General features: G+C 32.6%; 11 protein-coding genes and 2 long non-coding RNA genes across 32 annotated transcripts in view; 7 read left to right on the top strand and 6 right to left on the bottom strand.

Moving 5' to 3' along the window:
• LOC18107276 (uncharacterized) overlaps nucleotides 1-12 on the top strand; it is a 1,443-nt gene extending 1,431 nt beyond the window's left edge. The window contains exon 2 of the mRNA XM_052448715.1: nucleotides 1-12. This exon is cut by the window's left edge and continues 929 nt beyond it. Within this exon, the coding sequence (XP_052304675.1) occupies nucleotides 1-12 (12 nt within the window).
• A 7,450-nt stretch (nucleotides 13-7,462) lies between these two features.
• Nucleotides 7,463-30,849, top strand: LOC7487837 (zinc finger CCCH domain-containing protein 41). 4 transcript variants are annotated; one of them, XM_024588787.2, is made up of 6 exons: nucleotides 7,516-7,788; nucleotides 10,612-11,472; nucleotides 12,478-13,722; nucleotides 14,130-14,474; nucleotides 14,588-15,171; nucleotides 30,272-30,849. In XM_024588787.2, the coding sequence occupies exons 2-5, from the start codon at nucleotides 10,723-10,725 to the stop codon at nucleotides 15,140-15,142; spliced, it is 2,895 nt and encodes a 964-aa protein (XP_024444555.1). In that variant the 5' UTR covers nucleotides 7,516-7,788; nucleotides 10,612-10,722; the 3' UTR covers nucleotides 15,143-15,171; nucleotides 30,272-30,849. The 4 variants fall into 4 exon arrangements, with proteins under 4 accessions (XP_052304417.1, XP_024444555.1, XP_024444556.1 ...); XM_024588788.2 differs by lacking the exon at nucleotides 30,272-30,849 and adding an exon at nucleotides 20,719-22,400; XM_024588786.2 differs by lacking the exon at nucleotides 30,272-30,849 and adding an exon at nucleotides 18,256-18,859.
• Nucleotides 30,850-33,432: 2,583 nt separating this feature from the next.
• Nucleotides 33,433-39,213, top strand: LOC7461320 (protein ANTHESIS POMOTING FACTOR 1). 7 transcript variants are annotated; one of them, XM_024588513.2, is made up of 11 exons: nucleotides 33,433-33,664; nucleotides 33,790-33,890; nucleotides 33,997-34,106; nucleotides 34,248-34,314; nucleotides 34,755-34,854; nucleotides 34,982-35,098; nucleotides 35,173-35,310; nucleotides 35,484-35,565; nucleotides 35,922-35,971; nucleotides 36,699-36,890; nucleotides 38,904-39,213. In XM_024588513.2, the coding sequence occupies exons 1-10, from the start codon at nucleotides 33,593-33,595 to the stop codon at nucleotides 36,882-36,884; spliced, it is 1,023 nt and encodes a 340-aa protein (XP_024444281.1). In that variant the 5' UTR covers nucleotides 33,433-33,592; the 3' UTR covers nucleotides 36,885-36,890; nucleotides 38,904-39,213. The 7 variants fall into 7 exon arrangements, with proteins under 7 accessions (XP_024444281.1, XP_052304189.1, XP_024444280.1 ...); XM_052448229.1 differs by having other exon boundaries at nucleotides 38,901-39,213; XM_024588512.2 differs by having other exon boundaries at nucleotides 38,897-39,213.
• A 317-nt stretch (nucleotides 39,214-39,530) lies between these two features.
• LOC7496652 (oleosin 18.2 kDa) lies at nucleotides 39,531-40,601 on the bottom strand. Its single transcript, XM_024588518.2, has one exon. The coding sequence runs from the start codon at nucleotides 40,142-40,144 to the stop codon at nucleotides 39,695-39,697; it is 450 nt and encodes a 149-aa protein (XP_024444286.1). The 5' UTR covers nucleotides 40,145-40,601; the 3' UTR covers nucleotides 39,531-39,694.
• Nucleotides 40,602-49,955: 9,354 nt separating this feature from the next.
• Nucleotides 49,956-51,417, top strand: LOC7496651 (universal stress protein A-like protein). Its single transcript, XM_002323968.4, has 4 exons — nucleotides 49,956-50,242; nucleotides 50,597-50,718; nucleotides 50,847-50,965; nucleotides 51,137-51,417. Exons 1-4 carry the CDS (start codon nucleotides 50,062-50,064, stop codon nucleotides 51,243-51,245), a joined length of 531 nt encoding a protein of 176 aa, XP_002324004.1. The 5' UTR covers nucleotides 49,956-50,061; the 3' UTR covers nucleotides 51,246-51,417.
• A 4,708-nt stretch (nucleotides 51,418-56,125) lies between these two features.
• On the top strand, nucleotides 56,126-58,458 carry LOC7461319 (pentatricopeptide repeat-containing protein At5g40400). The gene has a single exon (XM_002323967.4). It carries the CDS (start codon nucleotides 56,358-56,360, stop codon nucleotides 58,236-58,238), a length of 1,881 nt encoding a protein of 626 aa, XP_002324003.1. The 5' UTR covers nucleotides 56,126-56,357; the 3' UTR covers nucleotides 58,239-58,458.
• Nucleotides 58,459-78,706: 20,248 nt separating this feature from the next.
• Nucleotides 78,707-82,332, bottom strand: LOC7496650 (MYB-like transcription factor EOBII). Of its 2 annotated transcripts, none has more exons than XM_002323767.3 (3): nucleotides 82,110-82,313; nucleotides 81,586-81,715; nucleotides 78,707-79,262 (listed from the first exon to the last, which is right to left on the bottom strand). In XM_002323767.3, the coding sequence occupies exons 1-3, from the start codon at nucleotides 82,243-82,245 to the stop codon at nucleotides 78,956-78,958; spliced, it is 573 nt and encodes a 190-aa protein (XP_002323803.1). In that variant the 5' UTR covers nucleotides 82,246-82,313; the 3' UTR covers nucleotides 78,707-78,955. The 2 variants fall into 2 exon arrangements, with proteins under 2 accessions (XP_002323803.1, XP_024444695.1); XM_024588927.2 differs by lacking the exon at nucleotides 78,707-79,262 and adding an exon at nucleotides 81,153-81,461 and having other exon boundaries at nucleotides 82,110-82,332.
• A 10,636-nt stretch (nucleotides 82,333-92,968) lies between these two features.
• Nucleotides 92,969-99,497, top strand: LOC7461318 (DEAD-box ATP-dependent RNA helicase 14-like). The gene is given in 10 exon segments (XM_024589059.2): nucleotides 92,969-93,128; nucleotides 93,377-93,716; nucleotides 94,093-94,236; nucleotides 94,805-94,873; nucleotides 95,407-95,676; nucleotides 95,843-96,193; nucleotides 96,370-96,647; nucleotides 97,810-98,202; nucleotides 98,632-99,138; nucleotides 99,140-99,497. Coding segments are annotated over 9 exon segments (2,382 nt in total). The 5' UTR covers nucleotides 92,969-93,128; nucleotides 93,377-93,401; the 3' UTR covers nucleotides 99,195-99,497.
• A 3,348-nt stretch (nucleotides 99,498-102,845) lies between these two features.
• On the top strand, nucleotides 102,846-118,782 carry LOC112324652 (uncharacterized). 3 transcript variants are annotated; one of them, XR_008057674.1, is made up of 4 exons: nucleotides 102,846-103,471; nucleotides 116,171-116,629; nucleotides 116,714-116,827; nucleotides 117,496-118,782. It is a non-coding gene; the product is annotated as an uncharacterized LOC112324652 (long non-coding RNA). The 3 variants fall into 3 exon arrangements; XR_008057673.1 differs by lacking the exon at nucleotides 102,846-103,471 and adding an exon at nucleotides 115,504-115,977; XR_008057672.1 differs by lacking the exon at nucleotides 102,846-103,471 and having other exon boundaries at nucleotides 116,001-116,629.
• LOC18107275 (uncharacterized) lies at nucleotides 117,231-119,311 on the bottom strand. Of its 8 annotated transcripts, none has more exons than XR_002978633.2 (3): nucleotides 119,150-119,311; nucleotides 118,891-119,010; nucleotides 117,231-117,498 (listed from the first exon to the last, which is right to left on the bottom strand). XR_002978633.2 is itself a non-coding variant. In XM_024588534.2 (3 exons), the coding sequence occupies exons 1-3, from the start codon at nucleotides 119,172-119,174 to the stop codon at nucleotides 117,319-117,321; spliced, it is 342 nt and encodes a 113-aa protein (XP_024444302.1). In that variant the 5' UTR covers nucleotides 119,175-119,283; the 3' UTR covers nucleotides 117,231-117,318. The 8 variants fall into 8 exon arrangements, 4 of the variants coding, with proteins under 4 accessions (XP_024444302.1, XP_024444303.1, XP_024444299.1 ...); XR_002978632.2 differs by having other exon boundaries at nucleotides 119,107-119,273; XR_002978634.2 differs by having other exon boundaries at nucleotides 118,891-119,013; nucleotides 119,107-119,262.
• An 8,334-nt stretch (nucleotides 119,312-127,645) lies between these two features.
• LOC7461316 (uridine kinase-like protein 5) lies at nucleotides 127,646-131,815 on the bottom strand. Its single transcript, XM_002323765.4, has 14 exons — nucleotides 131,579-131,815; nucleotides 131,367-131,458; nucleotides 131,190-131,259; nucleotides 130,977-131,092; nucleotides 130,740-130,836; nucleotides 129,879-129,958; nucleotides 129,445-129,639; nucleotides 129,195-129,278; nucleotides 129,038-129,098; nucleotides 128,763-128,823; nucleotides 128,529-128,622; nucleotides 128,367-128,439; nucleotides 128,215-128,297; nucleotides 127,646-128,131 (listed from the first exon to the last, which is right to left on the bottom strand). Exons 1-14 carry the CDS (start codon nucleotides 131,688-131,690, stop codon nucleotides 127,985-127,987), a joined length of 1,365 nt encoding a protein of 454 aa, XP_002323801.3. The 5' UTR covers nucleotides 131,691-131,815; the 3' UTR covers nucleotides 127,646-127,984.
• Nucleotides 131,816-138,962: 7,147 nt separating this feature from the next.
• LOC112324650 (uncharacterized) lies at nucleotides 138,963-139,640 on the bottom strand. The gene is made up of 2 exons (XR_002978630.2): nucleotides 139,511-139,640; nucleotides 138,963-139,426 (listed from the first exon to the last, which is right to left on the bottom strand). It is a non-coding gene; the product is annotated as an uncharacterized LOC112324650 (long non-coding RNA).
• A 762-nt stretch (nucleotides 139,641-140,402) lies between these two features.
• Nucleotides 140,403-143,802, bottom strand: LOC7496649 (proteasome subunit beta type-7-B). Its single transcript, XM_002323764.4, has 8 exons — nucleotides 143,493-143,802; nucleotides 142,698-142,839; nucleotides 142,456-142,552; nucleotides 142,297-142,366; nucleotides 142,096-142,200; nucleotides 141,731-141,829; nucleotides 141,548-141,635; nucleotides 140,403-140,736 (listed from the first exon to the last, which is right to left on the bottom strand). Exons 1-8 carry the CDS (start codon nucleotides 143,634-143,636, stop codon nucleotides 140,657-140,659), a joined length of 825 nt encoding a protein of 274 aa, XP_002323800.1. The 5' UTR covers nucleotides 143,637-143,802; the 3' UTR covers nucleotides 140,403-140,656.
• Nucleotides 143,803-144,179: the final 377 nt, after the last annotated feature.

Raw genomic sequence — 144,179 nt, 5'->3', positions numbered from 1 at the left:
ACAGAAAAATGAACAATTTATCCACTTGTTGACAGGTTGATTCGGCTTATTTTGACTCTTCCTGTTTTGACAGCAACTACTGAACGAGCTTTTTCAGCGATGAAGATTGTTAAAACAAGACTTCGCAATCGGATGGAGGATGATTTTCTTGCAAATTATTTGATTGTCTATATAGAAAAAGAAATTGCTGAAAGATTCACAAGTGATATGATAATCAATGATTTCTACTCTATGAAAGAACGACGAGCACAATTAAAATAAATATGTAAGAATCATTCTTTATTATTTTTTACTTTATTTCAAAGTTTTATCAAACATAAATAATGCATCGCTTTAGCTAATGTTTCTTATATATTTTGTATGTTTATATTTGATAGGTACAAAGACCAACAAAATTAAAGTGATGAATATATTATGAAGATGAAATTAACTTTATAGCTTTGACTCAATTTGGTATTGTTTTAAACCTCTTATCTTATACAAAGATTGTCATATGTTTATAGTTACTTCTTTGAATAAAACTAAATCATGCAATTTTTTTTTACAATTCATATACAATAAATTAAAAAAATTATATATTTTTATATTATTTTGGCCCCCTATCAAATAATCCTAGCTCCGCCCCTGATTGTTTTAATGGTGTTAGTAAAAAAGATTGGTTTGGGTTGAGGAGTTATAAAAATTATAAAGAATGTTTTTATTGGGGATAAATTAGAATGATGGAAACTTACTACATTAAGTTAAATTAATGTTGATGTTTTGGTTGTTTGAACATAATAATGGTGTGGACATATGCTTATAGGTAAATGAAACATGAAAAGGAAATGGTAATGACAAATGTTAAGAAATGTTTAAATGGCTGCTTAATATATGAAAAGGCCTACATGATAAGATGGTAGTTGACTTATTTATGCTTTGGTTTTGCAGGAGGTTCTGCTGGAGTGATGTTGGTTATCTCGGGAGCAAGCATCACATGAGCTCCATGTAAGGGTTCACATTTACCTCTTAAAAATCATTATTTTTCTAAATGATAACATGCTACTGATTTATGTATATAATTGTTAGTATCAAAATAAGAAAAGTTGATATTGAAAGAATAAATTGCCTCTAGGGCGAGATAATAGAACTCCAATAATAAGTTACCTTCGGGGCATTATAATGGAATTCCAAGAATCAATTGCCTTTCAAGATAGGATAATGGAATTTCAAGAATAAATTGCCTTCGGGTGGTATATTGGGATTGATGTAAGGATGGATTTTAATGCCTTTAGGAAGAGGGAATAATTACAATGATTGAATATAATACAATTATATTGATTGAAAATAATGCCTACAAGGCAAAAAACTTGCACTAATTAATAATAATGCCCATTGCACTAATTAAAAATAATGCCCTTTTACATCGGGGATGGTGAAAGAGAAATGAATTTGATCATGATGGTAAGGATTCAAAGTACATGTAAACCTAGTGACATGATGAACTTGAAATGATTATACTATATAGTAGAGAAATAGTGATGACGTGTACAAAATAAACTTTATCTAAGTTTTAATTATCATAAATTTTGTAATACTCATTTCATGAAATTATTTATATTTCACAGGTTCTTTGCGCACGCCTCTTCAGTAGTGTTCTGATCATCTTTTCTTCATTACTTCATATAGATAGTCTAGGCAATGAAGTATTTTTTTAACATGTAAATATTTGAAAAGTTGTAATTGAGTAATTTTAACTCCTAGGTAGTATGATTGGTAAATTAACTTTTGATTTTCTTTTAACATCTGGTTATGTTGTGATGAAATACCATATGGTTAATGTAGAATGTTATTTTGTGAAAACAAATGGGATTACATATGTATATTAATAGGCTGTGAGTCGGAGGCCATTATGAATTATTGTTGAATGATGAACAATATATAATGAGATGATATTATAATTGTACTCCAAGAATTAACACAAGTTAGTTTTTGGGTAATGCCCCATATAGAGGAGATGCTGCTAAAATTTTGTTAAATAACTTAACAAATTATTGAAATGGTATAATCCCTACATGATGATAAGCACGACCGGTAAACTAATAATGACTTAAATATGTCAACTAGTATATAAATATAGAAGGGTCAAATAAGTTACGTAAAAAACATATTTGTTTATTTTCAAGATTATGAAAAAATAAAGTGTTTTAAATGTATATAAGATTTTTGAGCCGTTACATAGTTAACCCATCTAAATCTCATTTATAGATATAATTAGATTTATATTTGTTTTGGAAAATTATGAGTTTTTCTTCTAAAATTATATTTAGGTTTTTAAGCTCGGGTAATATTAGAAAAAAAATGGTTCTATATGAGGTTATTGATTTCATGTTCCTCTTCATCAAAAGATGAACATGTAATTTCTAGGGTATTGATACTTTTATTAGATGAAATTGAATAAAGAGATCTTAATTCAGAAAGATGATTCTTAATTTCTTTGAAAAATTCTGATGAATACAATTTAAAAATTCATTTTGAAATAACTGGAGTTTCTGAAACATAAATTTCTAAAGGACTCAAAGAGGGCATTATATGGTTTAATTGGTCTTCTAAGGATTATAAAAACTTATTTCTATAATTATTTTACTCAAGAACTTTTCTAATATCACTAGAAATAAAGTGCTTATGCTCACTTTTTATCTTAAAAAGATATACAATTAAAAAAGTTCCTTTAAATTTAATTTTAATCTCAAAAGAGGGAGGATGAATAGCTTCTATCTTAGAACCTATACTAGTTTTCCATTTTTTAGTTTTTTTTAACCTAATTTTCTTTTAAAAATGGATAGTCTATATCATTTTTTAAAGTATAAAATTCAAACCATTCAAAAAAAATTATATAAAATTCATGAGTATTCATGAATTCATAATATTGTTCTTAAGTTTTAATTTTAATTTCTGAAAACTTTTGAAAAAACCACTTTCTCTTCCAAATATTTTTTTTTTAAGAATAAAAATCCTTTCTTAGAAATCCCTTATAAATAACAAAATTCTTTTGGAGCATGTTAAGTTCCCTATTTATAGGTTCCATCTCTAGGAAAGCAACCTGAAAAGTGACAAGAGATGTATTTGGTGATTGTAGTAGGAGTAACAGTTTGAACATAAAAGACCAAGGAATATAAGTTGAATTATTTATTCCTTGAATGTTAATATTTTGGGTTGTGGTTGTTTTATGGATGATTCTACTTTATAAAACTGTCTTCTAGATATGAAATTAAAAACTCTAGACTTATTGTCTTTATTATAATCATGACTTTATTTTATCTTGAAGCTAGTTAAGTGTCTAGCAAATGTAATATTAACTCGACCACCATTGTGTTGAATTATACATATTACTTAACTCTTGACTTTCAATAGATATAGTTATAATGACATTTCTAGTTCTTAATTCGCTGAAAGAGAAACCTCACTCCATTTTATGCATCTAGTAATGACAACATTAGACCTAGAAATGCTAGTCTTCCAAAGAATAGTTTCACATTTTGAATTATAATTTAAGGCTTGTAGTAAAATTTGATTTCATAGCCTTGTAATGGATCCCGTAAATGAACAAAGAGATAAAGATTCAATTTGAATTTGAATTTTGTAGTTATGAGTTTTGATTTGTAGAGTTAGCACATTTAAATTGTTTCTATCAGAAAAAAATACAACGAAATTTGGATAACAATTAAAATATATTGGTATACTAAAAAGACTGAACTCAAAGGTTCCCAACAAGCAATCGTTAAATTCTACGAACCTGCAATCATTAAAGCAATAAGAATTGTTTATTCCTAGCTTCTAGGGTAGTTTTATTTTTTTATTTTTGAATGCATTGTTAGATTACTTAAATGCCCCTTAAAGTTAAAAAAACCCTTTGATCAAAGGTTATTTTTGTCTTTTCAAGTGGTTTTTTTTGTTATTTACTATTTTGTCGAGGGCAACAAGGTGTTTTTTACCAATATTAAATTTTAAAGCTAATGGAGGTAATAATGTCTTTTTAATTTTTTATGAATAATAAAAATACTAAAATGCCCTTGAAGACAAAAAAAATGTCTGACATTTAGGGGTAATTTTAATTTTTCATTTTTGAATACATAATTAGATTACTTAAATGTCTTATAAAGTTAACAAAAAAACCCTTTGGTCAAGAGTTATTTTGTCTTTTCAAGTTGTTTTTTTTTATTTACTATTTTGTCAAGGGAATTATTATCTATTAACTAATATTAAATTTTAACAAGTTGTTGGCACGTGCATTGCGCTCGCCAACATGTGGGAGACACAGGCAACACTTCCTGGTGATTGAACCTACCTTTTTGTCCTATAGTTGGATGTGCTACCGCTTTCTCTTCCTCCTGATGCAACGCATGTTGGCGATGGTTGAGCAATTTGTCACAAGCGAGCCTTATTATTTTTCTTCTTTTATCTCTCATCTCCAAGAAATTGGAAATCGGTCTTCTTTGTTTTGATATTTCTACTTCAATCATTTTTATTTTGATTTCTTATTTTTTTTCTTGGTCCTTTATAAAGGTTTTATTTCTTTTCAATTTAGTTATTCAATTCTAACTTATCATATTATTTATTTCAGTTTGGTCCTTATTCTTCTTTTCTCTCTCCTCTCCGAAAAATTGCAAATTGGTCTTCTTTATTTTTTATATTTCTACTTCGGTCATTATTTTATTGATTGATTATTTTTTTCATTTTTCTTTTCATAAAAGTTTTACATCTTTTCAATTTAGTCATTCAATTCTAATTTTTCATTTTATTGTTTTCAACTTGGTTCTTATTCTTTTGATTTCTAATTTTTTTCCTTAGCCATTTTATAAAATTTTTATTGGTTTTCAATTTCACCTTTCAATTCAAGTTTACGGTGTGTTATTTTTTTTTTCAATTTGGTAATCATTCTTTTATGTTTTTTTCTTTTTGTTGGAGTTATTTTTCTTTTTAATTTAACCCTCCAATCAATAAATTTTGTTCCTTTTCTTTTATTATATTGTTTTTGTCATTGACCTTTTTTTAAAAAGTTTTATTTCTTTTTAATTTAGTCATTTTATTTCAACTTGTTATATTTTTTTTTTCAATTTGATCTTTATTCTTTTTTATTTTTAATTTGTTTCCTTAGCCTTTTTATAAAAAAAATTACTGCTTTTTAATTTTACCATTCGATTTAAGTTTATGATGTGTTACCTTTTATTTTTAAATTTTGTCCTTATTTTTTATGGACTTATTTTTCTTTTCAATTTAACTCTCCAATTGAATTTTTTTAGTTATCCTCTAATTTATTGTTCTATTTTGTTTTTTACCCTTATTTTCTTAATCACCATTTTTTTAGGTCTTTTTATGTAGTTAATTTTTTACATGTTTCACTCTCTAGTGTTTAGTTTGTTAGGGACTATTCTTTGCCATTTTCCCATTAATATGCCTCCAATTTAATGACTCGAGTCACGAGTTTGAAAAGTTAACACAGGTCAATATCTTTTTTTTATTTTTTATTTTTTTGATTTCATCATTTGATATTAGTTTTTTTATTTATAAAATGCCTTTATAATTTTATTTAATTTTTTATGTCGGGTTATCTGAGTCTTATGGATTAAACCACAAGTTTTGAGGGTTAACTCAGGTTGGTTTGCCTTTTATTTCCTAAGGTACATATTAATTGCAATACCTCGGGTTCACTCGGGCCCCTTTTTTGTTCATTTTTCAATCCAATTTTGTACTTCCATAGATTTGTTTTCCCAAGGCATTTTGATTTTTTAAAAAAAAAAAATTGTCTGTTTATTATCATTGCCTATTCTTTTATTGTCTAATTAAAATAAAATCAATTTATTGCACTTAGTCGGTGCTATTGTTTTTTAAGGATTAAGACAACTTAACACCTAAGAAGGAGGGGTAAAATACGTGTATTACTAAGTTTTACACTTAAGACAAATTACTTCAAGAAAATACAATAACCAATAATATAATTAAAGTACTTAAAGTAAAAAGTTAAGGAAGAGAATTTGCAAATCGTCTTAACGTATTTCGACAAGCCTACATCCATACCTCAATATCAAACCGTACTTGAGTATTGTATTCATTCACTAGTCCAAGCTCATGAGTACAATTTCACTTAATGAATCCATACGAAACTTTATACACTACTTGAAGAAAACCTTTTCAATATTTTTTCTACTTGAAGACATACCATCTTTAAAATTTTTTCATTTGGTGAAATTCCCCCATCAATACCAAGAGGTTTTGCCTAACTCTTAAATATTTATAATGATAATTTTGTTTTCGCAGCAAACTCTCTAAATAGATGGATATTACAATTTGAAATTCTAATATCTCCATATCTTATTAGATAACACTTATAAGATATAAAAGTGTTTAAGTGTAGTGATAGCGATATTGAATACTCTTTATGCTAGAATATGAAGGTTTAATAACATAAACTAGAGTATGATCAATGATTGATGATTTTGATGTTGTTTTACTTTTAGAATAACTTGTATATCATATATGTTTATATTCTCTTCCTAATTTTGCAACTAGACAAGCAATATATATATATGTTTATAAGAAAAACTAGTTGTTTATAATTATTACATTTCCACTTATAGCTAAAACGATCAACCAGTTCAGATTGATCAAGTCACCCAATCGACTGGTTCCTGCAGAATTTTCAGGTGTTCATCACTAATGAATAAGCAGTTGACCAGTTCATTTGATAACTCAAAACGATCGACCTGTTCATGCAAAATTTTAAATTTAACAGTTTAACCTATGTGAATTCTTAGAACCAACTAACTTAGATTTTATCTAATTATTATCAATTCCTTAATGCATTTCATAATGCATGTAAAGTGAAGCATGCGAGTTCATTTTAATTATGCTATCAAGTAAAATATAAAGATTTACATTTAAGCATTAAAACGAACATTTATTCTAAATTTTCACTTTGCTTCCTTTTTAGAGTTTCGGATTGATTTCTTCACATAATATGTCATGTTTGTTGATATGTTCTTCGTACAAAAACTGTTTAAAGTTTATTCTCAACCAAGTACATTATTAGTCAAATTTTTATTTTATTATTATTATAAAAATATATAGAAACATAAATATATGACTCTAAAAGTTAACAACTATATCTTGTGTCGTTGAGTTTTCTTATTTTTTTTTTAAATATTAGTTTTTATAAAAAAAATATGGATCCATGACATATCGCGGATAAATGTGTAGTATTGTATCTCTATATGTACAAATAAGATCTTTATTTATCAATTAGCTCACTTCTAACTTAAAGATCTTGTGTGTGTATATATATATATATTGATTAAGTATTATCGGGAAATTGTAAGGAACTAATGGGAGAGAAACACAATTACGCGTTCTCGTTTCCGTCCTCACATCATTGGCTATATTCCATTTAGGTACATATCAATACTGGTCTCGCCCTCTCTTTCTCTCTCAAAAAATCTTGTTCAATTTCCCCTCCCCCTCCCTCTCTCAGCTTCAAACCCAAAAAAAAAAAAAAAACCTCGCTCCCACAAACTAACCAGACCCCCCCCCCTCCTTCCATCCCACGCACGCCGCAAAGCTCTCAGCAATCCGGCTCTCGATTGTCACTTAATTGCGATCCTACCCCTCGCTCTGCAACTTCCTCATCTTCCGAAAATGCCCTTCCATCGTCGCGTTTGACTTCTTTTCCCGTAACACCCAACAAGATGGAATGGCTGGTTTCTATTATGTGAAACGGCTCTTCTTTTCTTCGCCCGGTTTCTTCCATAAGATTCCGTAAGACAATATTTTCATCGCTTTTTATTTTATTTTTCCATGTTTGGAATTGAGTATTTATTTATTTTTCAATTGTCGTTAGCTTATTGTGTTTGCCATGCTATATCTATTTATTTGTTTTCTTTAATTTTAACTGTAATCGTTTGCTTCTTCTTTCTTTTTGTTGATTATGTTATTTCTCTTTTAAACATTATTTATTAGGGCATCGCTCTTTTTTTTTTCGCTGGGATAAATGTGGCAATATTGGGTATGTAAGTAGGGCTTAGTCTTAGTCGATGACCTTGATTTACTTCAGTTATTAGAGACTGGTTTTTGACTCCACTGTGTAGTTTTTCATGGTGCTGTGCGGGTTTTATGCTTCTGGTGTGAATTTATGCGGTGTGTATTCGTACATGAAGAGTTTTTGCGTTTTTAAATCCGATTTCCCCCCCCCCCCCCCAGTAGTTCTGTAGTTTGATCTGCGAGAAGTAGTTTCTGACGATCCTGTTTGTGTTCAAAACTACCTTCTACTTATCAAACACAATAGAAGATGTTGTAAACTATCAATAAAAGGTTTTTTCTAACGCATGCCTAAGAGCCCACTGTAACAATGAAGGGGGTTCTAGCTGCAATAATCAGCAATAAAAATACACTGTTGATTAGAATTTTCCATCTAGTGGAAATTAAAATTCCCTATTTGTTTGTTTTAGTGTGTGCCCATAGGGAACTTTTAGAAAACCTAAGGACACTTTTAGAAAAACCCTTTTATCTATCTATCTATCTATCTATCTATATATGAACACACGTCTGAATACACACACCAGTTGTTCAAATAGAAGCTCAAATCATATGAAATGAGAGCATGAGAGGGATTCTTGACAAAAAGGGAGTATTTGTTTAATGTGTGTGGGACAAAATTAGGCTGAGTTGTATTTCAATCTTGTTTCATGGAAACATGAGATTTTTGCAAAGTCGTTTCTGTGCTAGAATCTAGGAAAGCTTTAATGGGTTGAATAGTTTTTCATTGGATGATTTTGTAAAGGCAACCTGTTTGTAAATATTATGTCCATCAAATGGAAAGGACTCCTGCTGTTAGACATCAGATTTGTGTTTTTTTATGGTTCCAATCCAAGTTATTTGGTTAATTGTACTTCTCCATTTCCTGCGCTCTTTGGCAACAGAAGTTGCATTGCTTCTTCATTTCCCAAGTTTGGCCTTTTGGATTCGTAAGATATTGATGCCTTTCTTTGTTATACAATTAATTTTATTTTGGGGTGGAGAGTAGACCTAACTAGTTTAGAATTGGAATATATTGGTTGTAGACAAAAGATCATTCATGCATATTGATGTTTGAACAGACATCCATTATGAAGACTGGCCTTTTTTTCTTTATGCCTATTCTATCGTTTCCTTTTATCAAAGGAGGCCCAAAGGACCCAACCATGATGTCTTTCTTTCTGCTTTAATTCTGCCTTTTGATTTTGCTTAGTTTCCTTCATCACATTACTGCAACTTGAGGTACCAATTGCTTTGCACTAGACTTAGATACAATGTGGTAAAAGGCTCCATGTAGAGAAAAATAATTGGCCTATTCTGGAAATGTGCAGCAAATCTTGTATACTACTACTGGCTTTAATTGCATTAGCTGTTGACCTTAGTGTAGACATGCAATTAAATCAAGAGTTGCATAATCGAAATTTTAACACTCTGAATAAGCTGTAAACTATTTACTTATGAGCTTTTGTTGCCTTCTTTATGAGACATAATTCCAAAATAATTGTTGATGCCTCTATTCAATCTCTGTGTGCCTCTGTTTGTGACACACCCATTAAGTTCAATTTTGTATTTGAAGCTGAAGGCAGACATTTAGGGTTGGATGATCACTTCTTAAGGAAGACTTATTTTTTATTTGAGTTCTTTGGCGATCACCTTCAGTTTTGTGAAGATATGTTTTCACAATTGTTTTTTATAATTAGAAGCATTGTATTCTAACTTGCTCATGTGATAGAAAGTTTATATCTATTTTCTTTCTGGATTTTTTTGATGAGAGATATATGTTATCTTTTTATTGAGGGAAATCACAAACTTGATGGAATTATTTCTATCTTATCATTTGTGATCATACTTCTTGTATTGCGGATAAGGAAAAATAAGGCAAACTTTTCCTTGTTGAATCAAATTGTTTAGCAGTGCACCTAATTTCATAAAGGCAAGCTTCAACTTGAGCGTGAATGAGTTTTTTCCAGTGCATTTTACTTCTCTTAGAAGCTTTGAGATTCATAAATTAATTAAGGAGAATAGGAGTGATAGATTAGATTGAAAGGTAATTGGTTTGACTCATAACAAATTCTTATATGTTGCTGCGCACTGGAATTTTTCATGGTGATACGGTCTCAATAATTTTTCAAGACTTGCAACAAAGGAGACTTTGGCATAGTGTGACTGAAAGGTGCTTAACCACTATATGAAATGAAACCCTAGCTTACATAGACCTTAAGCGGAAAAAATCAATCAGAAATTATGAAATTTGTGTTGGAAGCAGCTTCTGATGCCTTATGGACTGGCAGAATAATGTGACCCCTGGAACCCATACTATAGGAACCATAGTTTCCCCCGCTCTCACAATATGACTTGTTGAAAGAGATTACTGTTAACTAATTGATTTCTGTCCAACACTTTATTGGATAGGAACCTTATGAATACAAGCTACTGCTTACCTCACGCAAACATGATGATGTGAATTTGTTCACCACAACTGCTAATCTTTGTTTCTTTCTGTAATCAATGTCTCACATCTATGTTTCTTTTTTATTCTTGTTGTTGCTTGCCTCATCCTGATTCCAGGTTGTCATTTAATTGTTGAAGAAATCTAAGCAATCAAACTGTTTTGATCACCATATCTTGCGAGAGTTTGGAAATTTTGATGCCACAAGCTATTTTCCATAAGTATTGTAAATGGAGCTGAAAGTTTCAACACTAAAGACAGGTGGTCTTTCTCCTGCTGATTGCATTAGCGATCCTGAGGAGAAGGAAGTCAGTGATGAGGATGATGATGATCGCAACCATAAGCATCGTAGACGGGAGATACGTTCTCAATCTTTGGAGAGAGATTCTCTGGAACCAGTTTTCACAAGGCCATACAGGAAGCGTAACAAACCATTTGAAAATGGGCAATTTTACCAGGAAAATGACTATAACTCTGTTCCTCTTGAGAAAGGCTTTGCCACAAAGTTTGAAAGAATACGACCTGGCTTGGTGTCATTACCTCGAATGCCTGTGGATTGGAATCAAAGAATCAGGTCAAACCAAACATTTTATGGAGATCCTGGTCTTGGCAGGGGAAGAGGAAGGGAGCCTGTTTCTTGGAGCCAACATGATTCTAGGTTCAGCCCAGTTGACATTGCTTCTCAAATGGTTCACCAGGGGCAGAGCCTCTTTACTGGGAGGGGTTTGGCAAATGTTTCAAATGCGCAGAGTGCATCCTGGAATGCATATGGTTTATTTCCAGGAATACCAAATGGTGGCCTGGATAAACTCCGTCCCATTGGTTTGCAAGCAACTCTCAGACCAGCAGTAACTTCTTCATTGAACATGGGCATTCCTCAACAAAGGTGTAGAGACTTTGAGGAGCGTGGATTTTGTCTAAGAGGGGACATGTGTCCAATGGAGCATGGTGTCAATCGTATTGTTGTTGAAGATGTTCAGGTATGTGTTTTGAATATGCATATTACATAACATATCATGGATATCCATTGCTTATCTGACTTTACATCTAGGTTCTGATTGTATGTTGCAATCATTTTGTGTTTTTTCTTTATGTAACCGTCATATGTGTTCGCAACTGTTGAAATATAGTATCAATGAAATTATATCTTTTACCTTGATTTCCAAGATCTACAAGATGCTGATTGCAGAGGTTAATGTGGCTTCTCATGTATTATTATATATGAAACCATTTAGGAGATTGTGTGCTATTTATTTTCTTTACCTTGACTATTTTCTTTCTAAGATGCATTGGATGATTGGTTGCGGGAAAATCTGAATGTATGATTTCTGCTGGATACCTTATCCAGATTGCTTTATTAATGTGTTGTGTTGTGTTTTTGTTACAATTTGTTTTGCCCATCCGTGACTGATTATAAGTTCATGTTGAGACACTCTTGTGCCTTGTCTTGTGACAAATTTATCTTTCATTTCCGAGCATGATAGCTACCAATTATTTTTGTTTGGTTCTAGTTACTTTTAGCTGTCTAACTTAGAGAAGCCTTTGGATGTGAGTGCAGAGCTACTTTTTTATGCCACCAATGTCCTTGTGCGCACATGAATCAATTTTGTTGTAGCCTTCAAATGAGCTGAAACAATAGAGTTGGCATTAATTTGTATGTACTTCATGGCCAGCCAGTAATTGTATTACCTTTGCTAGATGATCAAAATCTTCAGTGAACTGGTCTGGGGAGGATTCATATTTCAGTGGTTTCTTTTTTTTTTTAATTACCGAACTATTCTGATTAAAGATGGTTAAAGATGGTTTACATAAGTACATATTGGGGAAAAAAAGCTTACCTTATCCTGGTAGAATTGCTTGCTGGGATTCCTTATGGGACTTGATATTGCATTACTGCTGCTATTTGATGCAACCTTGTTTTTACTGTCATGATTATTGGGAATATCTTTAATTTACCGCAAGTAATTTATTTTCGCCTCTTGCAGAGCCTTTCACAGTTTAATCTCCCTGTTTCACTTCCACGTGCCCAACTAGTTGGAACAACTGCTAGACCGGGGGCTCTACCAACTGTTGGTGCCCCTTCAGCCACATTGATAAATAGCAAAGGAATGCATAGCAAATGTAACAAGCCTGGAATAGTCAATGCTGGATTGGGCTTCAATGGTGCACATACTGGTTCTGCTAGTGTGAGTGGAGGAGACTTGTATGATCCAGATCAACCCCTGTGGAATGACAGTGTTCCTGAAACTTCAAGTGCACTCATAGCACCACATTCACCTAAAATTGATGAAATTGAATCCATGATAAGTATTGATTCTTTTGATCACAATCATGTCAGTTTACGTGGTGGTGCTGATAATGAATGCCCAATTAGAAGCACTGGGATTGCTGTGCATTCAGAGAGTTTGAATTCTTCTGTTTGGGGTAAAGTCAGGGCTTCGAACAATAGATTACATGTGAAAGAGAAAACCGATTTGACTGTAAGTATGTTAAATAATATGGAGAGTGAGTCCAAGGAAAATCAGGGTGCATTAGCCAATGTTCGTGGTACTTCCCGTCAAGGAAAACAAATTAATTTTGAGGATTCTAGCGCAAAAACCATAGATTCACCTGCCAAGACACAAAGCAACACCATGCGCCACACACCAAAACCATCTCAAAAGGCACTGCGTACACTATTTGTCAATGGCATTCCACAGAAAAGCAACAAAAGAGAGGCTCTACTTTCTCATTTTCAAAAATTTGGAGAGGTTATTGACATTTATATTCCATTGAACACTGAGCGAGCATTTGTTCAATTCTCAAAAAGGGAAGAGGCAGAAGCTGCTCTAAGGGCACCTGATGCTGTAATGGGCAACCGTTTTATCAGGCTGTGGTGGGCTAATCGTGATAGCATTCCTGATGGTGGCGCTGGCAGTAGCAATAGTGTATCTGTCACACCCCGGGGTGTGACTTCTACTTCATTTCCACCCCATCTGCCTATTGGTAACAGTGGAAAAGATAATCTTCAGTTGTCTGTTTCAAAGGCTACTGCTGTTCCTCCCTCTGTTGCTCCTGTCCCTGCCATCGATCACTCTAAGGTCATCACGACAAATGTTCCAAAGGTTCCACCTCCTATGCAGAAGCTAGAGAGTTTAGAACAATTGAAGGAGGAGCTGCGCAAGAAGCAGGAGCTGCTGGATCAGAAGCGGAATGACTTTCGGCGTCAGTTGGACAAGCTTGAGAAACAAGTAATGCCTAGTGTCTTTACTTCTGAATATTATTTACCAAGTATGAGTTTAGGTCTGTTATTTTGATGTGAGATGCGTAATAATTAGGCTATTACTTTTGGAGCCAAAATTGTATAACGGTCCCAAATCTCACTTATTAATCTGGATATTAATCTTAGATCATATACCTGGATATTAATCTTGAGCCTGTGAGCCTGTCCTTGTTTTGTGTCAGTTATTATTTATGGAACAATAGCAGGTGGAATGGAAGAGAAAGAATGATGTAGAAAAGGCATGCCTTCTTCACAACTAGGCAGAAACATGATAATGTAGATTTCTTTTCGGTGCGCGCACGCACACAAAACAATATAACATTTCAAATTGCCGGCATGCTTCGGTCTCTTGTTCTCAAATTTTGGTCTCTGCAGGCTACAGGAGTCAAGGGTGAGGTAACAGCAGAGCCTGCTTCAAAGAGACACAAAACTGGAATACCAGCATCTGATATTGTCAAAGCTGCTACTCCGAGGTCTGCTGATCCAGGTTCTGCGTCCCCACATGCTGAAATGGTGGATAAGAACAAAACAGTGGAGAATGTTGTGTCATCTAGTAGCAAAACATGTGTAATGATGGCTCTGCAGGATTCTGCAGGCTCAAAGCCATCAATTCATCCTTTAGCACCTGTTGGGCCTCCTTTTCTGATGAATAAATACAAGTTGGACAACCGACCTACAGCATTCAAAATTATTTCACCTTTACCAGCTGGTTTGGCAAATGTAAATCCCCCCGTGTTTGTTATCTCATTCATGTGATGATAAAATTGTTAAGGTTCCATTTACCCTGCTATTCTGAGTGATAACAGGTAAACTGATGTCTTTTTTTCTTGCAGGTTGCTACTTTAAAGGAATATTTCTCATCATATGGCGATCTTTCTGCTGTGGAACTAGAAGATGAGCCTAGTGATTATGATGGTGTTGGATCTGAGACACTGAAAAATTGTTCAGCTTGTGTGACTTTCACAACTCGCCGATCAGCTGAGAGGGCTTTCCTAAATGGTAAATGTTGGCAAGGCAAGAATTTGAAGTTTGCGTGGCTGACATCTAGCACTTCTAGCAATGAGCCGGGAAGTGGACAAAATTCATTTGCTCCCAATTGTCTTGTAGATACTGATCAGTCTGTTGAAAAACTAGCTTGTTTGGATTCCCAGGAAGCTTCTGCATCAGGAAATGGAGGACCAGAAAATTCAGAGATAAATAATGGTACTGGCCCCATAGAGTTGCATGAAGCTCTCCAGTGCCATTCAGCCTCAATATTAGGTGAGGCAGAGTCACCGAAATGTGAGCCTAGTCCAACATCAATATCTCATGAGAAAGAGTCAACAAAAAAGGACCCTAGTCAAACTGCAATGTCAGAGAAAGAGACCCCCGAAGGCATTGTCTGGTGATGGGTTGATTGACAGACTTGTACAGTGAGGTAAAATGTTAAACCTTTTGAATCCTAATTTTCAGTAGTCCCTCATTAGTTATGTCCGACATTCGATTTTTCAATAATGTTATTTCATGCATGGCGTGTGTAAAAAAAAAAAAAAGAATTAAGAAAAAAGGAATTTTGTGATTTTTTATGGCTCTTTGGATAGTGGTTGACTAATGGTCAACTGGAAAATTAGGATGTCTTTAGGCTTAGATTGTTTAGGGGCTAAGGGATTAAAATTAAAAATTATGTTGGAATTAATTAAATGGTTAATCACATGACCATTCAATTGGAATTACGGGATCTGTTGATCTAGGGAATTTTATATGATTGTTTCTGTAATTCAGGATGGCTTGGATTCTATTTAGATAATTACTTGATTCTTGACTAGTGTTATGCCGTGAGTTATTTTTTTTAATCTTAAAAAAAATATAAATACATCAGGAAGTCAAAAATCTGTTGCATATTGAACGAAATATTTTAGGAATATTGAGACAATGAGATGAATGATATTTTTTAAACTAAAAATTAAAACGATGATATATTGAATTGACATGGATTAACCATGGTTAATTTATGAAACCCGTGATTCAGGACTAAAAAAAGTGACTTGAGTAAATCTAGATTGGTGGTTTGTGCTACGGGCGAGTTAGACAAAAAAAATTCTAACATAAAAAATAGATGCTCAAGTGATGGTAATGTTTTTACATAAGCAAGAAAAATCTGAGATCTGAGTCATTGACTTGATTGAATCCAATAAGCTTGGTTAATTTCATAATATGATATAAAAGAGGCAATGACAATAAACAAATAATAATAATAATAAAAATTGTCAATAATTAACCAAAAAAATGAGCTACCAACATTCAATTAATGAAGTCAAATCTCCAATTAAATCAAATGCTAAAGGATGAAAATGAAAAGACATGAACTTAAAAATAAGAAAAAAAAAACAAGTTAAATCTGAGCAAATCTTCTAAACCTAGATTAGTCTTTAAAATTCACAATATGTGAAATTCTATACCCAGACTCAATCAAGAAGCTCAATATCTAACTAATTTAATGTTGAAAGATGAAATTGAAAAACAATTATCAAATTAAAAAATAACAATCAAAAGAATAAGGATAAAATCTCATATAAAAAAATGGAGGATGAAATTGTAAATAAAATAAATTTTAAAAATCATCTAAAAAAAATAAATTGCAATAAAAAAATGGGGACCAAATCAGATCAGACAAATAAGAAAAATCAAAGGAGGATGAAATTGAAAAAAAAATCAATCATGTAAATTAATTAAAATAAAGAATCATAATTAAAAGAACACGGATCAAATTTGAAAAAAAAACAAATTGAAGGGTTGTTGTGAAAAATTTGAAGGTCAAACGTGAAAATTGAGGAGGATAGAGAAAAGAAGGGAAAAAGAAAAGAAAAGCTAACAAGCACTAAATCAAAAGGAATTAAGCTATACTCGTCGTCTAGGGATGGAGTGTAGTTTCAGTGATTTTGATGATCACAAACCATAAGAGTTTTGCCAATAAATCTATATGATGTGCTAGTGACATTATCTAATGAAGAACAATTGGGCCTTCAGTGAAAAACTCCTGCAAAGCCCAAGAAAGGCTCATTCTCAACTCGAGTCCAAAAGTAGAACCCTTACAGTCTAAAGCCCAGTCAAAGAAAATCAACCCAGGCCAATGAAGGCATACTACCAAACTAGACAGATACAGGTTTGAAAACTAGAGCAAAGAACATAATAACATAATAAGGAGAAAAAGGAAAGAAGAGGATATGATCAGTTTCATATATAGAAAGGAAATATTGCACGAAGAAAAAGATTATACATGTTGACGTATAAAAATCAAAACCAACTTAAAAGGAAGGTCTCGGGTTAACACTAGTGATGAGAAAAACAAGCAGCCTATCCAGAAATTCTGAAGGTTTGATTTGCTAGCTAAATTGAAGGACTTGAGGTCATCAAGGCAAGAATCATGGAGGATAAGAAACAACTAGAAACTAGTGTGTATATAATGCACACCGGGTGCTTGTAAAATGCACCGAACAAGAAAAAAAAAATCGAGACATAGAAAGAGGGCTGTTGAATAGTTGTTTTAAAAAGAATTGGGCATAAAAGAAGTTGATCTTACATGATTACAAGGAAAAAAGTTTTTAAGATTACAAATAGAAATCAAGCAAGCAATAAAAATCTTAGGGCCATCCCTAAGGACTGGACTACCTGCGGTTTTGTGGGGAACTAGTATAAAATTCATGTGTGCATTTTCTACTCTTGCTTTTCTTATTAATTGATGCATATATTGCTCTTGTTATTGATTTCTGAAGTTAAGAAATTAATCCTTCCAATATCACATTGAAGTAAATCTGTTAAATTAGGATTATTGTGAATCGAGAATTTGAAATAATTTTTACTGTCAATCAATTCACCCCCCTTCTTGGTTGCTTTCTTAGTCAAAGTCTTGGTGCTCTTATTTTTTGATTTAACGATCTTGAATTTGATCCATGACATCTGTAGGCACTTGACTTTTGAAAGGACAATTCACAAACAAACCACCTTTTTTTTTTTTTTTATGGAATGAACTACAACTAGTGTAAGGCTTGGATGAGAATATTCATTCAATTTAATATTCATTTAATAAATTGATTATAAGCCGTGGAAAGTGGTTGCACATGGTCCATATGTTCACATCAAGATAGTGGAAAGTAAAACTGTGATTAAAGCTGAAGATGATTGAGATGATAAGGATCTCAAAAGAGTACAATTGAATGCTAAAGCTATTAGTTTATTCTATAATGCTTTAAGTGTCAATGAGTATAATAGAATTATTCATGTGAAACTGCTAAACAAATTTGGGATAAATTGGAAATAACACATGAAGGATCCCTATAGGTAAAAGAATCAAAGATAGATAGACTTGTGCATCAATTTGAAACTTTTAAAATGCAAGAACATGAAAGCATTGTAGACATGATGACATGCTTTACACATCACAAATTCATTAAAGTAATTAGGAAAAAACTTTTCTAACATTAAACTAGTGAGAAAGGCACTTATATGTCTGCCAAAATCATAGGAGCCAAAGCTGACTGCCATTGTTGAAGCTAAGGATTGACAAATTACCTGGGTCCTTAACCGCCCATGAAATGACACTTCAAGGTGATGATGAAGAAACAACAAGGAAGAATAAAGGAGTTGCACTCAAGAGCAGTCATAAATTAAATTCTGAGAGTGAAATTAGCAGTGAAGATGAAGACATGGCTTTGCTAATGAAACAATTTAAAAAATTTATATAAAAAAAGAAGTCTGGTAAGAAAACACTTGGTAATGATTTTAATCAAGATTCTATATTTTTTTTGAATTGCAATAAACCAGGACATTATGATTCTAAGTGAGCAAGTGCTAGAAAAGGACAAACATCAAATTCAAAATTTTTTTTCAAGAAGGCAAGAAAGAAAGTCGTGATGGATAAAACATGAAATGATGTCAAATGAGTTAGACAAATAGGAAGAGATTTTTGGAGAATATGGAAACAATTTTTTTATGGCCAAGGATGACTATGAAGAAGAGGATGAGGTATATGCTGATTTACAAAAGAAATTTAAGAAATATATCATGCGTAATAAATAGATTACTTCTATGGATTAGGAACTAAAACTCTGGAAAAAGAAAAATGAAAATTTTGTTGAGAAAAATAGTGATTTAATAATTGAAAATTATTCCATCCTAGTTGAAAATGATAGTTTAAGAGAGAAACTTTCAGTATTACATAATGAAAAGGAGAAGTTGACATTGGATTTAAAACAAATATCTAAATATGTTGTTTCTGAAAATGAATTTGAAAAACTTCAAAAGGAGAACATTGATTTACAATCCAAAATAAAGGATCTTTTTCAAATTCATTGAGGGAAGAAACAATTTTGAAAAACCACTTGGATGTCAAAAACAAAGCCTTGACAAAAGTTGTCCGGGGTATGACCCATATAAGCAATCTCAAACTAAACCTATTTTCATTACAAGTATGAGCATAGACATACAAAAAGTTACCTGCCATTTTTACAACCAACGAGGACATTACATGCTAATTGTCCTATTCAAAACCATACATATCATAAAAGTTTGATTCGACTGGTCAAAGTTACATGGGTGGTAAAAGGAAGTATACCTACTGTTATGTTTATGCCTAACCAAGCTGGACCTAAAAGAATTTGGGTATCAATATCAAGTAAGTAAATTTGTGAAATTGCACTATTGCGTAAAGCATGAAAAGAAGACAAATACCTAGTACCTAGATAGTGGTTGTTCCAGACATATAACCGGGGATAAAAACAAGTTTATCTCACTTGAAACAAAATCTGTTTCAGTAACCTTCGGTGACATCAACAAAGGAAAAGTAATTGATATAAGTAAAATTAGCAAAGGAAAATCATCTTCAATTGAAACATATACTATTAATCCAAGGTCTAAAATATAATCTGCTAAGCATTAGTAAGTTATGTGACAAAGGGTACAAAGTAATTTTTAAATCTTCATACCATGTTATTTAGTGTATAAAAGATAACAATGTCTAATTTATTGGTTACAGACATGAAAATGTATACGTAATTGATCTTGATGATGTTGATTCATTTTCTGAAACATGTTTGTCTGCATTTTGCAATAATGCTTTTCTATGGCACAAGAGGTTAAGACATTCAAGCATGAATGTTATATTGAAAATAAGTAAACTAAATCTAGTTAAAGGTATTCCAGAATTGTCTTTTGTTAACAATAAAATATATGATGCTTGTATACATGGAAAACAAACTAAAGTATCTTTCAAAATTAAGAATGTAGTGTCCACATTTAGACCTTTAAAATTGCTGCATCATGACCTGTTTGGACCCACACACACTGCTAGTTTAAGAGGAAAAATGTATGCTTTAGTAGTAGTAGATGATTATTTAAGGTTTTCATGGACTTTATTCTTGGCACATAAAAACTATACATGTGAGGCATTTATCATATTTTCAAATAAAATTCAAAATGAAAAACATGTCTATTGTGAGCATCAGATCAGATAATGGAGGAGAGTTTGAAAATAATGAATATGCATCTTTCGATGATTAACAAGGCATACATCACTCTTTTACAGCCCCTAAAACCCCCCAGTAGAATGAAGTTGTGGAAAGGAAAAATAGGAGTTTACAATAAATGGTCAGAACTCTCTTATTTTTTGGTAAAAGCTGTAAATACAACCTCTTATGTCCTGAACAGAGTCTATAATAGGTATATCAAGAAAACTCCACATGAGCTCTAGAAAGATAAAAAATCTAATGTAGCATGTTTTCATGTCTTTTGCTGCAAATGCTCTATGCTAAACAATGATAAGGATAACTTAAGCAAATTTGAATCCAAGTCAGATGAAGGAATACAAGATATTCTTCTATAAGTAAGGCATAAAGGATATACAATAAGAGGATTAGTTGTAGAAGAGTCAATACATGTAATCTTTGACGAATCTCATATTTTATCCATAAAAAAATGGATAATGATTTAGGTAATTTACTTGAAGATGAACCACTGGAAACCAATAAAGAAGCTGAAACTACAAACTTCACCAAACTAGAAAGCAGCCCCACCAGTTTTAAACTTCCAAAGGAATGGAACTTCTCCAAGAATCATCCTAAGCAACAAATTATTAGTGATTTTGAACAAAGGACTCAAACAAAAGTTGTGATTAGGAATGAAGTAAATAATATGGCCCTTCTTTCTCAACCAGAGCCCAAAAAGTTGAAAAAGCTCTTATTGATGAAAACTGGATAGAAGCCATGCAAGAAGAACTATTGCAATTTGAATAAAAAAAGGTTTGGACTCTTGTACCTAGACTTGAAAATAAATTTGTTATAGGCATTGAATGGATTTTTCAAAACAAATATGATGAAAATGGTATCATAATTAGACATGAAGTTATATTAGTAGCTCAAAGTTAACGATAAGAGGAGGGAATAAATTTTGATGATTCTATTGCACTAGTAGCTAGGTTAGAATCAATTAGAATGTTATGTGCTTTTGCAACATAAAAAAACATGAAGTTATTTCAAGTGGATGTTAAATCAATATTTTTGAATGGTTTTCTAAATGAAGAAGTGTTTGGTGAACAACCCGGCTTTGGAAAATTTGATTTTAAAAACCATGTTTACAAGTTATCTAGAGCCGTGAATGGTTTAAAATAGGCTCCTAGAGCTTGGTATGAAAGGCTAAGTGGTTTTCCAAAAGAGGAACTTGCACTACTCTTTTCATAATTTCTAAAGCCTGGTATGATCAAGATTTCATACTCGTACAAATCTATGTTGATGACATAATTTTTGGTGCCTCAAATGAAATTTTGTGTAGAAACTAGAAACTTTGCTAACAGTATGTCAAAGGAGTTTGGAATGAGCTTTATAGGAGAACTAAACTATTTTCTTGGTCTGACCATAAAACAAACTAAAGATGGCATATTTATTCATCAAACAAAGTATACTCTGAATCTATTGAAATGATATGGCCTTGAGAACTTAAGATGCCAACACACACTTATGTCAAGTTTCATAAAGCCAAATCAAGATGAAAAAGGTAAGGTTGTTGATGTAAAATTATATAAAGGTATGATTAGGTGTTTGTTGTATTTAACAATAAGCAAGCCTAATGTAATGTACAGTGCGTGCGTGCATGTTTTCAATCTAATCCCAAGGAAAGTCATATAGTTGTTGTTAAAAGGATTTTCAAGTACTTAAATGGTACTACTAAACTTTGTCTATGGTATCCAAAATCTGCTAGTTTTGAATTGATAGGATATATAGGCTCAGACTTTCCTAGAAGTTCAATAAGTAGGAAAAGCACATCTGGAGCATGTAAATTTCTAGGACAATCACTAGTTTCTTGGAGTAAAAAACAACAACACTCAATAGCCCTATGTGCACAAGTTCTTTAGATTAAACATCTACTAGTCTTCGGAATAAAGGTAAGCAACATTCCAATTAAATGTGATAATACTAGTGCCATTAATATTTCAAAAAATCCCGTGCATCACTCTTGGAGTATGTTTGGCAGTGTGGTTGTAGTTGTTTTTCAAATAATTTTTCGTGCTGAAATGCATGTCAATGATTTTTTTTATTTTTTAAAAATTATTTTTGACATCAGTACATCAAAACGATCCAAAACATACAAAACATATTAAATTTTAGTAAAAAAAAAAAATTGAATTTTTTGGGAACGCGGTTTGCACCGCGTTCCCAAACGGTTTCTAAATATATTGAGGTAAAACATCATTTCATAAGGGAACATGTCAAGGCCTAAATAAATAGTTATTTAAAAGAGTTGATTAGTCCCTTTTCAAGTAAATATTTATTAAAAATTTCGGCAGTCTGCTTTATATTTTCAATACCAAGTTATCGATTCAAAAATTAAAATATGTAAATAATAAGCACAAACTCATCCCAATATAATTAAGTATCACAACTCTACTAAAAACATCAATTTTCATGTCCCCTGTAGATTTTTTTTTATATATATAATTAACATTGTATGATTTCATATACAAAATTTAAAACTAATTTATTCACAATAAACATTAATTTCTTAGGACACAAACACATTCAAATATAAATATAACAAAACTATAGTACTCATTAAAGTAAGGGTGTTGTCCTTAATTACATACCTGATAAAAGGGTGCGAGGTACCTAACAACATATTTATATAACATGTGAATATTTGATAAAACTAGAAAATTTACACTTATTAATAATATACAATTAAAATAAGAACTATTTGAAGCATATACGATAATATAAGCACTAGCTCATTAAACGAAGCACTTATCGTCAATACATTAATTTAAATTAAATTTCATTTTTGTCAATCCTTAACTAGATATCTTCTTCATTAACCAGGACATAACTTTCTCAAGTCGTCCAATTATTAATACATTATTTCTGAATTTCATGTAAGAAAAGAAAGAAAATAGTTCAACCAATGTGTCCATTTCAACAGGACATTATTTCTATTAACCAGGAAATAATCTTTCGGCACGTCCATTTATTTAACAAGGTATTATTTCTATTAACCATGAAATAACTTTTGGCACGTCCATTTATTTAATAAGGCATTATTTCCATTAACCAAGAACTAATCTTTCAACGCGCCCATTTAACAGGGTATTATTTCCATTAACAAGAAAATAATCTTTCAACACGCTCATTTATTTAACAGGGTATCATTTTCATTAATTAGAAAATAATCTTTCAACGCGCCCATTTAAAAGGGCATTATTTTCATTAACGAGGAAATAATCTTTCAACGTGCACATTTATTTAACAGGGCATTATTTCTATCAACAAGGAAATAATCTTTCAACACGCTCATTTATTTAACAGGGCATCATTTTCATTAACTAGAAAATAATCTTTCAACGCGTCCATTTAACATGACATTATTTCTATTAACGAGCAAATAATCTTTCAACACGCACATTTATTTAACAGGGTATTATTTCCATTAACCAGAAAATAATCTTTCAATGCACCCATTTAACAGAACATTATTTTCCATTATTTTTATTTTGCAATCTCTACACTAAAATTACAATCAAAGGAAATTTTTTATAAAATACTAAATCAAACGATTAATTTATTATAGGTGTTTAACACCTACCTGGTGTTTGTGGGCGTGAAATGGTCCCTTTTGGTTAGGTCTTGTGACCTCTTCTGCACCAACACAAAAATCAACATGTCATTTATTATTCATAACCAAATGAAAAAAATCTTATTTCATTTTAAATTAAGAAGAATAAATTCTCCTTTTTAACCCTTCCTCAAAATTAAATTCCTAATTCCAACAATCCATCCGATTTGTCTAAAATCACTCTTTTACATTAACAAAATCGAAGTTGAAATTCTTTTTTTTTTCTCCTTTTTATATGTCATGGCCGAAATCCCTTAAAGTAAAAAGGGTGAAATTTTCTCTTTTTTCTTTTTTTATAAAATCCTTTACAATTCCATTTATTAATATTTATAAGTATATTAATTCCCACAATTCCTAAACAATTGTATTAAATTCTTCAATCTCCCAAATCTTCTCCTTTTGCCGAGACCAATAACAAAAAGGTGGGAAAAGGTTGTTTCTTTCATTTCTAAATTAAACACTTACCCATTAATAATTCATGCTTTCTAATATAGTTTAATCATAAATTGCATCATTTCAATAATTAACACCATGAATCCCCAAATTCACATAATCATAGCAATTTAATTTCTTCATCAAAACACAAAATTATAATAATTAATCATTTTAAACATGTTCTTCAACTTGGATAAAGATTCAAGGAATGGGTGCAAGAAAAATTCAAGTTTCCTAAAAATTCAAGTTTCCTTATTCTCCCTTTTTAAACCCTAGCTTTAGATTTCCTTCGTCTTCACCATCGCGACCACTTTATTTTCATGTAATAGCCCTCGTCATTGTGACCAACTTATTTTCATATAATAGCCCTCGCCATTGTTGCCAACTTATTCTTATATAATAGTCCCTGCCAATGACTAATTTACATTTAATAGTCCCTGTCAACATGACCAACTTATTTTTAATTTTGAACATATATTTGCATTTTTACCTTATTTATATACCATGTATTTACATAAATCTCCTTTTAGATAAAAAAAAGGTAACAAAAAGAACACATACTTTGTGCTCCTACCGTGTGTGCTCCTCCTAACACGGGGCCCTTAAGAAGGAAAAAAGGCCCAGTTTTTCTAGTTCAGTCTTCTAGAATGTCTAAAAAGAAGGATAAGAAAAATAAGTGTGCTATCTCTAAAGCAAATAAACTAACTGGAGGCATCAAGAAAGACAAGGGCATTTGTCACTATTATGATAAGGAAGGACATTGGAGGAGGAATTGTAAGGAATACCTTGCAACCGTGAAGGTAGAAAAGCTCAATGAAGCTTATAATTCAGGTATGTTTATAATTGAAAACTATCTTACTAATTTTCATTGTAGTTCTTGGGTATTGGATACCGAATGTGGTTTTTACATTTGCAATTGCATGTAGGAACTAAAAATAAGTAGAAGATTAGTTAAAAGCAAAGTGGACCTACAACTCAGTAATGAAGCAATGGTTGCTGCATTAGCTGTATGAACTAGTTATTTTGTTTTGCCTAATGAGTTAATACTCGAACTTTATAATTGTTATTTTGCTCCATTATTTTGAGACATTGTTTATATTTTATTTAGTATTAAATGGATTTAAATTTATTATTGAGGATAAATGTTGTTCTTTTATAATAATGATATTTTTATGGATTCGATAATTATATGAATGGTTTGTATATACTTGAATTTAATATGTCGAGGTTCAATATAAACTGCAATAAAATTGAAATACAGATTGGAATAAATATTAAGAAACTTCGATTGGATCGAAGTGGTTAATATTTGACCAAATATTTCAAGGATTATCTAAAAAAAAAAATTTGAGATTCTCTACATCTCTTAGAACACTACATCCATATGAAATATATTCTCAAGACTAAAACATTGGATGTTTAGCTTGAACCTTAAGAAACACAAAATCTCTATAAATTTGGTAGGACATGTCATATATTAATGAGATAAGGACTTCTCATAAAAGTTGTGAATGATATGTTGCTTATAATTGATGAGCTTACCAATTACTTGGAAGTAATATATGATATTTATTCCAAGAAATGACTTGAAACTATGAACTTCATATACGAACCAAGTTTGGGACTTGGTTGATCCACCTGAAAGGATAAAACCCAACGGATCTAAACGGGTCTTTAAAAGAAAGACTAACATGAAAGGTAATGTATAAATGTACAATGTAAGTTTTAAAGAGTATGAATATCTAATTTTGATGGTATAATCAACAGATTTGATTTAATCATTCATAAAAAAAATATGGATAACCCTTGTGTTTACAAAAGGTTAGTGAGAGTGGTGTCGTTTTCCTAATATTACATGTAGATGACATTTTATTTTTAAGAAATGACATCTTTACTTTAATCGGTAAAGTTTTCATTGTCTAAGAATTTCTTTGTAAAAAAAAGAAGGAGAAGCAACATACATATTGAATATATTGATATATAGAGATAGATCTAGAAGGTTGCTTAGATTGTCTCAATCCATGCATATAGATTAGATGCTAAAATAGCTTAGCGTGATGAATTTAAGGTTGAATTCTTATCTATTTAGCACGGAACGCCTCCTTCAAAGACATGTGTTCTAAGACATAAATTGAGAGAGATATGATGAAAATAGTATCCTATACTTGGCTATAAGACCAATCAATGGAGAATATAAACTAGAAGTTTAAAATTAGTTGAATTAATATTTTTTCAATGAAATGTTGGAAAAATAGTGAATACTAGTCAATAAATGTTTAAATCTAAATGGTAATGCTTTGAGTTGGAAGAGTTTCAAATAAAAGAGTACAACTGATTCTACAATTGAATAAGATTATACCTCCATGTTTGAGGAAATAAAGAGGTTGTTTGGATCAAGAAGTTCATTAATGAACCATGTTGGTTCCTAGCATTGTTGATCTAGTTATCCACTATTGTGATAACAATGGAGCCATTGCATAAGCAAAAAAATCAATGTCTTATCAATAATCCAAATAAGTACTAAAGAAATTCCATTTGATTTGTTAAATCAATGAAATGAAAGATGTAAAGGTAAAATAAGTACCCATCGAAGAGCATTTAAAAGATCCTCTTACTAAGCCACTATCCATGCAGAGACATTAATGTTACATGAAGCAATATGGTATTAGATATATGAGCGATTGACTTTAATACAAGTGAGAGATTGTTAGTTTAATATGTCATATCGTCAATCGGTTGGTTACACGTAGTATTATTATATTCATGTAAATACATATTTATTATTAATAAATGCTTAATTTATCTTTAATATTCATATAATATTAGATTAATGAATCTAGAGTAAAGATAAAGTCCATGGAAAAAAAATATTTTATAAAAGAAATTATAAAGTTGTTATAATTATGAAATTCCTATTGCATCAAAGCATTGTTCCTAAATTATTCCTAGTCGATACTCTATTAAGTAGTAGACATTCATTAGAGTTGTAAAGACTAGTACATATTATGTTATTTCCTTTATGAAAGAAAATTCACATAAGCTGAGGGATAAGGGATACCTAAACCTAATATGTAGGTGTTTGTCATAAGACATGTACATTGAACTGACCCGCATGAGAATTTTATATGGAGAGATCACCTATGTCTATGGAAAGGGTCACATGACGGTTGTGTAAGTGATCCTTAAACTTGAGATCACTAAGTTATCTTATATAGAGAATGCTATACTTTGATCATGTTACATGTTATCTTAATCAAGGTAATGAAAGGATAAATATCGAGTATAACAGAACTATATGAATGTACTTGAGTGATTAAGAGAGTATTCATCACCCTATATGAATTAGAAAAAATATTTTATTTGTTCTCAAATAGTATTACTGAGAAATTCTTGGTTAAGGTGGAATGAGATTTGAAAAGAGTTTCAAATCTTATTCAAACGATCAATGAATATTATAAAGAGAACAAACATGATTTAACATGGCAGATGTCACACTCGAATATCACGACAACCGATTAAAAATTTTCAGGATGGTACAATCTAATTGTTTGAGTTGATAAGGAATCAATGTTTGTTTCAGGATGATACAATCTAGTGTTAGTGTAGGGGATCAAATGGGAGATCCTCTAAGAGATATTTACTCACTCACCAGATGTACTAGTGCAATCAGTACAAAGAGAGTCATTATGCCTAGAGATGTCTCTACATCATTAGCCTTAGGGATATAACAGTCTAAGGCATCTGATCGGATGGGGTAGTTTAGTATACCCTCATCGATGGTGCTACCAAGAGCACCTATATTCCACTAGGATTTTTTTTACTTGGAGCAGATTGTGAGAGTTGTTGTGTTAGGGTTGACATGAGTAGTAAAAGTGGCAGGTGAAGTTAGCTCCCTTACCCTAGTGTATTGGGTAAAGAATATGAGTAAGATAAGGTATGTCCCAATATTGAGCGAGGAGGATGCAAAAGTGGTTGGGTATTCTTAGGAAAGTGGAGGAAGTACTCACCTAGATTCCAGTGCCAAAGGATATACGGGTGAATTATGTGGCCTAGTTACTTTTTGATAGTGCTCATACATGGTGGGAAATTGTGAGGGCAAGAAAACCAGGGGAAGTGTTGTCTTGGATGGATTTCCATATAGAGTTTGACATTTGATATTACTCCATATAGCATAGAAGGAATAAGGAACAAGAGTTTCTGGCCCTCAAGTAAGGTAATATAATAATGTTGGAATATGAGAGATGATTTTAGGATCTCTCTATCTTTGCTTCTACTCTTATTCCTACCAAGCAACATCAAATTTAGAGGTTTAGGTATGGACTTTGGAAGGAATTGAGGAAAGTGTTGGTCACTTTTCAGCCAAGCACACTTAAAGAGCTAGAGATTTGGCCAAAATAAGAATTAGCAAGATTCAACTGAGAAAATAAAGAAGAAATAAAGGGTGAGAAAAGAAGAGAGTGTAGAAAAAATAAAGAAACATGTTAATTTTTATGCAAAGAGAAGTGAGATTAAGAAAGCTTATTTTTCTAACATGCCTACGATTTTACATGTGTATTTGGAGGCATATTTTAATACTAATGACTTTGGTCATTGTCTTTTTAATGTTTATGTTTTTTTATTACAAGATTTTAAGGACATCTTTCCTGATGAGATTCTTAGTGGGTTGCCACCTATTAAGGGAAATGAGCATCAAATTGATCTTGTACTTGAAACATCTCTACCTAATCGGTCAACCTATAGAAGTAATCTCGATGAGATAAATAAACTTTAAAGGCATGCAAAATAATTGATAACAAAAGGGTATATAAGAGCAATCATGAGTCCATGTGCAATTATAATGTTATTGGTATTGAAAAAGGATAGGACTTGGAGAATGAGTGATTATCGGACTATCAACAATATTATGGTAAAGTGTAGACACTCAATCCCTAGACTTGATGAGATGTTAGATGAATTGCATAAGTCTTAAATGTTTTCTAAGATTGATTTGAAAAATGAATATCATCAAATAAGAATGAAAAAGAAAGATGAATAAAACTAAATATGGTTTGTATACATGATTAGTTATTCCTTTTAGACTTATTAATACACCTAGTACTTTTATGAGATTAATTAACCATGTTTTGCAAAACTTTATAGGTAAGTTTGTTGTGATTTGTAGTAAGAATTTAGAGGAGCATGTTGAATATTTACAGAATACATTGATTGTTTTACGAAAAGAATGTTTTTATGCTAATATGAAAAAGTGTGACTTTGCATGGAAAATATTGTATTTATTGGATATGTTGTTAGTGCAATAGTTATTGAGATGGATGGAGAAAAGGTTAGGGCTATCCAAGAATGACCTACATCTTAGTCAATCTCAAAGGTGAGAAGTTTTCATGGTTTGGCTAGTAGATTTGTTAAAGATTTCAGCACTCTAGTCCACTTTTAACTATATTATTAAGAACTATCATTCAAAATAATTTGAAGAATTGAGAAGATTGCTTGCTATTTATTGAATTTGCATATACTAGGAGGGTGCATTCGATTATTATTTATTCACCTTTTGAAAATGTTTATAACTTAATCCTTTGACTTCTTTGGATTTGTTTCCTTTACCTATTAATGAAAGGGTTAATCTTGATGTCAATAAAAAAACTTAGGTAGTAAAGGCTTCCCATTAGAATGTGAGGTGGAAAATACAAAAAAAAAAAATGAGCAATATGTATTCAAAGCTAATAAAGGGTGAAATATGGTTATTTTTGAACTAGGTGATTGAGTTTGAGTGCATAAGTAAAAAAATAGATTTCTTGAACAAAAAAGATTTAAATTGATGCCAAGAAGAGATGGAGACCATTCAAAATCCTTGAAACAATCAATGATAATGCCTATAAAGTAAATTTACTAGGTGAGTATGGTGTTACTGCTACTTTTAATGTTTTTTTTTTTGTTTTTTTTGTTTGATGTAGGTGATGATTTGAAGTTAAATTCTTTTGAGGAGAGATGAGATGAGATGATATAATCCAAATTACACCACATGATCGATTAGAAGTTCTAGTTTGGCCATTTACAAGATAAATGGTAAAAAACCTCAAAGATGTATTTAGTAGGCTTATTCAGGCCAATATGAATTTCAAGAAAGCTATAACTTCAATAAGTGATGGTTAGATCTTAGTCAATTTAATCAATGTGTAAGAGGGGTTTGATCAATTTACAACACAGGTCAATCTAATCTATATGTCAGAGGGGTCAAATTCATCTACAACATTGGAGTCAAATTATTTTGCAATGATGGGTTAACTAGTTTCAGTATTAGAGGTAATTTTGAGTTTATTTTTTTTTAATGTACAATTTTACTCTAACAAGCATAATATTTGATCAGACCATTAGATTGAGCTGTAATTTTACCAGATATTTTTAGAGGTCTTTTTATATATTAGCTTAGAATTTTAGGGAAATTGAACATTAGGAAAGCCATATAATAAGGTCCAGAAGATGTTGTACTAGAACTAAATTGATTTTCTAATTGATTTATAATTGTTTTTAATTTTATTAAGAACTCTTTTATTGTTTTTTTTTCCAGAATTGTTCAAGACTTTTTATCTATAAATATGGTTATTTAAATTGTATTTAATTTTTTTTAATAGACTTTGATTTAAGCAATTATTATTGTATGTGAGGTTTTGCTCGTACTTTTTTTATTCTTCATTAAATTACTCTGGCTTATCAAAATATTGACCATGCTCCATGCCATCCTCTATACTTCTCGTTCATGTCTCTTTATAGGCATTGGGAGAGGGTTCAATTACTTATAGTCTTGGTTCCTTAGTATATGTTATTATTGTGTCAAGTTTAATTTTAAACTTGATCTTAGCTTTCTTAGGAAATGTCTTACTTGGCTGTGGGTTTCTAGATCTTTATATCAACAGGATTCACATCATGTAATTTTGTCATACTTTAAAGGCATTCTTGATTTTCAAGTCGGGTTTGGTAGGGTTTCGGGTAGGGTAAAACAATATCTATATCTAACCTGAAACCCAATGTTTGCGTTCAAGTTATGGACCTGACTTGGTTCAAGTACTTTGTTTTTTAACTATCTCCTCAAATCCAACCACCACAGAGGTGGCTAGAAAATTAATGGGTGTTAATTTTATCTAAAATTCTATTTTCAACTCATTTTCCTCTAAAAATGCCCCCTATGAACTTTCAAAATAAATCAAGTAAATCAAGTTACCTAATAACCAAAAAAAAAAAAAAATTCAAAAACATGAAATCAAACTGGGAACTTTTTATCTCTCAAGCTTGATCTTTTTTTTTAAAAAGCAATACAAAGGTTTAAAAAGACCTCAATGGGACTCTCCTTGTCGAATGAAACTTATTGACACCAACATCGACCTTTGTTTTTGGAATGTGGCTAAGCAATAACTTTGTCTCTCCTTCGCTATAATCGAGTGACCTTTTCTCTCATGTCTCAAACCTTGGAACCGAAACATGAATAAAATAAAATATTAAATTAAAACATATAATTTCTTAAAGTAAGAAGATTAAAAAAAAATGAACTTGGAAAAGATTTTAAACCTTAAAGGCCTTGAAACCAATTGTTTTTTTTTTTTTAAAGGTATGCCATTTCACTAAGAGTTTTGATCCTCTTATTTTTAATTGTTCACAAACAACAAAACTAAATTATTTTTTTTGCAAAATCCAAAACCAGCCCAATATCAAGATATTGTTTTAGGTTGAGATTCCTCGAAAGTAAGAAATACAAACCAAATCACCAATCAACGCAATGTTAAAAGATAAAATTCAAGAAAAAAAAAACTCGATGGCCAAATGAAAAAAAAGAAGAGATAACGGACCAAAAAGAAAGAAAAAAAATTTCTTCTTAAATAAAAGGTTTTCATTTCACCTCTCTTTTACTTTCAGCCTCTTCTTTTACTTTCAGCCTCTTCACTTTCAATTTCAGTCCTCTCATTTTTAATGCTTTATGGACAATCAAGTCAAATTTTGCTTTACAAAATCTAAAACCAAATCAATGCCAAAACTTCTTTTTTTTAACCACAAAACCCCAAATAAAATTGCACCAAATAAATTATCAAGCCTAATAATTAATCAGTGCAATATAAAATGATGAAATTAAAAAAAAAAAGAAATTGATAACCAAAATACAAAAAAATACACTGAAACACTTTTTTTTAGGTTTTGTTAATGATACAAATTTTATTTTAATTTATATTTATATTTATAAGAAAATTCATTTGAATCTTGTTGTAATTGTTTTTAAGAGTTCTTATGATACACAATACACACATTAATTGTAAATTATAAAATGTAATAAAAAATAATTTAATTCTTATTTCAATGCAGTTAGAAAAATTAAAGTAAAAATATTTATTATAAATTATAAATAAGTTATGTGATAAATATTAAGAAATATAGAAAAAAAGTTGAATAATAGATGGGGATGAGAAGAAAAGAAAATAAGTGTAAAAAAAAATTAGAGAAAAAGTAAGCTAAGACAAAAAAAAAAATAAAATTGAATAACTAAAGGATTGGGTTCCAAATTATAAGAGTTAACCTGGATTACTTTGACACTAAATTAAAATTTTAATATCTCATATAAAAAATTTAAAAATATTATATATAAAAATAGACTATATATATAAATATTTCACAAAGAAAAGTTAAGAAACTTTTCAGGTTAAAATAAAATATATATAGCTATTACATATTGAAAATTTACGAAACATCCTATATAAATATAGAATAAATATTTATAAATTAATTTCATATATTTTTAATTTATTAAAATAAAATATAAAAGACAAGAATGTATCTCACTAAATTTCGAGTTAACTCGAAGAGTCATTTAAATTTAACCCGACTAATTATAAACCCAATCTATGACCTGTTTGGGATTGTAATAACGATGGTGGTTTAAAGTGTTTTTCGCTTAGAAATATATTAAAATAAAATTTTTTTATTTTTTAAAAATTATTTTTGATATCAATATATTAAAATGTTTCAAAAATATAAAATAAATTTCATTTAAAAACAAAAAAAAAAACAAAAAATTAAATTTTTTAGAAAAATAATTTACGTTCGCAAACACACCTTTAAAAGCCGATGCAGACTACAGGTCGCGGTAGGGGCCGGTTTCACTGCTATGATTGGAGGATGAGGAGCAGCAGCGGTATATTGTTTTTTAATTTTTTCGTAGAAAATATCAATCGTTCTTCCTTGTCCAAACTCCATCGAAACCAGATAGACAGACTCCATCAATATCAGTGGCTATGATGTCGCTTACAGAGCTCGATGATGATACGGTGCGCAGTATGTCTATCGGAGCTGTTTTCTCCGACTTTGTAAGCTTCACAATATTCCTCCTTCCTCCATTTCCTTATTTCAACTCAAAAGAATCACATTCCACCAGATAGAGTTTTAATTTTCAAACAGAAGCAATTAATAATTAATTTTGTAATTTATATAGGGAGGGAAGATTAATTCAGTTGATTTTCATCGAAAAGACGATCTGTTAGTTACAGCTAGCGAGGATGATTCGGTTCGTCTTTACGACATTGCAAGTGCCAAGTAAGTCAGTTTTCTTTTTTTAACAAAATAAATAAATAATAATAATAAATTTAATTTTAGTATGGGATATTATTATTGTAAGTGTTTTTGTAATTGAATATTTCAGATTGCTGAAGACTACATATCACAAGAAACACGGTACAGATCGAATATGTTTCACGCACCACCCTAGCTCCGTTATTTGTTCCTCAGTATACCATTTAGATTCTACCGGAGGTCTGCTCTGGTCCACATTTTCTTTTCTTGTTTTGCATATATATATATATATATATATATATATATATATATATATATATATATATATTTTGTGATGATTGAGTGGGTGTTAGGATATTTATTTATTTATTTATTTTGCAGAATCATTACGTTATCTATCATTGTATGATAATCGATGTCTTCGCTACTTCAAAGGCCATAAAGACAAGTATAGCTTCTTTAGTAATCAGCACAGATTGTGGTTTCTTACTTTGTATTTTGTTTTGTTTTATTGCAGTCAAAGTCAATATCATGTATCTTTTGGCAACATTGCTTTCATGTTTTTATTTGTTTTCGGTGGTTGCGGGTGGGGTATTCGAATATGGGCATTACTTCTCAGATTCAAGTCATTTACCATGAGCCGAATCCTTGATGGCAGAAGTGCTTTGCTTTTACCATTCCACCTGATGATAACATGTATATGTTGTAAAAACAGAAAATGGGTGCTTCCCTCATCTGTTTACATCTCATTGTATCACATTCACACATTGCCATGGCTTATTTAGGGTAGTTTAGATTCTTGTCACTTTTTTATTTTTCCCAATCTCAAATGTGTCTTCCATCTCATGAAGCTAACATGAAATTTTTTATATATATATCATGTTGTAGGGTTGTTTCGCTCTGCATGTCTCCAATTAATGATAGCTTCATGTCCAGCTCTCTTGACCACAGCATTAGAATATGGGATCTTCGCGTAAATGCCTGCCAGGTTTGCTTCTAGTTTAGCATTAACTTTTGATGTGAGGCAGTTGTGATGACCAATCTACTATCTTATTCCAAACAGCTTGTATTTATGCTACATGTTTGTGATTTATGCTCACTGTTATAGTTTTCAGGGAATTTTGCATTTACGCGGTAGACCCACAGTTGCATACGACCAGCAAGGTCTTGTCTTTGCTGTGGCAATGGAAGGGGGTGCTATTAAACTGTTTGATTCACGATCCTATGACAAGGTTTGTATCTACAAAGCAACGACTTGACTGTGCTTTATTATTCTGCTTAGTTTGACCTGTATCTCTAATTGTAGGGTCCCTTTGACACCTTTTTAGTTGGTGGAGATACAGCTGAGGTTTGTGATATTAAATTCAGCAATGATGGTAAATCAATGCTATTGACTACCACAAGTAACAACATCTATGTTCTTGATGCATATGGTGGAGATAAGGTTAGCTTCCTGGGATGAATACTTCTGTTTAGGTCTTTTAAAAGTACCTGATTCGTTATCTCCTTAAAGCCAGCCCAATGTCCTGTTGATTTGATTCTAAAGAAGCTTGTACATTGTTCTGTTTATGTATAATGTATGGGTTAAGTGACCAATCTAAACTTTTCCTCTTGCAGCGATGTGGCTTCAGTTTGGAACCATCTCCCAGTACAACTATAGAGGCTACTTTTACCCCAGATGGCCAATATGTGGTATCAGGTATCTGATTTTGGTTCAATTCTCCTAATAAAATGTTAAAAATCATATTCATTCCCATTTTACCCAAAGAAAACTAATATGATATATGAGGTTGAATGTCAATGCCCATCAATTTGAGTTTTGAAACTAATGTTAGTTGTTCAAAGTTTAAAAGCTACCACTAATATAATCACATGTTAAGCATTTAGGCTAATGTCACCTGCTGTGGGTTTTTTTTAATGAACAACAATACAATACAACTCATGATGTTTTTGAGCTATCATCTAATGTAGCATAGTGAGACGCAAATTTCAACCTAGTCTTTTGATGTTCTCTATTTGGAGTACTGAAATGGTGCTAACAGTTTTTCTGTACAGGCTCAGGAGATGGAACCCTGCATGCCTGGAACATCAACATGCAAAATGAGGTATGGATCATCTCAATATTTTGTCTGATTGGGTTTTTAAATTGCACAGGCAATCATGGCAAAAAAAAAGAAGAAGGAATTCAATGTAGCTAGGCTATTCACCCCTTTGACTCTCGTTAGAAAGACGTCATATAGTGCAAGGATGTAAAAGATCTTTGTTTTTTACTACTTTACCTCCACGTATTTGGCGGGTGAATTCTCTCCGGACATCATAATAGTTCCTTAGTTACATTCTCTTTCTGTATGTATATTAGGTCCAGTGATTGTTCAGAATTCTGCAATATGTCAATGTGGAAGCAGAGTATACGTGCCTACTGCCCAAGTAGTGTAGATTCCCCTTTGCAACCAAGGGGAGTCATCCGCTAGTTGGATTGGCACCTGTGTGGCAAATTGAATATCCTTAACATCGTCTACTTGCGTTTGAAAAGAAAAGAAAAGAAAAAAAATCTACTTGCGCATTTGTAAAAGCACTATTGAAGTAGTGGCCATGAAAACAACCTTCATAGATATTCAACTTTTCCTTATTTATTATGTTGAAAAATTACGAATTTTGAATTTCCTCTTGGAAAAATTTCTGTATGACTAAGCTATCATCAATTGATCATTACGAAAATGATAGTACTCATACTGAATTAATCTCTTGGGTTGAGGTACTTGTTTGTACAAAAACAGGCTTTATTCATCAATGAGAGCTGAGATGGCAATGTAAAACGGGGTGCTTTTGCAGGTGTCATGCTGGAACAGTCACATAGGCATTGCATCATGCTTGAAATGGGCTCCTCGTCGTGCCATGTTCGTTGCTGCCTCTACTGTTCTAACGTTTTGGATACCTGACAGCTCAAAACCAACTGTCGATCCTCGTCCCATGGACACTGAAGGTGCAGCTCCATCTGAACATGTACCTCAACAATGAATCCTGGTAACCTCTTTTTTGTTTATGCTTAAAAGGAATCCTAGGCGCTTAGCTTGTTATGTGCAATGGAAATCCTGGTAACCTAATGTACCCTTTGTTGGGCCAAAATTTTGGTGTGTGCTTGAAGCGGACCGAGTTTCTGTATCATAACACTTTTGTTTAATGTTTGGATCTCGTGATTTCAAATCTTTTTTTTTTTTCTTTTATACAAGCACACGCTAGGTATTAAAAAATACCGGGTATATAGGCTGTTTTGTTGTGTTTTTTTACATAATTAGATAAATTGATAACTATTTATGTAAACAAATTAAAACATAGTTAATAATAACAAAAACAAATTGAAAAAATTAAGAGATGAATGTAAATCAAGATATTTAACCACACAAAATGAGATATTCACCTTGATTGTGTTTACTGAACTTGTTTATTTAAATCAATAAAAGATAAATTTACACCAAAAAAACTGATGATTTAAAAAATAAATACAAATAAAACTGACTGAATAAACATGTGCCCTAAAAAAATATTATGCAAGGCCGAACACATTAGTAATATTATTTAAAAATAAATATTTTTTATTTTGAAAAATAAAATTTATTTGTATAAAAAAATCATAGATTAATTAAAATAATATTTTAAAAAATCAAACACAAACAAAGTAATTAAACAAAACTCATATTCAAAAGAAGCATGCAATGCCCGTGACTTAGGCTATTAAACCAAGATAAACCCATAGAAAAGTAATTGAAGATAATTATAAAACAATTTTAAAAAATAAAATAATACAGAATGATAATATTGTACGAAGTTGAATGCCCAACAAATTAAATGTTGATAGATAAAACCAAGAAAAAAATCTACTACACAAGAGGATCCAAATAAAAACTATTAATTAGAGAGCAAATAAAAATTTTCAATCGAAGGGTTACATTGAATTGAAAAATAGTTTTTACAAATGAAAAAACAAATCAAAAGAATGAGGTTCAAATTGAAAAAAATAAAACAACAAAAACTTTGATCGAATGATTAAATTGAAAGCTAAAAAAACCTCAACAAAAAGATCAAGAAAAAAAACTAAAAATTAAAAAAAGATCAAAATGAAAACAAGACATGAAAAATTATAATTGAAAGACTAAATTGGAAAAAAAAAATCTATAAAAGGAATAAGAACAAAATAAGAAATTAAATAATGAGGACCATAATTGAAAAACAAAACAAAGAGGATAATGATGTACTTGATTATCAAGAGAGAGAAAAGAACAAAAAAAAACAAACGACTAATAATGACCATCCGATTACCATACACCACCACACACCAAACCATGTGGAAGAGAACATTGTGGCGCATGCAGAGAGAAACTGGACGACTAGATTTGGCCACACGCCACTTGAATAGCGCGGATGCCACCCACTCGCTAAAGTGTATTGCGCACGTGCTAGCAGCTTTTCTAACTTAAAAATTCAAAAGACAATATGAAAATATCAAAATGTTCCCAGTGACCCTGGTAATTATACAAAATATTGGTGTGAAAGTACAAAAACACCACATTTAAAAAAGGTTATTATTTGTCTTTTCTAAGATTAAATATGTACTTCCACACATGAATAATGAAAAAACAACAAAAAAAACCTTGTCTAGCAGTTTTTGTTTTATATATATATATCCTGGGACAGAAATTTTTTCATGATCTTAATTTTATTGATTCTAGAAGTAAAAGTTTATTTTTATTGTGTTAAAAAAAAAAGACACCGACACCCTAATCCTTTAAAATCAATGAGTCGGTGGAAAACACCAAATCACCATCCTTTAAAACCAATGAGTCGGTGGAAAACACCAAATCACCATAGCCTTAAAGGATCTACACTATACGTTCCGTGAAATATGCACCTCTCTTTCTTTGAATTTTTATGCGTTAATTTTGCTAGAGAACTTCCATCCTGTATTCATGTCGTTTTAGACCCTGTTTTTGCCCATCAAACCATGTAACGGTGCATTTGCATTTATCTTCAAGGAAGCAGACCAAGAGTGTTTGTAGGAAAACGTTCAGAACCTTTGATCGCCTGATTTTGCGTTGACATGATAGAAAATTAAATACTAAGCAACAGGATATATCTGCCTATGGCTGGCGAATCTTCGAAGGTAATCTTCTAGGCAGAGTATAAACAATTGATAAAGGGATCATTGCATTTTTGGCTCGATAATGTATTTAATCCCCCAACACTTTTGGCTGACTCAGGACTATTCAAATTGTTCAACAATTTTCTAGGTTCCGCAGAGATGGATTTCTATGCTTTAAAAAATAAAAAGAGATCCAAATTTCTTCTCGTACTAGGATTTGAACTGGACAGAAGTTTGGGTATTCTAAAGTTGAAAGATAAATGAAAATCAAGAAAAATGGTATAATAATTGTTGATGATCAAGAGATAATTCAAAGTCTCTGGATATCATTCGAGTTTTTCCTCTTTTTTTTTATACTTCCTTTTTCCTTCTGGCAAGCCACTGAAATGAGTCCAAGTGGCTGAACTATTATAAATGAACAATCGAATTGAGATTTTCTGGCAGGTGGTGAGAAACCTGAAATTCTGGAGATTACAAAAGAAAACGCATAGAAGATGGCATTCAAAATTCAGCAATTGAACCCAGAACACAAAACACCTAATGCTCACTTTCTAAGGGTAGAGCTCATAAACCAAACTCAATGCTAACTCTCGCAATCGAGATCTCTTATAACTACATACAACAAAGTACCTCTGGAAAACCAGCCCTCGCATATAGAACCCTAGAAACCAACACTATTCCTCACTTGATTTCATTTCCCTTCATGTGCCTTCCTCTGGATTTCCTGGCCCACTTCCTTGGCCCTCTGCCCCACATAACCTGCCATGTCTTGCATGCACCTCTTTGCCTGGTCCAGGTTCTCCGGCATGGTCCGGGTAGCCTCCTGGACGTACCTAGCAACCCAGGAGAGCGACCTGAACCCTGTCAGCCCTAAGGCCCCAGAAGCCAAAAACGAGGTCGCTGCAAACCCAATAAGAAGGGCAGCTGGGACTAGAACGGGGCTGAACAGAAAAAAAAGAGGGGTGGTGACAGTCAGGCCGATCAGGGTGCCTACTAGGGTTATACCTGCAAGTGCAAGAAGCCCACCACCTACAGGTAGCATTGTGAGCACAGCTAGGACTTTGGAGGCTGATGGCCCTTGCTGTTGTTGACCCCTCAAGCCATGCACTTGCACTTGGTGTGGCTGCTTACGATCAGCCATTGGCGATGGTAACGCGACTTCGAGGAGGTTGGTTTGTGCAGCGAAAATGAAGATATGGGATGTAGATAAACTGAGACAAGAGGTGAGGAAGAGATCGACATGGGGTGGTGGTGTCTTAAAGAGGAGTGGGAAGTGCAATATGGCGACACGTTGAAGGGTAAGATGGTGAGTAAGGGTTTTGCATGAGAAACAAGTTTCAGGGCCACTGTTCGGGAAAATAACAAAAAACAAAGAAATGTAGAGAAAAGAAAACACTGAAAAACGTAAAAGAAGATGAGGTGGCTTGTGAAGATGGGGATCTTTGTTGCCACATTGCCATTGCAGCTCAGTAAAAATTGTTGAGTTGTGCTTTTATGCATGGAAACGCGTGGGTTTTTGGCTTCACCTGAACAGTGGTTGTCACCGTGAGAACAATCCTTCCCTGGTTTATTTTTGTATCAATTGAGATCACAAAAGTTTCTCGAGCTACTGGAATTGATAAATTAATTGACACTGTAATTATTAGGTTATTTTTGGCATGAATCTTATATTTGATCGGAAACACTAAAAGAAAAAAATTGTGATGGCTCTTCAGTACTAATTACAACAATCTATCAAGTTTTGATATGCACGTCTCTAATTGATTCACATCTTCGTGCAAGAATATTCACCCATTTTTTTATTGGTTATTAGTGGGTTGCTTGCAGGGTCTTTGTTATTTTAAGAGCCTAACTTCTCGCCATCACATCCTCTCGTCAACTCCATAGCCCTCGTCGTCAGGTGAGCTATCCCCACTCCTCACTCCTCTCTACTCATGTAAGAGACTTGTTTTTTGCAAGAAAACATCAAGCCCGGCACTCAAGCTCAAGATTCATCATGGAAAGCTTAATATCATCTTGAAGTTTCAACGAATTCATAAGTGGTGTTTTTCTCTCATATATATTTTCTAAAAAGATTTTCATGGCTAATAACATGAAAACTCTAGGGGGGAGCCAATGCATCAACTCTTATACATCTTTATTGGCATGCCCATCAAATAAAAGGACTTGCTGAAGCTGTTCCGGTTACTCAAGAGTAACTCAGAGCCATTCCCTTACCACTACCACATACCACAGAACCGATCACCTTGTAAACTGCTTCTTATGTTCACAACCAACCTTACTTTCTAGAAAGGACTAGATAAAATGATATATAGAAGAGTAGACAAGAATATCGTTACACCTCTACTATGCTATAAAGACATCAACGTGATAAACACTCTCAGACTAGGTCCTTCAATACAATCTCTGCAAGTAAAAAAACAATGGCAAGTTGTGGTCATAGTCATAGGAATCACCACCACCATCATTCTCTTTTAAGATCTCACTCAAGTAGTCTTGAGATGAAAAGAACACGATGAGAAAAGAAAAATAAAGGCCTTGCTCATCAAATAAAAAATTTCTCATTGTACTAAAATATATTAAACACATGTTTTCTAAAGGACTTTAACACCACGAAGATGAATCTGGATAACTATAATGGGCTCACTAACCTTTGAGAGTATGTACAAAATGTTAGGAGTAACCTTGAGTTGGTAATACACGATAGCAATGCTATGTGTAAAATCCTTTCCATTATATTTTATGGATTTATATGAGTCTGATACCATGTCTTAGAACTTAGTTATATCTTTAGTTTTTTTTACTTAAGTAATAACGTCATTGCATGTTTTAGCATTAGTATACTTGTTAAAAAAAGCTCAACTAAACTTTTTTCCATTACTCATCATAAAGTGAAAATGAAGAGATTTAACAAGGAGATGCTTAAGGTGGAAGGATTGATTGGACTTGTTGCTATAGAGGCATTAATAAATGGAATTCATAATTATTCCATGTGGAAATGACTACACGCCTTCCTAGACAAAACTCTCCTTATAGTACAACAAGCAATAGAGAAGCATATTCGTGTAGAAGAAGTAAGTGTATCCAAACAAGAACATTCTTGTTTTCACAGACATTGTTGCACCCAAATTGTAGCGAGCCCATAAAAATAAAAAATTGTTTTATGTTTGGAAAATAGGGTAAAAATAAAAAGAGAAGTCGTCACCTAGTATTATGGTCATTTAAAACCCTAACTAGTCAACAAAGATCTATGGTAAGTGATTATTTATGCTAGAGATAAGATACTATCACCCTAAAGCATCTTATCTGAGGTAAATTACGTTGCTAATTTTTTCTTATATTCCTAATAATTTGTTATGTCTAGTTTACCGGTGGTCTATTTACAAGATGATAATGAGTTTATTGCAATGAGTTAACACCTAATTGTTAGTTTAAACTTAGCCATTCTAAAATTTGGTTTATTTTTTCCATTTCTAGTTATTACCTTTGGATAACACTTGATGAATTGACAATTCTAAGATTGGTCACTCTTGGTTATAACTTCTGATTAATTATCGATCAAGTGATGTCAATAAATGATCTATGGGTCTATGTTGGGCTCATTAAACCCAACTTAAATCATAGGAAAGGTTCTTAGAAGGTGCCTTGATGAGGCTCACCTGTATTATATCACTGGGGTTTCACTTGCAATATTTGTTGAATGAAGACTTAATACTCCCAATTCATATTCAGTTATAATCTTTAAATATTAAATTAAAAATCTTCTTACTACTCCTGATTTGTTATCGGAAAATGTTAGACTGAAAATTTAATACTCTCAATTTTGTTATTAATGACTATTAGATTGAAAATTTAATACTTCTGATTTTGTTACTAATGAATATTGGACTAGAAATTTTATTGTTTAAAAAATCAAGAGGATGCACTACTCCTCTTAATATCCAAGGAAATGATATGTATTCAGTTCGTTTACCTTAAATATCAAATGTGAATAGCAAAACATTCTTTAAATGGGTTTTTAGAAAACTAATATGAGCTTTTTAAAGATTTTGGGAATATCAGCCCTATAAACCTTTTAATGTGAGCCAAACTTCAATGAGTTTTATAAACTTGTTATAAAACTCCAAAATGCATGCAATAGATATTTTTTTTTTTTGCAAAAATGCTAAACAAGATCAAAAATCAAAAATCAAAAATCAAAACATGCAAGAATATTTTTTAGTTTATATATATATATATATATATGAGAAAGAGACTTAACCATATGCGATATTAACAAAAAGAATCTTAACAGAATAATTCTTTAATATCACAAAATAAAAAATGAGCATATAATTATCAGTGGACAAAGGTAAGAAGAACCTAAACTATATACCAACTAAAAGCTTCATGTATATACAAACCTTAAATCTCATGCACCAGATTACAATCTATCGTCAATAAACTTAGGAAGCACGAGCGCGCACATACATACATCACACACACACACACACACAAGAAAGGCCAACATCCATGTATGCTTCTTCTTTTTACATAGAAATGAAACAAAAGGAAATCTCTACAACTCTCTAAACTCTACTACCACCATCCCATTGCATGATTTAATGATTTAAGGAAACAAAAACTTTAGAGATCTTATACCATGTTACAATTTAAAAAAAAATTAAAAAAAAATCTATAACCGACACTGATATGCCCTCATCCATTGGCAAATCACCATGTACAAGTGACATCCTTCTCCATGTTTTGGGTGTTGAATAGTAGGGACTAAATATGTTCTTTTTACATAAAACTAGGCTATCAAGAAAAAGGGTTATGCCTTACTAGCATTTTCACCTATATGGAAACCAATTCTAAATGCTCTCTTCTCCCTAAAAGTATCATGTAATCTTCCATGCTTTACCATATGGAACCATGCATAAGAGCTTACCATAACCAAAACTTTGAAGAAGACTTACATAGGTGATTTCTTGTTGCCAAAGAGCTTGTCCTTGTTAAACTTATGAACTACCTTTCTTTCCTCTACCAATGGTTTTACATGATTAAAAACCAAAAAGAAACAACAAACACTTCAACAAGCTTTACCCCAAAGTTAAAAACTTATTCTTGTCAAATATAGTTTGCAACTAAGAAAATAAAAGCAAGACATCATAAAGTGAACACAATCAGGTTTCTTATAACCTTTTTTTTTTTAATCTCATAAACACTTAAAGGTATTGCCTTTTTGGTTATATACCTAACTATGAGATTGTCTCATCTTTCTAAAGCGAAACCAAGCTTTCTTTTTATAACAACACACCCTATACATACCTAAAAAAATAAAGTCACGCGAGTAAAGAATTGGCACAAATAAGAGAAAAACCATGGATATTCAAGAGAAGATCTTTCTACCCATTGCCATGTATCTACCTCTTCTAAGAAAAACATACCTCTCTCTCAAAACTATAAAATGTGAACTTCTACATGTGAAAAAAAAACAATAAAACCCAAGACCAAACCACTTCTTAAAACCACAGAATCTCCACACTTTCCTTTATGTTAAATAAAAAGGTTCTTTGATGAAAAATGAATGGTAAATATGACTGAAACATATCAAAGCCACATGCTTGACAAGGTCATAAATGCAAATTGAATGTGTGAAATGCTACAACTAAGAACTTGGGTTTAAAAGAAAGAGAAAATATAATCCAAACCCTAAAAAAGCTTGAATGACAATGCAATCACACATTTAATGACTGCCTCATAATGTAATAAAAAGATTGAGGAAGTCCAACAATAGCTAATTTCAATCATAAAACTTAAAGAAAGAAGACAATTTGAGTTAGCTATATTAAAAAAGCTTAAAAGGGCTAATGAAACCTAGTAGAAAACAAGCAAAAACTACTAAAATTGTCGATGATAATAAAAAGTACTCTTTTGATATCAAAAAACGTAAAGAAATGTTTGACCATCTAATATATAAGAGGAAATCAAACTCATTAGAAACCATACAATGTTTATTATTGATTAGATTAAAGGAAAGAAGTATTAGAAGTGGCATGACTCATGGAGATATTATGTTAATAGTTGTGTTGTCTTTAAAAACCAAATTCAAAATGCATTAGAGGTCAGACACATTTGCTTTTTAGATAAAAAAATGAAAGTGGATAACAATATAATAAAATGACTTATTGTAAAAGAAGAATTATAAAATGTATCAACCACGATAAAGGTTAGAATTAGTCATGGATACTAATACTATTAAGAAATATATAGATCATGACAAAGATAAAAAGGTGATGATAGAAGTTCAAGATATAACTTTTTATGAGGCATGCAAATGCCCTACCTACTATACCATCCTTCCAAAAGATGAAGGTATAGGTAGGCAAAGATGAATACGTTGTGACTTAGTGATAGGGAAAAATATTTAGACTTAAGAGACTAGTTAATAATGAGTGGCATAAACACTAGCCATAATAGAAATCATGCAAACCTAGTAAGGAGGAATATGATGACATTGTTAGTAAATGCTAACATCTCTTTAATTTAGAAAAGAGATGAAAACAACGACAAATGTTCAAAGCTCATTTTAGAAGAATGCAATGCTAAAACACATTAGTAAGGAAAAATAATATAAATCCATACACCTTACTAAAGAAAAAAGTTTTGAATGTTGAATAGACCATTTAGGCTATTAACAAGAGGCATATAAAATCAATCAATACTAGACAAGATTGCTCTTAGTCTTTGATGTAACCATATTATTTAATAGTTTTACTTACATTTACCTAGTATTTTGTCCATGTTCTATATATAAAATGCCTTGATAATCTTTATTTTATGTTTTGAAGGAACTTTTGGATATAAGATTTGAAAAGGAGTAAATTGGAGATAAAATTTAGACCATGTTTCAACCCATGTCAAATATTGGCAAATTTAACATTTGATCGATGTTTTATTCAGAACTTGAGCTATGAAATGAAGTGATTCTAGTGGAATTAGAAAGCTAACATCCATACCTTTCTATAAATATATGGAAAGAAAAATAAAAAAGAAAGGGCATGAAAATCGTAGCCTTCAAAGACAAATCTCACATTCTATCAATTTTGACCTTTAGGTATTCCGACTTGAATATCTTGAGTTAGAGAAGTTCATTTGATGAAAACTCAATTTTTTGTATTCCTAACTCAAATACCTATCAAATGCCACATTTCAGCAAAAAAAAAAGCTTATATAAGAGAGATATGATTTTTTTAAGACAACCTATAAATTATTTCAGCAGACATGTTTTGTGAAGAAACAAGTCCAACTTACTTCCAAAGCATCCAAACCGACATGGAAATTGTTTCTTCGTATGGAAAAGGTCTTTATTTGGGCAATTTAACTTCTCTAAGTCCAAAGTCAAAGCTTGAAGATTTTAGGCAAGACTATTTTTTCTTCTTTAGAAAAATAGTTATTGTACTACTTAAATGTAGATTGTCTACTTTAAAAAGAATTATTTTTATTTTTTGTACAAATGGATTGGAATGATGTGGAGATTAGGGTTTTCTATCAAATAAAAAGAAAGAGAGAAAGAAAGAGGAGAGGAGACGGCCAGAAAGAAGAAGAAAACTCTCACCCTTTTCTTCTATAACCGAAAATTATGCTTTCATCTCTTTTATTTTTTAGTTTTTCAATAGACATGCAATGCTAAGTTATTTTTCTTACTTGAAAGGATACAGAAACCTTCAAATTTCAAAAACTATGAGATCTATTCGATCTTTTATTTCCAGTTTATATGATGAGTATGAATGTTTTTCTATGCTTATTTCCTATGATTGTTAGATCGGACTCTAAGCTATTATTCTAAACCAATCTATTGCTAAGTTTGCTATCAAAACCAGAGTTGTGATATTTAAACTTGTGAAGCGACTAAGTTTAATAATTATGGCGGATCTACGGTGTTAATCTTAGGGAAAATATTCAACTAAATCGAACATAGACTGCAGACAAGTATGTTGTCTAGATTTATCAACTTATCTAATTCTTAAGGCTGCCATTGAATGAAATTATTATTGCGAACACTATGGTTTTTTAATGGTTAAGGTTAGTTACACTACGAATCGGTTAACTGACTAATGTTAAGGAAATATAAATATTCAGAATATAAAATGACATATCGTTATAGTGATCAATTTTGATTTCCGTAGGTAAACATTTACTTGAGACCAAGGTTTTTCTCTTAATAAGTTTTAGATTTATTTAATTTAGCTTGATTATTTTATTTTGTTTACCATAGCATAACGTAGATAACTTCAAAACTCCCCAACTTTGAATCATTTAGCATAATGACCTGAACTAGATTTTTCTCGTGGGATTGACCTCTTACTTGCTCTATATTATCTTGTTTGTTTAAGCTATGATAATTAATTTGTATGACCGCGACATTGCAATAATCCTATACAAATAAAAAATAAGATTGGTTGCAATAAAATTGATATGAGCCCATCTGGAATGATATGTCAAATTTTTCAGGGGTCATAAGAGAGATTGTAGGAATGTTACAAGTGGATCTAACTATTAGATCCAAGACCTTTAATATAATTTTTTTTTATGGTTGAAGCAAAAAAAAAGTTATAACGCCTTATTTTAGTAAGATTAGATATACACTAACATGTGCATATGGTCATCCTTATATCAAACTTTGATGTTTTGATTAATAGATGGGTCAACTAAGATAGTTAAAACATATAATAAGCCAATCATGGTAAATTCAGAGATGAAAAATACATGGTTGTATAACAATGATGTAGGCTCAATTTAATTAATAGGTGTGAATAATATTGTCGCCCAATCAACTTTTTAGTAAGCAAAAAGACATCATATATGTGAAAATTAATGGCAGATTTTGCTAGGCCAAATAACTTGTATTTGAAAGGTAATGACTAGGGATTTGAAACATTTTAATAAATGATTCACTACAACTTAGTTGCATGTGTTCAAGCTTTTAACAAAGCTTGTATATGTATTAAAGACAAGAAAAAAATTTGTTTGATGGAAATGCATCATGATTATTAATTGATCGTACTTGAAATGACTATTATTCTTTCAACATAACCAATGATGGATGATGGATAAGATGAAATTTAGGATCCGTTAATTAAAGTTAATTTGGGAACTAATGGTTGGCTTAAATCAATATTTATAAGTGAAACTTTACTAGAAGATTTTTAAAAAGATCTAGTATTACGACTACACACTAATAAAACTTTTTTTCTTGGGATTATAATAAAATGCTTGGTTTAGACATAAGTTTGGTCAAGCATCCATTACCAATCAAGTCTAGGCTCAGGCCATATAGACAACCTACAAAGAAGATAACATATTGAAAATTCTTTATGATATAGAGACAAATGACCATGATGAAACATATCTACAAATATGGTATTCACTTTTCCTTGCTTTTTTAAAGCTAAACTTGGCCAACTGCATGATTTAGACAATAATTGTGAAGACAATACAACAAAAAAAAAGATAGAGACTGTTAAAATCAACTAGTAAGAACTTATGGTCGACCAACAACCAAGTCTTATATTTTCTAAACTAACATTATCTATAAATCTTTATTAGTTATGATTCATGTGATTATTAGTAAGGAGAAGTTTAGATTGTGGTAAGATTAAATATGTAAGCTCTTTATCTGATATAAATAATTTATATTGGATTAAAATTTGATGTTTAGATAAAACTTAAACATTATACTATATAAATAGGCTCATCCAACTATTTGGTAAGATGATCAACTCTATATATACAAATTCTTTTTTGTAATTTACTCAATCTATCTTTTTTCTAACATTGTGTTTATTTACAACTCTTGTTTTTTTTTTATATATATTTACTTATTTTCTTACTTTATTTATCCTTTTCTTTTTTATTCATGTTTTTTTATTTATTTATTCTTGTTCTTGTGCGGTGCTACTTGGAATAAATATATATTTTTTAAAGTTTAAGATCTTGGAACACCCATGTTCTATTTAGTTTTATGAGATTGCTATTTGTTTTTTGTTAGATTGAATTCAAAATTTTAGCTTCTCCTTATCGAAAGAAAGAAAAACAATGAACAAATAGAATAATTGGTTAAAAATTGATGATTAATTAGCTAATTAGTATAAGGTTGATTGCTCTATTTTTACATATTAGATCAACACAAATATAACCCAAGTTTAAAGGAATAAAGAGATTCTACTAACAGCAGGGAAGATATAATTGAAAGAAGACTAGATGGCGGTGCCAATTTGAAAATAATTTATGGTAAACTAATATAGTTGATGATTGAAAAAATAAAATTTAAAATCCAATAAATATATAAAAAAAATCTTAACCTTCTGTCTTCTTATTGTGTCTATCTAGTTTAAAATAAATATGAGTAGTTAGATACTCTATAAAATTTATCGTTAAAATTTAAGAAGCGGTAACTTTTTAAAATATTTTTTATTTTAAAATATATTAAAATAATATATATATATTTTTAAAAAATTATTTTTAATATTAGCACATCAAAATAATTTAAAAATATTAAAATAATTAATTTAAAATAAATAAATAAATAAATTTTAATTTAATTTTTTTATAAAAAAATTTTGAAAAAAAAGAAGAAGCTAGCACCGTTTGGGAACGCGGTACAAACCGCGTTCCACAAAAATTTAAATTGTTTTTTTTGTTAAAAATTAATTTTTTTATAAGTTTTGGATCGTTTTGATGCGTTGATCTTAAAAATAATTTTTAAAAAATTAAAAAAATATCATTTTGATACATATTAGTATACAAAAACTTAAAAAATATCATTTGATGCATATCGGTACAAAAAACACTTTAAAAACAAGTAATTGCGTTAACTGCCTGAAGCGCACGTTAGTAACAGCTCCTCCCTTGAAAACTATCCCACTCCTGTATATGTACACTACGCCCATTAGATTGCTCGACTCCTCTAGGGCCCCAATAATTGCGAAACAACGCCTCCCCTGTGCTTATATGAAGTGAGAGAGAGAGAGAGAGAGAGAGAGAAGAGGAGAGTGAGTGAGTTACCTAGAGAAGATGGAAGGTGCTGAGGCAACTCGGATAATGATGGGAGTGAACGAGTCAACAATAAAAGGGTATCCACACGCATCGATTAGTAGCAGAGGAGCTTTTGATTGGACTCTTCAAAAGATCGTTCGATCCAATACCTCTGGTTTTAAGCTTCTTTTCCTCCATGTTCAAGTCCCTGACGAGGATGGTTCTCTACATCTCCCTCTCTTTTTATTAAATAAACTTTATCGAATTTCTTTAGGGTTTTTGAAGTGAGATGTGCTTTGGAATTGGATAAAGAAAAACAAAAATCCAAATAATCTGACGGATCATATTTTTTTTTTCCTTGTAATCATTTAATTGTGTTCTTTAAATTCAACTGTGTTCATATTTCAGCGTTTTTCGTTTCGAAGATGATATGTTAGCTTTCTTTAGAAATGTGAAAAAATGAAGCAACACAACTGCTATGGACAGCTTGTGAAACCTCCATTTATGCTTATTCCTAAATTTGCAACTATTTCTTCTTCTTCTTCTTCTTCTTCTAACACTTTCTTTTCAATAGGTTTTGATGACATGGATAGTTTGTATGCCTCACCTGAGGATTTTAAAAACATGAAGCATAGGGATAGGACCAGGGGACTTCATCTGCTGGAGTACTTTGTCAATAGATGCCATGAGATTGGGGTAATAGTCAATTTCCTACGCATGACCTCACTTCTATCTTCATTTCCACTTTTCACATCAATGAACTGGACTGGTTGTATTTAATCGTTTAGTTTTAGCTTCACCTTCTTTCCATTGAATGCTTCTAGGTTGCCTGTGAAGCATGGATCAAGAAAGGAGATCCCAAGGAAGTAATTTGCCATGAAGTAAAACGAGTCCAGCCAGATCTCCTGGTTGTTGGAAGTCGCGGTCTTGGCCCTTTTCAGAGGTTTGCTCAGTCCTTGCATTCATGGAATGCTTGACACTTTTCAATGATGACTTTACTAGAAATTCCACATATCAAATGTTTCCTTAAATGCACTGGCATGTGCTTTCATGTCTGTACTTTTGAATGGGATCCCAGTTATCTTGAAATCTCTCGTGTTGATCTATCCTGCAGGGTTTTTGTGGGAACAGTGAGTGAATTTTGCCAGAAGCATGCTGAATGTCCAGTGATCTCAATTAAGCGTAGAGCTGATGAAACTCCTCAGGATCCTGTTGATGACTGAATTTGTCTCGATTGTGAATCGTCTTTTTTCCCTGTATTAAAAGATCATGAACGCTATGAACATGCACATGTGAATGTTGTCCTGTTTGAGTATATGTCTTGCCGATGCTGATGATAAATGGAAGTCAATGCCCTTGTTGAAACTGTCGTACCTTTCGCAGTTTCATGGTCAATGTCTTGAGCCTAGCCTTCCATTTTTGGTTTCCTCGGCTGATTTGGATGGTAAGCTTTGTTTGAAAGCGTGCCTAGCATAGTTTCCTGCTAGAGGCAGGCGATTCCTAATGTAGCAAGATGCCTGGCATGTGCATTAGCGTTGCTGCTCAAGTATCTTCTAGATAAGCAAAGTGTCTTTGTTAGATGAACTCGGTTTATCAACTCATTCATAAACTAAATCAATAGCGATGTGGTACGGTATGGAAGAGTCTCACTTGTAGAAAGACGAGTGATAAAAAGTCCCCCTTGCTGGGCACTGGTAATCTAATGAAATGCAATGGAGAATAATAGCTGTCTAGTTTTCTTGAAGAATATAAACAGTTCCAATGGAAGTCCTTAGATATTCTTTCGGGCGACGAAAGGCTACTTCAATCTAGGAAACAGCCGGAAACTCGAAGGGGTCGCCTTTGGAAGCGTTCGCCGGTAACCAAAGCGTCTCGTTCCCGCAACCACTTGGGTACTTTGTTCATAGCCTTTTTAGGTTATGCAATAGAAGGGGCTCTGGATCCCCTGCTTTAAGAAATAGAGGGCTGGGTTCTATTTCCGGGCCGGGCGGGAGGTGAAGGCCATGAGAGAAGATTGCCCTACCGGTAAGGAAGAGAGGCTTTAAAACTTATTGCATGAAGGACTGGAACTGCAGGTCGCTGAAAAAGAAAAGAAAAGAAAATCTATCTAAAGATGACAGTCTTTGGGAAATTCTTTTTTTCTCATAGGGTGTCCATCTAATAAAGCAAGTTTCCTCTATTAACCAAGCAACATATTACAATATTGTCCTAGCGTTTTGAATTATATGAAAATAAAAATAAAACAACGAATGATTAAGGAAAAATACTTTTTTTTTTCATCAAAACTATCTCTGTCTTGTGCGTGTAATATTATTTGTTTTGAAAATAATTTTTTTTATTAGTAGCATCCGTTTATTGAATAAAAATAACAATAAAAAAAATATTTGCAAAAATTCTAATGACTTGATCTAAAAAGAATAAAATATATATTTTTAATTAAACAATTAATTTTCTTATTCTTGTATTTCTTTTTCATTTTTGACAAAAACATACGTTCATTAAGATAAGTATTGTTTTTCAAGTAAAAAGTTATTATGATCATGAAAATAAATCTTAATTCAAAAACTAAACAAAAAAGAAAAACAAAATTAAGGGATATTTAACAAAAAAAACCAAACATATTTGGTCTTAAAAAAAAGCTTAGACGTGTATGGGTCTGGAACTAAAACCATGTAGTAAACCTACCATTTGTCTCATATAAAAAAACTAAAATCTACCTTTAGGGTGTATGCTCCATAATAATTGTTTTGCATAAAGTTTGAGCCTAAATATGAAGTATCTTGAATTACAGGACTTGTGAATAATAAGATGGCCACCACTGCTAAATTTACTACTGTATAATATGGGCAAAATTTTGAATTTTTACAACTGTTAGAATAAAATTGCCCTAGATGCGATGCAAGAAAACTACCACAGATCAAGACCCTGAATTGCACTATGAATGAGGTGAAGAAATTGATGGTCCATGTTCAGAATATTGATGAGGTTGCATTTTTTAGGAAGGATGAGCGATTGATAGAAATCATGAGGGTAAAAGTACTGAATCCGACAATTAGAGCTCTTGTTCACTTTTAGGATCCTAATTACAAGTATTTCTCTTTCGAGAATGTAGATTTGTGTCCAACTGTGAGAGAATTTGGAATGTTGATGGAGTTTTCCAACCATATGTATAGGGTTTATTTTCCTTTGAGAGATGATAAAGTAATTTCTGAAATGTCAAAACCGCTCAAAATTCCTAATCTGACTAAATTTTTAGAGAAGAATGCTAGTGTGTTGAAGTGGAAACTATTAGAAGTTGAGTTAAAGAGGAAAAAGTCACAACATGGATCCATGATAGAAAGAGACAGACTAGTTACTTTAGACATATTTGGCCTCGTGTTGTTTCCAAACATAATAGGTGTGATAAGTTTAGAAATTGCCGCTGCGTTTGTGGATTATGAAAATGCTCAGATTAACCTTGTTACTAGATTGGCTGAAACCATCCTAACCCTCAACCATTATAGAAAAACTAGAAAATGGGTAATGAGATATTGCATGTAGTTATTATATACATATAGATGGTGAGTCATATTGAAATGAAGAAACTGATCTTCAATAATTTTTGGTGGTTTAACCAAAGACATTTGAAGTTAGTGGAAGAAGAAGAATGAGAAAACTTGGGCGATCAAGATTGGATAGAAAAGTTGCAAAAGCTACCTAGTAGAAATTTCAAATGGAAAGCCCTATAGGTTATAACGGTAGATGTCCTGATGAGTTGCGGGCAAATACGTTGGGTACCTTTGGTTAGGATTACAAGTTATGTAAGTTATATGAGTTATGTGTTTGTCTCTTATGGTAAGACAATAGGGGGGCATTTAGTATATCCTGATAATTGTTGGACTTGCCTAATTTTCTGGGTTATTCAAAGATCTATCTGCACGTGAGGTCCTGAAGATTATCAAGCTAGATTGGAATCACTTCGTTCTGAACAAAAAAGAGTTTGAAAGTTTGAGGGACCCTATCACAAGTGAGGAGTATACAAGATGGAGGGATTTGACTTTCGCTATTGTTCCTAAGATGTCGCATTCTAAAACTGGACCTTTGTAAGTTATGGAAGAGCCCATCAAAAGAAAAAGGGTTAATGATGAGGAGGAGCTGAGAGAGCAAGTAGACAAACTCTAAATAGAGTTAATTAAGAGCAAGAGATACAAGGCAGATTTAGAAGCAATGGTGCTGGAAGGAGACAAAGAGAGGGAATTTTTAGACAAGCAAGTTTAATCCAAGGATGCAAGAATAATAATGTTAGAGCTGTAATTGGGCAAAGAGAAGGCCACAAGGGAAGAATCTGAGACTGAGAGAGGAGAACTAGGTTTGAACTGGATGCAAAACAACTCTGAACTTGAAGCATTGAAGTATGACTTTATTGACTAACAAGGAAGCATTGAATATTATTAGGATAAATTTGCACAAGTTTAAGCAGAATTGGTGGATAGGGCTTAAAGATATGAGGAGCTTAACAAAAAATATATGATGATGGAAAGCAGACTAGCTGAAGCATAAGAAGTAGCAAGGGTTAGAGGAAAAGGGAAGACAATCGAGGCTGTTAAAGTAGATCTAATGATTAGAAGAAATGAAATCAAGGTGTTGAGAATGAAGCTTGACAAAGAACGAGAAAAGGTGAAGCACTTGAAAGAGAAATTAATAGCATTAGAAAAACATAAAGACTAGATTAACATCAACAACAATGCCTTGAACCGAAGCAATATACTGCTCATAGAGAGGATGACCAAAACAGATACGCAAATGGACGAAGTTGCCAGATATGCCCAGATTTTTAGAACTAATGCCTAAAAGGTTGGAGAGGACATCCTCCGCCACCATTAGAGCTTAGATGAGACCGATGCTTTTCTGGCAATGATTAAGAATCATAGATTTGCCTTTCTACCTTTGGCTAGAGAAGTGGTTGAAGAAAAAGACTAATGTACCTTTTCTTTTTCTAGTATTCCAAAAACCAATGTAATGGACTTGTTAGTCTTATTAATGAAATGGGTTTTGACTTATCTTTCGTGTAAAGTATGTCTATTGATAAGCATGATTCAAAGCAACAACTTGAGTACAATTACTCCTGATAAGAAATAACACAAGAAAATTAATGCCCATCAATCTTTCCTAGAAATGCTAAATCAATATCCAATATACGTTGACATATGCATCATAATCATGCATTTAATCATATATTTGCTTATAAATTGTCAAATGCATTATAGCTGAAACATAGATCCCCTACCTAAAGTTTATTACACCCGACTGAGAGAAAGGATAAAGAACAAAGAAAGGGCTCACCTAAAATCTCATTATCAGAGTGAGTTAGAATTTGTGAAGAATGAAGTTGCTTGAATGACCATCAACTCATGTCTTCTATACTCCTCAGAACATGAGAGTAAATTCAACAACTTAGTAGCATTTTATCTCCATTACCCCTGTTCAGTTGACTCAAACTTCGGTTACTAGGATTTGACAGTTGAAGGACCCTTTAATGATAGATTTGTTTATCCCATGGACTATGATAAATGGGTTGCTCTAAAAGAAAGATTAAGAGCAATTGAAGCAAATAATCTGTTTGACCCTGTACAAGCAGCAAAATTATAGTACCATAAGAGTTTAGAATGCCAGAATTTATTAAGTATATAAGACTAGAATGCCCAAACATCCATATCTAATCATACTGTAATAAGATAACTGAAGTTATTCATAATGACAAAATGCTAATCTACTTCTTTTAGGATAGTCTCCCAAGATTGCATTGAGTTGGTATATAAAACTGGATAGCACCGGGATTAAGAAGCGAAAGAACTTGATCCTTAAATAAAAAAATTACAAAATATAAATATTTTATATATTTGATTGTTTTCATTATTATTAAATTCAATTGGGCTTGTAGGTCAACTTATGACTGGCATAAATAGAAAGGGTGTAAAAACAAATTCTGCTTGAAATCAACTAGTAAATCTAATAAATTAACATATAACTCAGTTAAAACTAAATTTAAATTTATTTAAAAAAAATTAAGATGGATGAGGTTAATACCAGATTAACATGATGACGGAGGCCGGGTTGAATTACTAGCTTAAAAGGCAAAGAAATGCGAGAGGGACGGAAGTCCTTTGCAATGACAAAATAATACAAGTCAATCAACAAAAAGAAGTAGCACCAAATTAACGAAGAACAGGGAATTCCATGTCCTCCCTATCTGATAGATTATAGTCTCCAACTCAACCAAAACCTGGCTGGTATCTCTCTATCTCCCTCTATTTTTCACCCCTTTTCTTTTGTTTTGATCTGTTAGTTAGCAAGTAATGAATAGAGTTTCAATCAGAATCCTTAAAATCTCAAAAACCTTTGCATCTAATGCACAAAACCACACACTTACTAAGAATTTAGTACCTTCTTCTTCTTCTTCTCTTCAAACAATACAAAACTCCAACTCCATCTCTCTCTCAAACCCACTTTACAGTTTCCTCCCTGAAAATCAAAACCCCAACAACTTTGTCAATCTCATTTACTCCTCTCTCAAACGAGACAACACCCAGTTAACCCTTCTTCAAAATGATGACATAAAGGGGCTTATTCATCATCTGGGTGCCAATGAAATCTCTAGGGTTTTATTAAGATGCCAGTCCGATTCCGTTTCAGCTCTCACTTTCTTTAACTGGGTCAAAAATGATCTGGGTCTCAAACCCTCTACTCTTAACTATTGTCTTATTCTTCATGTTTTAGCTTGGTCTAAAGAATTCGAACAAGCTATGAAATTCTTAACTGAATTGATTCTGTTGGTTAAAGATACTGATGAAGATGTGTTTCAATGTTTGTTTTTGTGTTGTCAAGACTGTAATTGGGACCCTATTATTTTTGATTTGTTACTCAAGGCTTATGTGAAAGCGGGTATGATTAAAGAAGGTTTTAGGACTTTTATGCAGATTTTAGAGGTTGGTTATGTTCCTAGTGTGATTGCTTGCAATTATCTTCTGAATGGGTTGTTAAAGTCGAATCATATCCATCTTTGCTGGCATGTTTATGGAGAGATGGGAAGAGTTGGTGTTATCCCGAATTCATATACATTTAATATTCTGACCCATCTATTTTGCAAGGATGGAGATATCGATAAGATGAATGATTTCTTGGAGAAGATGGAGGAAGAGGGCTTTGAGCCAGATATAGTGACATATAATACGCTGATTAATGGCTATTGTGGAAGAGGAAGATTGAGTGATGCGTTTTATTTGTACAGGATAATGTATAGAAGGTGTGTCTTGCCAGATTTGGTTTCATATACTGCATTAATGAATGGCCTTTGTAAAGAAGGAAGGGTGAGAGAGGCTCACCAACTCCTTCATAGAATGGTTCACAGAGGGTTGAATCCAGATGTTGTTTCATATAATACTCTTATTTGTGGTTATTGCAAGGAAGGAAAGATGCTAGAGTCTAAGTCATTGTTGTATGAGATGATAGGAAATGGGATTTTCCCCGATAGTTTTACTTGTCGGGTTCTTATTCAAGGATACAGGAAAGAGGGTTGGTTAATTTCCGCTTTGAACTTGGTTGTGGAGCTTGAGAAATTTGGTGTTTCAATCTCACCAGATATTTATGATTATCTAGTAGCTTCTTTATGTGAAGAGGATAGACCGTTTGCAGCAAAGACTCTTCTGGAAAGAATGTCTCAGCGTGGTTATATACCTCATGTGGAAATCTATAATAAACTCATCGAGTCTCTCTGCAAAGGTGATTGTGTAGCAGATGCATTATCTCTAAAAGCTGAGATTGTTGTTGGGAACATAAACCCAAATCTTCTTACCTATAAAGCCCTCATTCGCTGCTTGTGTAGAATGGGCAGAAGTATAGAGGCTGAAAAGTTGATGGAAGAAATGCTTCATTTTGGTTTGCAACCTGATCCAGAAATATGCAGAGCCATGATACATGGGTACTGCAGAGAAAAGGATGCTGGCAAAGCAGAATCGTTATTGGTATTGTTTGCCAAGGAATTTCAAATTTTTGATAGTGAGAGTTATAGTACACTTGTCAGAATTGTTTGTGAAGATGGTGATGTGGCCAAGTTCATGGAGCTGCAAGAACGGATGCTGAAAGTTGGATTTGCACCAAATAGCCTAACTTGCAAATACATGATTGATGGCTTAAGGAAAAATGTGGGGCTGGTCAAAGAAAAACTTATACTTGAATGACATAAATGATCAATATTTTGAGGGGAAGGTTACAAGTGTTCGCTGGCTAGATGATCACTGGGAATTTAAGACTGACATTGCAGTTTCGTTTGGCATTCAATCATATCACAGTGGTGGCTGTGGAGTTTTGGATAGACGATGGAAAAAGTCAATTGTAAGGCACTATCTTCTATAGAATACTTAAACCCTACAATAAAAAGTGCTGAATTCCTAAAAAGAATTAAGTGTTGAATTCCTAAAAAGAATTAGTGTCATAAAATACTATACTATTTCATGAAACCTTTTCTTTTCACAACCATCTTGTTCTGTCTGCATTTTGATGCATGCATGATGGAAACTAACAAGTAGAAAGAAAAACAAATAATGGAGTCACAGAAATCAAGCTAATTCATATGCTGAATTACATTGAAATTGAAGCAAGTGAGCAGCAAGCAAAGCATGCAACACCATCATTAGCAAGTGTAGTAGGTGTTTTTTTCCACTGAATTATTCGGTGCATACTTCAAATTAGCTGATTCACTCATCAAGTCAAGTCAGGCCGGCAACTATTAAGGCTCTCCCACGAAGCAGTCATCGTATCAGGGCCTGAGAGAGTATTTGATTTGTTGCTTGGTGGGTTGGATAGTGGCGTCAGGTGGAGGTGGAACCCAACCAAAGCATATTCCAAGCACTTAGTGTGTGCAGTGCTAGATAGCGTATCATTTCTTGTACGTGAAGGGAATCTCCTCCATGTTTTCTCGTGAATTTATTTCCCCAACAAAATGGAATTATTTGTTTAAGTTAGGGGTGAGAAAAAAACCGGAAAATCGATTAAACTAAGAAAACCGGAAAAAAAATAATCGAAAAAACCGAATCGAAAAAAAAAACCGATTAAATTTTTGAAAAAACTGGCCGGTTCGGTTTCGGTTTTATAAACAAAAAACCGAACCGAACCGAACAGAAACCGACAAAAAACCAGAAAAAAAACCCGAGCCAAACCGGAAAAACCGAGCCAAACCACAAAAACGAGCCAAACCGGAAAAAACCGAGCCAAAACCGGAAAAACCGAGCCAAACCGGTTTGAACCAGTTTTTGCCCTAAAAAACCGAACCGAACCGAACCGAAACCGGTCGGTTTGACCCGGTTTCGGTTTTTTTTTTTAAAAAAATTCGGTTTGGTTACTTTTTTTGATAAAAACCGAACCTAACAAAAAATGATCACTCCTAGTTAAAGTTACCTCGGCTAGGTAATTATTTTCACATGGGTCGGATCTTGGGCCAAGTTATTAGGCTTTCTTAGCTAAACTTGGGGGCCTATATTCTTGAACAATTCTAGTTAGCAAAGATGCCATTCTAGATATATTCACACCTTAAAAGAAGCCCAAAGTAGCTACAAACCATAACTCTGCAATCATCCTATCGCCCAACAACAGAAACATATTTGTAGTTTGTAGATCATTTTTCACATCAAAACACCCTCTTTCTTCGATTTTATTCTATCTAACTCTAGTTTCCTCAACAATGGCCAAGAAAGAAGTAAACTTTGGTGTTTTGTAATCCCTATTGTTAGAAGTACACTACCCCATGTTTAGGAGAGTCTCTAGTACTTCATATATGTGTGTGTGTGTTAACAAGGAAGACAAAAAGGTTTAAGCAACCCTGTAACACCATTTGTTTTAAAAGAACTCAACCTATTGAGATAACTTTAAAAACATTTCATGTGTTAATAGTTTCAAGAAAATTTCATCTACAAGATAATTGTATGAATAGATAATTGTATGCACGCTACAATTGAATTAATTTTTTTTAATAGAAAAAATATCCAAGCATTGTTAATGTGTTTTTAATAGAAAATTAACTTGATATAACCTAGTCGACTTGGTAGATCCAAAAACAAACTGGATGAGCGATAAAAATATTCAGGTATTGTTAATGTGTTTTTATTATAAAAAATTAAAACTATATCGTTAATGTTTCTTTTAGCATAAAAAATATTCAAGAACCGTTAATAATTGTAGATGTTACATTTATTTTTAGAAAATTGCACACTATTATTCTCATCCTAGATTGAACCTGGAATTTACAATTTCATTAAGTTTTGCATAAAAATCAGTAAATGATTTATTTTCTAGCATTCATATCTCCTCAAATATTAAGGTTAACATTTGTAATTTGTAATTTTTTACCGTCTTGGTTTCCTCGTGAGTAACTTTAAAAATATCTCAAGCTTCATTGGTTATCTCACACATAAAGATTCTTTTAAATCCATCGGGAGACATTGTCATGAATATAACATTCATGCTTTTTTTTTATTATTCTAATTACAATCATTGGATTCGTCTCTGGTCTAATCATTGAAAAGAGTTTCAGACTAAATGTTAGACCTTTTCTCATCTAATGATTTGAGGAAAGCTTTCATCCTCACCTTCCATTAGCTATAGTTCTCTCCATTGAATTGCGGTGGTAAAGTTAGTGTGGATATGTTTAATAGGAAAAACAATCTCACTCTAGAATGAATGAACTTGTCTGATACCACTTGTCGGTCTCTTTTTTATTCCCTAATGTTAAGAAGCAATATGCTAACCACTTTGTAACTATTGATCAGTAACCAAATAAATATAAGTACAAAGAAAATTAAATGAACAAGTTCTTTGGTTACAAAGGGAAAACCTTTTGAAGAACTCTTTAAAAGATTACAAAAAAAACCTTTTAGGGCAGCCAAACCTAGGATAGACAACTTTCACTAGTTTAAAAGATTACAAGAGGAATATTTATGACTATTGTAACTATACGACTTTACTTGTCAAGACGAACACTTTGTTTTGTCTTCTACCGCAGTAGCTTGCCAAAATAGTTGACGATCTTCAAACTATTGTCATCCTAACTAGAACATCTGCTAATACTTGACAAAAGAATTCTCCCTGGAATTTGTAGGCTCTCCAACTCTTTAGTGAACAATTCTCTTTGAGAATTTTCTTCATACTCAACTCGTGTGTCAAAAGTATATGCTACAAAACTCAGTATAACTCCTTAGGTTGTTAGGCACTCTTACTCCGTTGTAAGTGCTTCTCTACTCAGTGTTTCCCTTCCTTGTCAATGCTTCAGATTATCCTTTCTTATATACACATCCATGTAAAAAGGATAAGAACATTATCTTCAAGCTTCCTAGTTTGTTATGTTCTTAACAGACTATTATTTATGTTTCACAAAAACATTTCTTGATAGTTATCTTTAAATAACTTGTATTTATCTTCTATTTAATTTTTCTATATAATTTATCCAAATAAATTAGATAATTATAGAAATAATCACGCCATATTCTAAAAGATAAATTTTACTAATTCTTCATCTAATTTTGGATAAACTAATAATCTAAAAACAATTTTTTTTTGTAATAACGCAAATAATATTTTCCCAATCATAGCTAATTATTTTGAAATGTACACTATCCCAAGTAAATTACCTCACGACACGCTCCAGAAATATAGGTTATTGATAACCTTGATGAGTATTATAAGTTCCATAATAAGTTAGAGAATAATATTGATAATTTTGATGAATTTTATAATGAATTTAAGACCATGATGATCCTAGATATACTTTAAGTTAAGAATGGTAAAGTTGAGAATGAGATAGAAATGTTATCTTTCCAAGAAGTAAATATTGATAAAGTAGAGGTATGTAGATACTAACCAATAGAGAATAGACCTTTAAGAATGATTCTATGTATGTCAACCTGCAGAACCCTAGTAACTATCATTTTTTACCTTATAATTATGGATACACCTCTCAAAATAAGGAATCACACCCTATCATACATATTATGGTTAGGGTTTTGATAAGAGGAGAAAGGTATCTTACTGTAAAAAAGTTAGAATGGAAAAGAGAGGTAAAAGAAAAAGGTAGTAGAAGAGTTTGCTAAGGATGATGAAATTAATAAGCTAATAAGTGATGAGGAAGCCACTGAGTTTCTCAAATTGATGAAACATAATGACTATAATATAGTTAACCAACTAAATAAAATCCAGCTCAAATGTTCTTACACTCTTTTATCTTAATTTTAGAACCACATTAATATGTCTGTTCAAAGGTTTTAAATGAAGTATATCACATCCAATTCCATAAAGAATCTAGTGTGAATAATCTAAGCCACCAACTACCTGTATTTTTCAAAATATGAACTAAGTCTGAAAGGTACTAGACTTTACTGTTGCATGTCATGGTTAAATGCTAACATTATATCATAGCCAAAGTATTGATAGATAATGACTCAACTTTTAATGTGCTTTCAAGGCACATCTTAGACTATTTACTGATTGATGCATCATATATATATATCCAAGTAGTATGATGGTAAGGGCTTATAATGGTTTACTAAGGCAAGTGATCAGTGACATTGATGTAGACTTGTTCATTGGGACATTGTAGTTTCAAGTCACCCTATATGTAATTGATACTTAACATTCTTATAACATATAGTTAGTATGGCTTTGGATCCATAATGTAGGAGTTATGACATCATCTTTGCATCAAAGGCTCAATGTGGTCAATAAAAGGCTAGTAACTTTGAAAGTAAAAGAGATAAGGGAAGTTGAGATGAAGATCTTCATACCCTTAAAATTATGAATGCAAATTTGATGCCTGAGAAAACAGTGCCAAAGAAGCTAGAGATTTCATATGCTGCAAAAATGATCTCTAAATACATGATAAAGTATGGGTTGTAATTGAAGTATAATCTAAACACAAGCTTACTAAAGTGAATCAATTACATGAAATTGAAAAATATTTATCGGCTACTAAAGGTTGATCATGTTAGCCTCTTTGGGGTGGCACTGCAACTGCTGTAGGGGCAAGTAACCAACAAGAATTACACTAGGGTGTAGTACAATGTTAGGTCATCATAGCGGCGTATGGTGTGTCCTGTTTGGTGAAGAGATGAAGCATTAAATACTCTAGAAAAGTTGTCATCTAAACAGCCTTTCAGGTCATCTAACATCTTTTTTTTTGTGCTGGTCAAAATAACGTCGTTTTGGTCAAAATGCACTGTTTTATTTAAGTGAAACGACGTCGTTTTGATTTTCTTAGGGTTTTAATTAGAGATTTGAATAAAGTTCAATTTAGTCCTTCGACTTTTGATTTTTATAATTGCATCTCTAATTGACTTCCAACTTTTAATTTTATGTGATTTTACCCTTGCCGAACTCCAATACCAACCCTGGATTTCAGCGCCTTTTTTATTTTGGTAATTGGTTTTGGATTTATGCGAATTGACCCTCAATTGACTATTAAACTTTTAAATTACTTCAATTTCACCCCTATTTTCAAACGAATTGAATCCTCAAAGTAGTTTAGCGTCTTTTTCAAAACGATCTTTGGTTATGAATCTCTTTAATCTAACCTTTAATTGACCCTGAACTTTGAATTTTCTTGCAATTTTATCCCTGATTTCAATCAATTGAATTCGTAAAAATTAAGTTTGGTCCTTTAAAATTTTAATCTTCTCGATTAAGCCTAAATTGGGCTCTCAAACTTAATTTTTCACCAGTTAAGTTTCTAATAAAATTAATATGACCCATTAAAAGTATAATTAAGTTTTCGCACGTAATTAAATCTTTTAATTTTACCAAAATTAATGTTTAAGCATAATTAAACTTTTAATTTGGTCCATAATTAAATCAAATTGGCTTATTAAAAGTCTAATTAAATCCCTGAACTTAATTTTTTATTCAGACATGTCCAATAATCATTTAGTTTGACCTTGATTTTGTATTGTCTTTTTAGTCTTAGGTACAATAGGGTATGATTAGGTTCATAATTCCATCCAAAATTTCAGCTTGATTCTTCTACATATCTGAAACCTTCCTTAGCCTATTTTTGTCAAGTTGCTAGTCTTCTTGTTATTATTGCTTCTTTTTTTTTTGTTAGGAAAAAGGTAAATTTTAGGGAAGAATCCAAGAATGAGTTATGACGAGAGTGAACAAAGATGCAAATTTAAGACATGATTTCGCCTACAAAAACATTAGGAAACTAAGCTATTGAAAGTGTGTGTTTTTCATGCACATGAATTACAAACAAAGTAATTTTGATTGCTTTTTGTTTCCTTTTCCTTTTCAACAGAAAGAACATGAACTTGACTGAAAGACTATATGAGCAATCTTCAAATGACAAAAGAAACTGGGTTGCTATTAACGTAATTTAAGAACTTTACAGCCTATGTTTATGCATCAATGATACTTATCCATGCACTTTGCAGCCTTGGGACAATTTTAAAGATGATAATTTATGCTACTGAAATGATTTATTCAAAGAAATTGATGGCTAGATAACTATAACTTAATCTTGCTTAGAGGGAATGGCTTTGAAGTTTCAAAACCAAATAAAGAATGTAGTAGACAAAAATCCCAAATTCTTCACATGTCTACTGTTATTAAATTCTACACATTTGAAAGTTTGTAAAGGACATGCATGTATTGCGAAGGAAAGTCTTCGGTTTCAAATCATTAAGATTCATGACGAAGGAGGAAAAAAGTCATGCTTGCAGCAAAGGAATGGCCAAAATAGTTATGAAGGGGAAAGCTCAATAACAACAAAAATACAAATCAAACCCTCAACCTTATGAGATAAATAAACTAGCAAAAAGAAGAAAATAAAGTCTAAGGAAATGAGACTGTATTTTTTTTTATATAAAAAAAACACCCTCATGCTAAACAGTTGCGTTTTATAAGTTCAGATTTATCACACATAGCCTCACATGTTTTCCTTTACCTATACTAGTGCTAATTTATACATCGAACGGTCCCTTAACTTATCAAGAGACTTGTTTTACAAGTGCTTACGGGGTCTTTTAATCCAATAGCCACCTTCAATGACTCAATTTACAAAGCCCATCAATCAATCATAAAACGATCCAGAGTCATTTGAAGTTTTTCCAACTTTGTCATAAGCCTATGGTCAAGCCAGCAATGTTAGGATTATTCTGGCAATTACTATATATAAATATCTTGGGAGGATGGTGAGGATGGTAATCTAAGTCATAAACATGTCTTGTATCACTAACACAAGTTACAACATATCATTGCTTGCTTAGATTATTCATTCAAGTCATTATCCCTTTGTATCAAAAAGTAAAATCTACCCATATCGCCTGCCTATCTTTAAAATTAACAAGGATTTCATGAATCTAAACAGACACTTCACTTTTTATCATACCATAAAGGTTTGGTCAAAATCTTTGTTCTTGCTTACTTAGATGATATTAAAAAATAGGGACAAATTGACATTCTATTGAAGACAAGTTAGCCTTTTTGAGCTAAAAGTTCAGCATCGGGGATCTGGTGGACCTGCACTACTATTTGTCAGGATTGAAACAATTTTAACTCTTCGGTTTATTAATCGCATTGAGTAAGCGTATTAAGGACTTGTTGTAGAATACAAGCTACACACTAGCAAACCAGCCTCTATTCTTATGACTTCCTTTTACAACTTTCATTCAAGGAAGTTAAACCGATGGACGATTTCGCGAGGTACAGTGAAGTGGTCATTGCTCTTTAATGTGTTACTCTTTATAGGCCAAATTCGGCCTTTAAAATGAATATTATGGTATCTGAATGGTATAGTTGATAAAGGTCTCCACGAGCTCCGATTGTACACCTTCTTATTGTTGGAAATATCTTGACAAGATAAATCTATTAAAAGTTTACATCCTAGTAGACCACCATATATGGTTAGAGTTAGGCCACATGCATTGCCCGAAGGTGGCAGTGTAACCCATTTTCTTACATGTGCATTGCACGCTAAAAGGAAAAAATAAATAAATAAGGCTTTTCTAGTAGTCCTATGTTTTTTCCTCTCTCACAAGTTTTCTTCTCACGGGCTATCTAATTTGCACATCTGAATATTTTTTCAGGTTTTGAGAAATTAGAATGTGGCGTTACGTACCTTTCATGCACATAAAATTTTATATGCTTTACTAACAAATACTTTATTGGCACCATACTTTTATGCAGGATTGACACCATATTTTTAGTCGATAACACAATGCAAACACCATCATATTTTTCTATGCAGTCTACACCACATTATTTTTCTTGCCAATATTTATTTCTTCCTAATGTACCCCCACATGGAACCAACAATCATCAATATCATCACTAATGGTAAGGCAAATCACTACAACCAATGGTAGGCACCAACATTTTCACTTATCAATTATCGTACAGCTCTCTAATCTTGAGGTGAGCTAACATGACTAAGATCTATAAATATCTAGGGTCATTAGGTAAAAGAACAAGTTCTCATATTGAACATTTTCAAACACAATACACAATCTCTCTTGCTCTTGACATTATTTTTCTAGTACATTACCTCTCGTCCTATATTAACTAAACAAAACCCCAAATAAAAAAATAAAAAATATATAATGGATCAATAGTCTAAAGCCAAAACTTTCTTGGGCTTCAATGAAAGGCTAACATGCTTGGCTTTTAAGAGAACATGACATGCATTGTTAGACTTGAAAGATCAGGCTTACATACCTAGCTTAAAGGGAAAAAGCCCAGGACACCCAGGTTAAGAAGGCTAGGCCTGTGTGCTTTTATTTTTTAATAAGGGAGTGCCTTTGTTTTTTAATAACCAAACAAGTTATCTGCATGTACAAGTAATATATCATTTACTATAACATTTTTTTATCACCTTGGAAGGTGACAAAAAAAAATAAGATTTGAGTTTTTAAACCCTAAAACTTAAATTTCAACTTGTTTTTATATGTAAACTCACCAAAAATATCCTATGAGCCTCAATAACTTCATTTGCAATACGAAACAACATGTCATAAGTATAAAAAATTAAAAAAATTAAAATGAATAAAATAAACTTTATAGGCTCTCATCTATAGTTAAAAAGTTAAACCACCTTCATTAAGCTTCCTCTCCAAGATGAATTCATTGATAATAAGTTTGGTTTTTTTAGTGGTCTACCGAAGCTTTCTCTCTCCTCTCCCTTTTCTAGTGACTTTTTTTCTTCCCTTTCAATATCCAAGGACTACAACGTGAAAAAATAAAGTTTGAAGACTAAATATAAAAAACTAAAATTAGAGACAAAAATATATAATCAATTGTGTTTTCTTTCTTGATGAACAATAAAAATTGCAATGTTTTTCTACAAAGCGATTCATAATGATTTGTACCTTAGTGAACAAATAGTAAAGCTACCATAAATAACACACATCTTTTAATTTTAACTTGCTATCTAACTTGCATCTCATTATGGATTGAATTTTCTTTTCAACCAAAAAATAAATATACAGGCTTTTCTAACGCATTTGTTTTATTTAAAAAATCTCAATCATAAATTAAAAAACTCATACATGCATTCAATTAATTATAGTGAAAATCATTTGTGCCAATAAATATAAAAAACAATTGTTAACTATAACTAAAAACTAAATAAAAAAATTCAAGATATAGATGTAGATCGAAATATTTGATCTTGCAGCTTGAGCTATGTACCTGATTGTTCTTAATAACTTTTTTTTTATTAGAATCAATTTTTTATTTATTCAAACAATAATAGAAATAGGCATACATGAAAGCTATTGAATAAAATCAAAGAAAAAAAAATTATGCAAGGTTGCACAAATTAGAAAAACAAATTATCATTTTATATGAAAACTAAGTAGAAACTAACTGATATTTAACGAATGACTAAATTGGAAAGTTGAAAGATAGATGTTGATATAGATATTTGATCTTGAAACATAAGTTATAGATCACTTGATTGTATTTAATAACATAGTGTCTTGGAATAAATGTTTTATTGAATAAAACGATAATAAAAAAACACACATATAAGGAAATTAAATAAAATTAAAAGAAAAAACATTAGGTACGACTACACAGAAAGAATATCTCCTAACATTAGAAAACAATGTTGAAATCTTATTTGTAAACTAAGTAAATATTAAATCATGTTTTATTCAAAAGCACCATAAAAATATTAAAAATAAAACAATAAAAACCTAAGATTAAATGATGAAATTATAAGAAGAAAAAATGAACATAACAAAGGTGGCCTTGATGAGCAGGCTTGGCCTAGGTGGCCTAGCACACATAGGCCTAACGAAAACCCATGCCCAGAAGCATGGGTTGTTTTTTTTAGAGCTAGATGACCTATAGTCTACTTCTTATTTAAATAATAATAAATAAATAAATAAATAGGTGACACGTTGCCTCTTGACCTAATTTTAAGCCATGAGGTTTTTTGTAAAAAAAACTCGATTTCTAAACCTTTTTAAACCTGAAACACCTAGAAAACTCTATATACACTTCACTAAACCTGTCCATGGCCTTAAATAACCTAACAACGGCTAAAAAACCCAAAATCAACATGAAATTTAAAAACTTTCTGAATCTAGATCTACCATTTTAGGTGATGGGAATGAAAAATAACACTTAGATGAAACTCGCCTAACTAAATGGAACTTGTTGACTCAAAAATTGACTCTTTTATCGCCAAAATTAGTATAAACTAAGAATTTCTATTTCTTCTACTGAAATATGGCAATTCTCTATCAAATCAGGAACTGAAAAATAAGGAAAATGAAGTTTCGAAATATTAAGGAACCAAAGAGTTATCATTTAAAAGTAAGAGGATTAAAGTAAACTTTCCATCGCATTTTTAAAACTACCACATGTTTTCTACTTGTTTTACACTTTGGTTCCCTCTATTTCAATTTCATCCTTACTTAATAATTGTTAATAAATTGATCATGAATTTGGTTATAAAAGGTTGGAATTGAAGAGACACAAAGTTGAAGGACTAAATTGAAAAAAAAATAGGTATTATAGATTGCTACAGTGAAAATACCACGCAATATAGAGCTGTCTATAATTATATTTATAATATAATATTTTCATAGATTATTATTAGTACACGCACCACAAGAAAATTAATATTATATTAAGAGAATTATAACTTGATTATGAGATGGATCAATCAAAGTTAAGTTATGTTAAGAGATTGTCTTTGTATTAATTATGATGATTGTCCATAAGAGCAACCATTCATTTGTATTTATACCTTTAGGGTTGTATACAATACAATGGTTTCTACTACACATGATAACTATTCCTATATAAAGGTATTTACATATATAGGTCTCTTTTCTTAATACACCCTGTCAAGCTAAAGATGGAGACTCCACCCGAAGCTTAGATCGAAAATAAGTAAATGAGATTGGAGGGAGAGGCTTGGTAAGAACATCAGCTAGTTGATCCTTGGAAGAGATGAATCATGCTTGAATTTCTCGTTTAGCAATGCGATCACATACAAAATGATAATCAACTTCAACATGTTGAGTATGAGTATGAAACACTGGATTTACAGATAAGAAAGTGGCCCCTAAATTATCACACTATAACGTAGTCATGGATGAAGATGAAATCCGAAGTTCTAACAATAAAGAGCGAAGCCATAAAATTTCAACAATACCATTAGCTAAGGCTTTGTATTCTGCTTCTATAGAAGATCTCGTAACAATGCATTATTTTTCGGATTTTCATGAAATAGGTGTAGAACCAAAATACACAAGATAACCACTTATTGATTTTTGATCATCAATACTACCAGCCCAATCAACATCTGTGAAACCATAAAGAGACAAAAGAGAATCCCGAGTAATGTGCAGACCATAGGATGTTGTAGCTTGGAGGTAACGCAAGATACGTTTAATTACAGCCTAATGATCCTCAGTAGAGGCATACATATATTGACATATCTTGTTGACTGCATAGCAAATATCAGGTCTAGTAAAGGTAAGCACCAAATTATCTGCTCATGATGGTTATTGTTGATGTATCCTCTTATCATAGCATTGTGGGTGATCTTCAATACTTAACAATGACGTGCCACTTATGGATGCTGTTAACCAAGCTGTCGATAACGTGTCAGATCAGAGTGAAGAGTACCTGGCATGATTCCTAATTTAGATGAGGTAGACAGGAGTATCAACTAATTTGCAAGAATCCATACCAGCTCATTGGATGATATCGAGTACACACTTGTGTTGACTTAATAAGATACCCATAACAGTAGGTTTAACTTCAATGCCTAAGAAGAAATTAACAGAACTTAAATCCCGAAGCTTAAATTTTGATTGCAGCAAAGTAATAAATCTATGAAGCAAAGTTAAGTTACTCCTGGTCAATAAAATATCATCAACATACACAAATAAATAAATCATAGCACCATCGAGAGAAAGAATAAATAGAGAAGTATTAACCTTGGATGCCTAAAATCTAATGGAAATTAAAAACTCGCTCAACCGGTTGTACGAAGCTCGAGGCGCTTGTTTCAAGCCAAACAAGAATTTATGGAGATGACACACATGAGATAAAAGTGTAGGATCAATAAACCCAGGTGGTTGTGCCATGTATACCTCTTTCTGAAGGATGTCATTCAAGAAAGCATTATAAACATCCAATTAATGAATTTTCCAACCATACGAGACAACAATAATGAGCACAAGGCAAACCATTGTAGGCTTAACCACCAGACTAAATATCTCCAAATAATCAATCCCCTCTTACTGAGTGAAACCGCGAGCAACCAACCATGCTTTATATTGGTCAATCCAACCATCAACATGTTGTTTAATCTTGTACACCCACCTACTGCCAATGACATTCATAGACGGATGTGAGGGCACCAACGACCAAGTCTGATTAGAGTAAAGGGCCCAGATTTCCTCTTGCATGGCATTATGCCAAATCAAATACCTATTAACATCCTTAAATGATAATGGCTCCTGTTAAGGTAAAGACGCAACACTAAAGTTAGCGTTTTTAGCTCAACGTTGGCGAATGACCATGTGATGGGTGCGGGCCATCTAAGATGGAGAGGAGGAGACACTGGCCGAGACTTGCTGAAGATTGAATTTAGACAAATCAACATATAAGTTAAGTCCATGAGGGGAAACAGAGGAAGAACCTGATGGTAAAGAGCTCAATGCATACGCAGGCTATGAGGGAGAACTAGCTAGAGAAACTGTAGGGGAGACAACCATAACATAGGAACCAATAGGGGAAAAACTAGGGGAGCCGGAAGGAGTGATGGACGACACATACGAGTGTGGAAAATCTGAACCTGCACTTGAAGAATGATCATGATAATAATATATAGTTAATGGTAAGGGAGCCGAAGAAGGTGTAGGGAGTGTAGGGGGCATCGGTGGAAGTACTTGAGAGGGTGGTGTGAGAAGGTGTAAAGTGACGAGTTGTGTGGTAGTAGAAGGTTGTGTGGGTGGAACTATAATTTGTTCAGACTTGTCAAAAGGAAAAACATTTTCATGAAACCACACATGACGAGCAAGATAAATATGTTTGGACGACAAATCAAGACATCAATAACCTAAATAAGAGTTACTATATCCTAGAAAAACACAAGCAAACAAGTGAAAATCCAACTTATAAGCATTGTATGGACGAAGGAATGGGAAGCAGAGACACCTGAAAGTACGAAGAAAAGTATAATCAGGATTCGATTTTAAAAGACATTCAAAAGGTTTCTTATGATTAAGAACCGGAGTTGGCATATAATTAATCAAATAAACAGAATTTTCAAAAGCATAACTCTAGTATTTTAGGGGAGTGTTACATTGCCCAAGAAGAGTAAGCCTAGTTTCAACAATATGTCTATGACGACGTTCAACCATGTCATTTTGTTCATGAGTGTGCGGGCAGATCACACGATGATGAATACCAATCGTTTTAAAATTCATATTGAATTTTAATATTCACCACTCTAATCTATTTGAATAGACTTAATTTTTAAAGAAAATTGGTACTCAACGAGCGCCTGAAACTGATGAAAGACAGTAAAAACATTAGACTTAGAAACCAAAGGATAAAACCAGATATAAACTTTACATGGGTATTCATAAAAATAACAAAATAGCAAAAATCATCAGAGGACAACACAGGGGAAGGACCCCAAACATCATTAAAAATCAAGTCAAGAGGAGCTCGAGTTTGATGACCTGTAGTTTTTAGAGTCAGACGAGACGACTTGCCCAGAGAGCACGCAGGACAATTAAAATTAAATTGATTTGACGTATAGGACACCTTTTTATTTTTCACCAAAAAATACAGAATGCGTGGACTAGGATGCCCAAGTCGATGATGCCAGACATCAGCGAAAGTAGAGAGATATGTAGATGAGAAAACTTGAGGCAACGATGTTGCAAACGACTTGGACAAAACATAGAGACCATCTCTACTTCGACCAGAAAGAAACACTTCATTTGTCATGAGATCCTTAACATAAAATAGAAAGGAATAAAATTAAAAAAAATATGTTATTCTCAAGATAAAATTTTTGAACAGATAGCAAATGTTTTTTTAATGTCAGGAACATGTAAAATATTGGATAAAGTAAACGTGCATTTAGGTGAATGAATTATAGAGTGAACAATATTTGAAATAAAAAGACACTTACCATCATTAACATGCAAATGATCATTCCCCAAGGTAAGGTTCTGAACTCGTCATACTTACAAGGTCTGGTTTCACATGATGATTTGCACCTATATTAGAAAACCAAGCAACAAGAGTAGTTGTAGGGACATTATTAAATGCGAGATTGGCATTAGCTTGGAAAGGATTAGTAGCCAACTGAGAACACTATTAGGCAGTATGCCTATATTTATAACACAACTTTACGGTGCGATTATAACCACCAAAAAGGTTACCTTGCTGCCCAAAATTTCCGGTTGTTCAAGGGGGAGAACTAGAGGTGAAATAAATTTCTTATTGTCTAAATTGCTGACCTGAAACATAACTGTGAGTGCTGAAGTTTTGGGCTGAGCCATTGCCATGATTTCCACGATAATAGTTGTTGCGATTGTTATGTCTCCAGCCCTTACAAAACCGACCCCTTCTACTAGTATTGAAACCAAAATGATACTGCACAAAAAACATAGATGGCTGCTGCGTTGGAGTTGGTAACAGAGGAGCTATTACGACAAGTTGAAGAGAAGCTTTATGGAGAAATTCATGTGTAAGGAGACTGCTATAAAAATCAGTGTATAAGATAGGATTAGCCTTATTAGACAAGCTGGTGACATGATCCTTAAAATCACTACGTAACCCCTGAAACACATACAAGTTGAATTTTTCCATGAAGATCGCCCTGCCAACAGTATCAAGTTCATCAAACAAGGCCTTTGCCTTCTGCAAATAGACGCTGACAGAATCATCATTCTGTCATAAAACTTGGAATGAACCGTAGAGTTGCATAATCCGCGAGTTGGAAAGAAAGGTAAGGGTTGTTTCCAGCGTTGTACAAATGTTGTAGGAGGTGTTACAATCCACAACTAAATGCAGAACTTCAACAGAAAGAGAAGATAAAATAGCGCTCATGATTAAGTGATCTTACTACTTCTATGATTAGTATGCATGATTGATAGATAGTGAAGATGTTGCAACAGATACCAGATGAGGAGGACATTATGATGTGCGATCAAATGAGTACATGCCTTGGCCCAAAAGAAACAATTTCATATGCATCCTCCAATATAGGAAATTGATGTTGGAGAGTTTTAAAGAGATTACATGTTATGTATTAGGAAGAGGTATGATGGCAGTAGTGGATGCATCATAGGTAACTAATGGCATCATAGGGGAGAAAGAAGACTAAAGCGATGATGCAGCGGCAGTAAATTATTAAAGTTCTTGGTTGTCCATTTAGCAAGAGAATGATTTTGCAAGAGAAGAGAAGGTGCAACCTGATTTAGAGAAGAATATAAAGACCAGATATAAGGAGGAAGGCTGCTAGATGATTTTGCAGCTCCGATACCAAGTTAAGTTATGTTGAGAGATTGTCCTTGTATTAATTATGATGATTATCCATAAGAGCAACCATTCCTTTGTAGTTATATCTTTAGGGTTGTATACAATACAATGATGGAATATACTACACATGATAACTATTCCTATATAAAGGTATTTACATAAATAGGTCTTTTTCCTTAATAATCAATATTTATTAAACCCGTCCTAGGGCTACTCCATCCAAGTGTTCGGGTCTCGGGTCAACGGGTTAACCTGGGAAAATAAAAAATATATATTATGTTTTAGGTTTTAATATCCCATATGAAAAGGTTTTGAAATAATGCATGGTTGATGAAGTATAGTATAGTTATCTCACATTGAGAAGTTAAGAAACAATTCATATTGATGAATGTAGGCTATACAAATGAAATATGAGGCATGGAATGTAGTATAGTTATAATATATCAAAAAATTAAGAAATAATTCATATGGATATAGGTTATAAAAAATAAATGTGAGGTTAAGTATTCATAAACTAATTTTATATTTTTAGGGTTTATTTTTTAAAAAAATACTTTAAAAAAATTGGATCTCATCCATGTTTTGGATTGACATAGCGGGTCATCCAGGCTTGACCAAACTAATTGCATCTTCGAGTTTTTATAGTTTGAAACCTGACTAATGTCTTGGGTCATCCGGGTTCTAGATCAACCTGTCAGGCCGGGCCGGGTTACATAACCATAAATAATACGAATTTCACCTAACTTGTATGTTTTGTGATTTCAATTTGTTTCGAAATCCCAATACTATCATGTTCAAGTCCAAGAAACTATGTATTAATAAATTGGAAGAGAATTCTCAAAACAGCATCATTGTGAATTTTGATGTTAAAAATAAAATAAAAAATAGTAGCTTCATCGGAAGTCCGAGCTTTGAGCACATAAATCAGGTGGCCATGATAACAATTTGGCGTGCAGTATTCATAACCGACCCATCATGTGAGTTTTTCTCATCTTCCACATGAAGGGTTTATTCACATTTAACATGTGAGGAAAAAAAATAGTGTGCCTCAAAAAAGTTAGGTGTCCCTCGTGTGATGTAAGGCAAACACAGCTCGGCATCCATTATTTGACGTCCTTTTCCATCTTTCCCATCTATACAAGGCACGGCAAAAACAGAGGATATGTGGCTTGGTGTTGTACACAAAACTCTTAATTTTGGAAAAGAATTTGTTGCTAAGGTTAAGGGCTGGTGCTCTTTAGATGCAAACTCTTGAGAAGCTAGTCCGATTGTCATCATCGCAAGACCTAACTTTTGTTTGTTCCTCTTTAAAAAAATAATCCAAGAGTCTTTTCTGGTGAAAGCACATGCCGGAATATTTGCCTAGCTAGTCGTGGAGTTTAGGGTTACTAGAGCTATATATTAATGTACAAAGAGTTCAAGTTTCTTTATGCAAATGGGAACAACAAAGAACATAATCAAAGAATAAAATGAACCAAAAAAGAAAACAGAGATCCATTGAGCTTATACACAGGCAATCTAAGTTCATAGATTTTGCATGGCCGTTTACACCATGGAACAATAGCTTATACACTGGGGGGGATGGTGGTCATTAACTTAATTGTAAATAGTAAGAATTAATATCAAATTAATAACGATGATAATATGGAAACAAAACGCAGAAAGGTCACATGCTGGACAAGTAAGGAATTTAGAGAGAGCATGTGAAGACATCCTAGCTTCCGCGGCAAGAGTTAGGCCAGTGTCGTCCGTCAATTTTGCATGGGCATTCATCAAAATGGGAAAGAATTTATCGACAGCCAAGCTGAGATTGGCTAAAAATAGTTTTTATGTAGATTGATGCGTGTCAACTTTCTACTGAAAAATGCTTTCATGTATTTCGTCATCGACAGAGCCACCAGATTACGACCAAAGTGGAGTTATAAGTTACATATCGATTGAGAGTTTTAGGCAGAGAATTACTTCATTTGTGGATAATCTTAATGCATGCATTCGTTGAATGACTTTGTTTGATTTTATGCAATCCTTCCTTCCTTCCTTCCTTCCTTTCTTTCTTTCACAGTCGCTATCTACCAATAGAGGCCGTCTGTTCTTCATTCACTTACCCCATGTTATTGCGTAGTTGACAAGATGGTGGATAATCCCTCTCTCTAAATTGTGTGTTGAATATATATCAGAGCTTCATTTACGTGGAAAACATTTTGTTTTCTACCCTGAAGTTTGTGTGTATAACTCATTATTTATCTGGTAAATGTCTGTGTCTAGCAAATGATCAGGCATGGATGATCGCTATCAAAACTTCATCGTGCCTTTTTGTAAGAGAAACGTGTTAACCTTGTTATAATCATCATTATTGTATATGTTGAATTTGAACATTACATCATTACTTTTTTTATTATTATTATTATTATTACTAGTGCTTATTTAATATCATCCAAGAAGGTTTTAATCTCCCTTTAATACTTTGAAAAGGCCTTAGAAGGCCTTAAGCCTACAAGAAGCCAAAGACTCTAAATTCAACACATTAACTTTCTAATTTCAAAATTAGTAGTCAAGTTATTGATTTTCAAACTCCTTTTATCATAGTAAAATATATTACATAAAAGGTTATGTTATAAGATCCTCTCATTAAAGTCATCAAACATTTTCATGTAGATGATGATATCTCTATTAAAATTTTACAAAACATTTTCAAAGATATTTATGTTTCAAAATTGCAGAAAATAATCATTTGGTTATAACCAAAACTACCCATTTATAGCATTTAAAAGAAGAAATTGTTTTAGAAAAATAAAACAAAAACTACCTCAACCTCTTACCAAAAACAAGATTGAAAAAATCAAAAGAAAATCAAATCATTGACTTGTTCTAACATACCAATAGTTTTATGGCATATATAGAAAGCAACATATAGTATATCTAACATATGAAAAAAATAATTTAATAAAGAAACTTATCCCAACTAAGCCAAACCCATCAAAATAAACTTTAAACAAGAAACCTTTATAGAAAAGAAATTCAAGATCTCTTACACAAATTAATAATTAGATCAAGTAGCTAGGTCTACTTAGATTTGTGCGCAACATTTTATACGCAACTAATTTGAAGACTAGTTATTAATTATAAACTTATAAGGTTTTAAAATATATCGATCACCTATTTAAAACTAAAAATATTTTCTTCAGTGCTTTAAAATATTTTTTTGTTTTGATATTAAATATTAATTTTGAAAAATATTATTAAAATAAAGACCGATACAAAACTATATTTATAGTTCCATTTGAACAATATAAATGGAATATAATGCCTTTTGATCTAAAAATGCTCGCTTAAAATTCTAAGGGATTAAGAATAATATTTATTCAAAATTTTCCCAAATTCTTATTATTATATATATAGATCAACATTTCAAATTTCTAGCAATATTACTAGATATCTCTAAGAAAAAATGATCTCGTTGTATCTAGATTCAAATTAAGTTTATTCCAAAATAGAGTTTGATCATTCTTTAGTTATTATATTCATCAAGTAACAATTATTTCTATAGAAAAAAGATCAATCTAATTTATTGTAATTCCAATATCAAATTACAAATAAGAACAATTACATATAAAAAACCTTAACTCTGTCATGGATTTCTATCCAAACCTTATATGCAAACCTTTGCATGATAAGTTTTTTTCAAAAAAAGAATCTTTCTTGGTCTAATCAGCACACATTAAGTCAAAGAACTCTAATGTCTTCACATAGCCTATCCAGAGTTCTTCAAAATAATTAAAATGAAATCATTTGAGTTATAGGATATGCTGGCATTCTAAAACAATGACATATTTAAGTGACATGAGTAGTTTATTCATTTTAATTAATTAGAGCATTGAAAAGATGCATAGAAAAACTATTCTACTATCAATTTTAGCCATATTGCTTTTCATTCCAAAGTTTCAAAATGATTTAATCAATTAAATTCTTTTATTTCACGTTGATTACAAATCTGAAAAGCATGTTTTACAAACAAAAAAAAATGATCAAAACATTGCATTAAAACAAAATTTTGCCAAGTGACAACCTATGTTAAGTATCAAAAGAGAATTAAATTCTCTTCCAAACTTCCTAATAAGATAATTTTTTTCAAGGAAAACAACCAGATATCACATCTAGACGATAAGATGAAGGAACGAGCATTATGCCCTCAATCTAAAAAAACATATAAAAAATCCAAAATATGGGCTCAAATGGATTCAAATGAAGATGAAATTTCCCCATCAAAAGTTTCCAATCCAATAAATTCCTCAGCTTGTAGCTCAAACTGATCACCAAAAAAAATACCCAAACACTTGTTGACAAAGCTTCTCTAAAGGTTATCACATGGTAAGAACAATTATTGCCTCAACAATCAATGCCATCATTTAGTAAAATAAAAAGAAAAATCCTCATAGCGGGAGAAATAAGTCTTGATGTATCAAGCCATGCATGCAATCTTGAGTTTGACAAAGCAGCTTTAGTTGCTACAAAATCCAAAGAGATGGTATGCCCCTCTTCAAACCATTTTCCCAAATAAAGAGGTGGTGATTTCAAAAACTCCTCAAAATAATTTTCAAAGACAACAAAACTAAATTTTCAAGAATTTTTGCTAATAGAAAATGGGTTTCATCATGAAAATCCAAGGATTAATTATTTATCTAGGAGACTGGCTTTGCTGCCCAAATCAATTGCTTTTTATCTCCATCAATTAAGAAAAAGCTTCCCAGGCCATTCATAAATAAGCGGATGCAAAGTATATAAGATACTGTATACATTCATACATTTGTGTGTGTTTTACAAGCCGTTGATGCGTAATACTGATCCGAAATAGGATCATTTGGAACATAGCAGAAATGTTCCCATATAGTACTTATTAATCGCCATTAAGTAACTGCATGGACCACAGATCCTCCATGCTCCAATAATTTTCGTTCAGTTCTTGAGGTATATTCCCCCCTGAAAAGGCCTCCACATCTCCTTGGTAGGATGGCAGACAATTGGACACCATTAATTCGGTTGTGCTGGAAACTTGGCTGCTACTGCTCCCATGTTCATTCGTCTCAGAACTCTGTGCGGCAAATGTTTCAGCTTGCTTGATGTGCTTCTGGATTCTAGTTCTCCAGTAATTCTTTATTTCGTTGTCGGTCCTCCCTGGAAGATGCTTTGCAATCTTCGACCACCTGGATGCGCCATGAGTTTTTAGAAAAAGATGGGAAAAAAACGCTTAATCTCCTTCTGGTCAGTCCTCTTATCGCATATGATCATTTATAATGTTTGAGGAAAATAATTTGAAAACAAAGCTATAAAAATCACCACAAGTGTCATAAGAACGATTCGAAAATGTCATAAGTAAAAGTAATTCCAATAAAATTTTTAAATTTAAAGTATTTGGATATCACATGAAAAAGATATAAGAATTTTGTATGTAAATATTTACCAGCCGGCCCCATGTTTTGTGAATGTTTTAGATTTACAGCATGGCTAATTTTCGAGGTCCGGAGTTATTGTGGGAGGAAATCATCTACCACACGTTCAAAAAGTGGCTTTAGCAATCATCAACTTCAATGCTAAAGGCACTTGTACCTCAAAGGCACAATTTATCTGTAATTTGATAATATAGAGCTGCGATTTGAATAAAAGAAATATATAAAAAAATATTTATTTAAAATTATTATTAAATTTAATTTAATATATCAATTTTAAAACCTTTCAACCTAACTCCTTACATAATCTACATTTAAAATTAAATTATATAAGAATCATTTCGATGTAATCTAGTTAATTTTTTAATATTGAAATATTAATATATTAGATTGGTCGAAACTTTGCAGTTTAATTCACCTAATTTGTAATTTGATTGATAGATTCTATTGAGTTTAAATTTTTTTAAAAAATTATTTACTTACTTAATTATATAATAAAAAAATGCTTGTAAAACCAAACATAAATCAAAAGTTGAGATACTTGTTTGAAATTATAATAATTTTATTGAAAATAAATTAAAATAATTTATGAAAATAATTTTTTTTTTTTAAGGAATGAAAAAAAAACACTTCCTTTACTGTTTACATCAACAGTGAAGGAAACAAACCCCGACTCTTTTAGATATTTCAGATAATGCTACATGTTATTTAGTTTTGAAATTTAAAAACAAATAAATAAAATTTTTGAACTCGGTCTTCAAAAGGAAGGTGATGAATATTTTTAGTCGTTTAAATACTTTTTAACTATCCACATATGTGTTGATGCTTGAGGATATATACGAAAGAGTTTTGAGCTAGTAGCATATGTATGTCCTGCGCGCAATTGTCTATACAACTACAACTATGATAAAAACAAAACGATAAGAAGAAATACGTACACTTTATCATAAAAGAGTTAGAACAATATGGGAGATATCTACGTCAATCAATTCAAAATAACTTCTCTTTGTCTGAAAAGGTGGGCTTTCCATGTGACAACATGGAAATAAAAAACCTTAAAATAGGATAAATGTAAGCTTCTGTTGCCAGCTTTGTATGAATTTCATTCAAGGTGTTCACATGGGTCCATTGCCATTATCAATATCTAGCTGTAATATATACTGGGTTCTGATAGATTTTTAGAACCCTTTTTAGACTGTTTTGTGGAAAAGACCTTTCTTTGTGTTGTGTATTATGTTTATGTGGGAGAAAAAGGGTTTTTTTTTTTCTTCCAGTTGTACTCGGTAAATTAAATCGCGCAACGAAAGCAGCGTTTTTGAGCCAAAATAAGAATATCAAAATCAAAATTTATACCGTGTGGAGTAGGGATCCGTCATCCTCGATCCGTACATGCAGCCACAAGCAGGTAGCACACAATTGGCCGCAATCTCCTCATAGTTTTGGTGGAGGATCGTAGGAGAAATTAGCTGTTTCACCTTAATTTAAAATTTTTGTTATGGTTATTGGTTTTGGGATTTGATATATAAATGGGACGCTTCTTCAAACACCTGTGTCTTCTTGACATTAGGTTGCTGATTAATTTGATGATTTGCCATATGCACTGATTAATGGAGGGTAGGTTCATTAAAAACTGATGTGCAGAAAATATTTAAAAAGCAATAAAACTTTATAGATTCAAATAGTAAGAGTATAATGAATTGGTGGATTTTTTCAGCCATGAAAGATTCAAAAGCTGACAATTTTGCTTGAAATCAAATGAATAACGCAGACCCTGCTACATTACTATCTGCATCTTTCTCATCATGCTCGCTAAGACTGCAGTCTGTACGAATAGGGACTTTAAGAACTGTGCTTTCCTTAATTATAAGGACAGCTGAGAGATCAGGGACTGAATCTCTTCTTCGTCTTCCAATGTCGACAGAGATAAATGCAATACTTTCAAACATTGTTTGATTGCTTGAGCAAGGTGGGAAAGGAAAATATATATTATAATATTTTATATTCTTGTTTCTGCTTATATATATATATATGATTAATAATACTATACATATGCAATTAATAATCATAACATGAAGCTAACCTGTTTCCCCACTTAGCATGCAGTTCCATGATCAAGAGCTGTTCTTCAGGTGTAATATTCCCTCTTCGAAGGTCGGGCCGCAAGTAGTTGAGCCAACGGAGCCGGCAACTCTTTCCTGTACGTTTCAGACCTACAAGGTCATGAAACAAAAACATCGTCTTTGTTACTAGGGTTTCTCTTAAGAGACCCTCAGGACAAATTTTTAAAAAAAACCCTGAATGATTCATTATTAGTAAAATAAAAATTAATAAGATGTATTAGAAACATTACCCGATCACACAGCAAGTTTATTGTGCCCGGGAGTTTTTTCCGTCGGGGCTAACTTCTCTACACTATGTTACAGACATTCTATTCTTGCTTTTCCTTTTTTTTTTCTTTTAAAGAATTTTCAGAATTGTATCTTTGTGTCTTTTATATAATTTAGTTTCTTCACTCTTTATAAAATTATGATCTCCTTTTAACCCAAAAAAAATAGAAAGGAAAAACAGAGAGGAAAAGAAGAGATCATTGGTGCCACAGATTACCTGCAGCTTTAGCAAGCGAGTTCCATACACCTTCACCGTGGTTCGCGATGTGGTTGGTTAAGATCAAGTCTTCTTCCAAGGTCCATGGCCCTTTTCTTACTTCAACATCCTGAGAGTTGGATGGTGTTTTATCCATTTCGTATTTCTTGGGGAGAGAGAGAGAGGGAGGGAGGGAGAGAGAACTGAAAAGGTGAGATACCGAAGGCTGCTATGGGCGGGCTTTATAGAGCCAATCGATCTAAGTTAATATTTACATTATCTAGTAATCGACATTAATCTGTGTTACAGAAGGGAGCCTTCGACCTAACCATGTTCTTAATAACAAATGCATGCGTACATATAAACGATATCAGCATGCATGCATGGCCACATCTTATTTGCTTTTTTTTTTATTATTTTTTCTTATATTAGAACGACCGCGATACGCCGTCAGCTCCAAAGCACAAGACATGCTCGGTTAAAATTATATCAAGGAAAATAAAACGAAAAGTTGAAGAATGAATTAATATATAATATCTGAAACAAAAACAAGAGGATTCCTTTCACTCACTCTAACGAATCGGGTCTCCCTTGACCTTCTGAGTTCACTAAATTAAAAGAAGGGGTAGATTTACCTCACGAGAGGACACTATTACGACCATAGTTATACGAGCCGACTCGATGGTTGATTTGGTTAAAAAATTAAATTTTAAGTCATATGGATTAACTCGAGTTAATATGAAAAAATTTAAAAAAAATATTTGAAATTTTAATATTTCATATAAAAAAATTAAGAAACAATCCATATTAATATAAGCTAGACATGTTATAAATAATAAAGTTTAAAATATTATTTCAAAAGATTTTTTATCCCACATTGAAAAAACATAACTTTTTTTCTTATAAACATAGAGTACATATACTAAAGGGCTTCAAATCCCACATTGACAAAATAAAACATTCTTCTAATATTTATATAGTGAACTTTAAAAAAGGTTAATAACCAACTAAAAAATATTAAAAAATATGAGTCTTTGGCTAGGAGAAAAAATACATTTGAAAAAAAATCGGGTCTTAACCGGGTTTTTCTTGGTCGCCCGGGTCATGGGTCAACTGGGTTTTTGCTCATCCTGATCTTTTGTCTTACCACGACCTGTCCAGCCACCAGGTCGACTAGGTCCCAGGTCGACCCGTCAGATCGGTTCGGCTTTAATAACTATGATTACGACCAGTGGCTTGAGGGCCACAAACTTTAACATAAATAAATATAAAATTAAAGACAAAGATCAGTAAAAAGAACATTACTATCTATAGTTCAAGTTTGCCAATGATTTTTCCAAGACCTAGATAGTGGTTAGTCAGTTCCACAATCATTTTGTACCTAAGAGACACAACCAGAATTTTGCATAATACTGACGGATTATTCTGTCGGTATTTAAAAATTGATTCTATCAAGAAAATATTTTCCAAAAGAATCATGGATGGTAAATGATCGTCATAAAATCTATCGTCGGTGATTTCTATTATACTAATTATTTTATGAGTTAAAATTAGATTATGGTTCTAATCCCATAAAGGAGACCTAATAGTTTTTTACCTTGAGCTCGTAAAAAAGGTCGTTAAAGTTTCAGTCTTGAGCCTATGATAAAAAAAAGATTGGTTAGGTTATGATTTTAATCCCACAAAAAATATCATGTAATTGAAGGTTAGAATTTGGAACCTTTAAAAAAAATTTGGTTGTAAAAAGTGAGAAAGTAGGTCGTGAGTAATAGTAAAAGCCCAAGCTTTTTTATTGAAGAGTAGAGGTAAGTAGTTAATGTCAAACCACTACAAAAATATATGCATAATCTTTTTTCCCTAATTCTATTATTTTTTCTTTTATTATCTATTTTAGATTACCTTGTATTTATTTGTTAGCTTGAGAATATAAAGTGTTTTGTGGGTGTTGTTAAGTTTTTAAGTTAGTTTAAAAATAATAAAAAGTTAGGCTAGTTTATGGAACATTTAATTCACCCCTCCTCTCAAATATTGCGTTTCTTTATTTGGTTGTTATGATTTAATTATCAAAAGTTAATATCATAGAACTTAAGTGACAATGCTTGACAAAAGATTTTTTCTTTAAGGAGAATAATTATAGTGATTAGAATATTAGAATGAGAATATTTATTAAGACCCTGTAAATTGAGATATGAGATATTATAGAGAAAAGGGTTATTAGAAAGTTGTAAATGGGATGAAATATCTTAAGTCAAAATGTGATTAGTACGAGTATGATAAGAGACAATTTAGGTTGAATATTAGTGCTATGCAAATTTATGAGATTCTTTGGATAACCATACTCTAAGTAAACTTTTTACTTGCTCAAGTGCTAATGAGATTTAGGATACTTCTGAGAAATTATATCAAGAGAAAGACTTTGTTGAAAGTTGTCGCGATGTGCGAGACATCGAACAACAGGTTTGCCTCCTAAAAATGTGTTGAAAAGAGGGTTTGGTGATAATCATAAAATTATGATTATGGGTTCAAGAGTCGCAATATAATATTATGGTTACTAGGAAACCTATGGTCTATGAGAGTCTGGATAAGGAACTAGTTATGCAAGGGAAAAATACATCACTCCTAGAGCACCCTATCTAAGATAAGTTGCATTGTTATTTGATTGTTTTTTTAGGTTATGTTTCTATCCATTAGTCTTATCTAAGGTTCAAGGTAGATCCCCATTCGTGAGGAAGTCTCTACCTTATTGGGTTAAATCAAAATCATTCTAAAGGCTAAACTTATTTATTTCTTAGATATAGCTAAGTCCTAGCATTTTGAATAACAAAATAATTGTTATGGTTTTTTTTTGTATTTTGACAAAACTCTAATGGATAATCATAAACTAGATTTTTTTTAATTTAAAAAAAAACAATTTAAGAAACATTTTGGAGAAAACCAAGTATTTTAATATCGTATCTGTATCTTACAGTGCAAATAAACAACCCGATATTATGCAAAATTATTGGAAAAACATGCGAGAAAATCACAAATATTTTGAAATGACCATTGGAATTTTTTTTTCAATTTTTCAATTTTTTTTATATTTTAGATATTTTGATATTATTATATTATTATGAAATATATTGGGCTCGACCCGGCCCAGCCATCCGGGCTAGGCTGAAATGGGTCCAACCCAACTCAATCGGGTTGGGCCGTCTAACAACCCAACATATTCTTCACCCTTTTTTTTTAAGTTGGGGTTGAACTTGGCATAGCCATCCAGGCTGGGCTGGAACAAGTCGAGCCCGGCTAGGTTGGGTTGTCTAATAGCTTAACAGCCTTTTTTGTTTTTTTTTGGCTGGATCTAGGGCTGAAACATATCTAGCCCAGTGACCATGTTAGGTGTGTTGCAAAACATGATTCTTCACATTTTACTCATAGAGGGGGAGAGTTGAATGAGAAAAATAAAGAGGATGCTTGCCTGACCGGAGGAGAAATGTTGCTGGAGACGTTCTTGGTGGTGTAGTGAAGTCCGATGTATGGCTGGTAGCGGCACTAACAGTGAAGGTGTGACAAAGGAAAAATGGGAAGACTGGCCGAAAGAGTAGAAAAAAACAAGAGGAAGGTGCTAATTGTTTTTCCAACTTTAGCCTCTAATTTCTTCTCCCCCAATGCATGGAATCCACCCCTATTTATAAGGGGTGGAAGATGGACACTGTCTTTTTTAGGGACCAATCTTGGCCCATGATTTAGACCGAAATGATCTTAACTGTTAGTTCAAAGTTACCATCATGGCCTAAAAAGGTTGTTTAAAGTTTTGAAGATGACATCAATACAATGATAACCAAAGTGAAAAGGATTATAATTAAGAAAAATACAAGGTCTAGACTTGTATTCTATTTTATGATAATTTTATGGTCTTAACAAAGGTAAACATAATGATCCAAAAACATTTAAAAAAGATGTAGTCTGGTTTTTTGTGGTGCATTTTCATAGTGATTATTTTTAAGAGATACACTGCTATATCAAATGCAAAATACTATTATTTGAGCTTGTACTTTGGCTTGTCACATAAAAAGTAAGACCAAATTTATATTATGATGATGGTATCGTTTACAATTCAATTTTTCTTATATATGCATGTGAAGACACATGATACGAAGTTTAATGCCAACGGTTTCAAAAAACATATTAAGACATTTGTACTATTATATCAGTCCTGAGTACGCTTGAGGACTAGATGACTCTGATGACCTAGATAATATATAAAGAACCGCTTCAGTTGGTCCTGAAAGAACTTGTTTCCAGTGTATCTAATTCTTAATAAATAAAAAATTAGAATGATGAAATTCCCAAAAATATATATTATCTTTGCAAGCGTTTTGACAAATAATGAGTGGTTTGGGTATTTTTAGAACATGAAAGACATTAAATATATTTAAAGTATAGGTTGGGTGTATATATGAGTAGTACCAACATTCTCAATAGTTATATACTCACCATTGCCAACATAAAGTTGGTCAATACTTTGATATGGCTAATAGTGATCAAGATTTATGAGATCAGGTGTTACATTATATGTGGCACTAGTATCCAGACACCATGAATACGAATAGAATGATTGAGGAGAATAACCAGGAGAATAAATAGCCATATGTGCGGAAAGATTTGTGGAAGGCACATACCATTGAAGACCATGAGGTGTTAATGTGAAACTTGTGATCTCATAGTCATACAACCTATAATTAAAATTGAAATTTAATCTTGAAAAGCTGAAAGAGGTCTAATAAAAGTGTGACACAATCAAAATTTATCTCAAGGCACCAGTACTATTGGAATTAAATTAAATGATGTCACGAAGCCAGTTAATCTTTCATAAGTCGATTTAGTTCTTTCAAAAACCAAAGAATGAAACAATCACTCTCGCACACAAGCTGAAAATTCAGAATGATATTCTTCAATAATTGCCTAATTTTTAGGCTTACAAAGAGTTTAAATACTCTTAGAAAATAACTCTAGTGGATGTACCATTGTGAACTAAATTGGCTCAGTTATAAAATTGACCTGAAACCTATAATGATAAGCCCAAGACACTAATCCAAACAAGCTTTGGATCTTAGCTAAAAATCAAGTATTAATTAAGCCCAAACATGAAGAAAATAATAAAATAACAAATCTAACACATAAACTAAAATTATTGCACCTAATTAAACGAAATAACATAAAATAAATAAATCTTTTAGTTTAAATAATGTCATGAATGAGATTTTCATCTTAAAAACACTAGAGTTTTTATTGCCACCTTTAGATATATCCAAAATAAGCTATGAAATTGATTGCTGAAGTTGTCTCACCTTTAATTTCCTTGTTTGTCTATGATAATTAATTATAACTTTAAAGAATACTCTAAAAACATGGAAACCTTTGTTGTCTTTCTTTAACTTTCCTTGTAGGATTAAGAAACTCCAAAAAATAAGTTAACCAATCTGTCATTAAATACCATCAACCCTTCTTTCCTTGCGTAGCTAGGTGAATAAGGAATCCTTGTAAGAAATGAATTTTGAAACACTAATGAATCCTTGCCACACTTAAAAATTATGTTACAACCCATTAAAGACCATTGTAAAACTAGTAAATTCTTAAAACAAGCAGCCACATCCTTGTAGGAATAGAATCCTTGCCAAATAGAAAGTCTACAAGTCAAAAGAAAGTAAATAACAAAATTCATACAACATGTTCTGACCTATATCGTAAGGCTTTTCTGAACTCCGATTGACCTGAAAGTTTACCACAACATAGAAAAATACCTCTTGAATCTTCTAGTAAAGTTTCAACTTAATCCAATGGTTTGATTTGGAGTTAAGCTTGATAACATAAAACTAGATAGTAAGAAATTTAATGCTAAAATCTGAATTTGACATTGCTTGAATCGTATCAGGTGTTGAGTGCACCCAAATGTTACACAGCTAGAAATGTGTCCTACCACTATTATTAAAATTCTAAATCCATTGTTGTTGTTTATAATCAGACCAAATATTTATGTTAATCATCCTTTCTCTACCTTGGTTTTGTTGACTTCTTCCTTTTGCATGATTATTATTGATGAACCGATTCACATTATCAGTTGTGCATTGGCTAAGCTTAGCAGATGGTGTGGGTGAACCTTCACCTATACTAGAAACTTTAGGTAAGACCTGAGAGAGTGAGTCTCTATAGAGGAACTCATAATCGAGCAATAAAATATGAAACTTATTGAAACGAACTTAATATAATTGAGTGGACAATGTAGCAATAATGTCTTTAAACTCTCCTCATACGTACAAGTTGAAATCAATAAATGGATATGGACATCCTTCTGCTATGAGTTTATCAATACAAGACTTGGGTTTCTGAATAACCAAGTGATGAGTCATTACTCTTGTTCTTGATGGCGAAGCCAAAACACTTTCTAAGGCTATCTAAATGGAGTGAGAAGTGGTGCAATCAATCACTAAGGCCAATATTTTTAGGGACAAAGAGGCAATCAATATGTTCATTAACAGTTGATCTTATTGCATCCATATGTTATCGAGAGGATTGGGTTGTGGTGGTTAGTTTCAGAAGATGTTGTATAAGAAGGAGGGCACAAGTTTGTTCGATCTATTAAACCAATCAACCATTGACCATATAAAAATAGCCTCAATAGCAATCATCAAAACAAATATATAATTCATCTTTGTTAGTTTTATGGATATATAATGATGAGCATTCAATACTAGAGAAATAGTAGAGGGGTGACGATGATGATAGAAGGGGTGAACTCAGTTGGGCCTTGGCCAAACCGAGCACCAATACTTAGTTGGGTCGAGGCCCAACCGGGACTCGCCACTCAATTAGGTCATGACCCAACTGAGGTTCACCATTTGGTTAGGCCATAGCCCAACTGAGTTTCTTCTTCTTTCCTCCCTTTTTTCTTCTCTTTTTAATCACAAGTTATGAGTCTATATCAACTCTACTTAGAGATATTATAGAGGAATAGAGGTACCACCTTAAGGTGAAAAGTTTTTCTACATATTTATCTAGATTTTTTCATGTTTTTTCTGGATATAAAATGCAGGTTTTAACAGAAGAAAAAAAGGATTATCTCTCAAGACAAGATATAGAAAAAATATCATACTCTTACTTACTATTTTTTTTTATTATCACTACTTAGACATTCTAAACTGATTTTGACATTGGAGAGGTTTTTACAAGTAACAACTGCCACCCTTATCTTATATGCATGAGGTAGATCCATTATCTTTTAAAAAATTACCTTTATATATTATTGACAAGGAATTCTACGATTGTAAAGTTGCTCTAATATACAAATACGGATATACAAGTTATAAGATTTTTAAACTATGGTGAAGATGTCCCAAAAACTTCAAGTAGCTTAGGAGCAAAACTTATGTGTTTGATAATATTTTAATCTTTTTATTCTAACAATATGATCTATTCTCCCTAACCAAGGTGGCTAGTAGCTGGTATCTAGTACTTGGTAGGCCAAAGTGACTGATGGTTGGTACTTATAAAAAGTTCTTTTTGGTAAATTTAGAGACTCTCAGATGCTTAAGTAAGTACTTTTTTAGGGAGAGAAGACAATGATATTTTAGAGAGAGATACTTTGAAAATATATATGTAGTAGAGAATGAAGATCGTGAACTTAGAGCTTAAAGGATTTATGAAGTATTTATAACTCATAAGTCTTGTTCTTTTATAAAGAGGAGAGGCTCAAATATAATTTTTCCCTAATAGTATTAATGAGATATACATAACCCTTACACAAGTATTAATGAGAGAAAATATCTCTAACATATGCATTAATGAGGGATAAATATCTCTTACATAAACATTAATGCAATGAAAACATGGTAGGTCCTTGAGAGATTTTTTATACACCTAGGGATGTAGGGATAATAGGATCCAAATTGTAGCTGAGCTATTTCCCTAGACTAAGCCCATGACGGTTGGACTCTTCCACTAGGTTGAGTCCATAAAGTCTGAGCTTTTCCTCTAAGCTAAGCCCATGTTATTGAACTCTTCCCTAAGGTTGAACTTATGAGGATTAAACTCTTCCTCTAGGCTTAGCCATGACATTAGGCTTTTCTCCAATGTTAAGCCCATGAGCGATTTTACCTAAACATGTTGCATGAAATCGTGAGCTTTAAGCTTTCTGGGTTTTTTAGGCCCATTAAATTTAGATTTATCATATGGAATATGAAATTCATGTGGAATGTGAATAGTTTTTGCTTGAAAGTGCTGCTTTGACATCTTGAAATTGATTGTCAAATTTATTATGCATAGATAACCAATTGAAACTTAAAGGTGACATGATTCTTAAGGTGCATATATTTTTTTTTCCAAATAGTAACAAATATCAAAGATCACCAAATATAAAGTCACATGAATCCTAAATTATTTATATTTATTTTATTAAATTTACAAATAAAAAAATAAAATTACTTGATAATTAGAAAAAAGAGACAAAGATGACTCACAATTAAAAGTAGCATCCATAACATTATATTTAGAAGCACTATACATTGAACGTACTTTCTTGTTCCTCCATTCTTTATTATTCAATTGTACAAAATTGGATGCACTAGATTAGTTGAAAGATCATTTTTTATGACTTAGATTAATAAATAAAGAGGCACTTTAATCAAGTAATTTTTTTAAAAAAATCATAAATAAATTAGGTATCATCATGTAAGTTAACATTATATAGCTATATAACTCCTCCTTACACCTCAAAAAAATATGTTTTTTGGATTGTATTTTCAATACCTACTCAATATAAAAGAGATTGATATAAGAAAAGATAAAAAAAACAACATTCATTTTCAAAAACAAATAAAAATATTTTTATTTTCTTAAAAGTTATAAATTTTTAATTCTCTTCTTTTTCGTGTGCTTCTCATGTTTTAAATTTGAATTTGAATAAAAAGTTATTGAACAAAAAAACATATATATAGATTAATATAATTTTCACTTATATATTAAGTTCGAACTCTAATAAAGGCATATTATAAGGTGCGATGTGATAATCTATAATCTGATTTTATTTTTATTTTTAAAAATTTCAAATAAAAATAAGCAGACTAAGAGGGCGTTTAGAAGTGTGGTAGTGTTTATTTAAAATGTTTTTTTCTCGAAAATGTTTCAAAATAATATTATTTTTTATTTTTTAAAATTTTATTTTTGATATCAACACATAAAAAAATCTGAAAACATAAAAAAATTATTTTTAAGCAAAACAAAATTAAATTTTCATAAAATGTTGTTTGGAATACAATTTCAAACGACACCTAAGTTAAAGAGGTTTGAAACATGAAAGAAGTAAGGTAGTATTTAGTATGCTGGACAATGATGGATTGGACATGACAATGTTTTTGTGAAGTTGTTTGGTGTAACTTTGGATAGTACAAAAATTAATTTTTGTTTTATCCAAGGTTGTTTTAGTGAAGAAATTTTTGTCTCACTAAAAGAAATAGGACAAGCTTCTCCAATTATCTGTACAAGAGTTAATTTAGTTGATTCGGGTCAATGTAAAGATAAAAATAATTACTATCATAGATTTAAAACTCGATTAGGGTTCGATTAGAGACAAGATTTGAGTTACGGGCAAGGTTGACCATTGATTTAAGTCAAGAAATGATAAAATTAATTATTATCATAGTTTTAAAACCTGACTTGGGGATAGGCTTGGATCATGAGTTAGGTTGATCATTTGCCCAGGTCAATGTAAGGATAAAAGTGATTATTATCATAGTTTTAAAACTCGACTTGGTGGTTGACCTAGGGCTAGGTTCGAGTCATAGGTTGGGTTGACCATTGATCCAGGTCAATATAAAGATAAAATTGGTTATTATCATAGTCTTAAAACCTGAAAAACCCGACTTTGGAGTCGACCTGAGAGCAGGAATGAGTCATAGACGGGGTTGACCATTGACTTGAGTTAATGTAGAGATAATAATAATAATTATTATAGTTTTAAAACTCAATTAGGGATCGACCTAGAGCTAGGTATGAGTCACAATTTGGGTTGACCATTGACTCGACCAATATAAAGATAAAAATGATTATTATCATAGTTTCAAAATATGACTTAGGAGTCGACCTAGGGTCAGGCCTGGATCACAAACCAGGTTGACCATTAAACTGAGTCAACATAAAGATAAAAACAATTATTATTATAGTTTTAAAACCCTACTCGGGGGTCGACCCATAGCTAGACTTGGGTTATGGGTCGGGTTGACTATTGATCGAGCCAACGTAAAGATAAAAATAATTATTATCATAATTTTAAAAAACAACTAAAAGGTCGACTTAGGGTAAGGTTTAGGCCATGAGTTAGGACGATCAACTTGGGTTAACCTAAAACAATGTAAGAATAAAAATGGTTATTATCATAATTTTAAAACCCGACTCGAGGATCAATTTGGGGTAAGACCCAAGTCACGACTTGAGAGAATCAACTCGGATTGATCCAAATTTTTTTAAAAAACCAAAGCATCTTTGTTTTGACAAAAAAAAATATAAAGAAAAAGTTAATGGATTCTTGATTCATTTTTTATCTCGAGTTGATCAAGTCATAAATTTTTTAATTAAATCAGGTCAGATTAATTATTCTTTTATTTTTTTAAACTCAAACGATCTAAAACTTGGATTTGAGTGCCATCTAATATCTAATAAATACAAAATAAAACAAATAATACAATTCAATTCAAAACACACCAAATACAAAAAAATATATTAATCAAGTCTAGTCCAGTACAGAACAATCAATAATGCCAAACATCAACTTAAAGTAATAATCGGTTTGGAAACCCAAGAGACCAAAGCACGATTCATTCCAATAAGTTCTGCTTCGCTTTAGTGCCACATATAAATACACTCCTTTCCTGATGCCTCAATCACCCGTCTCTCTAAAAGGCATTTAAAAAAAAAAAAAGGCATTCAGAAAAATCAGAGAGAGATTGTGGAAGAGGAAGCAGCAGAGCATTTCTCAGGTCTCCCCGGGACGACGCCGTCAGCAAGGTCCTATTTTCTCCTCTATGATCCAAGATGACGGTTATCGTGATTATTTATATTTCAGATCTGAATCTGTGTGATCTTAGAAAATATGGAATCTAAGGGTTTCTGTATTAATTAATTAATGAGATCTGGTTTCCTTTTCTTTTGTTTTTTGGTAAAGAAATTTGCTATACTCTGTTTATTTGTCTTAGGCATATCATCTATCTTGCATTGCAAGTCGTTTAAGCTTTATACCCGGGTTATTGTTGTAGATTTGTGGTGGTGTTTTCTATTAAAATGACGGCTGCAGCAACTACTTCTTCCGCGGGTCCACGATATGCACCGGACGACCCTACTCTCCCCAAACCATGGAGAGGTCTAGTCGATGGCAAAACCGGCTACCTTTATTTTTGGAATCCTGAGACCAATGTTACTCAGTATGAGAGGCCTAGTACCTCTGCTATTCCGCCAAAGTCTTCTTCTTCAGTGCCCATCACTCCTTCTGTTCAAGTCGAGCAGTCTTCTTCTCATCGAGGGTATAGCCCTGATGATAGGTATGGAAGAGCCCACAATGCTGAATCAAAAGCTGATGCTGTTACCAGGAGTAGTCAGGCATGGGTCGTTTTACTTTTCTATTTTGTTACTGTTAACTCTATCTCTCTTACTTGACCTAATGCTTTGTGGCATAGGATTTGGGACCTGGTGATAGTTTTGTAATTTAAATCCGTGTCGTTTTGAATCTCCTCAATTCAGTTCTCGTTGTTGAACATTTATTTATCTTTTATTTTTGCCGCTTACTTCTCTTATGTTGATAAGCGTCCGACTGAATTTTGTCATCAAATTTCCAAAATGAAAACCTGAAGATTGTGAATGTGTGCTAGCATTGAAGATGTCTGTTTAAGCTTTCTGGCTTGTATATTTCACAATAAATAAATAAATCTAATTTTGTTTTTCTTTGCTCTGATGCCATCTCCTTAATTTTTCCCAGAGTTCAAGAGGTACAGCAATTCAATCCGAGAATGTCCCAAATGGAACAGCCAATGGAATCTCTGCTAGAGGACACGGATCATCATCTGGAGGAAGTGGTTTGACTGGAGAGGCTTATCGCCGCCGCCATGAAATTACTGTCACTGTGAGTCTATGGAATGCCTTGGCCATGATTTTTTACTGGGTTATTTCTGCTTGGCATTTTTGTCTGTCCATCTTATGAGGCATAGATTGTCAATTCTTGTTACCTTTTCACTGAATTTTACAAATAATTATGTCCTCAAGCGCATTTGGAACTTCGTTTATGCTCATACGTTGGAGCATTCAGATTGTAAATCTGAACATTGAGCTAATTTTAGACTTTCTCCATGGAACATTGCTTCAAGAATTGAATCAGCATAGTCACATTAATCCATGCCAGTAATGATAGTAACCAGAGGTTGCTGAATAGTCCCTCTTTTAGCTGAATCTATCTCTATCTCTCCCTGCCTTGCTCCCACACTACACGTGATTTTGTTTGTAGACATCCTTACAGTGACATGCAATGTTTACTTTAAAAGATAGATTTGCCTATTTGCTACCTAATTATTTCGATGAAATTAATCTGGGCGAGTGTGAGTGGTTCAGATCCTGTACACACTCTTTTGTTCATGTTAACTTTGTCATGGATCATTAGATAAGATGTTAAATTTTTCTCTGATAACTCTTAACAGGGAGATGAGGTGCCCCCTCCTCTAACATCATTTGAAGCTACTGGCTTTCCTTCTGAGATTTTGAAAGAGGTATATACTTCTAGTTTTTATCATCTTTGTGTATAGAGTACCTGTGGCTTGGAGCTCTTGCAAGTTAGGAAAACTATGATAAGTGTTTCTCATGCTAAGTTATGTGATTGATGGAGGTCCAATGTTGAGTTTCAGACTCGTTAATGCTTTTGCCATCTGAACTTTTTGTCGCAGGTGCGATATTTGCTCCTGCAAGGAGCTAATGTCGTACGCTGTGCTACCCTCCCTTTGGGGGCTTTGCATGTTATTTGGAGCGCCCTTATATGGTGGACCATTTTTTTTGGAAGGGCTTCCTGAATCGCCCAAGTTGATGGCTGGGACTGTCGTTGGTGATGGTTTAGTCTACCACTTGGTCCGAACAGAAGAAGAGGCCTCCTCCTGCTCCAGCTTGCATCAGCAAGCATTTGCCAACTGCATATGGGGGATGATGCTTCTTCTGCCATTAGCCACTCTATAAGTCCAAAGAAAATCAACCAGAATCTTGAAGCCAGTACCACAGCTTATGGGGCTTGCTGGATTTTTGCTTTTTCCAGGTACTCAAAGCAGGTTTCTCTTCCCCAACTCCAATTCAGGCACAATCATGGCCGGTTGCTTTGCAGAGTAGAGATATAGTGGCTGTTGCCAAGACCGGTTCAGGAAAAACATTAGGTTACCTTATTCCAGGCTTTATCCATCTCAAGCGCTGCCGTAATGACCCTCAACTGGGCCCAACTGTGTTGGTATTGTCTCCAACAAGAGAGTTAGCAACACAGATACAAGATGAAGCTGTGAAGTTTGGAAAGTCATCAAGAATTTCCTGCACGGTATGCTACTCATGGTCTCATATGCATTTGTTGTGTAGATCAGTTCATGTGTTTGTGTATTTTCAGGTCCAATTTTTCTTTAAAAAATTCTATTTATTGATATATACCGAGTTTCGTACTTATGCCTTTTTGTGATGTTACTGTTGTTTGCTATGATATGTTTCAGTGCTTGTATGGAGGAGCACCAAAGGGTCCCCAGTTAAAAGAACTAGACAGAGGAGCAGATATTGTGGTTGCCACTCCTGGTCGCTTGAATGACATTCTTGAAATGAGGAGAGTTAGCCTCAATCAGGTTAAATACCTTGTACTAGATGAGGCTGATCGCATGTTGGACATGGGATTTGAACCCCAGATACGAAAGATTGTAAAGGAGGTGCCTGCTCGTCGCCAGACCCTCATGTACACTGCAACTTGGCCAAAGGAAGTTAGGAAAATTGCAGCAGATCTATTGGTCAATCCTGTTCAGGTTAATATCGGCAACATAGATGAGCTTGTGGCAAACAAGTCAATCACACAGGTCTGAACTCAACTATTGCTCCTGGTGTAACCCAAACTAAATTTGGACTTTTAACAAATAAATTAGGTGTTTTTTTTCCTTCTAAGTTTCCCTGCATTTCAGTGTAACTTAAAATCAAGATTATCATCATTAACTTCTCTAAGATTGAATAACTTGAACGTGTTATGGTTTTTCAGCATGTGGAATTATTGGCACCCTTGGAGAAACATAGACGGTTGGAGCAGATATTGCGGTCCCAAGAACCTGGATCGAAGATTATTATTTTTTGCTCAACAAAGAAGATGTGTGATCAACTTGCTCGCAACCTTACCCGCCAATTCGGAGCTGCTGCTATTCATGGCGACAAATCTCAGAGTGAGAGGGATCATGTTCTGAGTCAGTTCCGTACTGGGAGGTCTCCAATACTTGTAGCCACTGACGTAGCTGCTCGAGGACTGGATATCAAAGATATCAGGTTTGGGGCTGTCCATGTATAATGTAACTAGAATTTCTGTATTGAATACACACTATGGTCTCGTTAATTCTAAGGTATTTAACTTAAGGGAAATCATATACAATACAATTATATAATTTCATGAGCCCTGCTGCATGCTGTCTTTCTTTTGTGTGCAAATTTTGAAAAATATACCATTCCTTTATTTAGGCCACATCTATTTGAAAACATTTTCCTTAGTTCACCACTTTTGGTGCAACTTAGGAAACCAAGTCAAAGGAAATAGTTTTTCAGAAACTGAAAAGCTATGCTTTGTTTGGGAAAATTCTTTTTCCCCTTCCCACAAAAGGAAAACATTTTCTAGAGACTCAATAGTTTGAAGAACCCTAAAAATTTTGTAATAAAGTATTATCATTGTATCATAAAAAAAGATTTTGCATTATACCAATTTGAATATTGAAAATAGATAATGTGAAAAGAGTCAATTTCCCATGCACACCAAACCTGGGAAAACATTCTCCAGCTTTTTCCTCATATCATAGCCAGAAATCATGAATAAATAATTTTCTCAAAAAATATTTTCCCAAGAATTGTTTTCTGCCAAACAAACAGAGCCTCAGTGTTCCAGCATTAAAGTAAACAGAGAGCAACACAAGTCTTTAATGGATTTAACAGATAAGTTTAGGCTAAGATATGTAGAACCTTCTGAAAAAGGTGTAGAAAGCTTTTCATTAAACAAAGCTTGGAACATCTTTATTTACGTTGTTAATACTAACTAAATGAGAATTCTAGGAGTTACCAGTCTGTATGTGGAAGCACGGGTCGTCTGCATCCCAAAAGCTTAGGACAGCTTTATTTGCATCGTTAATACTAACTAAATGAGAATTCTAGGAATTGCCTGTCTTTATGTGGAAGCACATGTCTTTCACATCCCAATGTTTGCCCATTTGTGTAATGACTGGTAGTTTCTTGTGCATCTGGAAGCTTTTATATTTTGATTTCATCTGTCTGTCAAATCGATTTTTGATACCAGCTAATGTTTGGTTGATGAACTTATAGGAATATGTTATGAACTGTCCACTCTTCATTGCTACCATGCATGCTTTATGACATTTCCTGATTTTATTGTCTTAGATGACAAGATAAATAGCTATGGTAATAATTAGTGGTTAATTTCTCTCAGAGTGGTTGTCAATTACGACTTCCCTACTGGCGTGGAAGATTATGTTCATAGGATTGGGAGAACAGGGAGAGCAGGGGCCACTGGAGTGGCCTACACGTTCTTTGGTGACCAAGATGCAAAGTATGCCTCAGATCTTATCAAAGTTTTGGAAGGAGCAAATCAGCTAGTTCCTCCAGAGATACGTGCTATGGCTTCACGTGGTGGAGGGGTGATGGGAAGGTTTAGACGTTGGGGCTCTGGTTCTGGTGGTCGTGATGGAGGCCGTGGTGGACATAGTGATTTTGGATACGGTGGAAGAGATGGTGGAAGGGGTAGTTGGGGAGTTTCTAATTCCTCTTCCAGCAGGCCAGAACGAGGTGGAGGCTGTGGACATGAACATGAGTCACAGGCCAGGTACATTGGCTAATTTTAATTATCCATATCTTTAAATATCTTATTTTTATTTGGGCTATGTAGGAATCATGAAGTGATTTTATTTTGTTTGCACACAAATCAGATCGTGTTGTATCCAATATGTCATTTCTTGTATGTAAATTGTTTCACAATGCCAATAATGATTATAACATTTGTTTGTTTGTTTTTTTAGCAGTAAGCCCCATATTTGTTTTCTTTCAACTCCTTGGCATTTCATGTATACATGCATTTGGGTTCTTCATGGTGTTAACAAATGACCTTTGCGTTATCATCAGAGCTGTTTTATGTAATTTTTTTTTGGTTTAAAAGTGGAATTTGTGATGACGCAAATGAAATTCAAAGCTATTACTGCTGTTCATAATGTTGAGTAATGGAAGGAAATGCCTTCTGGTGGTTCTTAATGGACAGGTATGACCGTGGTTACAGTGATGGATATGATAAAGGCCACAATCACAATCGGAGCCCTGATAAGGGATCAGGTTGGGGTGATCACAGTAAAAGCTTGAACCGTGATAGAAGCCGCAGTCGGAGCCCAGACAGGTATGATAGGGCTCCACCAGTGCGAAGTTTTCACCAGGCAATGATGGAAAAGGGTCGGGCATCCCCATCTAATCAAATTCAGCATGAGAGGTCTCGATCCCCTTGTGCTGCTGCTGTTGGTGGTAGCAGTTTTCACAAGGCAGTCATGGAAAGAGGTCAATCCCCTTGTCGTGGTAGTGGTGGCAGTTTCCACAAGGAAATGATGGAACTAGGTCGATCATCATCATACCATGCACAGCAGGAGCGAGGGAGATCACTGAGAAGTGGAGGAATTAATGCTGGGCCACGTTCTGGTCATGATGGCAGAGGATTTAATGCTGGACCTCATTCTTATTTTGGAGAAGAGGAGGAAGGAATGATTCCAGCTGATGAAGATGCCACCGGATGATGGCATGTATCCACGAGCACTAGACCACCATCTTTCTCCTTGATGGTTTTGCTGATAGTAGATGCGGTCCTTTTTTTTTTTGTTTGGTTCTTTGCTGTTGCTGAAAGTAGGGGAAGCATAGCTGAATGGCGGGCCGTTGATTCTTGGTGGATGTGCCCCTTAATTTTGAAAAGACGAAAGACAAACAGGACGTCTCTTTCTCAGAGGTTCTGTTCCTTGTTTTAGGGCAAAGGAGGAAAAATACTTGAATGTAACTGGTAATCTAACGATGCAATTCAAGTGATGGACGTTGTTATGTAAATTTCTTTTTTAATGAATTCTGCATCCATGCTCTGTTCCGTTTGTTTATGCGGAGCCACCATAGATTCAAAAGTATTTGGTTAACTGGTTTTGCATGGAACTTTCATGACTGAGGAATAATAGCAAGATAATATTTTTTTTAGGGTGCGAGAGCCTCATGCTATCGTTTCCAAGCTGAGGTGCTTTTTCGTGCTCAGTAAGGAATATGATCAGAGACTCTTAATTGCTATAGTTTCAAAAGGGAGCTGTGCTCATTTCACAAGAAAAACAAGAAGAATAGATATAACATGAAATGCCTCAGTCATTAGATTGGTGGAATATAGTGATAGATATAACACAACATTTGTAGTCCATTCTCATCTCTCAGAAAAATGAGAGACAGAATCTCTTAATTACATATATTGAGATTGATTCATTTTATTTGACTTTCAAACAAATTTAGTCTCCTTTAAGAGAGTAAAAAACATTGAAAACTAATCTTAGTTAATGATAAATTGATAATAATGTGATGTGACTTAACTTTGTAATCTGAACAAACTAACAATATGATACTGGTTATATAGTTTTTTCTCTCATGGTATTTAGGCTGAAAATTACATGATTTTTAATGCAAATAAGGGATAAAGTCGGAATGAAACTCTTTAATTAGTCGAAGATGTTACAAAGGAATTCTTATCAGGATAGAGACGGCACACACTTTGTGATCAAGAGTGCTAAGTCTGAATTGTTCTCCAACCAATTCTAGAAATGAAAGAACAAGAAAGAAAACCCCCTAAATGAGAAGTTGAAATGTTTTTTCTCCAAGTCTAGAAAATACCAAAATGACATAATTGAGATCTAAATAAATAACTTTGTTTAGAAAAAAACTAGACAAATAATAAGTAGCACACGTTTTTTACTTATAGAACACACACACAAACACATAAAAAATAAAAGAACCATAACTTTTCGTACAAAAATCCAATTCATGCATGGTTGGAAAAAAATAAAAAATGACATTCTAAACTTGAAAACCATGTAAAATAAGGTTATTGTTCAATGCAATAAAATTGTGAAAATTCAGGCTCAAATTAGCCTATGGGCTGTCATCAAACCTAAACTCTTCAAAATTCACAAATCATGACCCAAGCCTTATTTGAAAACAAAAGAGCATATTTGAACCGTTTCCATTTATTTCACAAGCCTCCAAACTCATCAAAGCTTCAGTCACACTAATTTGACTTGTTAAGATACTTTGTAGTTGTTTCGCTTGAACTCTCGTCATTGAACCATCTTAATACTCATTCACATTAGAATCAACCTCTTCCATGTTAGAATCATGATGCATATTGTAATGTTATTGGTAGTTGAAAATCACGTAATCTTTGTGGTGTGCTACTCTCTAAAATGATAGGCAGGATAAAAACATGTGCTTGAGTCAACAGGGAATGATAATTGAATTAAACCATAATATTAATGTTTTTACCCATTTTTGACCTTACATAATATATATAATAAAAAAAACTAAACAATATAAGAGGACATACATGAAGTTAGCCTCGAAGATTGCTTAAGATTGGTGGTGGAAGACCAAGATGACAAGTGGAAAAGTTAGAGGACTAAAATGTATAAGATTGACAAAATTAGTAACTCAATTCTAACTACAAAAGGCCCCATTGGTGAAAATATTTTTATTTGGGGTAAAGAAATACATATTTGGATGGTTAAGGACTCAATGAGAATTTTGAAAGGCTTAATTATTTTTATTGAGGACTTGTTTGTAAGGAAAATCAGTTTTGGAGTTAATTTGGGTGTTAATTGAAAGAAATTAAAGTTTGAGAATTGAAATTAGACTTTGAAAGGTTTAATTGGTCAAATCAATGGCTTAATTATGAAATAAATTAAAGTTTAAAGGCTAATTAAGGACTTAATTTGCATATTCCTAAGACCAATAACCAACTTGTAAGTGACGTGAAATTTCAGAGGTAGAAATTGGTCAAATTAAGAGCCAAATTGAAAGGAATTGAAATTTTGATGGTCAATTAAGGATTAAATTGAACAAATTGAAAACCAAAAACTCGTCTGTAAAAGGAGCTAAACTCTAAGGCTAATATTTGAATTTGGTAGGGGGCAATTGCATGCAATTAAAAGTTGGAAAACAATTATGGGTGCAATTAAAAAGAATTGGAAGAGAAATGACCACATTTAAATTAGCCAAATCCTAAATTAAAAAACCCTAATTTCTAGGGTTTAACCTAGACGATGTGTTGTTCACCTACTGTTCATCTATTTTCCCGATAATTTTGGATGATCGAGGAGCATGTTCAGACGAATCAATGTGGTGTCTCCAACCACCTCACGGGTTGTAATCACCACCATTCAACTGAAAAACACCCCCTTTACAACCTCATGCCCATGAAATTGGATGTTTACACCCCAATTCTTCCACATAAGTCCTCAACATCTTGTCATCGATCAGTTTTCCTTTCATTTTCAAATTCTGGGTTGATCAAGTTGGCCTTTGAATGAATGAATGTGAAGCCATGAATTTCCAAATTGAGTAAAGTGGGATACAAAAAAAAGGTACATACCTCCTCTACCAACATCAGGTGGTTTCTGATGATGTTTACATCAGAGTTGCTCTAGTAAAACCTTGAAAGTGATAAACCCAATAAACCTTGATTGTGACAAATATTTTTCAAAAAAACCAACCATTTTTCGTGTGTTCACTCTTAAAGCTTTTTAACGGGTTTTTATCAATGGTTTTAAAACCTTTATCTTAAGGTCAAAAGACCAGAAATAACTCCTTGCCCTCCAAGTCTAGCAAATTCACCAAATACCCCTAAAAACAAAATCACCATTGTAAAATCAGCCCAGTTCAAGAGCTTCTAGCTGTTAGCTTTTGTTTAAAACCCTATAAATACCCCTATAATTCAGAGGAGAAAAAAAAGAAAAGAAGGAGAGGAAAAACATAGGGAAATACTTTATTAATAGACCTTAATTTGAAGGTTCAAAAGCTTAACAAAGAAGGTATAACAAGCTTTCGAAAGAAAATGAGTGAAAGGGAAAGAAGGAAAGAAATGAGAAGAAGAAAAAAACAACAACCTATATTTAACAAATTTGGAGAAGGTATAAACATGTAACAACTCAAAGGTGAAGTCCATGTGACCTGTCCATTTATGATTTTTTAATGTTTGTTATAACCCAAATTTTGACCCATTTGCCTTTTAATCTAATTTTAAGGGGTTTAAAATTTGAAATTGAAAAGATTAGAGGTTTATATGCAAAATTTGGAAACTGCAAGGACAAAAATGAGAAATGGTCAATTTCAATCCAAAACGGCGTCGTTTCAGCCATGCACAATTTCTTCTTCTTCTTCTTCTTTTGGCGTTGCAAACCCACCTGCAAAGAAGAGCAAAAATGTGAAATGACAGCGTCCCAGTCCTGCTAAAACACAAAGACTAATCCCTATCCTCATGAAGATAAATGCCCCGGGTAGATAAGGATTGAGCTCAGGTATTCGAATCCTAATGAAACCCCAACGCATCCCTCCTACCCGTGCTTATCCAAAGGCAATCCGTGCGCGAAGAGAAGACCAGGCACGTCGCCTATAAATACAGAGCTCTCGGGACGAGGAAAAGGGGGAGGAGGAGAGAAAAAGAGAGCAGCATACACAGAGACGAGAACCTTGCTATTGTCTTAGTCCCTGCATAAAAGAGCAACCCGGAATCAATCAAAAACTCAGAGGAAACCGGCAGACCCATTACCTTCTTAGTTCGTTCATCTCAAGAACTGAGAAAACAAAATAAGAGAACAGTGAGCATAAAGAAAGGAAAACACGAGCGGAAAACACAGAGACCAACATCAACTTCACTATCGTTTTCATCGCCTCCAGCAGATCAGTTTCTGCTCCAAGTCATTAGCAACAGACAAAATAAGGCCAGAAGAACACAAGGAAGAGTGAAAAGGGTGCCCTGCCAAGCATGGTTCAATTACACAGAAGGAGCTTTGCCATCGTCTTCGTCGCCTCCGGCCAACCAGGTAAGCCGCTTTCTCTGCCTTTCGCATAGTTTCAATTAATTAGCAGCACAGTGTGCAAGTGAATGTTAATTCACTTGCACAATGTAGCAACACGCGTGGATTTTTCCATGCGTGTTGCTTTGCTCGGCCAGGTCACTGGCTTGGGCCAGTGACCGGGCCGGGCTGGTTGGGTCAAGCCCAGCCCATATGGGCTGAGCTGGGCCCAACCCTAAAAAAAATAAAAATAAATAAATTGTGTATGCGTAAAAAATAAATTTATTTTTTTATTTGTTTATTCACTGACGCTATAGTCAGGAATAAAAAAATACTGATTTAAATTTATTTTGTTTTTTATAGCTACGTGATATTTACCAGCGCCAGAGTTAGAAGTATCCGTAGTTGAATATTCACTGGTGCCAGAGTCAGGAATATTACACGCAAACCATCATAGCATAAACCAACAAAATGTTAGCAATTTATGACAAAACCAACAATGCAGCCTGTCTCAGGCAGGACATTTAAGGGGTGATAATATCTTTCCTTTTGTGTAACCAGTTTCGGATCATAGAATCTCTATTGACCAGTTAGGGTTCCTAGTGACCATAATACTAGGTGGCGACTCCTTGAACAAGACATTTTCCCCTAAAAGAACAAGATGCTAGATTTCTGTTCTTTTTCAAACAAGTGTTATGTTTTAATCAGTCGCCGCGATGTCCAGGTGTGACAATGTTTAAACCTTTTTTTGATGTTTTTTGAACTTGTTTGAGTGTTATGATGTTTTTTAGTTTTGTTTTGATTAATATGTAAAAATGTTATTTTTATTGTTTAAATCTTGTTTGGAGTTGGTATTGTTTTACTAAGTGTCAGGACAACATGTTTGTGACTGATTTTGAATAAATATAGTTGTTTTGGATTCTGCCAAAAGGTGGCAGTGGGTGCTTATTGCCTTTTCTGTTTTATTAGTGTATGTTCTTGGTTCCTGAGCATGGTTTGGGTTCCAAGTGTTCAAAGAGTCAATTTTTAATCAAAATTTGATGTTTTTGTTGGCTGTCATTGGGGTTGCAGTTATAAGTTGGAATTTAATGCATATTTGTGATGTTTTAATGTTTTTTGTTAGTTATTTATATTCAACTATGCTTGGTATTGGTAATGTGGTTTGTGAGGACAAAAAACAATGTGTTTAAAGGCCTAGAAGACCAAATCTAGGTTTTGACATTAGTTTTTCAATTTTTGAAAATTTTTTAAATTTTGAGTTCATGTTCTTCGTATTAACTTTTCCTTAACCCTTTGTCTTTTTAGCTATTTTTGATTAATTCTTGGCACAGACATGTTTATCTTGTCATCTTTAGAAAATAAGATAGGGTTAAAACACATCAATAATACGTATTCATGCATTTAGATTCTAGGGTTTTTTTGACTGCCCACCAAACACATTTTAATCAAATCGTGGTTTTTGAGAGTTAATGAAAGAAAATGGATGCTTGGTTCTTGATTCACACAGGATTACGAACAAAACCTTGTCCTTGATTGCATGAAAACTTGTCTAGTTTGTGATTTGTGTTTACTGGGTTTCAGTTTGAATATTCATCGTGTTCTTCATGTTCTTAGTGTTTGATATGTTTTTGTTAGAAAATTTTATGTTTCTGTGTTTTTTTATTTAGTTTTGATCTGTTTTTGGTTTAATTGTTTGTTTTGCTTTAGTTTTGGGTCAAACCATGGTTTTCGGTTCAGTTCAAGGTTGAACTAGTATTTTCGAGTAAACCCAATTGGTTTTGTTTTGGATCAGGTATTAAGGCTTTATTTGGCTAGCTGTTATTTTAATAAAAGGAATTTAGGCTTAAGGATATGTTTGACAAACTCGCCTTTAAGCCTGTTTTGAATTAAAAATATAGAGAGGTGGTGAAATAAATTCTGATTTTGAGGTAATATTTTTATTTGAGGTAAGGAAATGCAAATCTAGATGAGTAAGGACTCAATGAGGATTTTAAAAGGATTAATTTAATTTGTTGAGGACTTAATTGTAAGAAAAATCAGTTTTTTGGAGTCAATTTGAGTGTTAATTGGAGGAAAATGGAGTGTAGGGACTGAAATTCAACTTTAAAAAGTTTAATTGGTTAAATTAGGAGCTTAATTGAAATACAAATTAAGTTTGATAGTCAATTAGAGATTTAATTGAAGAAATTCAAAACAATAACCATATCGTAAAAGGTGCAAGACTTCAAGGGCTGGAATTGACCATATCAAGGGCCAAATTGAAGATGGTCAATTAAAGGTCCAAGTGCACAAATCAAAAACCAAGGACCAAGACGAAAATGACACTAAACTTTGGAGTTGATGATTGAGTTTGGTAGGGGTGAAATTGCATGAAATTATAAGTTTGAGAAGCAATTACAGGTGCAATTGGAAGAACAGGGTCTAAAATAAAATTTATCAGATCTCAGATTAAAAACCCTAATTTCTTAGGATTTAACCTAGACGATACGTCATTCACCCATTGTTCATCTTTTTCATTGAAAGTTTTGGATGATCGAGATAGCACCTTCCAAGAGCTCGTTGTGGAGTTCTAGACCTCCAAATGACACAAGGTTTTCTGAAAATGGAAGAACAACATCCCCTCTACAACCTTATTTCCATGAAATTTGATCTTTACATCCCAATACCTCCATAAAAGTCTCCAACATTTTATCCCTGATCAACCATCATTATAATTTCAAATTCTATGCTAATCAAGTTGACATCTTTGGATAAATAAATGTGACGCTACAGACTTCCAAACTAAGCAAAGTTGGATCTGAACAAAAGATATTCACCTTCTCTATCAACTTCAGGTGGTTTCTGATAATGTTGACATCGAAGTTACTCCAGCAAAGCGTCGAAAGTGGTTAACAAAATCAGCTTAGACTATGACACCTATTTTTCAAAAGCCTCCTATGTTTTCGTGTTTTCACACTTAAAGCTTCTCAAATGGTTTTTATCAATGACTTTAAAACCTCTCTCTCAAGATTAAAGTGCTAGAAATAATTTATTGTCCTCCAAGTCTAGCAAAACCACTAAGTACCCCTAAAACCAAAACCATCATTACAAAACTAGCCTGGTACAAAAGCTTCTAGTTGTTAGCGTTTTTCCATAGATCTCTTATTTTGATCAAAAGGCTGAGCTTTGATCAATATTTTATGGAATCCATAAAAAAAAACCTACAAAAAACCCCTAAAAATACCCCTAGAAATCAAAGGAAAAAAAGGAGAAAATAGAGAGAAAAAAAAAAGAGTAAATACCCTATGAAAAGACCCTATTGTGAAGGTTCAATAGCCTAATACAAAAAGTCAAGCAATAGAAAGTGAAAGGGAAAAAAGAGAGGAAAAGACAAGGGAAGTAGTAGCCTATAGCTAGCAAGCTTGGAGAAGGTATAACCTTGTAAAAACTCAAGGATAGAGTCCATGTGGCCTACAATGTTTGATGACATTTTTTAATCTTTTTAGCATTATTTTGTGTTTTAGCATTTATATAGATTGATGAATGAAAATGTCGTTTTCTTTGCTTAATTGCTTTGAGTTAGTTGTTAATGTTTACTGGATGTATAGAATGGTGTTTGAATGTTATTCTTGCTGAAATGAAATGTTTTTTTGGAATCTTCCAAATATGACAATAGGTATTTGATGCATATTTCTAGGTTATAGTTCATGTCCTGGGTTCTTAGACTTGGTTTTTGTCCTAATGAGTCAGTTTTGGACTGAAGTTTAATGTTTTGTTGGCTGTCAGTGGGGCTGCGGTTTTGGAAGTTGAAATCTTAAGTATGTTTTTAATGATTTGATGTTATTTATAATTATTTCTGAATCAAGAATGTTTGTTAGTAACAATGTGGTTTATATGGACCGAAAAATGGAAGTTTAGAAGCCTAAAACTAGGGGTAAGCAAAAAAAATAAAAAACCGATTAAATCGAGAAAACCGGAAAAAAAAAACTAAAAAACCTAACTATGAAAAAAAACCGATTACAATTTTTAAAAAACCAACCATTTTGGTTCTATAAGTTTGAAATAAAAAAAACCGAACCGAACCAAATCCAAACCGAAAAAAACCGAGCCAAACAAAAAAATACTAAGCCAAACAGGAAAAACCGAGCCAAATCAGAAAAACCGAGCCAAACAAAAACAAACCACCAAACCGGAAAAAAATCCGAGCCAAACAGGAAAAAACCGAGCCAAACCGAAAAAACTGAGTCAAACATAAAAAAACTGGTTTTTGTTCTAAAATAACCGAACCGAACTGAAACCGGTCGATTTGAACCGGTTTTGGTTCGGTTTTGATTTTAAAAAACCGGTCTTGAGTAATAGTTTTAGGTTTTTTTTTAAAGTTTATTTTGGATTCTGCATGTTCGTACATCATCATGAGTCAATAATCTAGGTTATTCTTGCATCAATAATATGTTTTTAAGTGTTTTAATCTTAAGGTTTTGGTTTTGGACCAAAACCTTCTTTTGACAAAATCGTGTTGATTTAATGATAATCAAAGCAAATGAAACCTTGATTCTTGATCTATGCTTAATTGCAAACAAAACCATATCTTTTATTGATTGAAATTTGGTCTAGTTTAATGTTTATGTTGCTGGGTTTTATTTTGAATGTTCCTCGTGTTTTTCATTTTTCTTAGTGTTTGATCTGATTTCGTAAGAAAATTTTATGGTTTTTTTGTTTTGATTTTATTTTGGTTTAGTTTTTTTTTAAAACTTTGGTTTTTGGTTCAGTCTATGATTAAATCGATCTTTTCAGGTCAACCCGGTTGGGTCAAAATCAGGTCACTTGGTAAAAGCCTTTTGGTTTGCTAATATTTTTGTGAAAGGGTTTTTGGCCTAAAGGGTTTTTGCCATACATACCTTTAGATCTATTTTAACTGTTTCAATTTTGAATAAAAATGAGTTTTGCCAAACATACCTCAAATAAATTCTAAAAAAATAATTAAGGACCAATCTAAAATTATTTGTGGGTTCCTCGCACCTTTTTCCAAAAAACTTATTTAATATCGGGACTGTATACTTACACTTTAAGATGCGGGCCTGATATTAAAATACTTGGTTTTCACTGGAATTTAAAAAAAAATAAAAGAATTCAAAAAATATTCTCATTTAAAAAATATAAAAACATATGTTTTTTTTTACATGGCCAAGTCTCTTAAAAAATAATAAAAAATCATATTTTGAAAAAAGTAACAATATATGGTAAGTTTTAGCACTTTTTTTATATATATACAAAAAATATCTTTGCATACATTTTTATTTATTCAATAACCAGTTTATAAATCCATGAGAACTTGGTCAATATTACAATAACCCCCTTAAATGTTTTAATTCATGAGAATTCATGGTCAATATTCTAGTATAAATATTAGATTTACAAGCAGACTGATATTTAAATACCAAACATTAGTTAGAGAATTCTCAGAATTATTCTGAATATTTAGAAATTCTAATTGGAAGTATTTTTCACCACAGTATACGAGTTATGAGAAATATTTTCACCTTCCAGGATATGTGAACCTTGTCAAGGCACCTTCATGAACCCCTTCCATATGAATTTATCTGGGTATACGAGCCCATAATAAATTCAAAATGCCAGATTTATTCAAGGGAGTAAATCTTTATTCTAAGTCATAGATAGACCATCGATTAGGAACCCATCAAAACCTTTAAATCATATCTATATCATACAATGCAACTTTCAGGTAAGATGCGCAAGGGGTGTTAATATCTTCCTTAGCCACAATGAGTCTCTATGCCTTGGTAATTCTGATAAGGCCTGTATATTTGAGTCCCCTATTGACCTTGGAACGAACAATTAGGTGGCTACTCCTTGACTCCCATGACGCCACTCACGTCCACGCCCACGTGTAGCCCTCATGACCCGAGTTGTAGGTTTAGCCAGTGTACTTGAGTCTTTTTCTTCTGTTCTTTTTTCAATTAAATTGTTTTTTTAATTTCATCATTTAATATTGGGTTGATTGGGGATTGAACTTCATAATTTTCTTGATTTGCTTTCTATAAGGTTATCCCAAGTCTCATGACTCGTGTTGCAGATTTAATAGGTTAATCCAAGTTGACCCAGGTCGAGATTCAATATGTTGTTATCTCAATATTTAAACAAAATGATGTTGTCTTGATTTTTTTGTCAAACTACATTTTTACCGGTCATTTGGGTTGTCTTTATACCCGGCAAGTCGACAAGGTCATATTAGGTCAATCCCATACTATTTAATTTTTTTTTTACTAGAAAACACGTTAGCAATTCCTAAATATTATTTTTTTTACATTAAAAAAAATATTTGATCTGATTTGCAACTTAATGCAACCCAATGATATAATAAACTTACTAAAAAAAAAAATTAACATGAAAATGTAAAGATATGATTTGGGATAGGAACAGGAAGACAAATAATATTGATAAAGCAATTAATATATTTTAATGATTTCCTTAAAAATTGTGCGTTGTGCTTTATTTTTAAGAATACTTAATCCAGGAATGAGAGAATATAATCTATATTTTTTATGAATATATTATTAAATAGATATTCAACTATTTTCTTTACTTTTATGTATCTCCTTTTATTTTGTTTAATTATCTCTCATAAATAGATTCATGTATAAATTTATTACTCATGTACTTATAAATCAAAGTCATTTCAATATGATTAGGGAGTGAGATCATTTGGTTTCTCATTATGTTTTGTTTTCTTTATTTATTTACATTTTTATTTTTTTATCATGTTATCAACTGACACTCTAACTAACCGAGCATGAAAAATTTTCTTCGTCATTCTATTTGATATCATATTTAAATTCAAATTTTACCTTTATTCATAAGATCAAAACATATATGACTCTATAGCATTAAAAGACCTTCATTTCCAGAAATCTAAATTTTATCATCCATTACTAGACATTAGTCCAATTACCAGAAATTAATTCATTTACCCTCTACTAGATATTATTCCCATTTTTGGGAATCTAATTTACTTGCTCATTACTGGGCATTAGTTCCATTACCAAAAACTAATTCATCCGCCCCTTACTGGACATTATTCCTACTTCCGGGAATCTAATTTCATTGCTCATTTTCGGGCATTAGTCCCATTACCGAAAACTAATTCCTTTACCCCTTACCGGATATTATTCCCACCTTCAAGAATTTAATTTTGTTGCCCATTACCAAGAATTAGTCCTATTACCAGAAACTAATTCCTTCACCCCTTACTGGGCATTACTCCCACTTCCAAGAATCTAATTTTGTTGCTCATTACCGAGCATTAGTCCTATTACCGGAAAGTAATTCCTTCTTTTTAAAACCATAATTCTTACACATAATATCATTGCATCATCAAAACTATTGTAATAAACCAAGTAAAGAAAAAGGTTGACGTACACGACACCTACATGTTGTAGAAGCTCTAGTAGTACCTTCATGTTGTTGCACAACTCCTGTGGCTTCTCATGCATCAACAAGTATACCATATTATTTTTTATTCCATGTACATTCTATATAATGATATTTTAAATCAATTTCTTTCAATTTAACCTTCATGTCCAATTAAATCCTTTCACATTAAACAAAGTTGCGGCAAGATGGGTCGGTAAGGGATTACGTGAAGAAATTTAGTTCTTTAATTCTGGATATCGATATTATGTCCGAGGAGGACAGAATGTTCAATTTTCTGTCAGGACTTCAGCCGTGGGCACAGTTGGAGTTGCGTAGGCAGAGAGTTTCAGACTTGTCTTCGGCCATTTCGGCTGCCGATGGATTGGCAGATTTTGGAGCAGGCGCTAGCAAAGGGAATGCTGGAGCATCTTCTGATTCGTACCCACTGATGGACAGGTACGAAATGAAAAAGAAGAAGAAAGGACTTGGTGGAGGAGAACCTAAGCAGGCTGATGGCAATGGGAAGTCAGAAGCCAAGGGCAAGGAAAAGGTCTCGAAATCAAGTTCGGGCTGTTTTATTTGCGAGGGGAAGCACTTCGCAAGGGACTGCCCACTGAGAGCACAGCTTAGTGCTATTTCCGTGGAGAAGGATGGAGAAGGAACAGCATACGTAAATCCTATACGTGTGCTCGACCCTAAGTGAGAGAGTTAGTGGAAAGGGGCCAGCCTAGTCGATGAGGACTTAGGCGTGGCCAAACTGCCTTGGGCGAGGCAGCATGGGGGAGTTTCGTAACTTTGACGATGGACAAATCATGGTGACGAAAAGAGAACTCTAGGCGTGAGGATGCGCCAACGAAAAACACACTGCATGGAATTAGGCAGCGATGGACAGCGGCAGCCTTGCATGGGCAGAGGCGAATTCGGCAGGATGAGTTGATTGCTGTACAATGGACAAGTAAGATTTCTTTCAATTTTCATTTCACATTAAATCTATTTTCTTAGTTAACTCAACAAAAAAAACTTCTACAACTCGTACACATATATATATTCTCAAACTTCATTTTTCTAACCATTACCAATTTAAATCTCACATCAAGAACTACTACTATCAAACAAGTCAATAAGCACATTCATTTCCTTCCAATTAGGCATACGAAAATCATTTATTTCTTAACACGTTCTTCAGAACACAAATAAATTCACTAACTCTTACCCATTCTCTTTACACATTCAAAAGTTCTAATAAAACTCAATGACAATTTCATCAACATCTATAGTTTCTCTTTCATATGATGATGTTCATACATGCATTATATCACACAAACAATATCACATTTGCATCAATTTATTTATTTATTCTTTTTTTTTTGGTCGGCACCCTAACTTCTTCTAATACTATGATTTATTTTAAAATACATTTTATTAAATCTTTCTTTTCATGAGAAGTCAAACACATTCACAATAACATTAATCTTTAGGTTTAATATCCTCCCTTAATTTCAAATTTTTTAACAATGTAAACATTTAAATCTACGTAACCTAACTAAACTCATTTAAAATCATTTCCTTCACAAAATTATACATTAATTTATCACAATATTACTTAACTATGCATAATTATATTACACAAAATTTAGCACCTCAGTGGCCAACCATTGAGCCCTTAATAACCTCGTGATTTTCTTCATTATTTCAACCAATTTCATCACTCAACACAACTTAATCTAACTCAATTTGTTTAATTTATAGTTAATTTGCATTTCTCCTAAATCTCCACCATAAATCCTAGCATTAATTTCATAAATTAAATTTCAATTGTTATTCATTTCATACAACTTGCTAGATTAACTTTAGAACTCCTTACCGAACAGTCAAAACTTTCCGCATTCCACCATTTTTTCCTCTCTTTCTTCACCTTTTCTCTCATACTCAATCCTCTCTCTCTCTCTCTCTCTCTCTCTCTCTCTCTCTCTCTCTCTCTCTCTCTCTCTCTCTCTCTCTCTCTCTCTCTCTCTCTCTCTCTGATCTTTTTTAGTTTCTAGTGTGGATGTGCTTTTCCTCTCAAAACCCTCTATTTTCACTCATAAACCTTAATCCAGCCCTTCAAGATGAAAGAAAGGAAGAAGAAGTGAAATTATGTTTTCTCTCTTACTACACCTGTAAGGTTATATCAGGGATAATAGTAAAATGGTCTGACCATTTTGAAAACGGTCTAACCAGTTTATGTAAATCAGTCTAGCTATTTGTTAAAATGGCTAGATTGTTTTTGCTACTGGAAAAATATACATTTTTAGCAAAAAACTCCTTTTCTTTTATCTTCTTATCCCCTTTTTCTTTTCATTTACTATTTTATTTCATTACACCATAGTTTTTATTATATTATTATTTATTTATTTTTCCCGGAATTTACATTCTTCCCTCATACAAAACTTTCATTATCAAAACTTAATTCATATCTGAATTTGAGAATAACTCTGGATATTGTTTTTCTTATCTCTGACTCTCATTCCCACATTATTTTCAAAGTATCTTTATAATGAATATTTTCTTGTTTCTTAGTTCTTTTTTCACTTTTATCTAGTATTTAGATTGGATGTACTTCTAAAGTCAAGTCCTCCTTTATCTCTAGCAGAACTTGTGGTAACACCCAAATAGGGTCCATCACAACTTGCTTACCTCTCCATCGATCCAACACAATCAGCATGTCATAGGACATACTTGCAATTTTATGTGCCTTAGAATTGACTGCCTTCATGGAGGTATGGCTACTGCTCAATCTCAAACCAAGAGCTTTCACTAATCGATCAACCACAAATGTGTAGGTTGTACCTGAATCTAGTATGGCGTCAATTGGTTGTTCATTCACACTGATCTGTTCATACATTTGATCTCCTGCCCCTGACTTTCCTTTTCGCACTGCATCAATCCTCGCCAAGTCTTGATCAACAAGACTGGTTTCAACAGTTGTATCCCCTGATTCAGCTACTAGGTAGTTTAGCACACGCATAGGATTGACGTGCGTAACTACCCCCTCATTTTCATCGCTATCTCCAACCCGAATAACATTTAGCTTCTCATTTTTTGGACATTCTCTCGCAAAGTAAAGACAATCACAAATGAAGCAAGCAAAGTTTGGTTTGGTACCTTTACCTTGTGCACCCATTAACTTAGACTTGCCTTTATCCGTGGTAGCCTTCAATGCACCCTCATCGAACTTCTTCTTTTTCTTTTCCTCCTTGTCCTTTACCTTAGACTTAAAGGAGGCTGACACATAGCCCTCTCTAGTAGTTGATTTGAAATCAACCAAGTTGTTTATAGCAGCAATAACGGAGGATAGATCTTTTACTTTTTTATCATCTTAGTTTCGTTTGTGTCTAAGGTTGAAGTCCATACATGAATTTGAATAAATAGTCCTCCTCGGACATATTCTCGATGTCGAGAATAAAAAAACTGAAAAATTTAACATACTCACGAACTGATCTTTCATGTCTGAGCTTTATCAATTCCTCTCGCGCAATCCAGGATGTGTTGTTTGGAAGGAACTGTTCTTTCAGCTCTCTTAATCTTGGGATGTCCAGCACTTAAGTTCTCTTCGATTCTCGTCCTCCACCAAAGTTTAGCATCACCCGTGAGATACATCATAGTGAGATTCACTTGTTCAGCCACGCTGATCTTCATAACACTAAAGTATTGCTCTATATCCCACAAGAAACTTTCAAGTTCCTTAGAACTTCTTGCCCTACCAAAAGACTTCGGTTAGGAACATTACGCTTTGATGTACTTACCCCACTTGGAGAGTTTATTACTACTTGTTTCAGAATGGAAATAGTTTCTTCGGCAGCTTCCAATCGTTCACTCGATTTTTTCGCAAGAGAAATGTACAAACTTTCAATCCTTTCAACACTTTCCACAGCTTCCTTTAATCGATCAATGATAGAGCATTCTTCACCTTCTTCCTCTTGCCCTATCAAAATCTCAAGACACACCAAACGTTTCTGAATAACTTCCATAACTTCGAGCTACACGATCTTAGAACGAACCAGGCTCTAATACCTCACATGGTTAATTTTTTCACCCTAAAATTCAGCCCTATAGTCTAGTCTCTACCATACTAAGCCTTGCCTTCCCTTTCACTTATGTTTACCTATAACTATGTGTTTCACTCACCCAAAAAGGTTTCCATAATTTTCTTGTCATAAGCAAATAATCAACACAAGTACATAATCTTAAAGCACACACCAAATACAGAAAAATCTCTCAACCTTTATTAATCTCGTAAGCAAAAGATTTACACAATACAAATGTGTGTGTGTTATGCACAAAGATTTCATGTTGTACAACCAAGGCCTTCCAAGCCTATTTATAGACAACTATGAGAGGTTACAAAGCATATAACTACCATCCTTACTTTTTAGAAAGTGGTGGGGCATTTTCTCCTCCATGTTCCCATGAATTTAGTGAATGGTTTTGACTTATGATCGCATGATCTTAGTGTCTTGAGAAGCAATCCTAGTCATGTCCCCATGATCTAGACACCTATTTTCCTCGTGATGTCATGATCGTAACCGTCATAACTACCTACCATACTATTATAACTGTAACCCAAAATCTGTTTGTCTAAATGTCAACCCTCTACTGACATTTCAGCTATATTTTTGCCACCTTAAAAATTCTGTCATTCAAGTTCAGTTTCATGCCAAGTCAAGGACCCATGACTTGCAGCAATCAATAAAGTTTCCTGCCGAATTCATTGCTCCCCAATGTGAGCTGCCACTGTCCTTCACTGCCGAATTCTAAGCGGTGTCCATTCGTCAGTGCGTGCTCATGCCTAGAACTCTAACAGGGCACGTGTTTTCCACTTATTTCCTTCATCTCCTTTCTTTCCTTTACAAGGGTGAGAGATTAGGCACAAAATAAACAGCAAATCGAGAAGAAAAATAAGGCATGTCATAGAAAAGAAACTTGCAAGGAGAGGGTGAGGATGTTCGGAACCAATCTGATGAAGGAGGCATCAGGTAGAAGAAGAGGGATCCGCGATGGACTAGAGAAAGTTGCAGAGGGAGGAGAGAGGATAGGCACGAAATAGGGAGAGGAAAAGGGAGGCGAATGGAAAAGGAGAAAAGGTGAATGAAATCTTCTCCCTTAAAAATTCTTATAAGAAGAGTTCAAGCCTGTGACGTTCATATAAGAAGCTTGAAGGGTGTATCAATTTTTGTTTTGTATGCCCACAAACATGCTTGATTATTGTTCAAGCCTGTGATGTTCTTCTCTGTTTCTGATTTTTTATGTTGATCTGTTGTTTTTGGTGGTGCGCAGACATGTTAGTGAATTTCATACGAGCATTCGTACTTGTAAGGATCGATGTAGGCAAGGCTGGGTGGTTCATGTTCCTGCAAAAGAGAAAAGTCATGAGAAGTTGCACCTAAAGTGCAAGGAGTGGATTTAAAAAGTTACTTCTTTTTTAAATGGAAGATGATTATCTTTTTTTCCCATGCATCGTGACCCATTTACGTTGATATACTTATCCGTTTATGAGATTAGAATCGATGGATGATTGACAAAAAAAAATGCCTGTAGAGGAGCGCGTGCACCTTTCCTGTTTGAATTTGATTGTTTACCTGCTTCTTGCTTGGACATGGTGATTTTTTTTCCCTTTTTACTCCCTTGCAGGCTGCTTTGAGCTTCAAAGCCACTGGTTTACCCAACCTTGAGTGGGGCTCCTGGTTAAGGAACTCAAAGATCGATGCAACCATGAAAATAAACTAGGAGAGAAAGGTACGATATGAGTTTCTTTCAAGTCAAGATTGACGTATCAACGTTAGAACTAAATAATCAATCCAAAGAACTATGATTATTAAGGCAACAAAAGAAAGCAGAGTGTGGAAATGGATGTTCTAGGACAGACTGCTGATGCCAGAGTGAGCATTTATAGACCTAGAAGGGCTTTCTAGGAAGCTATTGTATAAGCATTTGGTATGTTTCTTCTTAGTCCTGAATGTTGTAGCTGATAAAATGTTGTTTCTATGTTTTTTCACTTCCTATTTCTTTGTTAAAGACATGAAGAAAGAAAAAATATATAGAAAGATGAGACTCCACACCTGCAGAAAAAATTGGCCAGCCCTCTTAACATTTTCATTTGCTTTTTTGGTTCAACCTTTGTTGCTTTGTATGACTTGGAATTATTGATCTTGAGAAAGTCTTTTACTCTTTTGCTTGGTTGTTGCAACTCTTTTCTCTTTGTTTTTTTTTTTTTTAACAAGAGTATTATTACGAGTGTTCCCAAAGACACGCTGTTAAGTTTGTTCCGCAGCAAAGTATACAGAAACTTCAAAACTTTAACCATGATGCTGACGACTGGACTCTATAAACCTAGTAATTATAGTAACACAGTAGGAGATTCATTCTCCTGTAAAGCTTATGAATTTTCAGGAGACAAATGATTGTGAAATTAACAACATAAAATATCAAGATTGTTCTAGCAAGTTCTCTAAATATAAGTTCAAGATGTATCTCCCTGTCGACAAAACATCAAGTCTCTTCTCGCTAGGTTCATACTTCCCCCTTCGAAGCTGGTATCGATGAGTTACAGATGAAATGGTATATGCTTGCCCTTCAATTGTCACGCTTTCTCCACATTGCAGGTTCTGCTACACCAGGAACAACTTAAATGAACAAGAAATTTTTTTTGATGCACAATAGTAACATCAAATTCATCCGATGAACAAAGATACAAGCATAAGAAGATGACCAAGGACAGACAGATCACTGAATTTTCTGTTTCTAGTGTACACGGACCACAAAAGAAGGGTCTGCATTTACAACTCATAAACGCAAGGAAAACAGCTCATTGTTTCGTAATTTGACCCCATATTATAGCCATCAGTCTTTTCCCAAATGAGAGGATACACAGAACATGGAATTATGGTGCTGCAAGAATACCCTAATTTCCCCAATTCCTTTTGGGGAACCCCCCATTTGTGGAGCAGTGGAAGCCTGGACAGCATTTAAACAATATAAAAGCTGATATTTATTCCTCTTCTTTTATCCTTTATAAGTAGCTCTGGTATCAGCAAGCAGGTGAAAGGTATCTCAGGGATTTGTACCTTTATCTATGTTGCGATGGCGACCTCTTAACTTTTCTTTGCAGTAGCCTTCTATGTATGCATGTGTATATCCATTCAAACTTTATGTTGAATCCTCTTATTTATGTCGAGTTCTCTTATCTGTGTCATTATAAGGTCAATTTTGGAGATTTCTTACAATAATTTGATTACACGCAAGTTACATCAGGGGAGCCATAGAGCTGGAAAAGGAGCGTTGAGGACTGGAGTGAGGATCCTAGGACAAACATGAGAACCTCTTCCCATTCCACCAGGTGATCAACACCAAACCTTCTCTCTGTGAAGAATTAGGCAAGCACCAAGTGCAGTGTACCTTTCAGTTCTCCAATAAGCAAATCAAACTTCTGATGTGCTATTGCCCACATTCATTCAGTTTATTGAGGAAGCTGTGAACAGCAGACATAGCACTCCATCCAATTTCTGCCCTCCCCTTTATTATTTAACTTTGCTCCTCCTTTGACATCATTTAATTTAAGCACAGCATGCATCTTTCATATTGCTAACCTATGCCAGCATTCATTAATTTGTTTGTGTTCTCTCTCAGTTATTCATATCATTAGTTCATTAAATATAAAATAAGACAGAACAGAAAGGATTGTTGCCTTTTGCCTTAACACCCAGAGTGCTCTTTCTAAAGGAACAGATTTTAGCTTTGATTTATTTTTTATACCAAAGCAGCTGCAAATCACAGCCGAAATCTCACATCTACGGTAACAACTTTTCCATTTCCATACATACCCAAAGCATCGCATGGTAATTCTCAACTGCATTGCACTTTCCTCTAATTTATCCACTCAGAAAAACAAACCCTTAAATTATGTAGCAAACAACCCCATGGTTAGCAAAGATCTCCCAAAACACGAGTGTTCTGTGTTTGATGTTTGAAGAAACAAATGAAGAAAAAGAAAAACTTACAGGGGGAAAGCAACGGATACCAAGATTCTTTGGAGGAGGTGTAACTTCAATGACTTTATAAGGGTAGGAACGATCTCTGTCTCTTTCTTTCTTTCTGCATGTTACATCAAGTGCTGGTGTCTGCTGCCAAATTATATAGTTAAAGAGCAATTACTGAAAAATGATGATATGTGAGAAGACATGAATAGATCAATTACGAATCAATTAAAAGAAAACCTCCGTGAATTGGTGATTGATTGTCACACCTTCTGATACGCACCTACATTCCAAGACGCCATTGTCATGCTTCTGCTCTCTCTCTCTCTCTCCCCCTCTCTCCGCGTCTACTTTCTTTCTTTTGCGTGTCTGTAATTGAGAGTTGAAGAGTGGAAAAAGGAAAGCCACAAAAATATAAAGATCTTTTCTTTTTAACAATTAAGAAGAAAAGACCAAAAAACATGAAACAAGAAAAGAGGTGCTAATTTTAGGAAGATAGATACTTTAATTTTGAAAAACAAAATTCTAAAACTTGGTCATTCAATCTATATCGTTTGTTTGTTTTTGTAATTGAAAAATATTTTTATAAAATTTTGATTTTTGATTTTTTAAATTAATTTTTTTTAATATTTTTAGATTGGTATGCAAATATCAAAAATAAATTTTTAAAAATAAAAAAAATATATTATTTTAATATATTTCCAAGCAAAAAATAACAGCTGCTAAAATATCAAATAGGCTCTATAAATAATGATTATCTCTAATGTTAAACCTTGGTTTCTTGAGTAATTTTTTCTAAAAACTCAATCATATAGATTTAAACACAAGTCTAGAGAGAAAAGAAGATTGCACAAATTAAAATGCATGAAATTAAATAAACTAATAAGGAAAAAAATAAAAACCTTTCAGGAAAAAAAAGACAAATAAATTTGTAGCCAATTGAATATGTAAGTTTAACTATAATTTACATAATAAAACTCTATTTATATCGTTATAGAGTTTGAATTCTATTTACATAAATATTTCTAAACATATACATATATTGGTATCACATAAAAAAGATTATTAAATGTTAATACAAGACAAATCTCTCTTTTATTGAATAACACTTGAATCTTAGTCTAATCTCTCGTATTTAATTAGTTATTCCATTGATGATTCTCGCTCTAAATAGGATGTTATCTCTCTCGTTGTGTGTATTTTCAAACTCTATTTTTTGATTGCTTTCTTATGAGCAATAGTGACTCTTGGTCCCTTGGTTGACTAGTTCATTGCTTCTTCAACACTCCTAGTCGATTAAGAACTCCTCCAACTCAATCGATTCTTTTAACTCATAAACGATTTTAGTTTTCTTCTCTTATTTTGTGATGAACAATCATTGTTCTTTATGCTTGATACATGTACGTTTATTTCAGGTGTAAACAATGCCTCTCATGTTTCTTTATTTCTTAAATGAAGGATTTTTAACCCTATCAAACTTGTACTAAAACCAATTAAGTATTATATGGAAAATAATATTTTTCACCTAAATCAATTTGATTTGAAAATTACACGTTCTTTAGATTTTAGGCATGATATTTAGGTTAAATTGCACCTAATTCATCATCTCTTACAAAATCTAAATATTCTCTAAAAACCCTAGATAATTTTTTTGTAAAGATTCAACGAAGAACCTTAAATAATCTACGTTCTTTCTAAAATTAAAATGGTAACTTTAAATTTTGCTCTAAAATAAACCCTCTTAAATAGACTACACATTGAATGGTCTACTATGAGTGCTAGTCATAGCAAAAAAAGGAGAATATTCCGGCTCATTCTACCAAAAGATACCTTAGAATGAGGAAGATCTTCACATTTCCTACACTTTGAAAGAGAAAGAATTCATCTTTAAGATGATTATGTAAATTTAAAAGTCTGGAAGAAAATATGTTGTTCTTGAAGATTGCATTAGATGGTTGGAAAAACTGAAACATCATTAAGCTTATAATAGAGGAATTATAGTATTTTTAATAGGATTCAACTATCACGTGTCATATTAAAACTTAAGAAAAAGCTTCTAGCAGCCTTTTCCTTGTTTTAATATAAATCCAGCAACACCTTCATATTCATATATTGATTACAAACCATTAGTCTTTATGACTTGGCTATAATAAATTATCTTTACCTAATTGGTGACAAACTCATGTGTAATACATCTACTATGAATATAAAATCAACCATTTTAATTTTAAAAGACCTTGAAACTTTATGCAAAGGATCTTGCAAATCCTTTTTAGTTTAATCCTTCTAATCCTCCTATGGATAAAAAAAACTAATGTCCTTAAGACTTTTTTCTTGTACTTGACAAAAAAAATTAGAAACAATTTTATTGTTATTGTCATGTGCATTTTCGATCATGAAATCTGCATTGCTTTATTTATCAAGACAATCATGTTGGATGTGTATGGTTGATCAATCGATGATTTTGACAAGGGTAATGCTATGATTATTGAAGATCATCAAGTACCTTGATCCATGTCGATTCAAGTCATTAGCTTTTCTATTGTTTTCTCTCATTAAAAAAACAAAAATAAAATTAGAGAATCTCTTAATAAGGTTTGTGGCCACAATCTGGTATGGAATTAAAGTTGATATTTCACACTTATGAACTAGATAACTAGTTGAATAATAAGTAATGAATTCCTTATCATGTGATTGATTGTGCTCCTAATTTTTAGGAGTATCTCTAGGCCTAAATTAAGGTCTCATAACATCTTGATTATTTGTGCAAAGAAGATCAAGCCAAAAGGATTAGGTCATGAAACCGAAACCGAACCGAACCGGTCGGCTTTTTCAAAATTTTAATCAGTTTAATCAGTTTTTTTTCACGGTTCGATTTTTTCGGTTATTTTTTTTCTAGTTTTCTCGGTTTAATCGGTTTTTCGGTTTTTTTTAACACCTCTACCTTCTAGTATTGAAATATACAACCTTAAACACTTTCCAAGCCTTGATGGGGCTAACTTTAGGGTTTAACTATATAAGCTCTTATATATTCAAAGGCAACATGTTTCTTTTTCATTCATTAAAACTCATTAAAGCTTTTCCTTTCACCAAGTAGGTAAAAGGTCTAATCTTCCCTGCAATATTTAAAATAAACCTTCTTACAAAATTAATCTTGCCAATAAGATTTTGTATTTCCTTCTTGTTTTGAGGAGGTTTTGCTTCCATTATAGCTTATTATTTATTATTATCTACCTATATGCCTCACTAATGCACTAAAAATCCCTAGAAAATTATCTACCTATACTTCTAAGGCCCATTTTAAGGGATTCATTTTTAAACTATGCATCCTTATTAGTTCAAATTAGCATATAGTTCATTTAGTTAGTGGATCTTGATTTTAATTTTATCATAATATCATTAATTTAAACCTTCATATTATGATCAATCATATCATGAAAGATTAAGTTCATAGCTCTTTGGTTTGTTGCACCTATATTTTTCAATGTAAAAGGCATTGTCATTCATTCACTCTTTCCTAGTGAACTAAGACATTTGAATGTAGTCTTGGAAATATTATCTTTTACAATGAATATTTATTTGTAACTAGAGTGGCTTTTCATAAAACTATATATTTCATTTCTAGATGCATTTATAAGCATATTAGCCATTGGTATAGGATATTCATCTTTCAAAGATGTGATTTAAATTTCTAAAATCTGATGTATAATTTGGCATTCATTTTTCATACTAGTATTAGACATCTATTCACTATATCTTATTAGTTTAATAAATTCATATTCTAAAAGTCATTTAATTTTTTCCTTCACACAATCAATCATGTTTAGAGACATTCTTCAAAAAAGTTGTCTAAGTGGCTTGAAACCAAGCTTGATTGGTAGAGGATGTTCTACCAAGCTTCTATATAACCCAAGCATCTCATTGTAACACTAGGAAAAATAGTCTTTGTAAGTGTTTAATTTGCCAATAATTTTTTTTCCTGAAGCTCTTCTAATATGCTTGTATTTATAAAGGTTGGTTTAGTCCCACTTTTAGTCCCAAGTTAACTTCAATTAACATGTTTTGAACTTTAATTTGTCCATCATCTATATTTTATGGTGTTAGAGGAAGGCTTGTCTTATCGAGAAAAATCAATCCATGGTCTTAATTTGACTTTGGTTAACAAATTCAATTCTATTGTCCAATACACCTATAGGCTTCATCGAAAGCCTCAAAACATTCTATGAAGTCATAATGACCTATAGGCTTCATCGGAAGCCTCAAAACATTCTATTAAGTCATAATGATTCATTTAATCTTATGGCTCATATTTTAAGTTATTTTCTTTTCATTGTAGGTTATTTGGCCTAGAAAAATCTATTATGGGTCACTTAATGTGTGTTATTTTCTTGCTAATAGAGAAGTCAATGGGGCGATCCATGTTATACATGCCTATGAATTGGACTCGATCAATATCATCACTACATAACCATGCATTTTTCATCCTTGAATTAACCAAAAATGATTTATCATCCATCTAAACTATATTAGTTAATCCATCTTGTAACCACACTATTAAGGTTTGATGTAAAGATGATGGCACACACATGTTAGCATGTATTAAGTTTCATCCAAGTTGGGTGTTATAGCTTGTCCTTGCTTCCACTAAAAAAAAAAGCTATGCTAGAGGTTCTTGACCTAATAATTAGATATGTTTGTAGTTCTCATATGGTATCTCTTATACCCCATATAAAATCTAATATGACCATGATGTCCCTTAGACTTCACTACAATTATATGGGTCATGACAAATAAAATATGGCAAAAAGAGTATCATTTTCACAAGGAGGAGGTTCACATACCAATTTATAAAATTTCCTATATTATTTTGACAATCCCAAAATACCTGTAAATATTTTCATGAAAAAGAAAGGTTCCTAGGGCTTGGATTTCATCAATTTAATTTCTTTAATAAGTTTAGACTAATTGCTTGCATTAATGTTTTTCTATGTGATATTCTTTTTTAAGGTATAATAACTATACCTATCTTAATCTTATATCTATTGTCATGATCACATAAATTAGTATAAATTCATTATGCACTATAAAATTCTTAAATGTAGGTTATAAAGGTGTGTATTTATTTCTAAACCACACTATCAGATGAATAATCCACGAATAAATATTGAACGTCAACTTTTCATTACTTCATCAACATCTTAAGCATGCCATTCATGGCCAGTAAATTGTAAGAATAAAAAAAAAAAATCATCTAATTACAATTAACAAATGATATTCAATATAACCATATTCAAATCATGCCAAGAATTTCATGACTACAGGGCCTTATAATAAGAAAGCTATAAATTAGAATTAATGAAATAATCCAATTATTTCTTAAATATAAATTTGAATTCAACATCCTTATTAACAATTTAGCAACTAAAAATAAAAGATTAGATAAAGAAAAAAAAAAGAACTATATGATTGTTGAAATAATGAGCTCCTTTTTTTCCCCTTGGTATGGCTATTGGGATTTTTTTTTTTCTATGATAAAACCTTTGTCCCTTCTCTATAGCTAAATATTTGATCCCCTACAAAACCGATTCTCCTTTCCTTTCTAAAACAATTTTTTGGTGCTGAAAATCTAGAATTCCTAGCTAACTGACTTCCATCTAGATTTAGAGCATCAAAACAATATAGTTTGGCTTTCGGCCATCACTAAAGTTTTATATCTTGTTTTTAGCTTTCCAACACATCTGGGCATGCTTTATTTTGACTTCTAGAACACCATATAAAGTCTGAAAACTAAAACAAGGTCTGGGTTGCAGTAAACTTTTGAAAACTTGGAGTTCTTCATTTCTACTAAGTTTTAAACTTCAAAATAATAGAACTGGTTTTGAATCTCTTCATAAAAGTTTTATTTCTATGTCATAGTTTTTTAGAAAATCAAACAAAACCTAAAATAATGTTATGGTTTTACTAGATCAAACTAACTAGGACTTTCCATGTTGGCTAGAGGGGCAACAACCAACCTTGGCTACCACTACTAGGCTTACAACTGGTGGTTTGCAATGTGCCCATCACTAACAATAGCAAGAAAAAAGGGGATGAGAGGAAAAGTCATGATTATACGCCTCCGACCAAGTTTAGGGTTTTTAGATGTAGAACTACAATTCTACCCCTGTAGTCTATACCTTATTATAATAGGGTATTTTGAGAAAAATTACAATTCTATCCCGGTAAAAATAAAATATTGATTTTATGTTAAAATTGAAACATTAAATTAATCATGGACATAATTTTAATAATTTGATTAAGAGTGGTTAAATTATGTAATTAAAAAAATTCTTATTTTTAAAACATTCTGATTGGATTATGATTTAATTACAATATTTATGTTTTGAGGAATAAATCTTATTTAATTTATCCTAAAATTGTTTAGGGTGTTAATAAGAATTTTTATATGATTATTTCTCTTATTAAATCTTGAAAAATGTATTAGATAAAAAATTTTAAAGTTTGAAAAATTATTAAAATGAGTTTGATTTGCTATTTCTAAATATTAGAAATATTATTTTCAAATTGCACAAAAAGTCGATTACTAGAATTCAAGCATGAAATATATTTAATTATGCATATTAATGTGTTTTTATATATGATGGATGATTATAGACATTAAAAGACCAGTGTGATTTTTTTTTTATGGTTGAATGTTTATAATATTTAATAGGTAATGTGTGCCTTGTCTTTTTTTTCAATGATATAAGAGTATTTCTCATCTAAATCCCCTTGAATATTACTCAAGGGTTTTTATTCAATTATGTTAATGTTATGTAATTTAGAAATGTAAAAATTTATATAGAAAAAATATTTTGTAATAATTATCAAGTTTCATGAGAAGTTCATTTATAATTGTGCATGACATGTCCTACCAAATACATAAAGTTGTTGTGTTTCTTGAACTTTAAGTTGAGCATCCAATGTTATAGCTTCGAGCTCGAGTTCTATTTGGATTTTAGTTCTTGAACTTTTTCAAATTCTATTTTCCTCTGATTGTTCCTTTCAAGAATAAATTTTCTCTCGAAGAAGGTAACATGTTTTAAGACAACCATTTTTGCTCAACAACATAGTAAAAACAATATCTAATATTTTTTTTATATCTCATAAACTTACATTTATTTGATTAAGCTTCCAGTTTTTCACATACTTTACTCACCATATAAGCATCACATCCCTAAATTTTTAAGTATGATAAGTTTGGTATCTTACCTTTTTATATCTTGAAAAAAATCTTATCAACAAATTGTATTGAAACTCTATTTAAAACGTAAGTAGTTTCTTATAGGGTATAGCAAAAAAATAATAAAAAAAGATGAAAGATCTATATAGCATATTATAGACTACATTGTATTCAATAGGATGTGATTTCTCATTTTATAAACTCTATTATATTGTGGTGTTCCAAGAGTTATCTATTATGAAAGAATCCTATTATCTTTTAGAAAATCTAGAAATTCTTACCTTAATGATTCTCCATCTTGATCTGATTGAAGTATATTGATACTTTTTCTAGTTTTTTTTTCTATTTTTTCCAAATTCTTTCAACCTTTTCAAGTAATTCAAATATGTGTTTTTTTAAGTACACATAACCATATCTAGAATGATATGCAGTGAATGTAATAAAATATGTATATCCACCAATAGCACAAATAGTCATTGATTCACATATATTTATATGTATTAAACTTACAATTCATCAGTTCTTTCACTCTTACCTATAAGAGATGATTTGGTTATTTTACCCAAAAAACAAGTTTCATAAGTTTCATACGATTAATAATTAAAATAATCAAATATATAACTTAGTGATTATTGTTCATTTATTTAACCTAATCTATAATGCTAAAAATATAATGGATATTTATTAGCTAATGTATTCTTTTAGCTGTTTATATTGAACATAAACAATTCTAAATTAAGTATATACAAACCATTTGTATAAAGACCAAATCCATAATAAATATCATTAATATAAAAGGAACAATATTTACCCTTAATAATAAATTTAAATCCACTGAAATCTAAATAAGAAATTGATATGATGTTTCTAGAAAAGATCATCGACGTTAAACTAGAGATATGTTGGCCACACACGCTGCTTAGAAATTATGAGGATGTTGAGATGATTCAAATGCCACCACGAGAGCTTGCTTTTGGCTGCTAGTCGACGCCACACGTATGACCTAAATGGCATGAAAATGATTTACGCACTAACTCCATTTTTAAAAAAATAATATTTTTTATTTGTTCAATTACCCAATCACCCCTAGTCCAACTTAATTATAACTAAAAAAACCATATTGAAAACATGAAAAAGCCCCTGAACATCAATTGAGTAATTTTGCTTCCAAGGATAATTTTTTTATTTTACTGTTTTTTAAAAATTAAAAATACTAAAAAAATTCTTGAACATCATTTTAGTTATTTTTTTAGAGGTAACTAAGTCATTTTATTATAATAAAAATATGAGAAGACCAAGTTATCCCAATCAATATGATAATGACTATTGAATCCTAGTTAAAATATCATCTTACTCCCAATAACCAGTCATTAACCAGTCATTGTTTTTTTTTTTTGAAAAAATAAAAATATAATTACAATGCAGCGACGCAAATACTCCGAGACTATGCAAACAATGAAACACTAATACCTTTTAGTTTTTTTTATAATATTTTTCTACAGCAGAGTGAATTCCACTGGTACATATTTTACAAGGGCTTGAATTGAGCAGAGAAACTTAATGTCAATAAAGTCTATGTTACCAGTATAAAAACCATGTAACTTTTGTGCCAGCTGAGAAGTTAGGAGACTACAAGTCTTCTTCTCTTTTTCTGGCTTCCAGATTTTTGAGGATTGTAATTAAAAAAAGTATACTAGATACCAATTGTTAAACAACTGCATTTGAGGAAATAACATCCAAAATCTTTCTTGATACTCTAATCTAGCATCGATCTTCTTGTATTCATCATATTCTTGTTTCTTTCCTAACAAGAATATGACGAATATCACAAAAACAGGAAAGCGGAGTGAAGAAAAAATGGAGATAGAAGATGGATGAAGGTCCTCCTGTTAATGCCTAATTGTTTGTGCCGAAATAACGGTCCCCAAACTCTCCCATCCCTGGGATAACACATAAATCCTCATCCAATGTTACATCAATCTCCGATGTCACAATTTTGAGCTTTGGAAATTTCTTGCAAACCACATGTATTCCTTGGGGTGCCTGCAGGACATTGAATTATGGTAGATTATGCAAGGGAAATGCAGTTGAATTTTCTGACAAAAACAAGCATCAGAATGACTTACTGCTATTAGATTAAGGAAGATGATGTTAGACTCTACGACGCCCTTGCTGAGAAGCAGGTTAATAGCTTTGACTGCAGAATTTCCTGATCACGCATACATGTGAGACAACACTCTTCTTAAGGGTAACTGAATATAGGGTTTGAATTCCAAACCTGAAGCAAGAACTGGATCGAGCAATAAAACATGTCGACTTGAGATGTCTGCGGGTAGCTTCTCATAGATTAACTGCAGCAACATTGCGGTGATTTGAAAAGTTATATGCAACAGAGATAAAGAGAGAGAATGGGGCATGTGGTACAGTTGCCTCCACGAACCTGCCGTCCATTGTTACCCTCTCCATGGATGAGAATTTTACCGATTTTGATGCCCTTGCAGCATGCTCTTAATGCATTTTCCATGCTCTCCCCACTGCTAGGAAATGAAGTTGTTAGGATTCATTAATGCTGAGAGTTTCCCAGGGATGACAGATTAGGCTACTTCAGAATAGCAAACATTAATTATGTGATATATATATTCCTGACAACATGCAGGGGAAAGGAAACACGTACCTTCTAATGACTGAGACCCCACACAATCTTTTGCAGAAAACAACTCCAGGGTATACAGATCCTGCAAACCAGAAAAGAAAAACATAAATACATCCCATCTCAAAGTTATCCTCGTTCTGGGGAATCTGAAAAGTTTAGCGTGAATTGCAGGTGACAAGGATACGCCCCATGCATGGATGTCAACTTCCATAAACATTGCATCTTAAAATCATGGATGGCTGCTGGTATGGATATGCCAGACAGAAATTTGGAGCAAATGATGCAACCGAAGTTACCTGTTGGGGTTGTGATCTGTTTTTCTGTGAATGGAAGATGACCTAGACCATGCTCCACAACCTGAGACATTGATCCAAAAACAAATGATGTTGTGTTAATAAAATTAAAAAACTCAGTTTATATCTCTGAAATTTCTCTTTATTGAGAGATATCTACCAAGCGTATTAGTCGGTCTGCATAGAAGACAAAGTCATGCTTCGTTGTCTTGACATCACGTACGAGTGTGTGCATTCCCCGCATCTGGATGAAATGCAGAACTAAAGATAATTATCTGTTTCCTCTCATACTCAAGAATGGAGATTTCCAATCAAGAAATTTGATTCATACAGAACTTCATAACAAAAAGAAGGGTTGCTGGTGAGTTACTGAAGAAATTGCAACAGTAAATCAAGTTAAACAGTATTACCTGAAATGTTGAGTGTATAACTGAAACATTTGGATATATTTTACACAAATGATGCTGGCCAAGCTTTGCACGGATATGTTGTATTATCAAGTCAATCGCGACATCATTATCTCCTCCCCGAGGGATTATAACGTCAGCATATTTTTTTGATGGCAATATAAATTCTTCAAAACTTGGCTTTACAGATCGAGCGTACTGCAAATTATAGATAACTGGTTGGAAAGAAGAATATCTAAAAACCATATTACTTAAATTGGTGGAATTCCACAACTGGAAATACTTATCAATGTTAAGCTGAAACTGAATAAAAAACAGGATACACTCTCCATATATCCATTTTCAGTACGACCAAGGAACTTCATATAGCAATGATTATGAAAAGTTTGATTGAACCTAGCAACAGAAATCTCAGGCAATCAAGAAACTTCACTGACTTGGTCAAGAACGTTCTGGATATTCCTCCCTCTTTCAACAGTATCGCGCTGAATTCTCCGTGCAAGTCGCAGGTCAGAATCTGCACTGTGAAATTATGGTGATGGTTATTTGTAGGTGATCATTCTCTGCGAAAAAACAGATGAACATGCATCATGTACATTTAGTTACGTGGTATAAAATTCTGGATCCTCGCACATAATATGCATTTTATCAGTAATATTTCTTGTGATTACATAGCCTACCCTATAAACTAAGAATCACTTGCATGTTTACCCCCAAAGAGAATCCGAGTATTTTACTGAATTTCTGTATATAAGAAATACAAAAGAATATGGTAGGAAGGAGCATTCATCCTTGTAATAAAAGGGAAATCACTTTTACCTGGAGATTACTTATCACAAGTACCGAAGTCAACACTTGGGCCAGAGGAAACCCGATTGAATGCATGTTTTTAGTAAACCAAGCCCACAGTTGTCTTAAGAATATAGAAGCTTTTCCAAGGGAAAAACTTCTTTCACAATATCTTTAAAAGTATGACTAGGCTGTGGTGTGAACTGTGAAGAGATTTGAAACTGATCATATAGTAAATGATGTTATTAGGGAATGTTCAAAGATTCATGAATTTATCACCATTTTGATCCTTTTCTTTATCAATGCTAGATTAGTTTTTTTGCTGAACTTATTCTTCACGTATATGTTGTTGTCATTGAAACTATATAATCAATTCAACGTTAGCTAGTTTCTGTTGTCAAGATCAGTTTTACAAGCAGTCCAACACAATCAAAGGATGTTTAAAATCTTTATTGCTTTCTTGACAAGGACCATCGACAAAATGTTTGAATAAGATAATGGTAAAGAACCTGTGTCAACAAAGATCTTCATGTTCATTAGATCACGAACCCGAGGATCGTGGAGAACTAGAATTCCTTCTAAAATGATGATGTCTGAAGGGTTAACCTGTGATTAAAAAGAAGAAGAAAAATCAATGTTATAAATCAACATCTTCAATATCAAGAGAGAGAAAACCATTTACTTCTGTTTGGTTAAGAATTTTCTATTTGTTACTTTTGAAGCAATCGCATCAAAATTCCAAATACCTTCCATCCTGGACCGATTCTTTTATGGGTCTGGAAATCATAATTTGGTATGTCAACTGCCCGTCCATTTTTCAATTTCTCCATGCATGAAAGGAGAAGTTCTGTATTGAAGGCATCTGGAAAGCGAACACAATGCCAAACCTCTCAGAAATTCACGAGATCAATAAACTTTATTAACTATAAACCTTATGATCTGATAAAGAGAATACTTACCAGGATGATCAAAGTTATAATCATAAACTTGTGCCAATGCATAGTCACTCAGGGAGTGATAAAATGAATCCTAGAAAAAGAAAACGAAATCAAAACAGACAAAATTACTCGTTTCGTTTGATCTCAAATTAATAGCATCTAAATAATTGGCCTGTTTTAGGAGAAAAACAAAATTACTTGATTGACAAGAACAACGCGTTGATCATGGAGCTGAGAAATAATCATATTACACACAGTTGTTTTCCCGGATGCAGTACCTCCAGCAACACCTGAACAGATGCATTTTCAGCATCAGGAAATTGAAAATCTATAAACAAAAATACTACAGAATTGTAGCAAGTAGTAGAATGCATAATAGTATATACGATGAAGAAGAAACGTATACATACCAATTACAAATGGCTGCTGAGGAGGGTCTGGAGCTGATATCAAGCCATTTGACTGGACTGGCAAGTGATTTTTGATGTTGTTATTAAGTGTAGATAAGGTTTCAGAATCCATGCTTCAGTTACAATCCTATTCCAGATGAAGATGTGATAAGAAAATAAATACAAATGATAATGCTCAACACTTTTAGACGCAATGATAATTAATAGATAGATCTTGAAAATGATACTTTGAGGTTGTTGCTCTGTTTCTGTTATGTTTTCCCTATCACTTTTTTGACGTGTTATGCGGAAAGAACCGAAATGCGCGGGAATACACGCACGTGTGGCGCCCTTAAACGGACACCAAATCATCATTTCTCTGTAGCTCCACTTGGAATCTCTTCATGAAAACACATAATCAAATAGCCACATTGTTAATGTTAAAATAAATCTTTTTATATAAAATTACAATCATTAACTTGTTAGAATAAAAAATACATTTAACCTTACCATTTCTTGCATAAAAATTAGGTTTTTTTTTTTAATTTTTCCACATATTTCTTACTTTACACACTTACTTTCTTCTCTCCTTTTATTTCACCTCCACTCATTGATTGATTGGATTCAATTTAGTTTTGTTTGTGTTCGAATTTGACCTTCTTTTCTCACCATGTTCCTTACCGGAGTTTTCTCTCTTCTCGACCTCACCTTTCCTTTTCAATTTGATTTGATTTGATCATCATGTACTTGTTTGGATACTAGTTGCATAAAAGTTATGGTTTTACCATCTTTTATAATAGCATACCTATTTCTAAACCCGCCAAACATTGCCTCCCTATTAAACTGTCAAGGACAACCCAATAATTGTTAGTACATAAGCCTTGTAGCTAGTTGTTTGGTTACATGTGGCATTGACTTTGTTCATGTAAATATATATAATATTAATAAAGACTTATTTATCTTTAATTTTCATCAAATATTTAATTAATGAATCTAGAGTAAAGTTAAAGTCCTTAGGACAAAAATATTTTGCAAAAAAAATTAAATTTGTTATAATTATGAGATTCTTATTGCATCAAAGCATTGTTCTTAAATATTCATCATCTCTATTAAAACTAGATATTAAATAGAGTTGTTGAGACTGGTACATATTATGTTTTTTTCTTTATGAAAAGAAGCAATTGTTCTCATAAGTTAGGGTATGAAAGATGCCTAAAGCTAATATGTAGATGTTTATCGGATGACATGTATACTGAACCGACCCGTATGAGAATTTCATATGGAGATATCACATGTTTTTATGGAAAGGCTCACATGACGATGGTGTAGTGATCTTTAGACTTGAGATCACAAATGTATATTATATAGAGAGTGTTATGTTTTAATCATGTTACACGTTGTCCTAATCAATAGTAACAAATAGGTAGATATTGGGTATAACATGAACAATATGAAGGTATTTAAGTAATCAAAAGAGTATTACTTAAATAGTATTGACTGTCAATCTTTACGCAATGTGGGATAAGATTTTAAAAGAGTTTTAAATCTTATTTGAATAATCAATGATTATGGTGTTGAGAATAAACATGATTTGACAAAGTAAACATACTATATATTATATGTCTAAATCAGAACATTGTTGATGAATGGATAATAATTAAACAGAGAAACCAATCACTAAAAGGTTAAGCCAAACCAGTTATGACTTTCATAATATTTGAAGGATTATGACAGATTGCTCGACATTGTACTTGATCTTCAAATATAAATCAATCAATTGTTGAATTGATAATATATTAAATTATTTAATTAATTTCATCCCGTTTAATTTAGGATTGTAATTTATATTTTGGCTAACTTATCAGGGAACCTAATAGGTCACAAACATAAGAATCATTAGCCAAAAATTAAAATGGGATAATTAATCAAGTGTAACTTGATTATAAATAAATTTTAGAAATTACGGGCTAGAATGTAATTTTAGAAATTTTACAATTCCAGATCTAGAAACAATCAAGTAAGGACTTGATTGAATAAAATTCTAAAACTAGGCTAAAATAATATATGTGATATTATTTAAGAGGCAAATTGATATTTTATCATTTTTAAGGTTTTAAGGTTTCCTTGTAAATAGAATGTTATACCTCTTATTTTCTATGAGTGGTGATGAAAAGTGTGAGTGAAGTACAATATACATAAACACATAAAATACAAAAGAAAAGAGTTAGCACTCTAAAGTATAGAAATCTCTCTCTCCTAAAAGGGTTTAGAAAATTTTTCATTGGTGGTTCATGTGGATTACCGTTAAAGACCGATCATTTGGACGGCTTGTGGTTTGCGGCAACCTAGCCTTGAAACAAATATTCAAAACCGAAAAGAAAATATGATCTTCAGGTAATATTTGTATAAACCCTAAACAACCTTATATTTGTCTAACGGGATCCTTGGGACTCTAAAAAAAAATTAAATTTTAAATTTTTCATTTCCGCTATATTTATGTGTTTCAGGAAACTCAACAATAATAAATGACTCACATACATAAGAACCACATCACACAATACCTCAACTAAACATCTCTTAATTGAAAATGAAATCAAGACTTAGTCACCTTAACTTCATCACATTCTTTCAACCATTATGATTTATAAGGTTTATGATGCTGAATAAAATTCAAGTTCAACTTGCTAACAAGAGTAGTACTAGTAACATTAGCACAACTATCTTCATTAATAATTTTATAGAATAACCACTTTTATTTTCAACTAATGCCTTAAACTTCTTAAAAAAATTAAATACATTAAAATTTTCTTTTAAGAAGTATACTCATATTTTGCTTATCGGGCATATACTCTAACACTAACTATCCTAACTAGTTCTGAATTTGGATTGATATGAAATAATACAAATCATATTTTGTTACTTCATTTAGTAAATTATTTTTTAATTTTTTTTAATAAAGATAGTTCTTTGAGAAATTTAATGATCAATAGTCACTAGTTTGAATTTCACCACCTAATATAAACGAAATGAATTAATATATTAATGAAGGATTTGTTATTAATTTTAATTAGGTCTCATTTCATGGCATAATTGATATATCATACATAACAATTATATATTAATATACACCCTTAGCATGTCATTCTAATTGGATAATTATTAACATATCTAAACATTCCTTGAGCCATTGAAAGGAATTAGGTGGTCAAAATCTATGTAGTTGCTGCAAATCTTTATAAGTCCTTTGCGAACACCATGGTTATATCATTTACTGCCATTCTTTCTTCATCTTGGATTACAAAATAATTTTACTATCTAAATTCCTACATTTCTAAATTACATAACATTTATATAATTGAATAAGAAACCTTGAGTTACATTCAAGGAGAATTACGTAAAAAAAATAAAAATTGAACAACTCATGAAGTAAAATAGAGAATAGACAGGACACACAAATCTTATTTAATATTACAACCATTCAACTATGAAAAATACAATCGCATTGGTCTTTAATGTCCATAATCATTTATCATGCATATGAACATATTAATATGCATAATAAAATTATTGCATGCTTCAATTCTAATTATTCACTTTAAGTGTAATTTTTAAAATAAAATTTCTAACACTTAGAAATATTAAATCAAATCAAATTTGATAATTTTCCAAACTTAATAAATTGTATTTAATATAAACTTTTTCATTGAAAAACCATTTTTCAAAATTTAATAAGAAAATTAATAATATTAAAATTCATATTAATATCCTAAACTATTTTAGGATCAATTAAATAAAATATTTCTGGCTTAAAAGCTTTCTTTACTTTAGAAAAATCATTTTTCTAAACATTATTTAATTAAACATTTTAATTAAATCCTAATCTAATTAGAAAAATTAATTTTATAATTAATTTAAGTTAGATTTTTAATTTTAAAATATAAAATCAATATTTTATACATGGAGGGGCAAAATTGTGATTCTGCCCCAAATTTACCTAGATATAATTAGATATAAGTTGTCGGCGTAGAATTGTAATTCTACACTTAAATACCCTAATCTAAAGAGCAGGGACATAATCATAATTTTGCCCCTGTCATCTTCTTTTTGTTGTAGTAGCCGTACTACTGTAGCTATTATTGCTAGCATGGTCAACCCATATCGGTGGTAGCCCTCTTCAACGACAGCAGAGCTGTCGATGCACCTAGTGACAATATGGGGCAGTAGCCATCTAAAACCAATTTGTTTTAATCTCAATGGTGGATTCCATCCAAATTTGGCATGAACAGTAGTTAAAACCTTTAAAAAAACATGAGAGAAAAATAATACACTTTTGGGAAAAATAAATTTGCGCACAAATTTAATTTACAATTAGTGTCAATAACAATTAAAACATGCAATCAACAATCCTAATTGCTTGATGAAGGCTCTATTACCACTGTTGGGTTTCTCGAAACACATATACACAATGGAAATAGTAAATTTAAATTTTCTTAGGAGACCCAGTGATCCTATTAGACAGATTTAGAGTTGTTTAGGGTTTATGCGAAGATTACCTAAAGATCAGATGTTTTTTTCGACTTTAAATATTTGCTTCAAAGCTGAGTTATTGCAAACCACAAGGCATCCAAGTGTCCGATCTCTAACGGTAATCTACACAAACTACCAAAGAGAAATATCCTAAACCCTTTTAGGAGAGAAAGATTATTATACCTTAAAGTGCTAGCTCTTTTCTTTTGTTTTAGGTGTTTTTATATTGTACTTTCCCCATCTTCTTTTTTGTTTTAGATGTTTCTGTATTGTACTTTCCTCACTTTTTTTTTCTTAGGAAATAAAAGGTATAACATTCTACTTATAAGGAAACCTAAAACCCTATAAATAAATAAATAAAAAAATATAACTTTGCCCCTTAAATAATGTCACATATTATTTTAGGATAATATTAAAAATTTATTCAATCAAATCCCTACTTGATTTTTCTAGGTCTAGAATTGTAATCCCTTGTATTCATTATATTCTAATCTTTAATTTCTAAAATTTATTTACAATCAAGTCATACTTGAGATTGTATCATCCCATTTTAATTTATGACAATGGTTCTTATATGTATGGCCCATTAAGTTCTATAATAAGTTGACCCAAATATAAATTATAATCCTAAGTAAAATAAGATTAAATAAATTAAATAATTTAATTTATGATTTATATTTGAAGATTAAGTACAATACCTAATAACTTATCATAATCCCCTATATATTAGGAAAGTCATAAGTGGTTTGACTTAACCTTTCAATAATTAGTTTCTTGGTATAATTATTATCTTTTCATCATGAATATTTCAATTTAAACATTATAGCATGGATTATATCTGCTTTGTTAAATTATTTTATTTATCAACATTATAATCATTAATTATTTGAATAAGATTTTGAAACTCTCTTCAAAAATTCATTCCACATTGTCCAAGAATTTCACAATCAATACTGTTTGAAATCAGATGAAACATTTTTTCTAATTCACTTGGGGTGATAAATCCTCTCTTGATTACTTAAATATCTTCATTTAGTTTATTTTATATCCAATATATGCTCGTTTGTTACCCCCTTGTTTAGGACAACGTGTGATCATGATCAAAGCATAACACTCCTTATATAAGATAATTTGGTGATCTTAAGTCTAAGGATCACTTACACAACTATCACGAGAGTCTTTCCATGGACAGGTGATTTTTTCATATAGAATTCTCTTGTTGATCAATTTAGTGTACATGTCATCTAACAAGCATCTACATTTTAGTTCTAGGTATCCATCATAACTCAGTTTATGAGAGTAACTTTTTCCTTTTATAAAGGAAGGAATATGTATGTATCGTAGGGGACTAGGGGTGTTCAAAAAAACTGAAAAAACCGATTAAACCGAGAAAACCAAAAAAAAAACCGATTAAATCGATTAAAATTTTGAAAAAACCGACCGGTTCGGTTCGGTTTCGGTTTTTTAAGCCTGGAACCGAAAAAATCGAACGAAACCAAACCGAACCCGAACCGAAAAAAACCGAGCCAAAACCAAGCCAAACTGGTTTGAACCGGTTTTTGTTCTAAAAAACCGAACCGAACTGAAACCGGTCAGTTTGAACCGGTTTCGGTTTTTAAAAAAAAATCAGTTTGGTTACTTTTTTTGATAAAAACCGAACCGAACCGAAAATGAACACCCCTAATGTATCGTTCTCAACAACTCTAATTAAGATCTAGTCTTAATAGAGCATTGACCAGGAATATTTAAGAACAATGCTTTGATGCAATAGAAATCTCATAATTGTAATAATTTTATAATTTCATTTGCAAAGCATTTTTGTCCCATGCAATAGAAATCTCATAATTGTAATAATTTTATAATTTTATTTGCAAAGCATTTTTGTTCCATGAACTTTATCTTTACTCTAGATTAATTAATTAAACATAAAATTCATTAATCAAATATAAATAAATATTAAAGATAAAGAAAGCCTTTATTAATAATACATATGTTCTACATGAATAAAACCAATGCTACGTGAAACCAATTGATTTGTTATAGGGCATATTCTTATCAAGAGTTTCCTACATGTTTTTTCTAGATTTATGCATTGGTTTTCCTTTCAAATTTAGAACTTTGGTTCACTTTGCTGAGAGATAATTGAGTCTCTTTTACTTTGGTTCAAAGATCTTGTTTAAAAATACATCTAAACTAAGGTAGTGTTGTAGGAAAGTTGTTAGGCTTATTATAAATATCCTTTGCACCAAGAAAGGATAAATAAAATCTTTAAGGACAAAAAAATCATCATTGACGATAACAAAAGCTTTATTATTTTAAAGTGTTTGAACAAATAAATACTTTTATTTCCTTTTATTTTATACTTAGATATATTATATGATTAGTATGTATATTAGGATTTTATTTTGATATCATTTGCAAGTTTGATCCGTACTTAATATGCAAGTTAGAATTTTTATATTTTATATTTATATTGATAGCATGTTTGTCATGAGTTATGGTTTTTCACACTTATAATTTTAAACTCTAATTCTTTTTTGTAAACAACTTTTGATAAAAAAACTAAACAATGTATGCTAATATTTTAACTTAACATTTTTTTTTCCCATCAAGTCGAAGATAAAACTAGTATTGCAGCTCTTTGGAACTAATGAGGCTATATTCTTCCTAGTGCCTTGGCACAATCGATTGAAATCCTCTAAAGAAAGCCAGAAGAGCAAAGCCGTTGGTGATATCTTAATACACTATTGCAGGGCATGTAGCTTATGAAACAAAGTGACCAGCAAAATTCCAATAAAAACAAAATAAGCCAAGGAATAAGATAAAAGAGAGAATCTTCTCTCTTTTGTATATAAGAAAATAAAATATTTTAAAGGAATAAGATAAAACCAGTTTGGCTGTTGGCAGCAATACTTAATTCGTTTAGTTTATTTATTTACTTTTTTTGGTTTAAATAACTAGTTTTGAATGCGATTTTGTTGTACCACCATGATAAAAGAGAGAACAATTATTTGCGAAGCATCCACTCTTTCATGGGTTGGGCGGGGAAGAGTTCCATTTATAGTTATTAAACCCGGACCGGCCCGGCGGGTCGACCCGGGACCCGGTCGACCCGGTGGCTGGACCGGTTCGGGTTTGTCAAAAGACCGGCCGGTGCAACGACCCGGCAAAACCCGGTCAACCCGGCGGGTCAACCCATGACCCGGGTGACCCGGACAAGACCCGGGTGACTCTCCATGGCAGATTTAAGATTGAAAAATTAACAGTGGTTTGGTTGTGAGCGATGGCTTAAACTTCAGATCCATGTCTTTGAGAAGAAAGAGAGGGCTTTGGAGCGCAGATCTAGCATGAATCAAAAAAGAGAAAAAATCTCAAACAACAAAAAATCAAAAGAAAGAGCACGAGGAAGAGAGGGGAAAGATTTACCTGGAGATTGAAAACTTGTTGATCTCTCTTCACTGTTAGAATTTGAGCCCAAGGCGTAAAAGAGGAGAGGCAGCGAAGAGGAAGGGTGCAGACAACAATATATATATTTTTTGTTTTACAATACTTTACTCTCTCTTCTCAGCATCAAATATTTTCAAATCCTTCTTTATATTTTCAAATCCTTCTTTGTTGAAAACGGATCTTTTAACTTAATTATTTTTTAAATAAACATAGTAAAATATTTTTAAAACTTTATTTCGCACTTAGAGTTTTTGTCAAGCGGAGATAAATTTTATTTTATAAAAATTAATTAATAAGTATATTTTATTTCTTTTTAAGATTTTTTAATATAAATCTTCAACTATTACTCTCCTGATCTTTAAATTTTGACTGATTTTATTTCGTTCCATGTATTTTTCTATCGCTCTCAAATATATATAAAAAACCATGTTCACTTCTTTTTCTTTTATTCTTCTCAAATTTAATATTAAGAGGAAATTGTTTTATTATAAAACATTACCGAATTAGAAGCATATATTTTTTAGTTAAATACCATTAAGAAAATCTCTTTTCTATTTTAATATTTTTTTTATGAAATATTAAAACTTTAAATATATATTTTAAAATTTTTCCAGGTTGACCCGAGTTGATCCGGGTTAACCTCTAAAACCCGAGACCCGGCTCCTTGACCGGGTCAACACCCGAGTCAGGTTTTATAACTATGGTTCCATTAAACCCCTTGACAATTAATTGTCCATCAAGTCCAGATTCCTCCCCTCCCCTCCCTTGAGATAATGCTCTCCTGCGCTGCTTCCTTCCCTTCTCCGTGAAATCATCACACAGGCCAAGCGACTACAAGACAGCCCTTCATTCCTCCAGCAACTTCAAAGAATGAGAAGAGCAAAGGAGGTTGCAATTGCATTCAAAGAGTTAGAGCGATAATTAAAAACAAAACAAAAAAAACATAAATTACAAAACAGCAACTCTCCAGGAGTGTAGCATGAAGCCAAGCCCAGAAACATTTCAATATTAAAGTCAATGAGGTTTCGAAACTGGACATTATCAAGGACATCCATCCCAGCGGCCACAAAGACCATACCGGAGTTGGAAAAATCTCTACTGTGTCCTCTTGATTGCTATGATTATTTACTCTTCTTCCATTGCATCACCTCCTTCAATCACTTCAACCCTCTCCCTCAGGGGAGTAATCTTTGTCATGAGAACCTCTGTAACAAGACAAATAGCAAAATTAACCAACAAATTACAAACTTCCAAAACAATCAAACATTATTTGCTTGGGAAGACAAACAGGGGTAATTACAGGACTCAACTACACTTTTTTACTGACAAGACAACATTTGAAGTCTAGAACACTATTCTGAGGATTAGAGAATTCACATTTTATTTTCTTTCAGTGGCAGCCACAGAGTTTGATGCACTGTACTAAAGGCATGTCCAACCTCTAATACTTAGAAACATGCTAAGCTATGGTACTTTGTTTCAACTCTTTTGGAAAGTAAGAAATAGCAAGCACCAGGCAAGTCTTAAGTAACAGGGATTCTTCTTTTCCCTCTTTTTTGGGGATCTATAGTATTTTATTAGAAAAATAAAGCACTGACTGGTGGGTGAATCCTAGTACACCAGTTTGATAAAGGAGAAGCATCACAAAGGAAGCAAAAGAACATAAAAATGTAATCAACACGGTCAATATCTAAAAATTAAGGTATTGGTAATTGATGAACTCCAGAAAAGAAACATAGGACGAGAACATGAGACAATTGAAAAAAGCTACGGGTCTTCAATTTAACTTTCTTGATAGAGAGAAAGAGAGTAGATAAGATTTTGAGACAATGAAAATAAGTTATGGCTCTAGTGTTTAGCATTTCAGAGAGAATGGTCAAAGCATTTAAAGGCTAGCTATTCCTCTATAAGCATAGGTTTTATTGCAAGTATGATGGTAGTCTTGAATAGTACAATGCCGGTCTGGTTAAAAATGGAGACATATTTACAAAAGGCAAGAGAATGCATAATACTAACCGGTCTTCTTTGGAAAAGAGTACCCTCGTTCAGTGACATAGGTACGAGGATTTGGCAACATGTGGTTCCTCAAGTATTCCTTGTGCCCCTGTGACATCAAGAATTTCGATGGAGAACTTTCATCAATTTGAGCTCAAGACATCTTTCAACAAATAGCGATGGGGACTGATTGAAATAACATACCTTTGTTATAACACAAACATCAACATTGCTTCCACTTCCCAAGTCATTGAATATGCCAGAGCATACAGCCTCACTCACAAGCTTAATTCCTTCATCTCTCTACAAGGATACATTATTGTTTGGACTCAATGGGAAGCAATGATATAAAAGAATATATGGGATAGACTACTTTTTCCTTGTTCTTTGATCCTTTCTACAGTATTTTCAGTCTTAACAATCTCATGTTGTCAATCATAAACATATTCTGTGGAATTCAAACATTAAACTAACACTATTTATGGATGATTATGAAGAGTAATACTGCATTAAAATTTTTAGTTCTTCACACCCAGGCATCTAAACCTTCCATAGAAAATCTAACTTACACTAAGGCCTTCTTTGTACTTTGATTCAAAAACAGCCATTGCAGCAAGAGAACCAGAACCCATTGTAGCAAATGGCAAAGTGTCAGTTGACCCATGGGGATATATCTGTAAAATAAGCCATTGCATTGGCAGGATATCAAAGAATAGTCCAGGCCTAAAGAATAGTTCCAGCACAAATGCCTCTTAAGTAGTGGAACTCACAGTGTGTAAATGAGGCCCAGTGCAGTCAACCCCGCCAAGAACCAAAGCAGCCGAGACATGACCTTGGTAGCTAGAAAAAGCATTATGCTGTCAGGAATATACACTCACTATAAAGAGATACATGGCAAATCGCATAAGTTTGAAACAAGAGAACTCAACTTGAAAAGATGCTTCTTAAGAAGAGTCAGTGCTGTAACAACCCTCGACTCTCGACCAGTATGGTAACGATGTAATTGCAGCTGTGAGCTGACCATGTCTACACAAATGCAAGCACCATTGCATTGCATTAGCTTTAGTAACATTAGAAAAGGAGAAAAGATGTAACCAGTTATGCATCCAGCACTTCTAGTACAAAGTTCTACATAGAACCAGAACTACACCTAAAATTTTTCTAAAAGTACCTGTTACTGCTTCTGTATCAGCAGCAGTTCCTGCTCCACAGCAATATATGTTGGGTGCCATATAGTGTATTTTTTCGCAATTCTTATCACAAACTATGGGTCCCTCTGTCGCTCTTGTATCTGCTCCAAGAATGACACCATCCTACGTAGAAATTGTGAAATAAAGAAAAAGATTATATACATAAATCAATTGTGCAACAAATTTAATTTTCTATCTTTTGCTAAGGTTTCAACATCCACCCAAAGATGTCAAGTCTTTTCCCAAAACACGGACCATCCAACATAGCAGTCCCAAAACTCAAGCAAAGGTGACCACAAACGATCCTAAACTTTAAGAGAATAGAAAGCAGCATGCTTTTTTGAACAAGTTACAAATTACACAACAGCTAGCCACGAACACATTGATACAACAGAGAGCTCATTCAAGAATTTGCAAAAGTTATGCTAATCAATATATAATCTATGTAAGAAAAATACGGGGGAATCTTCTTTAACAGCATTGTAACCCCTTTTTTTTCGAATATTAGATAAAATTATTAGCAAAAAATCAATTAATAACCAAATCAACAATCTCAATTGGCGAAACCAAACACAACATCACTACCCCTAAAACAAATTCCTTTAAAAAGAAAAAGGGGTCAGTCCCAACCTAACCTGAAAAAACCCCTAACTCCATAACTCAACCAATCAAGTTGACTGAAGATTTTTTAAAAAAAGGCGATAACCCAGAAAATAAAGTAGTAACTGGGTTGAGCTTCATAATTGTCTATAAAAAAAATAATAAAAGGATGTTACCTGAAAAACTAAACCCACAATGGTAGTTCCAGTTTTTCTAAAAGGAGGAAGCTTGAGACCCTTGTCTGATAACATAGCGTTTCTTTTGCAAAGATCGAAACTGAATCCACCTTTAGCAGGTAAATCTACACAAGATTTCGCCATTTTTTTCGAGCTTGATCGGATCGGAGATTCTCACTGTCACGCTTAATTGGGTGTCGTCACTATTTATTGTATCCGAGAGAGAGAGAGAGAGAGAGGTTTTTTTTGTTGGAGTGACCTTTTTTCAGTTGGGTTTGGGTTTTCAATGAGTAATCGATTTCTAACCTAGGCTTCAAGAAACGTCTTTCTTTTTCTTTTTCTATTTCTTTTTTTCTTTTCTTTATCTGTATTTGTATTTGTTTTTTTTTTTTTCAAGATCGGATGGGGTCGTAACTCGTAAGTGGTTGCTAGGTATCGGGTTAGAGAGGGAAAAAAATGTTTTTTTAATTGAAAATGTTTTAAAAAAAGGTTTTAGGTTTTTTATTTTATTTCTTTATATTAGCACAATAAAATCATAAATTAAAATATATAAAAATATTAATTATATTTTTTTATAAATATAAACAGTTTGAAAATCAATTTTAAAAACAATGTAAACCAAAAAACAAATATTTAATTACTTAGAAATGTTTATAGATAAAAAACGATTTGTTCATCACCTACCCG

The sequence above is a fragment of the Populus trichocarpa genome, chromosome 17 (genome assembly GCF_000002775.5).
Source record: "Populus trichocarpa isolate Nisqually-1 chromosome 17, P.trichocarpa_v4.1, whole genome shotgun sequence".
Taxonomy (NCBI): domain Eukaryota; kingdom Viridiplantae; phylum Streptophyta; class Magnoliopsida; order Malpighiales; family Salicaceae; genus Populus; species Populus trichocarpa.
Note: the sequence above shows the minus strand (reverse complement) of the source record. Positions and strands in the feature narration are given on the sequence as shown.

Coding starts and splice junctions, on each gene's coding strand:
- LOC7487837 (XM_024588787.2), top strand. CDS start 10,723: ATGGAGCTGAAAGTTTCAACACTAAAGACAGGTGGTCTTTCTCCTGCT. Junction 11,473..12,477: donor TTGTTGTTGAAGATGTTCAG/GTATGTGTTTTG, acceptor CGCCTCTTGCAG/AGCCTTTCACAGTTTAATCT. Junction 14,475..14,587: donor TACCAGCTGGTTTGGCAAAT/GTAAATCCCCCC, acceptor TTTTTCTTGCAG/GTTGCTACTTTAAAGGAATA.
- LOC7461320 (XM_024588513.2), top strand. CDS start 33,593: ATGATGTCGCTTACAGAGCTCGATGATGATACGGTGCGCAGTATGTCT. Junction 34,107..34,247: donor CCATTTAGATTCTACCGGAG/GTCTGCTCTGGT, acceptor TTTATTTTGCAG/AATCATTACGTTATCTATCA. Junction 34,855..34,981: donor TTCGCGTAAATGCCTGCCAG/GTTTGCTTCTAG, acceptor TATAGTTTTCAG/GGAATTTTGCATTTACGCGG.
- LOC7496652 (XM_024588518.2), bottom strand. CDS start 40,144: ATGGCTGATCGTAAGCAGCCACACCAAGTGCAAGTGCATGGCTTGAGG.
- LOC7496651 (XM_002323968.4), top strand. CDS start 50,062: ATGGAAGGTGCTGAGGCAACTCGGATAATGATGGGAGTGAACGAGTCA. Junction 50,243..50,596: donor TCAAGTCCCTGACGAGGATG/GTTCTCTACATC, acceptor TCTTTTCAATAG/GTTTTGATGACATGGATAGT. Junction 50,719..50,846: donor ATAGATGCCATGAGATTGGG/GTAATAGTCAAT, acceptor GAATGCTTCTAG/GTTGCCTGTGAAGCATGGAT.
- LOC7461319 (XM_002323967.4), top strand. CDS start 56,358: ATGAATAGAGTTTCAATCAGAATCCTTAAAATCTCAAAAACCTTTGCA.
- LOC7496650 (XM_002323767.3), bottom strand. CDS start 82,245: ATGGATAAAACACCATCCAACTCTCAGGATGTTGAAGTAAGAAAAGGG. Junction 81,716..82,109: donor CTCGCTTGCTAAAGCTGCAG/GTAATCTGTGGC, acceptor ATGACCTTGTAG/GTCTGAAACGTACAGGAAAG. Junction 79,263..81,585: donor CATGCTAAGTGGGGAAACAG/GTTAGCTTCATG, acceptor TGGCGCATCCAG/GTGGTCGAAGATTGCAAAGC.
- LOC18107275 (XM_024588531.2), bottom strand. CDS start 119,174: ATGACAATGGCGTCTTGGAATGTAGGTGCGTATCAGAAG. Junction 119,014..119,135: donor ATGTAGGTGCGTATCAGAAG/GTGTGACAATCA, acceptor ATAATTTGGCAG/CAGACACCAGCACTTGATGT. Junction 117,502..118,890: donor GTATCCGTTGCTTTCCCCCT/GTAAGTTTTTCT, acceptor TTCCTGGTGTAG/CAGAACCTGCAATGTGGAGA.
- LOC7461316 (XM_002323765.4), bottom strand. CDS start 131,690: ATGGATTCTGAAACCTTATCTACACTTAATAACAACATCAAAAATCAC. Junction 131,459..131,578: donor TCAGCAGCCATTTGTAATTG/GTATGTATACGT, acceptor GCATCTGTTCAG/GTGTTGCTGGAGGTACTGCA. Junction 129,959..130,739: donor GAAGATCTTTGTTGACACAG/GTTCTTTACCAT, acceptor TTCACAGTGCAG/ATTCTGACCTGCGACTTGCA.
- LOC7496649 (XM_002323764.4), bottom strand. CDS start 143,636: ATGGCGAAATCTTGTGTAGATTTACCTGCTAAAGGTGGATTCAGTTTC. Junction 142,553..142,697: donor TGATACAGAAGCAGTAACAG/GTACTTTTAGAA, acceptor GCATTTGTGTAG/ACATGGTCAGCTCACAGCTG. Junction 141,636..141,730: donor ATGTTTGTGTTATAACAAAG/GTATGTTATTTC, acceptor TTGATGTCACAG/GGGCACAAGGAATACTTGAG.